The sequence below is a fragment of the Homarus americanus genome, unplaced genomic scaffold (genome assembly GCF_018991925.1).
Source record: "Homarus americanus isolate GMGI-L3 unplaced genomic scaffold, GMGI_Hamer_2.0 scaffold33770, whole genome shotgun sequence".
In the NCBI taxonomy this organism is placed as follows: Eukaryota; Metazoa; Arthropoda; class Malacostraca; order Decapoda; family Nephropidae; genus Homarus; species Homarus americanus.
Genome location: NW_024749906.1, coordinates 41,628 through 185,806, shown reverse-complemented (window position 1 = coordinate 185,806; position 144,179 = coordinate 41,628). Strand labels below are relative to the sequence as shown.

Below are 144,179 nucleotides of genomic sequence, written 5' to 3'. Positions count from 1 at the left end.
GTTATACATGATATTGAAATTATAAAAAAATATTAAATGCATTAAAAGAACTAAGTCAACAGTATTACTTGCAGCAGAAAGGAGGAACCTCATCTGAAAAACAGTTCCCTCATTATCTGACATCAATTAGTGACACAAACATTAAAAAACAATACTATAAAATCTATTTAAGAAATATTAACTACACACAGCAAGACAATATCAGTAACTGAAAAAATATTATCACTATATGAAGAAGTTATTGAGCCCACCAATACCCGTGAAAACATGCTCCTTAACCTCATACATAGGTTCCACATGCACCCGTATTTTCTTAAGGCGCAACCAAGCATGCACCCGTATTTTCCTAAGGCACAAACAAGCCCTTATCAACCTTGAAAAATGTACCTCTAAGTACCCACTAGACTCCTGGTCTCAGTGTGTGACCATTCATTTACTCAGCTAGCCTCATTTTACACTCAGTACATCCATGAAACGGAAGAGAGTGAGCAAATTAGACCTTGTACAGTTGAGAGGAGCTTTAGCTTCCCGTTAGTAAAAGGTTTTCACTAAACTGCTTGAAGATATGTGATATTGTGAGCCGCGGTAGAGGAGATCTGATGACCCCAAACGATCATCAAACGGGGACAGACGATGGTCCCACGTCGTTAGTTGTACACCCAGACAGCTGGTTTCACTCCAATTTTCACCATACTTAACCGCGTGGGTTCAACTCAGGTGAGTGGACGCGTACAGATCGTGTGTGGACGTTTCATACCGCGTGGGCTCTACAGAAAACCTGCAATAAACCCTCTGTTAGCTATTGTCTCACATCACCGTCACTCACTCATTGTTTGTTCCTACCACCCTATCTAGCTCTGTCTGAGATTGAATAAAACTCACTTGTTAATACTGATGTTAAAAAACGAAGGAAACCAGTTCACGTGGTCGTCTCTCCTGGGTACAACGCAGGGGTGGTCCTGCTAGCTTGACCAGTCCTCACGACTCTACACAAACGCTCTCCCACAAGGCGTCAGTCTTGACGGAGTGACTTATTTACCACCCAACTAACAGCTTAATTAGGACGTACGCAACATTTTCAGACTGGAAAACGATCTATAATAATATTTAATTTAATAACTGATATTAAAATTCATAATTCACGTCCACATTAAGTCACCAGAGTATACTTAATATTACATATGCGCAGTTCCAGAAACTATCACTACGTGCGTGGCAGCGCCACCTCACTCAGACGACCTTGAAAGACCCAGTATTGCCAATATTGGCATTGCTTTTCTAAATCTCGCACTGAATTTCTGAATATTATATATATATATATATATATATATATATATATATATATATATATATATTTATATATATATATATATATATATATATATATATATATATATAAATATATATATATATATATATATATATATATATATATATATATGTATATATATATATATATATATATATATATATATTTCATTTTTAGTCCATATAACACGAGGATTTTGAACATATATCAATGATTACCAGCCAGGACTCAAACCTCGACCTAATGCATGGGACCAGGAATGTTACTGACCATACCACAAGAGCACTAAAAGCAGTTCTAGACTATGTGATATTTCACACAAAGCCTGTTCATCGAGCTGATGGCGCCGTGAACCTCTTATTGGGAACTGCGCCTGCTAGCGTGGATGTCAGTAGCATTTTACCGAATCCAGCTGGTATGAAACACGAGGTACCATGTATGGTATGGTCGGTAACGTTCCCTGGTCCCATGCATTAGGTCGAGGGTTTGAGTCCTGGCTGGTGAGGATGTTAATATATATATATATATATATATATATATATATATATATATATATATATATATATATTAGTTCTTGAATTTATAAGTGGCAGGGCTGAGGTAAACACTTTTTTGGTTTTCTCTTATTGTAGAAAATATAGTTTCACAGGTACTGAGTTCAGTTGAGAATATATTGTACCTTCTATACTAAGGAAAGTGTCTTAGTGCATTTTTAGGAGAACACTTAAGTGAGGTGTTTACTGGGTAACAAGTGATATCAATCTCTCTGTCACACCAGGGAGAGAGAGTGGACAGGCCAGGCCTCAAAAGGAAATGCATCAGATGTTGTTGTGCTGACTCAGCCTGACCTTGCTCGCTCCCTGGAGGAAATGTCAACTCACCAATTCATTTATACACATAGGTGAATAATTTGGTATTATACATTTGGGTAAATATTTATATAATACAAATGATGTTATATATATATATATATATATATATATATATATATATATATATATATATATATATATATATATATATATATATATATATATATATATATATATGCGTAAACACTGTAGGTGCTGAGGGTGAGTACAGACTAGTCTGTACTCTTCTCGATAATCACACGAAAGCGTTGGGAACTTGTGTTTTTCTTTTCCTTGTGGTTATATATATGTGTGTATATATATATGTACATATATATATATATATATATATATATATATATATATATATATATATATATATATATATATTTCATTAGCCCAATAAAGCACGCGGACTTCTACATACAATCAACACCTCAACCCGCCAGGATTAGAACCCACGGCACACAAGCCTATGACTGTGACAGGGGAACGCTAACCGCTGGACCACCAGGATACTAAAAGCAAGGTCATGAGACCCTACTTGGTTGGTGGTTGACGGTGGTTTGGAAAAAAAGCGTTTAGTTGAAGAGAGTCTCAAGCAAGATGTTACCTCCACTGAAAACAGAGAGACTAACCCTTGTTTGCTGTGTTAAGAGGCTGGATGGCGCTCATTAAACTAGTTACTTTACCTTCAATTACATTCAATAATTGCTAAAATGACTAAAAAATTTAATATTAAACTTTTAATATTATTGAATAGTATAAACTTCTTGATATTTACTAAAATAGTAAGGAATTTAAGCCCTAGAACCGATTAATGTATTGGCTGACTAATACTAAAGCTGGTTGACCGCCAAGTGCAAGCCAAAACTTGTTGAGGTCGGCTTGTAAGAAACTCGTTAACAGAGGGATTGCTTGTTAACCGAAGTATATATATATATATATATATATATATATATATATATATATATATATATATATATATATATATATATATATATATATATATATATATATATATATATATATATATATATATATATATATATGTACTAATGTATTATAATTCCATTTTTTTTCACCTGCCCATTTATTGATACTTAAATTACTTATTTATAATTGACATCATCTACTGTACTTACAGGCAAGCAATGCCCGGTTTACAACATCGACGATTTTGCTACGAAGCAAATTAGCGTTTTCACGGATACTCATGGCCAAGTACGAAAACATTTAAAAGGTCACGTGCTAAAATGATTTATAAGCAGCAACAGGCTAAGTCTACAACACTAGAAATGCCCAATGCTGTTAGGGTGCGATAACTTGAAAGGAAATCCAAACTTTCGCCCAAATTTGACGCACCATTCTGCATTATCGCCAAAGAAGCGGGCAACAAATTAAAAATTTTGACACCAAATTCACAAACTTCAGATGTTGTACATGCGGACAGACTTAAAAGGGGCCACCCAGATTTACTCGGCAGGATTGTTAATGATGTCCGAAACACATCTGTTCAAACCGCAAACACATCAAGTACACCAAGCTTAGTATTACTAATGATTATCGTTTAAAACTACTTTCTGCAAAACAATACTAAGATGAATCCACCTTTCCTAGAATGGCTTGGTTCATCGTAATACTAATCTTACTCCTTTGTGACACCACCGTGTCGACGGATGCGTCCATGGAAGTCCTGAAACCAGTTGCCTTAGCCGCACCTTTGGGACGTGACCATAAAATATGAGCTGCACGGTTTACTAAATATCAAGCCGTACTTAAACAAAATCGCGCTATAACTATAACTTTTCATGCAATTAATTCTTTGGAGTCTAAGGTTTACACAATTATTTCATAGTCTAACCATTTATCTAAGATTGTTTATAATTTAATAAATTCAGTGCCTACACTGGAATCGCTTATTTATTTTTCTGAGTATTTGCATGCAACGGAAACTTCGGCTCAAGCTTTATCAAATAACAAGGACCAACTAATTGCAAGTGTAGTGGATGCAGGGTTAGGATGTGTGGATGCACAACTTGTGCCTGTGAAAATTCTTCTTGAACCCTTACAGATAGCCAAGACGAGTTACCATTTAACTCCTATTTTCACAGATCAAGAGCCAGAATATTATTGCCGTTTATTAGAGTCAATTCTCACGCACGATGCTATACTGATCCACATACCCATGTTAGCTCAACGCAAATTTAATGCATGCCATTTAGGACCTCTCCAATTGTATTCTACTAACACAATGTTTGCTCTGGACAAGCAAACTGAACTTTTACTAATAGATGAAGACTACTCTTTGTTAGCAGTGGATGATCCGAGGGTATTATCACGGTGTAAATCGTCATACCTACACTTACACGTATGTCCAGCCTATGCATTTGCATTTATTCCTGCTGCAGAAGGAATATGTGAATTGGCGATCATACAAACCAACGTGCACACAGCTCTCAAACAGTGTAACTATACACCGACTTCTAAGAAAACTGTGCTTCATGCAATATATTTGCAATATATATTTTTTCCCTGAAGAAACTAGTGTCATTTTACCGTGCCAGGATGGTGGTAAAGTTCAGATTTGATTCCTATGTATCCAGCTCCTAATATGACGTTTAGTGAATTCAATATAGTATTAGATAAATTAAAACTTATTTCTTTTATGAAGTAGTCACATTTTGCTAATTTAAAGGATAATCTGCCATTTTACATTTCACGGGGATTCGCTGTACCTAATTTAACAGTTCCCACTATTTTTTTAATACTGGCAGTAATATTTTTGTTTTGTTATTAAAAATCAATATCATTTATATTTGCCATTGTACATTATATACTCTCCCTTAAGGCCCTTAAGATTAGGGCTCCAGCAGCTGCTCAACCCCAAGTTGCAGCTTCTCCAGTTTAGTGTCTACACACATAAGCATATAACATGGGTAAGTATATGTGTAGGGTTTTCTGCGAGGTTAGTTATTCGTCGTGGAGCTCGGAAGGTGGTGACAGAGGAATGTGTTAGCTCCTGTCTATTAGACAGTAGTACTTATATAAATATGGGTAAATACATCAGTCTTATATCACTCAACCTCCGTAATTTTCCATGAGCAGTGAGTGTCATACATTGAACATGTGATTAGTAGTTTCCACTGGAGGGCACATCTCTAAGACACTGGAGTCAGCTTCTTTTCGAGCCAGCTCTCTGCCAGTTACCACTCGATACTCACGATAGAGGGATGTGTGACATAAAAGCTTATCCCAGACACGTTTCCATCCTTCCATAACACTCACAGCTTACAGTGTTAATTGCGGTGATATTCTTGTTGTGTATTTACGGTATATTTTTCTAAATAAATGGAAAGAAAAGACCATTCAGGTCTTGCAAACTTAACCCATGAACAATTTTATATGTAGCTACGGAGTCTCACCTCTCACACATTTGTGTGTGCAAGTTGCAATATAAATTAATTATTTCTTCATCTTAATTCCTTGAACAGATTGTCACTATAATCACAAAAGATTGATTTTAAAACACCCAGAAGGGTTCATTTAAACACCAGTGATACCCATGCTGTTAATGAATCAGAGCCATAATGTGTTGATGAATAATTTTCCAACACCTTTATAAAATTTAGAAGTAGGTCGATTGCAACAAGGCGAAGCTGAAAGTCTTCATATAGGTCGTCAAAACTACTAAGGTGAGCAACAAGTGAAACTCACCATGTCTAGATCAAGGGCGGGGAGGGCAGCCAGGAGGGTGCCGGGGGCGGTGTCCTCCCTAACAGTAATGTTGGCATGCGATTGACTGAATTGTGGTGGGTTGTCGTTCACGTCACGCAGCTTCACCTCCACCCAGGCTGTGTCTGTGTGTCGTGCGTCACTCCACCCACCACGACCCTGGGGAGAGGGGGGGGGGGTTGAAGGAGAGTAATGGAGTTGTCGTTTTCATCGTGCATGTTTGCCGAAACTCACATAGAAAGGAGGATACAGGCGCAGACAACTATCAGATATAAAACATAATGTACAGTGGTGCTTTGCACTGTGCGTCGTGATATATTTTTTAGGTATGTTACCCTAAGTTATGTAAATATAATTTCGTATACTGATGTGTGAGCAGGGCTGGTATTTGACACAAAAAATATTTTTCTGTATGTATGTATGTATTTTTGCAGCTTAGTGTGGGAGTTGATTAATATTAGTTTTAGGTTGTTAGTTCCCTGGAGTATGGAGTGATGTCAGTCACTGGCTGGGCTTGGGAGTAGGAGGACGTCTCAGTTTGTCAGTGGTATATACCTTTTCAAATAGAGTTTAGTTGAGTATTATCTATTCAGTGCTGCTCTATTATTATTTATTTTGCGTTAAGTGCAATCAATGGTGATATTGTAGTGGATCCCTCTGCGTATCCGCATTCCAATGCCACAGTATCCTAGCAACCAGCCAGCTGCTCAGGGGGGGAGGGGGGAGGGTCGCCACCTGCTATGTCTACCGAGCAACGGAGTCAAGCAACCGGCAAGTTCCCACGGCTGCTGTGTATATAAGTTCTCAGTCTCTCCATTGCGATGCATTCTACCCTACGTTCCTGAACACGCAACATCTCCTCTAACGAAGCTCCTACACAGATACCTCCTCAAGCACGCTACTCACTGAACGTGTCTCTCGAGCAAGCTTCTCACCACACGGCATCTCCAGGACCAGACTGTTTTGTATATAATATATTTTATATAAGAAAACCACCACCTAGAGTTTCCATTCATCCATCCTGAGTGCTAGACAACATAACATCACGTAACCCTACAAATTGTGACCTCGGAGATTCGCACTCACACAGGATGGAGGAGAAACATCTCACGAAACCCTACAAATGGTGACCCCCCGAAAAACGCACTCACACAGGATGGAGGAGGAACGGATCACTCTCCCAGTCTTCAATCACAACATTGAAGACTGGCTTATCCACACAGAGGCAGCTCTCATCGGCTCTACAGCTACTGTCTCTACACCGCAGGTTAGACATCCTAGAGCAGCACTGCTTCCCTAAGCAGACGTCAGCTCCTCTTCCTGCCCCAAGCACCACGTCCGACCTACTCCAACACACCCGTCCTGCCTCAGACGCCTCCCCCGGCCCAGCAGTGCCCCCTGCCACTGTCCTGGACCCTCCTCCTGATGTGGACCCTCCTCCGCTCCTGTCTGGCAGCCCTTGCTCCCGACGTGGCCCATGCGCCTGAGGCGGTCCCACGCACCCTTTTTTTTCCCTCAGGTACTCCCTGCTACTGTCCTGCACCCTGCTGCTGTCGTGGACCCTGCTGCTGTCATGCACCCTGCTGCTGTCATAGACCCTCTTCCTGATGCAGCCCCTGCTCCTGACCCAGATCCACACACCCCAGCAGGTGCATCTGAGGACTCTCTACCTGCCGCGAGGGAGGCACACCATTCATCGCCTCCACAACCCTCCTTCTCCCTCTCTTCTCCCACAGATCTCGTGTATCTAGACAGTCGTCTCCCGTAGCGGCCGGTTCATCCACACCCTCGCCGTTATGTCTCGCATGTGGGATGCAACCCTGCAGACAACAAGTCTCCTACACTGCCTGGAGGGAAGGGGTAGTATTGTAGTGGATCTCTCCCCTACAACTGCGTATCCGCATTCCAATGCGACAGTATCCTAGCAACCAGCGAGCTGTTCAGGGGGTCGCCACCTGCTACGTCTACCCTAGCAACGGAGTCAAGCAACCGGCAAGTTCCCACGGGTTTACTTCCGGCTGCTGTGTATATAAGCTCTCAGTCTCTCCATTGAGATGCACTCTACCCTATGTTCCTGAACACGCAACATCTCCTCTAACGAAACTCCTGCACAGATACCTTCTCAAGCACGCTACTTACTAAACGTGTCTCTCGAACAAGCTTCTCACCACATGGCATCTCCAGCACCAGACTGTTTTGTATATAATATATTTTATACAAGAAAACCACCACCTAGAGTTTCCATCCATCCATCCTGAGTGAGTGACAACATAACATCACGTAACCCTACAATATTACAAAGTAGTTTATTGTTTATTTACTATTCAAATATTAGTGGTTTAATCAGGATTAAGTTGATTCTTTATTCTCTTGATTTAATTTATCTTCTGGAACCTACACACTTATTATGGTAAAAAAATATATTACATTTTATTTAAATCAGGGGTTCTCAACCAGGGGGAATTCCCCCCAGGGGGGGAATTCAGGTTTTCAGGGGGGGGAAAACTGATTCGGGAGCAAGAGATATGTTCGATGAGAAATCAATCACAGAATTTTGGCCCTTGATGTGCGATTCCTACCCAAAAGTGGCAGAAAGAGCTATGCGTGCATTGCTTCCGTTTGTGTCGACATATCTTTGTGAGTCAGGCTTTTCAACTCTGTTGCAAATTAAAACGAAGCAACGTAGTAGATTAGAGGTAGAAAATGACCTGCGTTGTGCCCTTTCAAGCACTCCTCCGCGTATCCCAGAATTGGCGAAGAAGAAACAATCACAGGTTTCTCATTGACTGTAATCTTCATCTGAATAAAATTAATTACAAATTTACAATATCCTGGTATTCTATTGAACTTTTTGTTTATTGCATTATGCTTCAGTTTGGTCTGTTAAGTAATTTATTATAAATATAAAAAACTATTTTACTTTTATTCAAATTTTATAAATCCATCAACATTTTCAATTGGCATTTAATTTGTAAAACTCCACTATAAAAATAATCCATGTAAAATTGTAAATGTATATGAACTAATATGGAAAAAATAAAGGATTATCAGTATTATATGCATATTATTTGGAATGCACTTTTTGAGGCAGACAATCTTGGAAAGGAGGGGGGAATGACATTCTGACATATGGTGAAAGGGGTGCATGGGGCAAACAAGGTTGAGAACCACTGATTTAAATCTTTTGTAATGAGTATAATTCCAAACTTTCACTCCTGAACTGTTGGGATAGAGAGAGGGCTGTGTTTGAACCTTGGACTAAGTTGTGCTGAGTTGCCAATTTTTTTCTTTGTTTATGTTTTTGTTGTGCCATATGTGCCCTCATTAGTATATTAATCTTTAAAAAATTCAAGTTAACAAGTTATGGCATAACAAAATGAGGGCCATTGGCCGGGAGACTTTGGTTAAAATTCAGTGAAATTAAGTTACAATCAGATAAAATCATCAGGAGTGAAGTTTGCAAATAATTTTTTGGTACAAATTTTCTCCACTAGTAGGTAAGATGCCATATATGTTGAAAATGAGGCCTTTTGATTTAGCTAAGTTCATTGCTGAACCTTCAGTGTCAAGTTTGGAGTGTAGTACCATCAGTAAAGATGATTGGGTTTCGTTGGCTAACCATTATAAAATAGAGATTAAGTCAAACTGGAAAAAGGCAACTGTCAAAAATGCCGTAATTTGAAGTTTGGTGGAAGAGTCAATTTTGGACGAGTCTGCAGTCCAACTGTGTGAGATGGAGGAAGATCCGTTAGTAAAGTTAATAGAGTTGCAGTTAGAAAGAGAGAAGCTGGAGTGGGAAATGAAGTTAAGGTTACAGGAAAAAGAAATGGAGGACAGAGAAAGAGAGAACAGATAAAAAGAAAGGGAGGACAGGGAAAGAGAAAGGGAGGACAGAGAAAGAAAAAGGGAGGACAGAGAAAGAGAACGGGTATTCCAGGTAGAGTTGTTGGACAAGAGAGCTACTCTGGAGTCATGTGACGTAAAGTTTGATGTAATTAAAGTGACAAAGTTTGTACCAAAATTTGATGAACATGATCCGAAAGAGTTTTTCATCCAATTTGAGCAGATTGCCACAACACTTTTCTGACCTCAGCAGTATTGGCCCATGCTGATCCAGTGTCCTTGTGGGCAAAGCCCGTTCCACTTTCTTGTCCCTAACGATCTCTGACTAATGAGGCATTGTTTGAATATGGAAATTTTCGTGCTATATGGACTAATGAGATATATATGTCGCCTCGTGTTTCCTAGCTGCATTCGGTAAAATGCTACTCCGACCACATAGTGTGTGTCTGTGTGTGGCAACTGAAATGGTATGTATGGTCGGTATTGCTTTATTGTTTAAAAATATAGACACTTTCGGTAGACACCAGAAGGTGGAGAGAGCATTTCGAAATGCATTTATATGTAAGGGTGCTAAAGCAAGTTATATACATAAAAATAACTAAAGAAATGAATAGATATGTTAAAATAACACGATTGGTACCGAAAACTTATAGATTTAGGGAAATGGGATACATTGCTCATATAGACAAGAAAGAAAGTAATAATAGCAATTATAATAATGGGTTAAATTAGGGAAATAAAGTCAGCGAATGAAGGGACTGGGATGGACGAGTGAAATAAAAAGTAAGATGCTATCGAGATAAGAAAATTAAAACGATAGACAAAGAAAGCCCGACAACATTTGGAGTAGATACACGAGGAATGGGTAAAATCTCAACCAGAGATGGAAGCTGATATTTCAAGTTGAAAATCAAGAGTTCCGCCTGTATTGGAAGGTCTTGGTGGTGGGTTTCAAACTATAATAACTGTTGAGAGTTGTTGAAGATGATCGAAACACACACTGTTATCGCCACGCACAATTCATGTTAAGTGAAGAGACTGTTTACAACTCAGAATAGCTTACTAAGCGAGATGGAGCTGGTAGCAGAGTGTGACCGCCTGAGGGGCAAATTATCGCCTTCTACTATAGAGGCAACTTCTTGATTCTCGTCAGCCAACATCTTCCTGCAGGACCTAATATTTGTTCTCGTTGGTCTAACCCGAAAACGTGAGTGTGATTGTGAACTGTTGAATCCTCTGAGAACTCTAAATAACTTTAATAAGTGTAATTATGTCCTGTATATTGATCATATTTAAACTGTGTGTCCTGATGTATCAGCAGTTGTTACATGTGAGTTATATTTAACAAGTTATGTACTGTATATTGGTCGTATTATTCAAACTGTGTGTCCTGATGTACCAGCAGTTGACCGAATTATATGTATAGCGTCAACGACAAGGGTCTTATTGTCCTGCACAAGCCCAAATCGCTCCTATGAGCGATTAAAGTCAAAAAGTGTGAAAGGACCATCGTAGGAGCTGCCGAGGTTCGCGTTATCGTTATCGTAGGGAGCGGGAGGAAGAGGACCTATGTCAGAAAAAGACTGGACTTCGTGTCAATAATGCTCGGACGATCGCAGGAGAGTGTTAGTGTTCATTGAGGATAGCCGCACCGGCAACAGGGAGAAGTGGTTTCAGAAAAGACTGGTCTCGGTGCCAAAATTGTTCAGACAAGAGCGTGAGAGTGTTACCGTTCATTGCGGACAGGCCACGAGGACCCGAGGACCCGTGTCAGAGAGGAGCGGCCTCAGTGTCAATAACATTCGTGCGAACATGCGGGAGAGATAGTGATCAAAGAGTACAGCCAGACAAGATCGCCCAAGTTTAAGAATGCTGGTGTGTGTGTGTGTGTAAATAAATAAGTAAGAACGAGTGAAGTGCCCTTTCTGTTAGAAAATAAAGGGTTGTGACAGTTAAGTAACGTTGTGTAAGTAAGGGCACCGCAGTAGTGTTTATAACATCAATTGTGTAATGAGTCCCCACATTGATTGTGGGGTCTCTGTGGTCGTGTTAGTGTGACATCACTCCTGCTTATGGCACGTCACGTGTCTGAGGGACATTGCTCGCGCATATGGCACGTATGAGTGTGTCATCACTAGTGCGTATGGCAGTGTTTGTGTGACGTCACTCGTGCGTATAGCACGCGTCAGTGTGGCATCACCTCCAATTGTGTGATATCGAGCAAGACAGATCACCCTCTCCATTCCGGCAGTCATGGACATGGAAGGGAATAAGTCAGAAGTGGCGAGCATGTCCGGCGTGGAACAAGGAGACACTGTCGACGTAGAAACCGACGTCTCACCCACCCCGCCAAGGCAGCATGAGATAAACCTGTCTCCTGAGAAGAGAAAGGGACCACCAGACGAAGGGCAATTATGTGAGCAATACCAACAGACGCAGCAGATGTTCGCTCACATGACAGCGATGATGCAGAACGTCACCGAAGGTATGAATCGACTACAAAGTAAGGGCAGCACAGAAGATCTCAGAAAGGTGTCATCACTACCAGAGACACGACCTTCCTCTGAAACTGAAACTGACGAAGAAACGCTATATACTCCAAGAGGACTCCCGGCGCTCATGTTAACCGGAGAGCTAGGAACATCTTACCAGGGGGAGTGCAGAAGTACTTCCGAGCATTAAGCTCGCTCACCGAAACCACTAACTTTGATGAAGGACCAAAAGGACAACCCGCCGAGGTCCTAGGGTTGGGTGAGAGAACTGTTAGAAATACGAGGTTCTCCCAAAAGCCGATGCCGAAGTTCAGCGGAGGAACTTGTTGTGAATACTGAGAGTTCAAGCGAGCCTTGCAGCGACACGTTGAGATGGCGCAGATACGTGATGGTGTGAAATTAGAGACACTTCTCGTCGCCTACGCCGGCCCCGCTAAGGACGCTTTGCGGGGATGCCTGCAAATTCAAGATCCCAAAGCAGGGTACAAGGAAGCTTTGGACATATTAGAGAAACGCCACGGCAACAAGCACACTTACTTCTGACAGCTAATAAAGAAGGCCCTGCAAGGTCCAACTGTAAGATTAAATGACGCGAAAGGCCTCCAACGGTTCTCAGATGAACTGGGGAATTGCGTAAGGAACTTGAAGGTTCTGGGAGAACTATATCAGATTGACAGGTATGAATCAATAAGCACATTAGATGAGAGATTCAAGGGTAAGGTAAGGGACGACTATGTGGATAAGGTGCATAAATACAAAAGAATGTAAGGGAAACCTCCTGGGATCGAGTGGATGTTGGAATTCACACTCGATATGGTCGAAAAGGCGGAGGAGGCCCCAAGGGGACAAGGACCGGAGAAACCAGGACTCCCAGACAATAAGAAGCTTGCCGAACAGCGATTGGCGGGATTGAGAAAACGCCTCCTGAAGAACCCAGAGCTCTCTCTGAGGTAACAAGAAGAGATGAGACGTCTAATCGACGAGGGACATGCTGAGCGAATCCCACGTCAAGAACTCAGTGTTGCACCCTGGAAGACCTGGTATCTCCCACACCACCCTGTGTTGAATCCAAACAAGCCAGAAAAGGTGAGAATAGTTTTTGATTGTGCAGCCGAGTATGAGTCGATGTCGTTGAACAGCCAGGTGATGCAAGAGCCAGACCTTAACAACAAATGGATGGGAGTCCTTATCAGATTCAGACAAGGACAAGTGGCACTCATGGCTGATATCGAGGCAATGTTCCACCAAGTGCGAGTAGTACCCGAACATCGAGACGTCTTACGATTCTTATGGTGGACGGACGACCAGCTGTCAGGGGCCCCCACCACTTATCGAATGACAGCACATCTCTTTGGAGGTGTGTGGAGCCATTCACGTGCCGGGTATGCGCTACAACGAACATTCCAAGATTACAGGGAAAGTCTCCATGACGAAATCAAGAAAGTGAATCGCAACTTCTACATTGTCGATCTGCTTCTCTCAGTAGATTCGCCGGGGAAGGCAACGATAATTACCCATCGGCAGAGACAGTTGATGAAGAAGGGCGGATTCAGACTTACGAAGTGGGTCTGTAATCACAAGGAAGTCCTCAAGGCAATTCCACAGACAGAGAAAGCCGTGGGAGTAAAGGAAGTAATTTTGAAAGACGACAGGCTCCCCACTGAACGAGCGTTGGGAATCTTGTGGGACCTGGAAAAGGACGAACTAGTGGTCCGGGTACAGTTCCCTAAGAAACCGGAGACGAAACGAGGCCTTTTGAGTATGTTCAGCTCCATATATGACCCACTGGGACTCATCGTTCCAAGCGTCATTAGAGCCAAAATCATATTCCGAGATGAGTGTAGACGAGGTGTTGGGTGGGATGAACGCATGGCTGAACAGACCAGGGTTGCATGGCGAAGATGGCTAGATGAACCTCCTCACCTATCACGGGCACACGTTCCACGGTGCTGCCGACCCGAGGATGCAAATCCAGTGGCTGCCGTGCAACTACACCACTTCTGTGACAAGCGTATGGAGCTGTATCGTATCTGAGGACCACGTGTGAAGATGGAACCCACCATATCTCGTTCGTGAGTGCCAAGGCCAAGCTAGCGCCTCTAAAACAGCAGACCATACCTCAACTCGAGTTCTGCACGGCAGTACTGGCTGCCAAGGCAGACAAACAACTATGGCGAGAACTTGAATTACAAATAGACAGACAGTACAGAATTACATATGAAACACCGAAAGACGCTTCCATTCCTTCGTGGCCAATCGAGTGGCAACGATACACGAGGACTCCAATGCCGTCACGTGATATCGGCATTGATCCCAGACGACGAAGCTAGTCGTGGACTACATGGAGCAGAGCTCAACGAGGAGGGCAGGTGGATTCGAGGACCTGCTTTCCTCTTGTTGGAAGAAGACTGTTGGCCAAAGAGTTAATTGGGGATTCCAGACCTCACAGACGAAGACCCAGAGGTGAAGAAGGAAGCCACGATGCTGACGACGAACGCTGACCAGGGGGAGAGTATCCTCGATAAGCTATGGGCTAGGTATACCACTGTTAAAAAAATCTTGTAAAATTTACAGAAAATTCACTGGTTATATTGTTGCCAAACATTTTCCGTATAACTTAGAGATTCTGTATATACTCTTACATAAAATATTTGCTGAATTAACAGATTGTTGGAAATTATTGGAAGCTCCAACAACTTGTCCCTGAATACGAATTCGCAACTTTCGATTTACAGCAAATAGGTGAACAGGGACCAAACAACTTCGGCCGGCCTGGGAATCGAACCCGTGACATCTTGCTTGCGAGGCAAGAGCGGTACCATTCCACAGGGCCCCATGTGATGATGTGGCGCTCTTTGAAATAATGTAAACAAATAGGGACATACGACGAACGTGAAGCACAAACAACCGCCAACCGCATATTCAGTAATTACATATAGAAACAACAGCATTAACATGCAATTTTAAATGTTCTTTGCATAATGAAGTGTATATAGAATGATAAAATATCATTTTATATTTATAATTAAACAAATTGAAACAGAGAAAGAGAGTGCCTGAAATATTTTACAGAACAAAAAAAGTAATTCAAATTACTACGTTTTCCTGGTCGGAAATACGGTAGAACCATGTAAAAAATGCTGATTTTTCTAACAGTGCTCCTCGTGGCACCGACTTCTGAAGAGAGTAGCGTGGATTAGAAGGTTTATTGAATGGCGGCTTGGGAAGCGAAAGAACAATCATCACCGAGAAAATCAGCTCCAGGTCAGCGAATTAGAAGATGCGAAATTAGCCTTCTTAAGATTTATGCAAAGGAAGGGATTCCCTCAAAAACTAAGAATGTTACAACAGGGACAACCGATGAAAGGTAGCGACGTGAGTCGGCTGGAACCTCATCTTGGCACGGACAGTTTGATCAGAGTTGGCGGCTGACTGAAACATGCCGCTCTCCACCCAGACCAGAAGAATCCCATACTGTTGTCGAGGGACAACAAGATCACGGGGCTCATCGTGAAAGAGGTATATTCGACTAGAGCTGGTCACTCAGGACGAGAACACACTCTTGCCATAATACGTGAGACGTACTGGATACCCGAGTGCCGCAAATTACTCGACGTGTGTGACCTGTCAGAGGAGCAACTGGAGGCCTACCCATCACTGCCAAGCCGACCTGCCAGAAGATCGAGTGCGCCCAGGAGGCCGGCCAATCAACTACTCTGGAATTGATTGCTTCGGACCTTTTGTGGTTAAACAAGGCCGAGCCTTGGCGAAGAGATGGGGATGATTGCTCATCTGCCTGACCACCAGAGCCATACACCTAGAAGTCCTCACCTCACTAGACACCGACTCGTTTGTCAACGCCCTGACAACATTCGCCTGCATCAGGGGACTTCCCAATCGTATTCGGTCTGACAGGGGAACCAACATGATTGGAGCTAGCCGAGAGTTACGAGAGGTGGTGAGAGGCCGGAACAATCGGGTCAAGGTCGGGAATACCTTCCTACAGAAACAGATAGAATGGCAGTTCAATCCCTAGACAGCCTCTCATATGGTTGGGGTGTGGGAGTGACAAATCCGCACTGCTCACCACTCCAGGGAGTGGTGAGCACCCAGAAACTAGACGATGAGTCTAGTAGAAGAGATCGTCAATGGATGGCCCATCACCCCACTGTCTGACGACCCAAAGGATCTAGAAGCACTAACGCCGTTTCCCATACTACGGATGAACTCAGAGACACTGCCCACTGGAGGTGATCGGTCCATGGCAGAAGCGTACCGACGAAGATGGAAGCATGCCCAATTCATTGTGGACCAATTTTGGAAGTAGTGGGTAAAGGAATATCTCCCGACACTACGTGAGCGACAAAAATTCTTCAAAACTTGCCGTAATCTCCACACTGGGGATATCGTTATCATCTCTGGACAACCCCTCCCCAGGAGGCAGTGGATGCTAGGGAGAGTATTGGAGGCACTACCGAAGATGGCCTGGTGTGAAGTGTTAAAGTGAAGACAAAGGACTCAGTGTTAAATATGCCAGCGAAGAAACTGCCTGTTGGAAGGGGTCGGAGAGTGAATCTAATAGTTGGCCGTGATTTCGAGCAAAGTTCGACAAGGGGAGTGTTATTTCCACATTTTAAATGTAGAGACTGTTTACAACTCTGAATAGCTTATTAAGCGAGGTGGAGCTGGTAGCAGCTGTGTGACCGCCTGAGGGGCAGTCTATCGCCTTCTACTGTAGAGGCAACATCTTGATTCTCGTAGGCCAACATCTTCCTGCTTGACTTTATATTTGTTCTCGTTGGTCTAACCCGAACACGTGAGTGTGATTGTAAACTGTTGAATCCTCTGAGAACTCTAAATAACTTTAATAAGTGTATTTTTGTCCTTTATATTGATCATATTATTCAAACTGTATATCCTGATGTATCAGCAGTTGTTACATATGAGTTATATTTAACAGGTTATATGCTGTATATTGGTCGTATTATTCAAACTGTGTGTCCTGGTGTACCGGCAGTTGTTATATGTGAATTGTATTCAACAGCATTTGACCGAATTATATTTATCGCATCAACGGCAAGGGTCATATTGTCCTGCACAAGCCAAATTGCTCCTATGAGCGATTACACACACTATGTTGGTAGTGTTTAAGGAATCCAAAACTCACTCTGAATGAGTGACCAGACTCGTGAATCTCAAGGCCCGCCCTGTCTGTGACCTGTACCTGGAACCTCAAAACTCGCCATGTCCATGACCTACACCATGAACCTCAAGACTCACCCTGTCGGTGACCTACACCATGAAACTCAAGACTCACCCTGTCGGTGACCTACACCATGAAACTCAAGACTCACCCTGTCCGTGACCTACACCATGAACCTCAAGACTCACCCTGTCGGTGACCTACACCATGAAACTCAAGACTCACCCTGTCGGTGACCTACACCATGAACCTCAAGACTCACCCTGTCGGTGACCGACACCATGAACCTCAAGACTGAACCTCAAGACTCACCCTGTCGGTGACCTACACCATGAACCTCAAGACTCACCCTGTCGGTGACCTACACCATGAAACTCAAGACTCACCCTGTCGGTGACCTACACCATGAACCTCAAGACTCACCCTGTCGGTGACCTACACCATGAAACTCAAGACTCACCCTGTCGGTGACCTACACCATGAACCTCAAGACTCACCCTGTCGGTGACCTACACCATGAACCTCAAGACTCACTCTGTCGGTGACCTACACCATGAAACTCAAGACTCACCATGTCGGTGACCTACGCAATGAACCTCAAGACTCACCATGTCCGTGACCTACACAATGAAACTCAAGACTCGCCCTGTCGGTGACCTACACAATGAACCTCAAGACTCACCATGTCCGTGACCTATATCATGAACCTCAAGATTCACTCTGTCCTTGACCTACACAATGAACCTCAAGACTCACCATGTCCGTGACCTATATCATGAACCTCAAGATTCACCCTGTCCTTGACCTACACCATAAACCACAGGAGTCACCCTCTCTGTGACGTACACCATGAACCGCAAGACTCACCCTGTCCGTGGCCTACAGTACACCATGAATCTCAAGATTCACTCTGTCCGTGACCTACAACATGAGCATCTAGAGTCGCTCTGTCCGTGTTCTACACCAAGAACCTCATAACTCACCCTGTCCTTGATTTGCACCATGAAACCTCAAGATTCAACCGGTCTATGACCTACACCAAGAACCTCATAACTCACCCTATCCTCGACCTACACCACACCATGAACCTCAAGACTCACCCTGTCCGTGACCTACACCATGAACCTCAAGACTCACCCTGTCCGTGACCTATACTATGAACCTCAAGACTCACCCTGTCCGTGACCTATACCATGAACCTTATGACTCACCCTGTCCATGACCTACACCATGAAACTCAAGACTCACCCTGTCCGTGACCTATGCCATAAACCTCAAGACTCACCCTGTCCGTGACCTACACCATGAAACTCAAAACTCACACTTTTCATGAACTACACGATGGACCTGAAGGCTCACCCTGTCCGTGACCTATCACAAACCTCAAGACTCACCCTGTCCGTGACCTACACCATGAAACTCAAGACTCACACTTTTCATGAACTACACGATGGACCTGAAGACTCACCCTGTCCATTACCTACACCATGAGCCTTAAAACTCTACCTGTCCGTGACCTACACCATCAACCTCAAGATTCACCCTGTCCGTTACCTACACCATGAACCTTAAAACTCTCCCTGCCCGTGATCTACAGTACACCATGGACCTCAAGACTCACCCTGTCTCTGACTTGCACCATGAAGCATAAGACTCACCCTGTCCGTGACCTGCACCATGAAGCGGAAGCCCCGGCACTGTGTCGGGTCCTCGTAGTCGAGCGTCTTCCGGGCGAACAGATGACCCACAGCACCCTCAGTCCGCATCCCGAAGTGTTCCCATCCTAATCCACTGGCTTCAACCACCTGCAACACACAACACAGATGAGTTTACTGGCTGTTGCCGCACTCACGTATTGAGTTCAACCATCTACAGCAGCTAACAAGAATAAGTTCTATCTTACCCCTTCTCTCACTCCCTTGTTCACCCGGCACACACAATACAGTATGGAATCCAGTTAAAAGATTATCTGAAAACTTGAAAATATTGTCACGTATCATGTTAGCAGCATCACATCAGCCATGGGAAATTCCCCAAACACGTAAGCGACAAGGCATCACCAGACACTCATCCCACCTACTGGTACCCTTTTCATCACCATCTCATCAGATGTTCTACGTAGTGCCACAGTATTAGCTTATAAAAAAGCCATGTACTTCTGTACATCTACCCGATATAGAAGGTGTTGTAGAACTGTTGTACAAGAACAGGAGAACCGAACCGGAGGAATGTGAGTTCAGTATTGTCGGATATGACTCATTTACGAACTTTTCTCAAGAAACTTACAAGGGGGTTGTGGTTATCTATGCTAGGCAAGACCTTAGAGGGTACAGGGAGAGACTGTTTTTGAAGAATCCAAGTATTGTAAAATTAAATTAAAGGGGAGAGACTTACTTATTCTCGGGTGCATCTACAGATCCTCAAACTGTAGCTTATTAAACCAAAGGAACTTAAGAGCCTTAATAGACAATGCAACGGTACTCAACCCTAGCCCCCTCCTTGTCATGGAAGACTTTAACTATGGCGACATCGCCTGGAGAAATGAGTCCACTACAAATGACTTAAATAACCCCGCTACTCTTTTTGAAGAAACTCTGAGAGGTAATTTTCTGTTCCAACATGTTAAAGATCAGACTCATTACAAAAGGGAACAAACACTCAAGCCACTGGACCTCATCATAACAAACGAGGAGGGTATGGTGGCCAAGAAGGAACACCTAGTCCCGTTAGCAACAACCACCGCATAACGTTGTCCTTCAGATTTAACAGTTACTTGGTTCATGAAAAAACCAAGCAGAGGTTCAAATATTACAATGGGAATTACGACGGGATGAAGAAGGAGATAAGGGGTATCCACTGGCCTGACTCATTAAGGTATAAGAAGGTAGACACTACGCTGAATATCATAGCAAGTAAAGTGAACCATTTCATCAACAAATATATACCCAAGACCAAACCTAGTACCTCCAGGAATACAAGGAGACCGCTACACATGTACCATGCAGCGGTCGACAAAATTAAGAAGAAAACCCATAAATTTAAGACGTGGGTTAGGACAAACGATGAGCAGGTCAGGAGGCTGTATGCAAGATCCAGGAACCAAGCAAAGTCAGAGTGTAGAAGGGCTGAAAAGGAGTTCCAGGGGCAGATTACAAGCAAGGCTTTTTACCGCTACGCAAAGTCGACATGAAAAACGCGAGTAGGAATATTGGACCTGAGGCTTGAAGATGGTAATTACGCAGATTCTGACCAGGGGATAGCAGAGGCGTTGAACAGTTTCTTTTCCTCGGTGTTCACAAGGGAGGATGTGAACAAGCTTCCTGCGTTTGACGTCAGACGGTTTGACACAGCGCTGACCCACAATGTGTTCTCAGAAGAGGTTATAAGAAATAAATTGTCAAAGCTAAAGGTTCATTAGAGTCCTGGGACTGACCTGGTGCATTGGTGCATCCTAGAGTGATAAGCGAGTTGTGCAACGAGCTGAACCCTGAAAATCCTGTTCTGTAAATACCTGGACGTGCAAGAGATTCCAAGTGATTGGAAAATGGCTTATGTGAGTCCTATTTCAAAGCCTTGTCCACTTTGAGCAGCCAATATCGTTGGTAATTGGGGAGGTCTTAACGTTTAAAATAGTTAAAAAATATATATTTGTGCTGGAAACACCGTAGACGAAAATCGATTCCCAACTTCAAAAGAACAGGCAAAACACATTGCCGATATAAAAATCGGTGCCAGGTAAGTCACCCAAATCTAGCCCATTTTCTTCTATAAATGTCTAAGGTGATCACAAGTGCACCTTATGTGGTCTAATGTTGTTGTGACATGATTCGCTTATGTCTTCTACTCAGTCGCAGGGATTGACCGAGAGGAAACACACCACCACCACCACCTGTCGGCATTTAGGAACTCATGCCAGAGTTCGTACGAGCACCACAGCTAAGTTATGAACCGTTAGTGAATCGTTCTTACGGTAGTTCGTATGGACTTAAGTTCTCCTGGCAGTTATGAATTTAGTATCTTAGCAATGCTAGTAAATATGGGCCCAAGACAACAAGGGAAGGTGGACAACCCAACTGCCAAGCGAGAGGCTTGGCACATATCCAGTTTTTGTAATGTCAGAATTTTAATATATATATATATATATATATATATATATATATATATATATATATATATATATATATATATATATATATATATATATATATATATATATATATATATGTATATATATATATGCAAGTAAATCACTGTCGGTGCGCGTGATCTAGGTATATGCTGATAACCACAAGGAAAGAAGAAAACACGAAGTTCCCAAGCGCTTTCGTGTAATTCACATCTTCAGGGCTGTGTTTGTTTGTGTGTGTGTGTCCGCAAGAGAATCTCGAAAAGTACTTTACCTATCTGTAGTGATGATGGATGGTGTTATATGTAGTGATGATGATGGATGGTGTTATATGTAGTGATGATGGATGTTGTTATATGTAGTGATGATGAGTGGTGTTATATGTAGTGATGATGGATGGTATTATATGTAGTGATGATGGATGGTGTTATATGTAGTGATTATGAATGATATTATATGTAATGATGATTGGTGGTGTTATATGTAGTGATGATGGGTAGTGTTATATGTAGTGATGATGGATGGTGTTATATGTAGTGATGATTAGACAATAAAATAATAACAGTTTAATGATAAAAAGATATACTTTGCTGTACCGTTGTAGTGGAACTTACATACACCGTTCATGAACTGTTAATGGAAGAAGCTTTGGGGACTGAACAGTGAGACAATGTGGAGCCTCCCGGAGGGTGGCCTCCTACCGTGGCCTAGCGAATGAGCAGCCCAGACAAAACTTGGCATGGATAGCAAGTGTCATGTGGGGATCTCAAAAAAACTCCAACCACCCCGATCCGACACAACCAACCCGACCCGACCCTTTAATCCACACAGAGGTTGAAAAGTCGTATCACGTCCCACGTATTATAGGTAATTTTATCCTTATATATACTACTACACGTTCACTACAAAACCCGTACTACACATTCATTACAACACCAGTACGACACGGTCACTACAACACCCATACTACACGTTCGCTATCCTCAATACAGGAGAAGAGCGCCAGGCGATGGAGGTTATACAGCAGTGTTGCGACCTGGAACAGACAGTGAAATAACAGTAGACAACAATTGGGTGGTCCCCTACAATCCTCTTTTGAGTAAAGCATTCAATGAGAACATCAATGTGTTCTGCAATTCAGTCAGGTCCATCAAGTATGTCTGCAAATACGTCAGCAAAGGCTCTGACCAAGCGATCTTTGCATTGGAAAAGGATGGAAATCATGATGAGGTGACACAGTTTCAGCAAGGCCGTTATATATGCAGCAATGAAGCCCTATGGCCTATGGAGAATTTTTAGTTTGCCCATACACGAACGATGTCCAACAGTAGTTCATCTGGATGTTCACCTGGAAAATGGACAAAGAGTATACTTCTCAGAAGAGTCCCTCCAAAATCATTTGGTAAATCCTGCTGATACGACCCTCACTGCACTCTTCAAGCTTTCAGAGGAAGATGAGTTTGCTCAAATCCTCCTGTATGTTGACGTACCCAAGTTCTGCATATGGCAGGCTTCAATGAAAAAGTTCCAGAGAAGAGCTCAAGGATCCGATGTTGAAGGATATCCAGGGATAAAGTCAGGCAATGTTTTGGGACGTGTCTACACGGTTCACCCCAACAACTTTGAATGCTACTGTTTGAGACTACTTTTGCACCACATCCGTGGTTCAACATCATATGCAGCACTGAAGACAGTGAATGGACAAGTCTGCAGAGCCTATCAGGAAGTGTGCAATCTCCTTGGCCTACTGAAAGATGATGGTCACTGGAATGACACATTAGAAGAGGCAGCAGCTACTCAATCGCCAATGAGAATGAGGAACCTGTTTACCATCATGATTGCTACATGTGGACTTTCCAACCCAAGCCAGCTCTGGAAAAACCACCAAGAAAGTCTTTCAGAGGATCTGCTTCATCAAGCAAGAAGAGAACATCCTGGTCAAGAGATTGAGTTCATGGATCACATGTTCAAGAGGGCTCTCATCATGCTGGAAGACAAAGTGATGGAGCTATGCGGAAAAAAACCCGACTGGTTTTGGATTGCCATCCCCAAACCGAGAAGAACCAGTAGTTGCAAATAGGGAGTTGCTCAGAGAGACAGACTACTCAGTTGAAGTTCTGGTGAATTTTCTTGAAGAAAATGAGCCTCACCTGGTGCCTGATCAAGCAAATGCTTTTGAACAGATCTTGCAAGCGATACTAGCAGAGCACTCCAGCTGATGAACTGAATGCGTGCCTCAAGGCCTCATACCCTTGGAGAAGTGTTCAGACACTCACCCTATCCACAAACATGAGAGTACATCTACAAGGAGATGAGGATGCTGGACGGTTTGCAAACCTTCTACTACAGATTGGGAATTGAATTTTCCCTGTTGATTCAAAGGACAAATAATCATTCCTCAAGGATGTGGAAATGTTGTAAAGTCCTCAACTGAGCTCACTAACATGATCTACCCAAACATTATCCACCACTACAAGGATCACAAGTGGCTACGTGAACGCGCAATTCTGGCACCAAAGAATGAACCAGTGGCTGAAATCAACATGACTCTACTCAGACAGCTTCCAGGCAGTGAGACCTCATTCAAATCTGTTGCTGCAGTAATCGACCAGGACCAAGCAGTCCAGTACCCTGCATAATTCCTTAATTCTTTGGAGCACTCTGGAATGCCTCCTCACCACCTCACTCACAAGGTTAGAACTCCTATAATGCTCTTAAGAAATCTTGAACCAACATTCCTCTGCAATGGCACAAGACTGGTGATGAAGAACATGATGCCACATGTACTGGAAGCTACAATACTGATAGGAAAAGCTAAAGGAGAGGACGTTTTTATACCAAGGATACCTCTCATCATCACTGACCTACCATTTGAGTTAAGGGAACTTCAGTTCCCGGTTAAAGTGAGCTTTGCCATGACCATCTACAAAAGCCAGGGACAGTCCCTAAAGATGGTTGACCTAAACCTGGTGTTTCCTTGCTTCTCTCATGGACAGTTCTATGTTGGATGCTCCAGAGTGGGAACTGGCAAAAATCTGTACATACTTGCTGCTAATGGCCAAACCAAAAATGTGGTCTACCTTAATGCACTACAGTGAGACAATGTGGAGCCTCCCAGAGGGTGGCGTCCTACTGTCGCCTAGCGAAAGAGCGGCCCGGAGGGCGGCGATTCCGCTAGAATATATATATATATATATATATATATATATATATATATATATATATATATATATATATATATATATATATATATATATATATATATATATATATATATATATATATATATATATATATATAATAACTGAAAGATTAATGTAACTAACAGCCATACAGCCATAAGCAAAGGCAGCATCAGTGCTTTTCCTCCATTTGGGTCCACATAACTTGTTGGTAACCTTTCACCTCTGCTAGATGGCAAAAAAGAAAAATAATAATAATAATAAAAAACTATCGTTATACTACTGGTGGGGGGGGGGTCGTCCTTGCATCGAGTCTTAGGTAAACTGGCTCACACATTTGTACTGGTTGAATTACGCCTGTAAAATGAACGAAACGTTCATAATTCGCTATGTTTGTGACTACTATGAAACGAACAAAACCTTACTTTTGTGGGTCGTATAACAAGGTTTACTAGAGTTTTTTTTGTTTTAATTTGAGTAGATGTGCCGGTGCAGCAATTAAAAAAAATGCACTTGTAGAGGTTTAATCTTTGAACCCATACAGGCCTTAACCAACCTCTCGAAGTGAAAGAAGAAATTAGTAATATACTGGTACATTGGACCAAAGCAATGGTCAAATCAATTGACCTTGATCAACGTGTGCAAGAAAATGAAGGAAATTAAAGCAGAACAAATACATTCTTTAAGAAGACAGTTAACATAGCAAAAAAAAAAAGATAAATAATTTTCTGATCCTATAAAGTGACTGACGTATATCTGTAAGTTAACATAAACAGTTCATGACGAGGTGGTAGTTTTTTAGTTTTACAAATTTATTGACAAAGCTTCGAGTACAGTTTGCCTATTCTGAGTAATTCAGTCAGGTCTTAACACTGAGGGTAGTATGACTTCTCACTGCCACGCAGGACAGAGGTTCTTACACAAAGACATGTGGGTGATGTCACTGTTCACTGCCATGCAGGACAGAGGTTCGTACACAAAGAAATGCATCATATTCATTAGTAGTATATATAGGTCAGAGTCATGTGGGTGATGTCACTGTTCGCTGCCATGCAAGACAGTGGTTCATATTGTTACGACCGTGTCGTATTTTTCTATTATTTTTTATAACATGCTTCCATGTTGTTCCATATTATTCCTGTAATGATGTGTTATATTTACTATTATATATTCTAGTCACCTTACCCTGTGCTGTTAAGGTTTTAACTGTTATTATTTGTTCAAGCCCATCTTATTTCTTCATTTAGTATTGTAACAAGCATTCTTTGTTTCTCTAACGACCCACATTCGACAAGCGCACCGTGAAACGTCAACAAAGGCTGTGAGTGAGCTCTCCCTACAATTCCCAATTCTGATGAATTTAGTGAGACGACTACCTTCAGTCTGTTTAGAGAACTAAAGTGGAGCCCAGTTGTAAGCACAGTGTCGCTTGTGAAATTAATAGTTGTTGGACTTAGACAATATTTTAGATAAAATATCTGGACTTCCTGCCTGGACCATCTGGTCGGTTATTTTCGTATCTGCGCATGCGCAGTGCGAAGAGCGTGACGTTGAATGACGTGGTAGTGACGTCGTTGCCTCTCCATCTCGCCTGTGACCGAACACAAGCATTGCACAATGCCTGGGGAGAGTGGTGGGCAGAAACCTATGAAGGCTTTGGCTAAAGTAGAAAAGATTGCCCTACTGAACAACTTAGAAGACGACCTGAGGCTTTCAAGTAGTGAATCAGAAGCAGACAATCCGCGGCCAACAACAATAGCAGTGATAGACAATTTTCAAGAAGTGATTAGTAAGAAAGAAAAGAAGAGGAGGCGAGAGGAGGCGAAGAAAAGTGAAGGAAGTGACAATGATGAGATCATGAGTGGTAGGAAGAAAAGGACGACACACACAGAAGGAAGCAGAAAGAATTCAACTGGGAATAAAACACAGCAGGTGTTGACTGAATCCAACACCCTTCAAGAGTCAGACCCCAGTGATTATGACAGTGACGGTAATGTTTCTATGGGAAACACTAGCCACAGTGGAAACAGCAATGCCATGGACCCTATCACCCTGCCCTCTGCCAAACAAACAAGTAAGCTGAATCTCCACTTTCCCAAGGACTCATTAAAATCTGTCGAGGATCGGTTTAATTGGATGATGAAGTACTGCAGACAGCATGGTCCCAACTTTCAATTCCGACAGGGTAAGAACCGGAACTTTATCAAGTGTCAGACTCCTGAAGTCTATAAAACCCTTAGTACTGTTGGCTTTGACGGGGTTGTCCTAGTGGCCCCCCCAGCAGACGCTGATGAATGTTGCCACATCCTAGTGAAACGATTCCCCCTATACGCTGACATCGAAGATGCACGTGACTTTAATTCTAATATACTCAGTATACGTCGACATTACCGGGGACACACTCCACAAGCTGCTGTTATTGTCAAGTGGAAGGGAAGGGTATGTCCAACCACTGTGGAAGCCCATCCAATCCTTCCACCACTTTATGCAGAGCCCTATCATCCTGGGCCTGCATTTTGTGTTATCTGCTCTCATTGGGGTCACACCTTCACTGCCTGCTGCCGACGTGATCGTCCTAGATGTCGCTTCTGCTCACGTAACCACAACTCCGCCGCCTGTGCCCAGAAAATCAAAGACCACCTTAATAGGGGTGGTGTGGGCTATGTAGTTGAGCCCAGGTGCTGTAACTGTGGCGGCCGGCACAATGCTGACTCACGGCAGTGCCCCAGTCGCCCTTCTGTCCCAGGGGAGAGGCCTCCCCAAGGACTGCGTCTACCACAACGCCCCCCTCAGTCTACTGGGTCACCTGCCCCTGCCTGGCTTCACCAGGCTGCACCACAACAGCACCTACCATTCCCTAACTCAACCACTACTGACCCTCCTCCCCGTCTCTACTCTGACGCTATCAAGCCTCGTGTTCCCACCAGTTCCCCCCCACAACCCCGTCACTACTCTGACGCAGTCAAGCCTTGTGCTGCCACCAGTGCCCCCCTACAACCCCGTCTCTTCCCTGACGCTGTCAAGCCTTGTGCCGCCACCAGTGCCCCCCCACAACCCCGTCTCTACCCTGACGCTGTCAAGCCTTGTGCCGCCACCAGTGCCCCCCCACAACCCCGTCTCTACCCTGACGCTGTCAAGCCTTGTGCCGCCACCAGTGCCCCCCACAACCCGTCTCCAGTGACATGACACAGATCATGTCCCTCTTCCAAGAATTTACCAGTCATGTTGAGAAACTCTTGGTTACACTCTGTACCGCCATCTCCGACCTACACCGCCAACTCCTGCCCTTTGCTGCCACCCAGTCACTCCCCTCTTTTGGTTTGACACAAGCTGGTAGTCCCCCTGTGAGCCCCCCCTGCTCACAGGTTGTGTGTACTGGGGCCCCCGAGCCAAGCCCTTCCTCATCTTTACGTCACGTGGTGCCTCAACCTGTCTACCCACCTCAAGCCTCGCCTGCTCCTGTGTCTGTGCTGTCTCCACCAGGGCTACCTGTTGGACCTGAGGACCCCACCCCCGGCTACCCATACTCCACCGACATGCCGGCACCTAAGGCCCATCCGTCTACGTCAGGGGTAATCAGTCTAATACACCACAATGGATAGCAACGCTACAGGACTGCAGGTACTCACCTGGAACATAAACGGCTTGCAAAGCAAGTTTGGTGCCCTCAAAACCTACGTCTACACTGAAGACGTCGACGTGCTGTGCCTCCAAGAAACGCGGTGTGCTGCTGGTACCTATGTGCTCAGTGGCTACACATGTGTTGAGAGCCCATCCACTCCTGTTCTCCGCATCGACGGACTACCACGAAGCCATGCACGTGGACTACGGATCTACGTCAAGAAGGATGTCCCCTACCAACCTCTCGACGTCCCCCTTGATGACGACACCACCGACGCACATGCCATCACAATCACACTAAAAGGTATGTCCCTCAATATTGTCAATGTCTATGTGCCTCCCTCCACCCCTACTGTACCTGTCCTACCACACCATATCACCTCCACCCCCACCCTCCTTGTGGGGGACCTCAATGCCCGTCACCCTAGTCTCGGCTCCCAGGGGTCCCACTCAAACTCCCGGGGTAACTCCTGGCTGTCCTACCTACAAACCACCGATGACCCTGTACGTCTTCTCTGCCCTCCATCACCCACCCACATCGGGGGAGGGAAACTTGACTACATAGCTCTCTACTCTGACCCTCACCGCCCACACTCCACCCGCATCCTCCACTCCCCCCACAGTGACCATTTCCCTATCCACACTACCCTCCAGTATGTGAGAATATCCGTTCCACCCAAGGGCCCTAGGCTCAGGCTACCCCCTGCCAACATACCTGCCTTCATCACTTCCATTGCTGAATGATTTCAGGGTTACACTGTCACCACCGCAGACCAGCTCTACCTTGATCTGTCCAAACAATGCACTGACCTCCTCCGCCCTGTCCCAAAACATCGCCGCCCTAACCGCCAGCCCAGGAGTCAGTGGAAAGTTAACCGTGACCCTCATGTTAAGTCTATACGAGTATGGCACCGAATAGCAGTCGACCAGTGGAAGAAATCTCCCAGCTCCCCTGACTCTCTACGCTTCCTGATGCGCACAAATAAAGAGCTCCAATCTGCCATCACTCTCGCACGAGAGAAGCAGTGGTTTGATTTTGCTTCTTCTATTGACCAGTCTACATCTATAGGTGATATATGGCGCACCATTAACCGTGCCCGGGGCACCAACGCCAGACCCGCGCTCCACCCCAGACCAGCTGCCCGAGCTGAGGCGCTCTCCCAGATGTGGCAGGAGGCCGCCTCCATTGATGCGCTACCACCCGCTGTACGAGACCTCACCCTCGCACTGCAACCACAACGCCGACAGCGCATCTTCGAGTACCAAGACCAATTTGCAGACACTGACGTGCCTTTCACACAGTGTGAACTACTAAATGCTGTTAAGCGTGGTCGGTCCACCGCCCCAGGCGATGACGGCGTCACATATGATGTGTTAAATGCCCTTATTGCCACCCCTGGTAACCCCCTCCTCTGTCTATTTAACCTCTCTTTTGATACTGGTCAGCTGCCTCACTCATGGAAGACTGCCACCACCATCCCAGTCCCTAAACCAGGCAGACAAGATGAATATCGTCCAATATCCCTCATCTCCTGCTTCTCAAAGATGATGGAGCGCATGATACTCCACCGCCTCCACTGGAAAATTGAAGCCCACCTGCACCCTGACCTCTATGGTTTTCGCCCCGGAAAGAGTACTGCTCACTGCATCGCTCACTACATGGCAAACACCTCCGCCAAAACCTCCCTCTTCGTCGACTTCAAGGGTGCTTTTGATAAAGCCAACAGTGAAGTGATCCTTGAGGGCCTCACTCACATGGATGTGAAGGGCAAACTCCTCACGTGGATTGCTGACTACCTCTCCCATCGACAGGCCCGTGTCCGTTTTCAGGGCCACTACTCTAAGATCAGGGACCTTGATCTTGGCACGCCTCAGGGAGGTGTACTCAGCCCTACACTCTTCAATGTTCTCATGAACTCCATCTGCCGTCTCAACGTCATCTTTGCTGAGCGAGCCCTAGACGGTCACACCATAAGCTACGCTGATGATATCCTCCTCCAAATTACTACAGTGCAACATGAACAACCTATACTCTCCACGTTCGCCCGGACCTGTCAAACACTCGGGCTAGTCATCTCACACACTAAAACCAAGTTCATCTCACGCTTCCGGCGTCAGACACCACTGATTCTGCAAGGACAAGACATCGATCAAGTATGCACCTACAGGTACCTTGGTCTACCTGTGCGAGCCACTACCAGAGCCACGACCTACGCTGTCGCCGCCCACGTCATCTCCCAGTGCCGCCAACGAACGAGGCCCCTCCAGTCCCTCACTCACGGCCTCAAAGGAGCCTCTGTCAGGGTCCTACGTCTCATGTACATTGCCATCGTCAGAGCTGTCATAGATTATGCCTCTCCTGTCCTTGTAGTTGCCTCCCAGCGCGAGAAACAAAGCATAGAGAAAATCCAAAACAGAGCGATGAGACTCATCCTCGGCTGCCCTATGACCACCAGAATAGAAGTCATGCAGCGCGAACTAATCCTGCTTCCCGTCTGCAATCGAATTACTGCTCTCAATGCCATCCTTGGTGTTAAACTTCTTCGCAGTGAGCAACCGACTCCCCTGTCGCGCTCACTGAACTCACATCTTAACACCCTCCTGCGCCGGCCTGTCCCCATTACTTTCCCCCCTCCCTCTCAACTCTGGCCCGTCCACACTGCTGCTGACATCCTGCGTTATCACCTCTACACCCCCTCGACCTCTCTCCCTCCCGAGTACACTCATCCGCCTCTACCGCCGTGGACCTCCCCGTGTGTTGATGTTGTCGTCCACACCTTCCCTGGTCGTAAATCCACCCAACTGAGGTATATGCTCAAACTTAACTGCCTTGAGCAGATGAATGATGTCCCTTCCTCTCTAAAGACCTCCCACCCTCCTATCCTCGTCTACTGTGATGGGTCTGTTACCACGCTGGGCAGCGCTGGGGCAGCTGTGTGGATTCCTGAGCGCCAGGCCTTCAGGAAAATCAGGGTCCACGACTGGGCCTCCTCCACTGATGCTGAAAGCATAGCCATCCTTGCGGGCATTCATGAGGGGGCGACCTATGCTCGCACTGAACGCCGGAACCTCCTTATAATCAGTGACAGCACTTCTGCGCTAGCTAGGCTCAAATTACCCTCCCCCTCCTCCCCTGCCGCCCAACACACCCTAGCCGCCGTTGCTGGGCTAGAACAAACTGATGACATCCGTGTCAAGTTTCTTTGGATCCCGTCACATATAGGAATAACTGCCTGTGACACTGTGGATCGGCTTGCCAAAGAAGCCACACAAGAAAAAGATACTGAAGCCACTCTCGCCCTCTCCCTGAATCAGCTCAAATCTCGCATACACGCCACACAACGAGAGGCATTCAACGAAAATTGGACACACCTGAAACAACGGGGTAGCGTCACACTATGCCACTATGACGCTGTAACCGGTGACGACAACCGCCACTACAAAGAATATCAATCCCTGACTCGATCTCAACAGCTTATATACATGAGACTGCGCCTAGGGTACAGGTACCTATGGGAGTACATTGGCAACCCTGAGCCTCACCGCACTGTTTGTAAACTTTGTGGCCAACCCGACTCTCACACCCTCTCTCACTACATCCTCACTTGCCCTAAGACCTCTTCCTACAGGTCCCCAGCCGTTACCAACACCTCTTCCCTCCCAGACCAGATATCCCTCCTCCTAGTCACAGGCCTGGCATTTGACATTATTAGGGACCTGCCACTCTTTGCCATAAACAGATAGAATGTACCGGGAACTTTCTCCCCACACACTCATCATTCTCTCACTTTATGTAACTTGACAGAACCTATGACCCTTCAGGCTTTTACGCCCTTAATGTACGAGTCATAAAGGCAAGTATGAACTTTTCATACTTCCCTGTTGGGCACTGTAAACGCTTCTGCGCTTCACCTTGCACAGGATGTAAGGGGGTGCCCAATAAACTAGCCCCCTCGGGGGCAAATATGAAATCTCTAACGACCATCTGCATCGTTAAATGACCAATGTTTCACCTGCGTGTCGCACTGGCGGGAGCAGACCCTATATATAGTACCCCACCAGCAGATGGAATTCAGTCCAGTCCTCTTGTCATCCAATTCACGTTCTTTTGAGTGACACCCGTCACCTGTTACTTAAACTTTATTTTATTTCTGTGTTGTTCCTGTCATCACCAATGTGGTATATCTATGTGAGTACCTATTCATGTCTCTTATGTGTCCATCAGTGCTTGGTTAGTTACATTTAAGTAATTCAGTGTTGTTTCACTATAGTTAATTTCAGTGTTAGTTATTTTACATGTTTATGCAGTGTTAACGTAATCCAGTGTTTTATTTGTATTCTATATATTTAAGCAGTTCTTTTGATGTTTCGATGTTTTAGTATCATTTGTGTTTTAAAGGTTTCGATAGTGAATCAATTTGTTATGACAGCCTACGAGGCTCTTTATTGTGTTAATATTTAATTTAATTAAACTCTTAAAGGTTTACTTTATTTATTTTTATTCCCTTTTGATTTACTTCACTTTTTTTGGGTTATGCCTAGAACCTGGATATTAAAGTAAATTAAGAGACGGCGTAACAATATACATTGGACTTCATATTCTAATTGAAGACTAATCAGTGTGGGCCAGCAAATTTGGGATAAACAGCAAGAATGTCCCCAAGCACCCTCGATTCAATATAGTGATTACAAAGTTCATGATACAATAAGCCAGGTGGCCTGAAGTCTTTGACAGTGTCACATTCAATAATATGGTGTCCAAGTGTATGCTTTAAAGGTTTATCACAAAGTTTACATGCTGAGTGTTCCGGTATGGGTACAGCATTACTAACTTGCCAGATGTGTCTGTGTCCTAGCGCTAATTCTGGCCACGACTACACCACATTGTCTGGTTCTGTCCTTATGCTAGCCATACCGGTACCTCTCGTCACAAAATTTGTCATATTTACTATTGCTACAACTGCCAGGTGTCTCTGCATTTCTCAGTTCTTCTAGATCAGAGTTCATGACTCTGAAATGAATGTTATTAAGTACAGCATTGGCCTGACCAAGGTCACCGTCAACATTTTTCTTCTTACATGCCTCATTGGCCAGTCTATCGGCACGGTCAGGATACCTAATTCCAACATGGGACGGAATCCACACAAATTCGATAAGACGGTTGTTCTCATTGGTAGTTATCACATTTCTTTTAATATCACATACAACTTTAGACATAGAACCTGATAGGCTGTTCATTGATTTCAAAGCACTTTGAGAGTCACAGACTAGCACCCCCACCTCCATTTTGTTTAAGGTAGTCTGTGGCTAAGTAGATTCCAGTTAGTTCAGTTTGTGTTGTGCTGGCCCAGTTGTTCAGCCTTTGCTTGTTTGACATTATCATCTATTTTTCTTTATATATATTACAATTGCACAGCCTGTTCTACCTGTGTTTGTCTGCACAGAACCATCAGTAAAAGCATAACATTCGCTTGATTTAATACTCTCTGTGTGTCTGTTAATAGTTTCTAGTGGGACACATCTCATCACATCGGTGTTTAACATTTGCTTACTAGCAACAGGAGTGTAATTAATAGGAACTGATATATCCAGCCAAGGAGGAATGGCATTAATGGGTTCGTCTGGGGTGATTGGGATATTCAGTTTCAAGAGATCTGCAACACTTTTATGAAGCCACACCCCAAAGAGAGTCTTTTGTGGAAGGTTAGCGAGGTAGTCAGGATTACTTTCATAGAACATCAACTCAGTTTGAGCTGCATTTTGGGGAACATTGTTCTTCAAAACTTTGACACAAAACATGGTATTAAGTAGAGCTATCCTCTCAGATAGGGAGGGCAGTCCAAGCTCTTTCCTCATGTTTGCAATTCTGGTTGATTTTGGGTATCCTAGAATGATGCGCATGGCTTCATTTTGCACCACCTCAAGGCTGTTGAGTTGTTTAGGTGGAATAGTCACAAGATGGAGGGCATGATAGTCAATTACAGAACGAATGAAGTGAAGATACAAAGTACGAGCATAGGTGATATTAATTCCATAGCCCTTGCCAACAAGGGTTTTGAGGGGTTTAATGCACTGCATTAGTTTGGCACGAAGGTTGCCGACAAAATTTGCATCATTCACACAAATTCCAAGATATTTAAAGGAGCTACATAGTTACAAGGGCATGCTGTTAATATTAAAGGCAAGCGGCAGAGGGTGAGCAGGACGAGGATTGAGGACCTTCGTCTTGTCAGCAGATATTATGAGACCACATTCCACAGTCCTCCGAGCAATATTCCACAGTCCTTCGAGCAAATACATCCAGCAAGGCTTGGAGCCTGAGCTTGGTCTATGTCATAATGCAGATATCATCAGCATAGCATATTACAGCCTCGTTTGGCTGATCTGGAATGTTAGCAATAAGCTTGTGCATCAGTATATTAAAGAGCATAAGACTTAGCACTCCTCCCTGAGGCGTGCCAAGCTCAAATGATCTAATTCTGGCACTTTTGACTCCCTTAAACAGAACACTGGCATAACTGTTGGACAGATAACCCTTTATCCATGTCAGGAGGTTACCATGGATGCCAAAATTTAGCTAGTTGCTCAAGTATAATGTCTCTATTAGCTACATCAAAGGCTGATTTAAGGTCTATGAAGGCTGTTTGTGTCTTATCTTTTGAGTGAACAAGATATTCTGCAAAGCATGTCTGTGTGCTACTCCCGGGCATGAAGCCGTACAGATTAGGGGCCAGTTTGTCTGTGACTTGAAACATGAGACGGTTGAGAACAACTCTTTCAAGGACTTTACTCATACAGAATGTGAGTGAAATTGGCCTGAAGTTTGGAGAGTTAGCTTTAGGGATTGGTACTATGTTTCCATGAGTCCATGTCTTAGGCAGAATACCCTGTGTGAGGCTCATTTGATAGAGGTCAAGCAGTGGATGGTTAGGGATCCCATTTAACAATCTCAGGGTGTTATAGGTTATGCCATCTTCACCAGGGGAGGATGATTCACCTTTTATTAGTGCTGTTGTTAGTTCGTGGTGCGTTATAGGAAACTAGTCGGTAAGGTCTGGTGAGGAATTGGCTATTTCAATATTGAAACCCCTATTAATGTGTGTGGTTTTAAGATATTGCTGTATGTCAGGAGGCAGGGAAGTGATTTGTGACACACTAGACCATTGGTGTAATAGCATATCAGCATATTCTTCAGGGCTGTGATGAAGTTAGACTGGGGTGGGTGACTTGGTAATAGCTCTAATTTTGTTCCACACTTCTGCTACAGTGGTTGTTCTATTAATCCCCTGTAAGAATTGTTTCCAATAGGAGTTTCTCACCTGAGCTTTGAGTTCATGAAATTCTCTGTTAGCTTTGAGGAATGCCAGGAGGTTATCACTAGTTTTATTTTGCTTATAAATGTTGGCAAGCTGTTCTACCTTCTCTCCTTCATTGGTGAGGATGGGGTCATGTGATCACAGAGGTGGTTAAGTGCTGCCCCCCTTCCTCCTTGACTTAACCCAGGTGGTATAATATGTGGTAATGACATTTACAAGATCACAGCTAAATTCATCCACTGACCCAGGTGTATTTCCAGCATACCATCTGTGGATGTAAGCCTTGAAGTGCAGTTTAAGATTATCTGGAATGTTAATTCTGAGCTTAGGATGGAGATCACACTTGACATCAACAACAGTGTATTCAGTAAGTTTTGAATAATGATCACTGACCATGTGGACTGAGATGACCTTAGCCTTGACATTACTGTCTACTAGGTTATACCCAATCACATAATCAATTCTGCCCCCATCAGATGCGTCACTTTGTCTGTGTCGTATACAGTAATATTATGATTATTGGTGTAATTCACGAACACCCTCCCATTAGAGTTACACTAGACATCACTGAGGACAGTGTGACGAGAGTTAAAGTCACTCATACACAGCATAGCATTGTCACCTGATGGCTTTGGTAACACGGTCCGCTCGCAGCTCTTTACACGGATCATAGATGTTATACAACGAAAATTGACTGTTTGCTGTCTTTACTGTAAATTGGTGATAGTGAATACTTTCATCATTGTGAGTTTTGATCCATCTACAGACCAAACCATTCTTTACATAAGTGAGCAGGCCACTTTCTGCTCCACTTTTGTATGCTGTAAATCCAGCTATCCTAGGTGCAGCTTTCTTCTGGGTGCTGGACGTGTAAGGTTCTTGTAAGCCAATGTTATAAACTTTATCAAACCATTGTAGGTCATTGATTCTGCGGTTAATATTCCGGATATTCCATGAAATGAACCTAAGCGTTCGTGTTAATCGTTCCACCTTGAACTTAGTATAGAGAGTCGCGCGTTGGCTTCATAGATCAACCTGACCATTAAGTTAATCATTTCAAATTCATCACCCCTGGAGTTCTTGATAATGCGCCTCTCGGCCCTTATTCCAGAAGGATTTTTATACACAGGTTCCTTCATTAGTCCCGCGAGTTCCTCCTCCGTAAATATTGGAAGAAGTACAGAGTTATGGACAGTTTCCAGACCTGGGGTTATTAAAGAGACCACGCTGGCAGTCTGGGGCTCATTCTCCCCATTCATGCTTCCGTCACTATCGAGGTTGTAATAGCACAGGAAATAAAATATCGACCTTGTGAAAGCAGATGGAGCAATCTAGTTTGGCAACAGTACCTTTTGTATGAAAATAGCATGGTTATATTGCAGTGTGGTAATGCATTATTCTAATAGAAGGAGTAATGAAAGTATCATATCAAATGAAAAGTAAAGTGTCATACCGACCCACTGTAAGTTGAAGGTGACATACTGACTCACTATAAGTTGAAGGTGACATACTGACCCACTATAAGTTGAGGGTGACATACTGACCCACTATAAGTTGAAGGTGTCATACCGACCTGCTATAAGTTGAGGGTGTTATACTGTCCCACTATAAGTTGAGGGTGACATACTGACCCACTATAAGTTGAGGGTGTCATACCGACCCACTATAAGTTGAAGGTGCCATACCGACCCACTCTAGCTTGAGGGTGCCAATTAATAACGGACGGTGTCGAAGTCGGTTCGAGGACAATTCGTCACCGGAGTATTTGTCACCAGATAAATTCATCACCCGGTCCCAGCCTTTAATGGCGTAGTTATGTTTTGTTTTCATTCCCACCCAGTTCACCTTCACCGTCTCCAAAATTACGACTTCATTATAAAAACTTAATAGATATAACATGGTATTCAATAGAATTATTAAAAAATAAAAATAAAATATATATTTATGCTAAGGGATTGGACGATGGAAGCCAAGGTTAAAGCAGGAAAGCACGAGTTAAGAGATACTTATTCACAATTATTAACCTGACGACTCGTGACGAATAGACCGGTGACGAATTGTTCCGGATCATACATGGCCCCGATAGAAGATATTGCTGTAGCATATTACTGACCTGGTATAAGAAATCGTTGAAGGTGCCAAGCAATCTGGCTCGAATATATAAATGAAATATCCTACTGACAAGGCATGTGGAAATGTTTCACTGAAATCGTTGCAGTAACCATTTGGTAGTAGTAGGTTAAGCTACTGTACATATGATGATGCAACGTAGGAAGTAGGTAGTAGAATATAATAGTGCATAATATAAGTGCATTAATTAGATAGAATTAGATAAAACAGTGTGGTGATCTGGCATTAGGTGCCAGTATATTGACCCATTAAGGATAATTTGGTGTCACGGAAGTTTTCATTAAAACAAACGAAATATGATACTGACCCGATAGTAGAAGTAGTTGGAAATATCGTGGTCGGTTGTGGAGATCTGGAGGAGTGTGAGATTGGTAGGAGCTCCGTCGCCCCACGTCTCGTCGACCTCTACCTGCCATAGGTCACGAGTCAGTCTGGGAGAGTTGTCGTTCACGTCCGCCAGCCGCACCACCACCGTTCCTGTACCTGTATTTATAAAATTAACCAAATTTACACCTGGCGTAATTCACCCCGGCACCTGTATATTTTACTCCATTGTCAATCATGATCTTGACATGAATCTCGTTTGCATTATAGTTGCAACTTGATTTGCAGGTAACCTCTAGTAATTATTAATATTAAGTCACATGAAAAATTACTGCATTACGTTACTGAAAAAAACACAGATCTTTGAGAAGATATTGTCATCCAAGCTATACTTACGAAATACACCTCCTTTCAATCTGTATTGACGTTTCTTTTCAATTAAAATCGTCAAACTGATGATTTTTTTTTTCGAAAATTTTCAAATAATTTTGACATTTCCAATTTTGAAGCTAGATTTACTGACTGAAATGACAATATTTCGTCTTAAAGGAAACTTTCAACAAATAGCATTTAAATCTTCAATTCATCAGTTAAAGTCACAAATAACCAATCAAATTTTACAATTATGACCTTGAATAGACGACTTATCATCCGAAGTCAATATTTATCCATCTCAAACGACGTTTTTTATTATTTTAGTATAGACTGCTATTGGCTTTAGGAAGCACAAATTGATTGGTGTGTTAGGGTGTGTCATACGGAGGCGAATTTTTTTTTTTTGAGTTTGAAAAATCGGCCCATGGTATTAATGATGTAGTTCTATGTGCAGAATCATGTGATATCTTCAGATTTGAAAGGTTTTCATTTTTTGCTAGGTAAATTTTAACTTGAAATCTTATGAAAATTCAGTATTCCCACCCTTTTACCAACACCACTAAATAGCTTATTTAAAGTAAAGTAAATGTATCAGGTTAATTTATTAGGATGAAAATGATCCAGAATAGTGAAACGAATGATCTTGACACATTTATTAAATTTAATATTCCTTTAGAAAACAAAATCATCAAATACAAAACCGGTTTTACTACTACGACCCGGTGTTGCTGCACACCATAGAGAACATGTCTTTCTTGCTTCTGTTTCTACTCATTACCTCCCTGCTGACCACCTGAGCTCGGATGTAGCCTTCCCTCCTCTCCTGGCTGTACACGTGACTGCTGGCCTCGCTCACTTGCTGTACACAACGCTCTATACTCTGGGTGTGAGAGGGCCAGGCAGGGACATGCATGGGGTTGTCCAGGAAAGCTCTGACTTGAACATTGGTGAGGCTGCAGGTAAGAGGGGGCTCACTGCCAGCCTGGATGTTATCCAGATCTATGAGATCAGTGAGGGTCTTGGCACCTAGATTGACTTCAGGAGTCTTCCTGACCCTGAAGGAATCGTCACCAACTGATTCGTCATGCCCAGATCCTCTCATAAGTCTCATATCCAAGATCTTTTTGACTGCCACTCTTCTCTCCTCCTCATCCTTACTGCAGAGCATTGTCTGCAGAACTGCCTCGGGATGAGCATACCAGGAAGATCTCCTCACAGTCTGTTCCACAATCTGAACAACCTTCCTTGGCTGACTCCTCAGGAGCTCAAGCTGGAAGAGAACATGCCTCGGACCTTCGGAGAACGATGACTTGACCTTGGTGTTGAACCAATTTGGCAAGTAGACACTCACGATGAATTGGACAATAAGTCTCAGGTTGTGAAGCTGGTTCCCTTACAGTTTATGATGAGCGACCCAAATTTGGGCAGAACCTGGAGAGCCGCTAGAGCCACCTAGAATGTGAGATCAACCTATCTGCAGGTAAGCAAGTCTATCAGGCATGCACCCCAGTTTTGATGGCACTAAATCATGTAACCATAGTACTGGTCAGTACTCAGGTCGTCAATGACAGTATGTGTGCTCAACGAGTCAGTGGAGGGCCAACTGTGATTTTTTCAAAGCTCGGATTTATTTCTAACTCAGTGGCAGAGTCCAGCATCTTGCCAAGAGACCAGACCATCTGTTGTTTGAAAGAGTCTTGCCATCCAGCTCCTGGATCAGATGTCTGAGTGGCAACTCGTTGGTGTGGAGGTCACAAACAATCCAGACCAGCTTCCTCCCAATCTTCCGCTCTATCCACTGTATGACCCCCCTTGCCACCCTGTGTTCGTGTTGGTGCTGTCCCCTCCAATGGCCTGCAGGGTCTGGTCTACGTTCCTCTCTCTGAGCCAGTTCACAATGTTATCTGCCACTATCTCAGCTGGTTTCCTGATGTCATCTTTCTCTGGAGTGAAATGCCACAAATACTTTCCTCCTGGTTCACTGCAGCAGGAGTAGTGTTCCTCCTTCACCATGGCAGGGAACAACTTGTCAGAATCTCCAACTTTCATGAACACTTTAGTGTCCTCCCTTCTCCCATCAAAGAACAAACAATTGATTCCATTTTCTCTTATCCCCTTATCAAACTCCTCTTCTAGGTTACTGACAAGTTTCTCCTGAGCTCTCCTTACTTTGTTATGATCTATCACCAGGTGTACATCATCAGGTGTTATCAAACCACCGTCAATCCAGGCAGCTGTTGCTATCTCTGCAGTTTCTCTGAGACCAGTGTGGTGTCGCATGCTGGCCAGAGCTATGCTCGGGATATCTTTCCTATTTCGAATATTATGCCTGGAAGGTTTGGGATCATTATTTTCTGGGTTAGGGACAAAGTCACCATTCTCCTGGTCAGCACTCGGATCAGCCATGGGGAAGTCATTAAACTCTGAACCAGCTTGACTCCAATCATCGGCCTTTTTTACCTCACCCTGGGCCTTCTCAAGTCTCTTTTCCTCGGCAACTCTTCTCCTCTTCTGTCTCTCTGTGGCAGCCTCCTGTCTCTTGGACTCCGGAATATCTTGGCTAGAAATCATGAGAGCCCCTATACTGCCAGTCTTCTCTCTCTGTGCTTTGACAAATGCCAGTTCGATCACAGGAATCTTCAGTTCACGCTTGCAAATACAGGAGATGTGGGCCTCGGATTTACAGTCACGATCTCATCCAAACTCAGGACAGAGAACAATTGGGCACTTGCAAGTAATTATGTCAAATAACTGGTCCAGTTGCTTGGCAAAGCTGTCCTTAACTGCAAGTTTTCCTCTCCCAAGAGAGATATCTCTTGCCTTTTCCCAACTGGCTAGCAGTCTCTCACTAATCTTCTTCTGACTTGTTATGACTGGAGGCTTGAACTGAGCGTTAGCCACAGTGTACTGTGCCAAGACAGCTTTGGTCATATCACTGGCAATGTCTTTGTTTGTGTAAGTTCTTTGGTTCTTTTCACTGATTTGCCTGATTAAAACACCGTATCTCAAAGCATCTCTCAATGTAGGCAACCCGACTTCAGGAGCTCTCTCCCAGACCCAAGATAGTGACTGAGATGGCTGGATTTTGGTTCCTCGTCCTGACACAAGCAGCCATCGCAAATATTATCAACTTATAAATGCATCAGAATCTGAAACAGAAAAAAAAATTGTTAGTTGGGTTGTTAAAGAATGAAGTCAGAAAGCAATGTTCACTATTTAATTGTAATGCACTAATGCAGCTGTACGTTAGATTTTCGATAAATTTCACGCTAAAATTTACCTAGCAAAAGGTTGCAAAATATTGAAACTGAAATTATTTTCTGTTTATATACACTAAAATCTACCAAAAAAGTGATGGGCCATTAGTTTTAGCTGATCTTCCCTCCTATGACACACCCTATTGTTGTGTTGTAATAATCTCCATTGATGTTATCTTTCTTAGAATATGTGGAGATATCGAGTTTTAGTTATGAATAGAGACGATTTAAAAAGTTTGGTAACAATTTTAAATGGGCGTTACAGTCCGTACCCTCCACAATTTTCTCTATAATTATCTCAACTGGTATATGACATACCAATAGATAGATAGAATAAGATAAATATGCATCATATGGAGAAATCGCTGGATATAAACTGTATATAAATTGATACGTCTGTTTGGCTACAGACATCTTTGTTGCTCAAATACAGACGTGAAGAAAATAGCATACTGTATTTTGAATAATAATATCGGCTTTTTCTTGACATAGCGAGTGGAGAAGAAAAAATAAGTGAGGAAATTGAAAAACTTACTTCAAGTTAGTGAATCGGCTGCTTGTTCAATTAACCAGTCCGTTCACACATATTTATATTTGGGTTTTAAGTAACGAAACCCAAACGGTAGTTCCTTTGTTTTATTATAAAAGGTTGTATATATAATTCCTGAGTGTATATCAACCGTAAGTCTCACGGTCTAGGAGTGAATGAGAAGGGGACGGCGTTTATGTATGATAAACGTTAGGTCACGTCCTTACTATATGAGTTGAGGTGAGCTACTGAAGCTTAAGGGCATCGCAGTGCGTGCTTACAGAAATGCTGAGCTATGGGTCTCGCCCTCTTGGGTGAGTTGCCCGCTCACGTGTCCATCTCATGTCTTACTCATAGACAGTGGAAAGTTACAGGGTGGTGAATCTGAATATAATATCAGATGTATTGACCCATTTATATAATACGTTCTGTTGATGAGACAGGGGCCTATTACATTAGGACCAGTTTAGGATGAAAAAATAGTAAGAGAACTGGTTGGAAGAGGTAGGTGGGGGATAAAAATGGGAGGAAGTAAAGGTGAAGGATGATGCAAGAGGATAAGTCAGGGTAAAGGGAGGTGAAGGAAAGAAGAAAAACAATTACTTGAGGGAAGAAATAAGGAATGGTATAAGAGAGGAGTAGAGACAAGAGACATAAAATTAAATAAGCCGAGTGTCTGCTAGGAATGTCTCACAGTGAATCTCTTATCTTTTTTTTGTGGGGGACTATATCAATATATCATGTAATTATATACGGATAAATTTTTACTCAACCACTTGCTAGAAGCATAAGAAGAAGCTCTCTAGGTAGATGTCAAAAAAAAAAAAAAATACATATATAAAACAAGTTATCGCAAAGCATAAAAGTTTTATTCATGATTAAATTTATTGAAATGGCGATAAAACATAGTTAATTACTATACTTCTACCGTACCTCAAATAATTTTCATTGCTTAAAAATATAGTTAAAATAATTACTTTCCTGGTTTTAGCAGATACGAAATTATCAACCAAATAAATATAATCAAGGGTGCTTACAGTTGGATATTCTGTGAAGAAAATAAACAGATTTACTCATGATATGATGTACTATTCAAATAAAAAAAAAAAAAATAATAAATAACTCTATCTCTGCTTCAGACAAACTTTCTGGGGTGACAAAATTTACCCTGTATAGTATTTTTTTTTACTTTACTAGCATTAGCAGATATAATATTATCAATTAAGTAATTTTAATAGAGGTTAGTTGCAGTTGGATATTCAATGGAAAAAATAGCCAATCCCATGTGTAAAGGCGGTAACGAGCAGGATGGTTGTCCGCCGCTCGCTTGCTTGTTCGCTACCCCACAAAGGGCGGGTAGACGGAGGTGAGAAGGTCGCTGCTGCCTCGTCGCTCACCAAACACTAACCAGCCAGCGCCACAGCTGCACATCCCATGCTGTTCGATTTCAACTCTGGTTGTGTACTCATCTGAGGCTCCTGGGGCTCGTGGGCTGATTCCCCAGTTCTTTACTATTCTGCTGTCAACTACGGACACCTACTCCAGCTACTACCGCAGCTGTCACATCATCGCCATTTCCTCCACGCCCCATCCACCGTCCATGCCCTGGCGTCTCTCCTGTGTGGCAAGACATCGCCCACCAACGCCGGCGACTAGTGAGGAAACTGCCCTGGACATTTCCCCTGAGAGGGGACCACAGCGTTACCAGAACACTCCACCGAACTGGTTAGGAGTATTCATCTGCAGCCGTAGGAAGTATCTGTACTTTGTTTGACTCCCGTAATAGTTTGACTCCAGTACTGTTTACTTAATATTTTTGTGAGTGGTGTCAGGTTTAAATTATTGTGATTATTTTCGTAGGCAAGAGACATCAATCTCCAACGGTTGTTTGTTACCCTTGGAAACCCATGGTTCTGGGCTTTCCAATTATAAGATCCTGATTAGGCTGGCAAGGGATTTGTATCCCAACGCCCAGGTCTTTACACTGTTAGGTGCTGCTGACTCATTGTTGATACGTTCAGCTGTGGCAATTGCGACAGGAAGGGTTTGGCAACCGTGACAGGAAGGGTAAAGAATATACGCAATGTAGCTTCAATATTTTGGGTACGAGGTTAAGACACCACTCATGGATAGTACAGTATTCAGAAGAGTAAGAGGATTGGCATTTGCAGGTTCTTGAAGCATTATGGATACTTGCAATGTAAGTCTTTCTATCTCCGATTGAAATTCAGTGGGATCTAAATCTTTGTGATATTTTAATAGCTAACTCTTTAACACATTTTCTTAAATTTGAGATGTCCACACTACAAATCTGAGCAGGACTTAAAAATTGTCATGGGGTAGAATTTACAGTTAACAGATGAAAAAAAGGAGTAGATACAAAACTCTTAAGATATTCATTGACTAAAATAAGTAAGAAAGTTAACCGTAATATCCGCTAGTGAACAAGTAAGTAGTGTTCTCGAGAAAATGATTAATAATAATGTAAAAATGTCACTAGCTCAGATATCACTTATAAGGGGGAGTTGAACAGGTAAAGTAATCTTCTTTTAATTATATTAAAAACAAATATATACAAAAATACCTGCAGGAGGAACGTTATACAAAAGTTAAAGAAAATCACTATAAACATGGGAAAATGAAAAGAACACCGCGTTGGCCTTCACTTCAAGTAGAGCAAATAATACTTAGAATGATTACTGGCCAGGAATGAGCGCAGTGTCCTAGCATAAACAGTCACTGGGAAAAAGAACGTAGATAGGACACACAACTGTGCCAATAAGTTTGTCTTTAAAGCGCTAGAGAGGACCACCACAGGTTGAATGGATTGGGGACTAAGTAGAAGTATGTACAGCGAGGTGTGGAGTGGAGTGGAGTGCATCTCATTAAATAACCTCGGCGATGACGTAAATTTTTTTCTCGAAAAATATTATTGGCTATACTTCGATGGCAACAGTTGATGTTCTGGAAAATATTAGAGACAAGGGAGACTGGGCTGAATTTACTGGCGCCTCTGTCGCACAGGAACTTCTAGATATTTCTAGATGGGCGGTAAGCGAGCGAGCAAGGGATTAATTACATTATTGTCTTTAAACATTTAAACCTCTTCACGAAGTCTGCCATCACTTTAACAAGGACTGTGTAGTATTCTGTTTTAAAAATTTGCTTTGGTGAAATATTATCTAGTCTCTTTCCCCTCTTTTACATTTCAGTGACCCTGAGTCTTTACTGTTCCTTAATCAGTATCATTGTTCCCACAATGATGATGCTAGTGTTATTCCATCAGATGTGCTAGATCGAATGTGTTACACCCCATTTACCCATAGTGTCGACACAATACTCCATCATTTCGATCCTGATGCCTTTCTACAAAACTCACTAGATTACACCAACCCAAACTGTAACTATTACTTTCTGACTCTCCCGAGTTTAGTTCTAGTCTCCTACTACCCCATTCCTTCTCCTTGATTTGCCATAACATCAGCAGTATTCCCCTTCATCTAGATACCTTTTTAGATCAGTGTTTATCTTCTGTTGCCAACAAATTTGATGTACTTGGGTTCTGTGAGACCAAACTCACTAACGATATTGACCATTTGTATAACATTCCTAATTATAATAGTCACTGCGTCAACACGTCACGACACAGTGGTGGTGTTGCCATATATGTTGAAATCAAGTACATGTATAACACTTCTGTAAGAGATGATTTAAAGGTTCAGGAGGAGTACATGGAGAGTGTTTTCATTGAATTACGTAACGACACACGAAATATCCGAGTAGGAGTAATCTACAGAAGACCCCACACTAATTTAAGGAATTTTCTTGATAAATTTTCGGAGCTTATCACTATCATAAGTTCAGAGAGGAAACATTGCTACATTACAGGAGATTTCAACCTTGATCTATTAAAATCAGAAACCGACACCTCAGTATTAGACCTTGCTACTTGTCATTCTAAGCTCTTCTTCAACACTATAACCAAACCCCACTAGAGTAACTGCCATCTCTGCCACTGTGATAGATCATATCTGCACTAACAACACTCCTAACAATCTTGCAAATGGAATTATTTATAACAATATCTCAGATCACTTCCCAGTTTTTGCCATTGTCACATGCCTGAGCGCTCGGGAACTCGCATAGCGTGAGGCATATGTTCACGCCTACATTTCACACAAGCTATTAGCTTGTTAATTGTACTTATTATATTATTATTGTTCCTAGTTACTTAGGTTAATTGTATATTTATGTATGTTATTAATATGCATCATTGTCTTACTCTAAGTCAAATCAAGAGTAGTATTAATTAATTATATAAACTATCCAGCAAATGTCCTGGATCACTTGATATGAGAAGCTCTCCTCCACGGCGTGCCCCACGCTTCCCCAGTAGCGAAAAACCGTGGCATATGGTAGACGTGTCCATTCGTTCTCTAGCCTTGACCCTTGTCTAGTGCCTTGTCCAGTCTTCTGCAATGCCCTAGGGGTACCAGGTATTAGTGACACGTTTAGTTAGGCCTAGGAAGGGATCCTGGTGGTAAGGAATCTCCTGTTTGGTAGGAAATAACTATTTTGTAGGGATTGTTGTATGTATATATTTTGTATGTCTGTGTAATATAGTTACGTTAAGTAATATTCGTTTGGTCTGACTCCTTACGGTATATTTTCACCCTTCCGGCATCATTCGTATTTTAATATACAATTACTTATACCCTTAAATTCATGTTTGCTAGTCATTACTCCCTTTAGAACATAAATTGAATTAATTAATTATCTTCCCTTTTATGACTTACTTATTTCAACTTGTTCATACTTATTCAAGTACATTTAGTTGAGTAGCTTTTTGTGGGGATAATTATTGCCGTGTTCCCTATTTGTTCCTTTATTTGTTAATAACTTGGGGTAGGTTTCACTCCCCAGGTATAAAGGGTAGTGGGATCGCGACAGCCATGTATAAAACAGCCACAAGACCTGAAAGGTCTAGTAGAGTCTCAATACAATACAGAGACTACTGCACCGACAACATGCTCCTTTTTTAAAACAATCTAATGAATGCTAACTGGGATCTTGTCTATGCCTCCGACAACCCTAACGTGAACAGCAGCAGCAACTTCTCTTGCATCTTCAATGCTTGCTTTGATAAATGTTTCTCGCTCAAGACTAAGTCAGTGAAAACTGTATCCATTTCCAAACCCTATATCACAAGCGAAATTAAGATAATGATGAAAGAAAAACAGAGCTCAGGTTCTCAACTGGCTCAGCCATGTTAATATTGTTATTATTATCCACTCTGTATCTGAGCTTTTCTGGCTAAATAAACTGTTTCAATTATATTCAATTCAATTCTTTTCCTTAAATACAGTAGCAGAGCAGTTAACACGTACAATCATGCAAATGATCATACAAGCATGAAATTTGGTATGAACTTATCAAATCTATCCGATTGGACATTCAAAATTTCAAGATGGTGTCCATTTTCCAAGATGTTTGCCAAATTTGCTAAACCGATTTTATTTTTTTATTTTTTTTACATATAGTGACTTATTATTGGGTAATCTGTGCACATAAGGTGTCTATTCGTAGGTTATAAGGCATGATGGACATATTATGATTGTTTTGGACCCATCAGATATGTCTTTTCTGTATAAAGTAACGGTTCTGCACTTACTTTTACCTCTTTAAAAAAAATTAATGCAAGCGATTCTTAATTAAACAATGAGAAACATGTTTATGTCTTGATCATATCCTTTGTATATATTATTATAAGAATTATTTCATATTCACAGCTGCTTGGATGTGCTGGAAGAAATTAGTGAAAGAGTTCGGAAGTTCAGGAACTTTTTTCACTGGAAGAATTCCTACATGAAGTGGCTCACGCTCCTCACCAAGATTTTCAAAGCTTGGGTGCTGGAAAATAGAGATACTAGTACCATGAAAAGATGTATGGACTGTAGTTGCAGTAGGATTATGATCAATGTTGTCTACTGCAACTGTTGTAAAAAAAAATTCTCAAAGCATATGGGCACACAACTCCATCTTCAAAACTTGGAAACAACAGCATCACCAAGTTGGGCCGATATTTCTAGAACTCTATCATAGGAAATGCAGATACCATACTCATGGAGCATGTCAATAAGTAATCTTTTCCTAGTTTTTAAAACACAGACATGGGAATATAAATAGCAAATGGGGTCTCGCGATCCTTAGAATATCTGTGAGAATGTGCTCCTTCCTTGCACTTTGTAAAACAGTTGTACTGTAGCAGCTGTGCCATAGCAAGATCTGACTAGGATGCTATAAGCTGAATTTGTGATTTAATGTCTGCGCCATATTAAAAAAATACATATGAATTGGAAAAGTGATGAAGGAACTGCCTCTTCAATACCTCTACCATCAAGTATAGTTAGGAATTTTGACTTGTGTTTGACCACATCCTGCCGTATTATATTTGCATCCTTGGCAAAATAAACAGCTTCAGTGTATTTACCAACCTCAGCCAGGACGGAGCCAACATCCTCTTGAAATGCTTCTAAAACTTCCCATCCTTGATTGTGAGCTTCCAGGTGAGGAATATGTGAAACCAATTGGTCCTTAAGTCTAGTTGAATGAACTTCAGGTGATTCTAGTCTTTGCTTGTACAGTAAGATTAGTCTGCCAGTCTAAAAAGTGTTCGATTAGAACCTTCACATGCAGTTTTTCTCTCATTGATGTATGTCACCAATTCAGAGATAGTCAGTGGATATGCCCCCTTTTTGTCAAGGTTCTTTGCGTTTTTCTCATATTCCTTAGGATTAAGATAAGCTCATCCCTATTGTACTATCGTGCACAAAAGTCGTGTCCACTACCAAGCCACAGTGAGGTTTCGAATAGCCTTGAGTCTGAAGTTTCGAAACAGCATTGATAAGGCGTAATGATACCAGCACTAGAAAAAGATCTAGTTCGAGAATAAGGGGAAGGAGAAAATGTAAAGAAGAGTGAGGAGTAGAATCATCAGCGTTAGAATAGATAGAATTTGTCGTAGTGTGAAGTAAATCATTGGTAAAAAGAAGGAAGAGAGTAAGTGAAAAAATACATAACCCTGTGGGACACCACAATTGGTAGAGAAAGAGTGAGAGGTAGATCCCTCGACAGCAACTTCCCTGGATCGGTTCTTAAAGGAAGCTAGAAATTAGAGAACAAAGTAGGGAGAGAATACATAAGAGGAAAATTTAGAAAGCAAAGAGTTGTGCCATACCCTGTCACATGTTTTGGAGATGTCGAGAGCCACGGGGAAAGTTTCCCCATAATCCTCCTACCGCACCAAAGATGGGTGCAGTAGGAGAACAGATCACCGGAAGATCTGGCCTGGCGAAAGCCATACTGGTGATCCAACAAAAGAGAAAGGCGTTCAAGGTGACGGAGGAAATGAGAGTTTTAAATAGTTTCGAAAATTTTAGAGAAGCATGAAGTTAGGGCAATGGAGCGATAGTAAGAGGGATTGGAATGGTCACCCTTCTTCGGGATGAGCTGAACCAAGGCATGCTTTCAAGAAGAAGGAAAAGTTTGGGTTTTGAGGCAAAGGCGAAAGAGGCGAGCAAGCACAGGGGCTAGAATTTCAGAACACTCCCTCAGAACACGAGGTGGCATTCCGTCCGGTCCATGCGCCTTTCTCACATCCACCCTGGATAACACACCAGCAACCCTATGAGTGGAGATTATAGGAAAGTGCTTAGGTTTAGTAGGAGGGAGAGTTGGATCGTCTAAGGTGGAGTTAAGAGGAGAATAAGGTGCCAAAGAGATTGGCTTTATCAGGGTGAAGAGTTGGCTATAGAGTTATCAGGTCAGATGAGAGGAGAATACAGAAGTTTTTCGTTAAGACTAGAAGGATATATAAGAAGAAGAGTTATTCAGGTCAGCGGTCCATCTTTTCTTATAAAATTCCGCTTGGCCCTACGAAGTATAACCTAACGATGATTCTTAGAAGTAATGAAAGAGGAGTGCGTAAAAGGAGAGGGATAGTTTCATAACTTGTTACTCCGTATCTCTCTCCCTACATGCAATAGAGCAAGAGCGATCTAACCATTTTGTAAAGTAAAAGTTTTGGTAGAAGATGGGATAGATGCACTCATACCATCCTATATAACCCCAACAATGCTGTCAACACATACCGAGGCATCCCGAGTGGAAAAGCAACATTCTTCCCAAGGAAAGTCGAAGAAGAATTATTGCAAGGATTGCCAGTTTGCATTCCGATACTGTCATAGTTGACGTTTATAAGAGGTGGGGGAGGTGGTTGTGCCCAGTTTGATTTAATAGAAATATGATCGTGAACAGAAGACCCTTAGGGGGCAGAAATTAAGTATGAATAGTGTGAGGGGTTAGAGGTAAAACAAAGATCATGAATGTTAGTAAGTAGATCGTGTCGATCTGGAACACGTGTAGGATGTATAATTATTTGTTCCGGATCATTAGGTAAGGAAAATGAGTGCCTCAGCTCTACTTGGGTTATCCCTTGCAGAGCCAAGCCATTCTCTGTGATGTACTTTGAAACCCCCTAGTTAGAAGATCTCAATGTTGGGGTTTGTGGATAGCTACGACTCATGACAAGAAGTGAGATAATCAAAGAGTCCCAAATAGTTGGTAGAGTTGGCAGAACAGTAAAGGAAATAAAGGAAAATAGTCATAGTTAGTAGAAATATTTTGAGCCAGATGACATCATGGAGAGAAGATGAAAGATCCATGAGTCGAGCTATAGGTGTACTGTACGTGTGTTGCAGTAGGCACATACACCTCCCTTAGAACCGAAAGAGGGATAAAGGTTGTAGTTGGAGACTTGAAAAGTTTGGATAAGTTGCTTTTGTCAGTTGAAGTTCAGATAGTAGTAAGAGATCGGGGGATGAGGTTGATAGATGGTGCTCCACAGAAGAAAAATTGGATCTCAGGCCACGAATTTTTGAAAAATGAAGTGTGAAAAAAGCCGAGCCTTCAGTGACCGCGGTGACGTCAGTTGAGGCCCCAGTAGTTTGTTAATGATTAGGTCGGCCCTGGGGTACACAAACTTCCCGACCAGTGGGACCCATACGATAAGACTCCTCTCTAATATTATTGCGAATTGATAACATCGGAGAAAAAAACCTCAAAGAATAGAAATAATAGATCAAATCAAGAGTGAGTAAGGTTATACTGTATGTGGATTACATGGACAGAGAGAGGCTTAAATATACAGGGTGACCTTAAAAACATGAGGTCAAGTCATAATGATGACATCCACTAATCCCCACACCAACACACACGTAGAGGAGCTTAAGAGAAGGGTGGTGACGTGACTAGCCAGGTCAGGTCAGAAAAAAGGGACCCACAAAATAACTATCATACATCTAGATCAAAGGTTTTCAAAGCATTTTTAACCTTGGGCCACTGACATATAAATTTATGTAACATATCAGTTTTGAACTGACCATCACTAAGGTTTATTGATTTTAATTCCTTAATCAAACTAGCTTCAACCAGAAGTCTTTCTGTGACACAAGATGATTTGAATACTTCTAAGCTTTTTCCCAAGCAATGGGGTGATTATTATTCCTAACATGAACGAACAAGGCACTGCTTTCAGATGCAGTTCTGATATTATACTTATGTTGTTTGATTCTGAGCTGCAGTGTTTTTCCTGTCTGACCTACATAATTACAATTACATTTGCTACATGGAATACAATAAACACTTCCATTTACATTCAAACTTGGGCTATTCCTTATTAACATATTGGTAATGGTTGAGTCATACTTGAAAACAACATTAATATTTAGAAGCTTGAGGGACCGAACTAACGGGACAAATTCATTACGATAGGGCAGAGTCAAAATATTCTTAAGTGTAGGAACTTGTCTGGTTTGAGAGGAATGAAAGGATTTTTTAGCCCTTTTAAAACAACGATCGACAAACACAGAAGGGTACCCGAGTTTCTGTGCAATAGAACGAATGTGTTTCAATTCATCGTCAATAAATTCAGAGTCACAAATACGCAGACATCTTAAGAACATAGCAGAAAAAAACTGACATTTTGGTAGACTCAAGGTGATTCGATAAAAAGTGAATGAAACTGTCTACCTGTGTGGGCTTTCTATATACCTTAAATTTATAGTTTTGGCCATTTCTCATGATAAGCATATCAAGAAATGGAAGGGATTCATTTATTTCTCTTTCAATTTTGAATGTGATACTAGGGACAATATCATTAAGCTTGTCTAAAAATTCCAATGGGTCACTGTTTCTAGGCCAAAGACAAAGAACATCATCTACATATCTATACCATGGAGGAATAAAGTCCATTATATTAGGTAGTAATCTAGACTCAAAAAACTCCATATAAATACAGGCTAGAGGAGCAGAAAGACAATTACCCATGCTCATACCAAATATTTGCTTGTAGAACTTCCCATTTGCTCTAAACACATTGTCAGTTAGGCATAACTCTATCAATTTCAGGAAAGTATCATGTTCAATAGTAAAATCTAGCAGTTGTAATTTATCTTTAAGAAATGAAAGTAAGTCTTTCACAGGTACTCTAGTGAACAGTGAATTTACATCAAAACTTATTAATTCGCAAGGTTCGTTGTGTTTCTTGAGTTTATCAATTAAATCACTGCTATTGTGTATATGTGAATTAGATATTTGGCCTGTAAGAGGGGATATCATCTTTACCAGCCACTTGGATAATTTGTAAGTAACAGAACCCACAGAACTCACGATAGGACGTAATGGATTATTAAGCTTGTGTGTTTTGATCAATCCATACATATAAGGTAAAGTGGGATTGATTTGAGAGAGCTGTTTAGTGAGATCGGGGTTCTTTTTCAATAACATCTTCATTTTGGAATTAGATAACTTATTAATATTTTCCAGGGGATCTTTCGTAAGCTCACAATACGTGCTTTCATCACTAAGTAATGAATTCATCTTATCATTGTAGTCACTTTTATCCAAAATAACAATAGCATTAGACGTATCAGCCTTGGTAATATGGATATTCTTATTTCTTTTCAAGTTTATCAAGGCTGTTTCAAATCTTTTTGGAATGTTTGAAGCAATTTCTTTAACAAAACACTATTATACAACCTTAATTATGGAAAATCTTCATTTGTAACATCAGACGACTCCTTCTTTTCCAGGTTGATTAAACCTTTAGCAATAGTAAGCGGATGTAACGCACCGTTATTTTGTGGGTCCCTTTTTTCTGACCTGACCTGGCTAGTCACGTCACCACCCTTCTCTTAAGCTCTCTACGTGTGTGTTGGTGTGGGATTAGTGGATGTCATCATTATGACCTGACCTCATGTTTTAAGGTCACCCTGTATATTAAGCCTCTCTGTCCATGTAATCCAGTTGCCTCTGAAGATGTCTTGAATAAAAGACAAAAGCTAAGATACTCCGTTGTTTCCATTTTCCCGTGATTTATCAAGATATATATATATATATATATATATATATATATATATATATATATATATATATATATATATATATATATATATATATATATATATATATATATGTATATATATATATATATATATATATGAGTTTCCATACTTAGCTGAGTTTCAAAGCAGTGTTGTCTCCAGTGTGCCCTGGTAGTACATTGACATTCACTCATTATAATGCATGTTTCCTTTGAATGCTATCCACTTCAGAGTTCTCAACACAAAATTCAGATTTAACATACTCAAAAACATGGAAATCAACACTGAAATCACCTGAATTGATGAACACCATGATTTTTATTTCAAAAAGGATGATATGACATCCACATTTGGCGGCCATCTTGGAAAATGGCGCCATCAGACTTAATGCTTATCTTTGTAGCTAACTGTGCTTCTACTCTAAATGTTTCTAGATTAGTCCTTCGAAGAGTTTGTAGTGTACAGTAGATGCCTTCAATATGTATCTGCTTTATCAAGTGGCAAATATTTATGCTGAAGGTCTTTAATGACGATAAATTTTACTTAATATGTCGTCCCACAACATTAACAGATAAACAAATTCATAGTTTATTTGAGCAAGAATACTTTCAGCTGTTGAAACAGCTAAAATAATTTTAGAAATAATAATTTCTTCCAGTGCATGTAACTATATTTTCAGGTAATTGATTGCATACACATCTTACAGTTTTTACCTTTTCTACTGCACCTGATGGCTTCTAAAACTAATTTTTAATATTTTCATTAATACACTCCACCAAATTGTTGAACTAGGAAAAAACAACAATTAAATAGCCTTTCAACTGTTAAAAAACAACAACCAATTATTAAAGATACAGGTGAATTCCAGCTAAATTACGGGAATGAGCTGTGCAGGGGACAAATAATGCTGAACTATTTAGTTTCTGTATTCTGGACTGCATGTATATTAGAATTGTGTCATAGGAGGGAAGATCAGCTAAAACTAATGGCCCATCACTTTTTTGGTAGATTTTAGTGTATATAAACAGAAAATAATTTTGGTTTCAATATTTTGCAACCTTTTGCTAGGTAAATTTTAGCGTGAAATTTATCGAAAATCTAGCGATGCACAATGCATTAGTGCATTACAATTCGTAGTGAACATTTGCTTTCTAGCTTCATTCTTTAACAAACCCAACTAACAATATTTTTTTTCTGCTTCAGATTTTGATGCATTTATAAGTTTGATAATATTTTGCGATGGCTGTATTCGGGACGAGACAAAATCCAGCCATCTCAGTCACTATCTTGGGTCTGGGGAGAGGGAGCTCCTGAAGTCAGGTTGCCTACATTGAAGATGCTTTGAGATACGAGGTGTTTTAATCAGGCAAATCAATGAAAGACAAAAGAACTTACAAACAAAGACATTGCCAGTGATATGACCCAAAGCTGTCTTGGCACAGTACACTCTGGCTAACGCTCAGTTCAAGCCTCCCAGTCATAACAAATCAGAAGAAGATTGATGAGAGACTGCTAGCCAGTTAGAGGAAGAGCAAGGGAATCTCTCTTGGGAGAGAAAACTTGCAGTTAAGGACAGCTTTGCCCAAACAACTGGACCAGTTAGCTGACATAATTACTTGCAAGTACCCAATTGTTCTCTGTCCTGAGTTTGGATGCGATCGTGACTGTAAATCCGAGGCCCACATCTCCTGTATTTGCAAGCGTGAACTGAAGATTCCTGTGATCGAACTGGCATTTGTCAAAAGCACAGAGAGAGAAGACTGGCGATGTAGGGCTCTCATGATTTCTATTAAGATATTCCGGAGTCCAGAGACAGAGGCTGCAGAGACAGAAGAAGAAAGGAGTTACCGAGAAAAGAGACTTGAGAGAAGGCCCGGTGAGGTAAAAAGGCCGATGATTGGAGTCAAGCTGATTCAGAGTTTAATGACTTTCCCATGGCTGATCCGAGTGCTGACCAGGAGAATGGTGACTTTGTCCCTAACCCAGAAAATAATGATCCCAAACCTTCCAGGCATAAGATTCGAAATAGGAAAGATATCCCGAGCATAGCTCTGGCCAGCATGCGACAACACACTGGTCTCAGAGAAACTGCAGAGATAGCAACAGCTGCCTGGGTTGACGGTGGTTTGATAACACCTGATGATATTCACCTGGTGATAGATCATAACAAAATGAAACTCAGGAGAAACTTGTCCAGTAACCTAGAAGGTTTGATAAGGGGATAAGAGAAAATGGAATCAATTGTTTGTTCTTTGATGGGAGAAGGGATGACACTAAAGTGTTCATGAAAGTTGGAGATTCTGACAAGTTGTTCCCTGCCATGGTGAAGGAGGAACACTACTCCTGCTGCAGTGAACCAGGAGGAAAGTATTTGTGGCATTTCACTCCAGAGAAAGATGACATCAGGAAACCAGCTGAGATAGTGGCAGATAACATTGTGAACTGGCTCAGAGAGAGGAACGTAGACCAGACCCTGCAGGCCATTGGAGGGGACAGCACCAACACGAACACAGGGTGGCAAGGGGGGGGTCATACAGTGGATAGAGCGGAAGATTGGGAGAAAGCTGGTCTGGATTGTTTGTGACCTCCACACCAACGAGTTGCCACTCAGACATCTGATCCAGGAGCTGGATGGCAAGACTCTTTCAAACAACAGATGGTCTGGTCCTCTTGGCAAGATGCTGGACTCTGCCACTGAGTTAGAAATAAATCCGAGCTTTGAAAAATCACAGTTGGCCCTCCACTCGTTGAGCTTGCACATACTGTCATTGACGACCTGAGTACTGACCAGTACTATGGTTACATGATTTGCAGTGCCATCAAAACTGGGGTCATGCCTGATAGACTTGCTTACCTGCAGATAGGTCCAGTCTCACATTCTAGGTGGCTCACAACGGCTCTCAGGTTCTGCAGAATTTGGGTCGCTCATCATAAACTGAAAGGGAACCAGCTTCACAACCTGAGACTTATTGTCCAATTCATCGTAAGTGTCTACTTGCCAAATTGGTTCAACACCAAGGTCAAGTCATCGTTCTCCGAAGGTCCGAGGCATGTTCTCTTCCAGCTTGAGCTCCTGAGGAGTCAGCCAAGGAAGGTTGTTCAGATTGTGGAACAGACTGTGAGGAGATCTTCCTGGTATGCTCATCCCGAGGCAGTTCTGCAGACAATGCTCTGCAGTAAGGATGAGGAGGAGAGAAGAGTGGCAGTCAAAAAGATCTTGGATATGAGACTTATGAGAGGATCTGAGCATGACGAATCAGTTGGTGACGATTCCTTCAGGGTCAGGAAGACTCCTGAAGTCAATCTAGGTGCCAAGACCCTCACTGATCTCATAGATCTGGATAACATCCAGGCTGGCAGTGAGCCCCCTCTTACCTGCAGCCTCACCAATGTTCAAGTCAGAGCTTTCCTGGACAACCCCATGCATGTCCCTGCCTGGCCCTCGCACACCCAGAGTATAGAGCGTTGTGTACAGCAAGTGAGCGAGGCCAGCAGTCACGTGTACAGCCAGGAGAGGAGGGAAGGCTACATCCGAGCTCAGGTGGTCACCAGGGAGGTGATGAGTAGAAACAGAAGCAAGAAAGACATGTTCTCTATGGTGTGCAGCAACACCGGGTCGTAGTAGTAAAACTGGTTTTTGTATTTGATGATTTTTTTTCTAAAGGAATATTAAATTTAATAAATGTGTCAAGATCATTCGTTTCACTATTCTGGATCATTTTCATCCTAATAAATTAACCTGATACATTTACTTTACTTTAAATAAGCTATTTAGTGGTGTTGGTAAAAGGGTGGGAATACTGAATTTTCATAAGATTTCAAGTTAAAATTTCCCTATCAAAAAATGAAAACTTTTCAAATCTGAAGATATCACATGATTCTGCACATAGAACTACATCATTAATACCATGGGCCGATTTTTCAAACTCAAAAAAAAAAAATTCGCCTCCGTATGACACCCTAATGTATATGCCACTCATGTTTGGTCCGTTATCATAACCTTGACCCCGCATGTCAGGTATAATAAAACCGTCCCTTTCTAGATTAGTTTGAATTTCATTTACAATGCCTTCTCCTGGTGTCTCGTGAAATTCGATAAAATCTAGGATATTTTCTTCAACCTCGTATTTCCCATTATTCAAAGTAACATACCTGATTATTTGGTTCATTTGTTCTCTATGAGAAACATTTGGAGTACTGTCAAATAATATAGAGTAACATTTTGAGTGATTGATTCTAGATACAATCTCTTTGAAAACAATCCTCAATAGAAAGTCAATTACTTAATTTTGTATGTCAGGTGAAAAGTAAGTTAAACTTTATTTCTTTAAATTTTCTATGTAGGATTTTATTGTGTGGTCATGTTTACTGGTAAGGTCAACTGCACTCATAAATATACCATAGTTCTGGGCCTCAAATTTATCCCTAGAACCACTTAGTGGATTTTTTATTTTATTTTTTTTTTTTTGCACAAAATAAAACAACTTCTATTACGGTTTTCAAAATATCACATAAGTTTTCCTTTTCTAACATTAAATGTTGTTCTAGGGCAGAATCTATTGTTTTCCCACTTTTTATTCTTCGATCTAGGCCCTTCCATTTAAGAAAGTTTTCATTATGTTCTTGTTGATTCTTATGTTTTGAAATTTTGAAATGCTTGGCTGCAAATATGCCCAATCAAAAGTGCCTGCCCCTCTTTGGATGTGAATTTGTAGGTATGGTTTGAGACATGTTTCTAAATATAACATATGGAAAGCAAAACAAGGACCTCTGACTTTTTGAGTACAGTAGCAATTCACGTTCGACTTCTTCTTCATTGTGTAGAACCTTTTATAATTTGCTTATAGAAAAAACACCTGCCGCCCACACTGTGATTCTGTAAGATCCGCATCTCTACCAAACGCTGGTCCTTGCAATATCAAATAGCACCTAACTTTGTCATTCAACACTGGCCAAATCAATGGGTCATTAAGTTTGATTTGAGACGTATTACTGTAATGTTAATGTGTATCGAATACAGTTCCTTCAGCCTCTTTCTGTTTTCCGTTATCTAAAAAAATATTGAATATATTTTCTTCAGAATCTTTTTTTTTTTTTTTTTTTAAAGGAGATTAGCCCACCCGGGCACAGAGTCACTGACCCACATCGGGGCCTGGGGGGCGAAAATTTAATACAGGTAATAATAATAATAATAATAATAATAATAATAATAATAATAATACAGTAATTCATAGTAAATATAATTTATAATAAAAAGTAAAATAAAATAACAATAACAACACTAATAATGATAAAAACAAATCTATAGTGAGAAATGCTATATGGACAGTATGTTGTGTTGTCAATAGTAAGAGAAACAAATGAGACCCTGCAATTGTGTGTAAATGAGGCAGAAAGTCAGATCAGCAACCTGGGACTTGGTCACAACATTCGTGATGCCATATGGCAGCAGGGTCTACCATTAGACAATACATTATGCTTCCAATATCTTCCCAGGCGGTAGTACCTCTCTGTTTGGTAGCTGCCTGCTACCTACTACCTACAAAGGGGCAAATGGCAGATTGTTAAGGTATTTACCAGTCTTTTATTTTTCTTAGGGGAATAACCCACCCGGTCACAGCTCATCGACCCACAGCAGGGCCTAGAGGGCGAAAAAAATAAGAGAAAAATAAATTAAAAATGGAAGAGGAAATGACGGTATTAATATACACCAGGAAGCTGCCGGAAGACCGGATTTTTTGAAGTGAGACAGAGTGTATGAGTCTTGAAACACAGAATAAGGAAGAGTATTCCACAGTTTGACTGTGTGAGGAAAGAAGAATATTCTTTAACGGGTTATTCTAGTGTGACCAACATCCACACAGAAACTGCGGGCACTGCGGGCAAGACGAGTATTACGAGCCAAATCCACCAAATATTGCCCGTTAAAGTACCTGTAAAAGAGAGAGAGTGAAGCAACATTGCGGCGAAGAGAAAGGGAAGAGAGATTATCAACTAAAGGAGGAGAGTCAATAAGACGAAATTTTATTCCACATTATCTAACAGCTGGACAGAAGAAGAGCCTCCCCAGATATGAGAGCAGTACTCCAAGTTAGGACGAATAACCCTTGTAAACCCGAAGCAACTGCTCAGGAGTGAAGTAGCCAAGGCAACTTTCTAGCTCACCAACCAAAGAATTTGACTGTATGTTTTTTTTTACCACTGTGTAGTTTATCGTCTTTTAGAATTTGACTGGGTAGGTTTTACCATACAACAACTTTTTTTTACCATCTTTTTTATCTATGGAAGCCTTAGATGTGAGCCACTTAACATATTGCTTAGACGTTTTTCTTTAAAAGTCTTCCTATTTATTTTCCTTTTCCGATATTCAGCTTCCGAATCTGAAAAGAATGAGATTACAAACTGATTAAGAAGCGTTAGGGTTAGACAAGCGTAGTCTAAGCCATTAAACAACAGATAAGTAAAGGAGTGTAAATCACTAACTAGCCAATGTCGAAAACATACTGTTTAGATTTACAGTACTTCAAAGTTTATCAGACTGCACTCAAGCGAGAAGTTGATCTACGCCTCCTATGCCCATATAAAACCTGCAATACTGAGTCCGAACAGTTTTCAGTGTTTTAAGGTCGTCATCAGTCCGAAGTTTTACCATTCCAATGCCAAACATTTAGGAGTGACAGCTACAGTTGTGATATATTAGTTGTGGCATCTCGTTACCCTCCCCTTTTAACTTAAAAAATAAAAAAAACACTTTAATGGTATCTGAAGCCTGAAGGTCATCTATGTAATGAATTTGAGCATTGAAAAGCTATCCGTTACAGAGATACGACGCAGGTAAAAAAAAAAGACAAACATAATACGACAGTGAATGTCTTAATAATGGACCGCCTCCGTCAGTGTGAGTAATAACTGCTTCAAATGTATTGCTTAGACTAATGTCACGAAAAATTACATAATATATATAAATATGAATGTCCACATTTTGTCATCCAAAGTAATAGAATATTAAGTTGATTATAGTCTTTCATTCCTCGTAATTCGAACGAGTCAACAAAGTGCTTTTGAATGTACCGACTGAATGACTAGCAAGAAAGAAAACTTATTTTCCGTGGGATGTGATTGCAGTGTTTATTCTCTTTAGTTCTTTGTCTATACCTTTTATAAATACACACAACGATTGGTGATGCTCATGTACTGTGAGATGGAGAAAAAGTGGAGAAAGATCAACTGTTTCACACACAGATACAGAATAATAGCAGAGTACTGGAAGCTGCATTTAAGTCTGGAATAGCTTGGTCTGGGGCTGGGAGAGAAGTGTTGTTGCTTCTGTGGCTAGAGGGAATGATGTAAAGTTCTTCTTCTTAGTTTACTGGCCGTCGGCATCGATGGTTATTACGGCCGTAATCTTATTCTTTTGATCCTTGGCTTTTGTTCTTCTTTTGTTTCTACTTAACTACCTTTTTTTTCTTTTTATTCTCCTTCTTGATCTTTTAATGTTGGTAATGATTCGTTGTTATTTCTTTCTTTTTTTCTTTTTCTGGTCCTTCTGTCTTGCTTCGTTCTTATTTCTTCTTTTCTTGTTCCTTCAATACAAAGAGAGCCTCCTTGTATCTCAGTTGTTTCTTGCTTCGCAACTTAGGTACCCTGCACTCTCTCCTCCACTTGGAACAGTCCTGGTTGGAGGAGTGAGGGCCGCCACAACCTGCGCATTTCCTGTCAGTTGCCGAACTTTAGGTATGCTAGTTGTCCGGTGGTCCCGCATGTGCCACAGACCGCCTGAGCAAGGCATTTTTTTCGCTTGATGCCAATAATCAATAATGCTGACATACAATTGTCCTTTTCATCGCGTGGCATACACTTGCCATTTTATTCAGGCTACCGCCAGACGATTTTATTCAGCTAAGGGTAACCTCTCACCTGGTGGCTCTTGAGATGTAGGGCTTTACTGGGACGGTGTTCCACCCTAATAGAACCTCACTGAGAAGTTTGATGTGGAAACCGAACCGACCACGGCGGAGGTGGCTCCCCCATCGGGTTTTGGAAGTCTCCTCTAAAGAACGATGTTTCCGAATCAGTTCGATTTTTTGTTCTTCATGTGTTCCAGAAGTCGACGGGCAGCTTAACTAGGACGTCGTTGATGGTCTGTGTAAGGGCTGTAACGAGCGGGTAGGTTGTCCGCCGATCATTTGCTTGTTCGCGACCCCACTAGGGAGGGAGATGGAGGTGAGAGGGTCTCTGCTGCCTCATCGCACGCGAGACATGATCCAGCCTTCACCACAGCTGTTACTTCATCCCGCTGTTCGATTCCAACTATGGTTGTGTACTTATCTGAGGTTCCTGGGGCTTGGGGGCTGATTCCCCAGTCCTTCACTTTTCGGCTGTCAACTCCCGTCCCCTATTCCAGCTACTGCCACGGCTGCCACGTGATCACCACTTCCTCCACGCCCTATCCACCGTCCGTACCCTGGCGTCTCTCTTGTGTGGCAAGACATCGCCTACCAACGCCGGCGCCAAGTGAGGAAGCTGCCCTAGACTTTCCCCCTGATAGCGGACCACGGCGTTACCGGAACATTCTACAGTGCTGGTTAGAAGGAAGATTTACCTGCAGCCTTAGGAAATACTTGGGTTTTTTTTATTGATTGTTTTGTTTTAAGTAATTGTTTGACTCCAATGTGTTTATTTAATATTTGTGTGTGTGATGTTAGAGTTAACTTTTTGTGATTATTTTCTTAGTAAAGAGATGTCAATCTCTAACAGTTGTTCATTCCCCCTTGGAAACCCATGGTTCATGACTTTCCCTTTTATAAGATCCTGATTAGGTTGGCAAGGGATTTTTATCCTTCAGGCCAGGCCCTCACAAGTGGCGACCTTGGATTTCTGGGGGTTAATATTCGTTGCTCACCATTGCCGGTTATTGTTCTTAAGTCGCCGTGTGCGAGGTGCTTGCTGTCTGAGGCCCGGAAGTAAGTGTTATTTGTTGCTCATCCCTTCCTTCTGTTGTGCTAATTTTGTTACTCCCCCTAGTATTAGGGGAGTCAATTAGTGTTGTTGGAGTAGACTGTTGATGCTGCCATAGCATTTTATTGTTGATTCACCTGGTGCGGTTCTTTTCCCTGAGGTGATTTAACTGGACTGGGTGCGAAACTAGGTTTCCTCCAGCCGGATTGAATCAGTAATAGTTTCATTGAGCCACTAAGTAGGTACTTTTGGCTAGTTAACGGGGTAAAGAGAGAGAGAGAGAGAGTTAAAGTTAGTAAAGTTGCAGGCAGAAAAGGACATAGAACTAGCGAGGATTAATGCTCAAAGTAGACCAGAATCGTTGTAAAACCTAGTTTTCCTGTTTATCATGAAGGAGAAGACATCGTCTCATACCTTGTTAGGTTTGAACGGGTAGCTGAGCTGCTTGGTGTGGACAAAGACAGCTATGCTGTAAGATTAGGTAACTTACTGTGTGGAAAACCGGTGCAGATTTATACGTCCCTGTCTGCCGACATCACTATAGATTACTCTTTAATGCAGCAAGTTCTCTTGCGAGGTTTTAACAAGACTTCTGATGGTTATCGTGTTGATCTCCCCAGAGCAAAGATTAGGGCAGGGGAAACTTATCAGCAATTTGCAATCCTCCTGGGTATTTTGTTTCAACAATGACTTGAGGCGTCAGAGCTTAATGAAACCTTTGTGTCCCTCACGAACTTAATGATATTGGATCAGTTTATGTCTTCTCTACAGCCAGACCTGAGAATATTCATCAAGGAACGCAGACCAGCAACGCTAGGAGAAGCTGTACAACTTGTTGACAATTGAGCGTTCCCTCGCACCATCCACTCCTCCAATGAAGATCACGAAGCCTCCGGCCTCCAAGGAACCATTCCCAAGAGTAGAGAGGAGAAGTTCACCGGCCGTGCTGTACCACAACTGCGGAGAAGAAGGGCACATTCGTTCTCGCTGTCCCAGTAATCCCCGTGCCTTCAAATCTACCAACATTCCTCAGCCCAGTTACAAAGTGGGATTCTGTTTCGAATACCGGAGCTGTCCCAGTTATTGTGTCAGTGGAACGAAAAATGTGTCTTGGGCATCTACTATCATCAGGGACACCCGTTGCTCGTGTATTGTTGTTTCTGAGGAAGCCCTCCCTGCCTGATGCTGACGTCTCCAGCTGCTCGAAGTATAGTGTCGCCGATTACTTAGGCCGTGTTGACGAGTTCCCTGTTCTTAGGTGCTACCTGCATTGCCCCTATTAATTGGTTGGTCTGATGTGGTAAGAGAGCCCAATAAGTTCGCCAGTGTTCTCATTGGTAATGTTCCCGGAGTTCGTGACCCTAACGACCCGGAACCCTTAAGACTCTCCTCGCCACCAGCGCAAGTCTCCTCGCCACCTAACAACGCCACCTCGCCACCTGCCGACGTCGCCTCGCTACCCCCATACGCCACATCACCTCCAGCAAAGGCCCAAGCTGTGGAGACACGATCGGCCACGGTGAAACGACTGGCCACCCCCCCCCCCCGGTTCTGCCGAAATTGCAGCCACTGATTGTGACATCCAAGGAGTTAGCCAAGCTTCAAGCCTCGTGTAACACTCTTACGCGAGTGAGGGAGAAGGTGACTTCCGGGGAGGAGGACCAGGCTAGAGATGGGTCTGTCTGCAAGTTTGTTTGTATTGGTGGTTTGTTACATAGGTTTTGTGTGTCATCCAAGCAACCAGTCAAAGTAGTTTGCCTGGTTATCCCTGCTGATTTTCGTAACATCATACTCTCTGTAGCTCACGAGAGCCCCCTAGCAGGACATTTTTCTCATAGGAAGATTTATATGAAGGTTGCTGATCAGTTTTACTGGCCAAGTATGGGAGCGGATATTAGGGCCTTTTATAGGAGTTGTGATCGGTGCCAGCGTATGTCCGCCAAGGGACGAGTCCGTCTTGTTCCTCTTAAACCTTTACCCATCATTACAGAGCTATTTTCTCGGGTAGCCTTGGATTTGGTTGGACTGCTCTCATCCCCTACCTCTGCGGGGCACAGGCATGTTCTCACGTTGATTGATTTTGCCACCGGGTTTCCTGAAGCCTTGCCCTTGAAGGAAATTTATTCTATTTCTGTGGCTGAAGCGTTGCTTGTGATCTTTTTTTTTTATGGGTGGGTATACCGCTGGAAATTTTGTCAGATAGGGGGGCGCAGTTTACATCCCAGTTGATGGCGGAGCTTCACAAGTTGCTAGGAGCTAAGCCTTTATTTACCACCCCATTTCATCCAAGTGGTAATAGACGAATTGAGAGACTGCATGGAACAGTGAAAGCGTCGCTACGGAAATTGAGCGCCGACAAACCAAGGGAGTGGCACCGATATCTTATCCCCACTATATTTGCGCTGAGAGAAATTCACTAGTGACCGGACCGGGTTCTCGGCGTTTGAGTTACTGCACGGCCGAGCCGTGAGAGGCCCGCTCTTGGTGTTAAGGGATCCGTGAGAGGACACAAGTATTGAAGACGACGATCGGACTCACTACCAGTATGTCATTGAATTACGGGACAAACTTTCACAATGTGCCAAGATCGCCTGCCCAAAATGCTGACATCAGTAACTCCAAATATAAGGCCTATTTTCATGTCAAATCACAGGATCGTCAATTTACTCCGGGGGATGAAGTGTTAGTGCTCCTGCTTGATAAGAAGAGTAAGTTGTTTGTTTCCTGGAATGGGGCCTTAAAAAAATCTTCGAGAAGCGGAGTTGAGTAAATTATATCATTGACGAACCTAAGGGGCCTAAATTATACCATACTAATTTGTTAAAGAAATATCATAGCAGGGCCTACATTAACTTTGCTCATGTCCTTGATGACGTTCCCAAGCTCGAGTCACTGCGAGGATTCGTGTGAAGTTCAGGCACCAGACTCTGATGATCTCAGTTGCCAGCTACCGATAACACCAGATGGTATAGAAGAATCCCCTACGATGTGAAAATGGGACCACACTTAAACCAATGTGCAGACATTGAGGACCTAATTACTAACTTTGAGGATGTATTTTCAGACGTCCCGGGATGCACGTCCACTGTATACCATGACATCCTCCTCACAACCACTGAGCGTGGGCAGGCCAAAGTTTATCCTGTCCCTATTCATCTCAGGAGTTATTTTGAAATAGAGGTCGACCATATACTTGAAGAGGGAATCATCCAATTGTCGTCATCTCCTCACTACTCTCCTGTTGTTATGGTGCGTAAACGGGATGGTACTTTTTGGATGGCCATTGACTACAGGGCATTAAATGCGGTAATTGTCGTTTATGCTGAGCCCGCCTATTCTATGGAGGAAGACTTGCATAAATTCACAGGGGCAAAGTACTTCTCAGAATTAGATCTATGTAAAGCTTACAGCCAGGTGCCCTTAACTGAACGTGCTAAACCACTAACTGCTTTTCATACTCGTAGAGGAATGCTGGAATTCTGCCGACTTCCAATCGGGATTGTGACTGCCTGTGCCACATACATCAGGCTGATGCGTCTCGTCCTTGTTGGTTTGCCTAGACTCCTAGAGATTCTTTTTATATTTTGATAACATCTTTATTTATTCCTCTGATTGGCAGGAGCATCTTGGCGACATTAAAGATAATTTGACGATAAAACCATCTAAATGCAGGTTTGGGTTTGAGTCTATTCATTATCTTGGATTCGTGTTAGATGGTTAGCATCTTCGTCCCCAACCTGATAAAATAGAAGCCCTTTGTCAGATGTGTCCTCCTACTACTAAGAAAATCCTCCATAGTTTTCTTGGTACAATCTCTCTTTATAAGGCTTTCATTCCCCAGGCATTTCAGTATACCGGATCCTTATCTGACCTGCTAAGGAAAGGCCACCGGGAGCCTCATGTCTGGAGCGACGACCTGCTGGCCAGATTTAATCACATGGATTCCCTTTCCACCCAGCCTTATCTTAAGTTACCTGATCATTGCTTGACATTCGTTCTTAGGACGGACGTTTCCAGTCATGGCCTAGGAGTCGTTCTCCTCCAATATGTTCAGGCCTGTCCTCATCCAATAGCGTATGCCAGCAGGAAGTTACTAGACAGGGAGAAGAGGTACTCGACCATTGAACGTGAGTGCCTAGCTATGTTTGGTGTTTTGTGATTTGATTATTACTGGAGAGGGAGAGAATTTGATCTGGAAATTGACCACAAGCCCTTGTTGTAATTATTATTATTATTATTATTCTTTTTTTTCTTTTTTTTTTTACGGGAATTAGCCCACCCGGGCACAGGTCAAACGACCACAACGTAGCCTGGGGGGGCGAAAAAAAACGGGAAAAAATTGTAAATATAGAAAAAAAAGGTTATACTGTATTAATCTACACCACGAAGATGCCGGAAAACCAGCTTTTTAAAGTGAGACAGATTGTAAGAGCATGGAAACACAGAAGAAGGCAGAGCATTCCACAGTTTGGCTGTGTGAGGAAAGAAGGAGGTGCTAAAACGGGTTATTCTCGTGTGACCGACATCCACAGAGAAACGGTGGGCACCGCGGGCAAGACGTGCGTTGCGAACCCAAGGCCTTGCCGGCGGTACACAGGATGCCAAGTCCACCGAACATTGCCCATTAAAGTACCTGTAAAAGAAAGAGAGTGAAGCAACATTGCGGCGAAGAGAAAGGGAAGAGAGATTGTCGACTAAAGGAGGAGAGTTAATAAGACGAAATGCCTTAGATTCCACCCTATCTAATAGTTGGACAGAAGAAGAGCCACCCCAGATATGAAAGCAGTACTCCAAGTTAGGACGAATGAATCCCTGATATACTTGGAGCAACTGCTCAGGAGTGAAGTAGCTGCGGCATCTGTACAGCATTTCCAACTTTCGGGAGGCAGCTTTAGTTAAACTAAGAATGTGTGATTTCCAGGACATATTGGACGAAATGGTGAGGCCTAACATATTTATTTCAGAATTTGGGAGGATGATAGCGTCCTGAAATGTAATTGGTGGGAGATCGTCTAATTTACAAAGTGTAATTGGTAAATATTGAGTTTTATTACTATTGAACTTAACCAAGTTTGTACCTCCCCATTCACAGATGCTGCGCAGATCCGCGTTGATAGAAGTAATGATATCAGTTCTAGAAACAGATCTAGTTTGAGAGTTAGGAGGAAGGGGAAAATGTGAGGAAGAGTGAAGAGTAAAATCATCAGCGTAAGAATGGATAGAATTAGTTGCAGTGTGAAGTAAATCATTGATAAAAAGAAGGAAGAGAGTTGGTGAAAGAACAGAACCCTGTGGGACGCCACTACTGGTAGAGAAAGAGCGAGAAATCGATCCCTCGACAACAACTGCCATGGATCGGTTCTCAAGGAAGCTAGAGATGAGAGAACAAAATGGGGGAGAGACCCCAAAAGAGGGAAGTTTAGATCGCAAAGACTTGTGCCATACCCTGTCAAATGCTTTGGAAATGTCGAGAGCCACGACAAAAGTTTCCCCATAATCCCTAAGAGAGGATGACCAAAGATGGGTGCAATAGGAGAGCAGATCACCAGTAGATCTCTGCTGGCGAAAGCCATACTGGTGATCCGACAAAAGAGAAAGGTGTTCAAGGTGACGGAGAAAATGGGAGTTCAAGATAGTTTCGAAAATCTTAGAGAGGAATGAAGTTAGGGCAATGGGGCGATAGTTAGAGGGATTAGAATGGTCACCCTTCTTCGGGATGGGCTGAACCAAGGCATGCTTTCAAGAAGAAGGAAAAGTTTGGGTTTTGAGGCAAAGGCGAAAGAGGCGAGTAAGCACAGGGGCCAGCGCTTCAGCACACTCCCTCAGAACACGAGGGGGTATTCCGTCCGGTCCATGCGCCTCACTCACATCCAACCTGGATAACACACCGGCAACCCTGCGAGTGGAGATTATAGGAAAGTGCATAGGTTCAGTAGGAGGTGCAGGGGTAGGAGGGATAGAGTGGGAATCGTCTAAGGTGGAATGAGAGGAGAATATGGTGCCAAAGAGGTTGGCTTTGTCAGGGGGAGAGTTGGCTATAGAGTTATTGGGACGGAAGAGGGGAGGAAAAGAAGGCGTGCAGAAGTTGTTACAGATGCTTTTAGTTAAGGACCAAAAGGATTTACTAGAGGAAGAATTAGTCAGGACAGCGGTCTTTCTTTTAATAAAATTCCGCTTGGCCCTACGAAGAATAGCCTTACAACGATTCCTAGAAGTAATGAAAGAGGTGTGGGTAATAGGAGAAGGAGATAGTTTCATAGCTCGATATGCCCTATCTCTCACCCTGCAAGCAAGAGAGCAGGAGCGATCAACCCATGATTGTAATGTGAAAGTTTTGGTATAAGATGGGATAAATGCACTCATACAGCCCTGTATAACCCCAGCAATGCTGTCAGCACATTCCGAGGCATCCCGAGTGGAAAAGCAACATTCATCCCAAGGAAAGTCGGTGATGAATTCTCCCAAGGATTGCCAGCTTGCCCTCCGATAGTGCCATAGTTGACGTTTAGAGGGGGGTGGGGTAGGTGGTCGTGCCCAGTTTCATTTAATAGAAATAAGGTTGTGATCAGAAAACCCTAAGGGGGCAAAAATTGAGTATGAATAGTGTGAGGGGTTAGAGGTAAAACAAAGATCAAGAATGTTAGCAAGTTGATCGTGTCGATCAGGAACGCGTGTAGGGTGTTTGATTATTTGTTCCAAACCATTAAGTAAGAAAAAAGAGAATGCCTCAGCTCCACCTGGGTCATCCCTTGCAGAGCCAAGCCACTCTCTGTGATGTACATTGAAATCCCCTAGGTAGGGGATCTCGGTGTTGGGGTGTGTGGATAGCAACGACTCATGGCAAGAAGTGAGATAGTCAAAGAGTTCGAAATAGTTGGTGGAGTTGGGAGAACAGTATAGGAAACAAAGAAAAATAGTCACAGTAGGTAGAGATATTTTGAGCCATATGACATCATAAAGGGGAGATTCAAGATCCGTGAGTCGGGCTATAGGTGTACGTGTGTTGCAGTACGCGCATACACCTCCCTTAGAACGGAAGTAGGTATAAAGGTTGTAGTTAGAGACTTGAAAAGGTTTGGGTGAAGTTGCTTTGGTCAGTTGAAGTTCGGAGAGTAGTAAGAGGTCGGGGGAAGAGGTTAATAGACGGTGCTCCACAGAAGAAAAATTGGATCTCAGTCCGCGAATGTTTGAAAAATAAAGTGTGAAAAAAGCTGATCCTCCAGCAACCGTGGTGGCATCAGTTGAGGCCCCAGTAGCTTGATGATGATCAGGTCGGCCCTGGGCTCCACAACCTTCCCGACCAGTGGGACCCATCCGAGAAGGCCCCGCTTCAGTATTAATATCAACTGTCATAGGAGAATAAAATAGAATGAATAAAACAGATCAAGAATGAGGACGGTTTTATTTGTGGTGTTGTCAATAGTAAGAGAGACAGTTGAAACCCTGCAATTGTGTTTAAATGAGGCAGAAAGATAGATCAGCAATCTGGGACTTGGTCACAATTTTCGTGATGCCATATAGCAGCAGGGTCTGCCATTAGACAACACATTTTCTTCCAATATCTTCCCAGACGGTAGTACCTCCCTGTTTGGTAGCTGCCTACTACCTACTACCTACAAAGGGGCAAATGGCAGATTGTTAAGGTCGGCTCTAAGTCTGCAGGGGTATAGGTTTCGAGTTGTTCACATCCCGGGAAAGACAACCTTGGGGGCAGATCTTTTGAGCAGGTCTACTGTATAGCTGACCATTTGTTGCAGGATTATGTTTTGTGTTACTAATCTTAAGCTTTAATCTACCTTACAGTCGATTTTTGTTGGGGGAGCTGTGTAAGAGCTGTAATGAGTGTGATGGATGTACTCCGCTCGTTTGCTTGTTCGCGGCCCCACTAGTGGGGGAGAGTGAGAAGAGAAGGTTGCTGCTGCCTCATCGCACGCGAGATACGATCCAGCCTTCACCACAGCTGTTACTTCATCCCGCTGTTCGATTCCAACTCTGGTTGTGTACTTATCTGAGGTTCCTGGGGCTCGTGGGCTGATTCCCCAGTCCTTCACGATTCGGCTGTCAAAACCGGTCACCTACTCTAGCTACTGCCACGGCTGCCACGTGATTACCACATCCTTCACGCCCTATCCATCGTCTGTGCCCTGGCGTCTCTCTTGTGTGGCAAAGCATCGCCTACCAACGCCGGCGCCAAGTGAGGAAGCTGCCCTAGACTTCCCCCCCTGAGAGAGGATCACCGCGTTACCGAAACATTCTACAGTGCTGGTTATAAGGAAGATTCATCTGCAGCCGTAGGAAATACTTGTTCTTTGTTTTATTGATTGTTTTGTTTTAAGTAATTGTTTGACTCCAGTGCTGTTTATGTAATATTTGTGTGAGTGGTGTCAGAGTTAATTTTTTGTGATTATTTTCTCAGTAAAGAGAAGTCAATCTCTAACTGTTGTTCATTGCCCCTTGGAAACCCATGGTTCTTGACTTTTCTTTTTATAAGATCCCGATGAGGCTGGCAAGGGATTTTTATCCTACAAAAAAGGCCTTTACAGTCAGGATGTTCTTCAACTGGGCTCGTTGTCCTCAATCCGAGAAGGTAACCGCAAGGCCACCACACAGGCGGCGGACAACCTTTGAAACCCCTTTACAGTAACCCTTAAGAGTTGAAAAACGTCTTGAGGACGAGTAGGTTTAGCTTTTTTGGGGGTGTGGAGGTTGGAAGGGCCTAACCTTATGTAGGGGTAGATCATGGTGTCCTTGGGAGCAGAGAGCTGAGGTTCCTTCCACGCTGAGGAGCAGCTCCAGTGTAAATTCATACATATATACAGTACATAAATCCCAAGTGACAGGGATGAAAAAGGTTCAGTGAAAGGACAGCTAGTGGATGGAAGTGAGTAGGGGGAGTTGCTTAACACAGCATGATGCCTGATCGTTATATAATAGTAATAACAGACCACCAGCATAACGACCGACACGACAAGACCCACACAGCCCCATCTCGCACCCATAACCCCGGTAGGCCCCGCCAATTAGAAAAGGAAGTAGGATAGTAATATAGCTGTTTGGTGACAGATGAAGGTACAGTCGTTGAACTTCAAATTTAATTCTCATTTGTCTGTCTATTAGGAAGTTGCATAGGAGTTGTAATTTTGGGAGGATATTGAACTATATATATATTTTGAAATTTAAGTTCTCCTTGCCAGATTATATAGGCGTCTTTCGTGATGAGTGCTGTTTTGTATGCTTCCTTGTTCGGGTGGAAGTAGTTTGTGATTAGATTCAGTGCATCCTGTGTGGAGTGTTGTGCCTGAATCCACACTGTTTGTGTGAAAACAGTTCTTCATCTTGAAGGTGGTAACTGTGGTGTTGGTTGTACAGTTTTCGTATGTCTTGCCCAAGACCTCTTGGAGGCTGATGGATCTGTAGTTTTATGGGTATGTGTGTTTTTTGCCTGGTTTTGGGATCATCATGGCTGTGGTTGTCTTAAAAAGTATTTGGGAGTATCCTGTAGAAAGTTTAGTGTTGTAAAGATATGTCATGATTGTGTCCTATGCTGCTGTTGCCTGGTGTTTTCTTCTTTGTTCTGCACACTTCGTAGTTGATGCTGAACAGGTGGTATGCTGGTGCCCGGTCGTCCCGACCGAGGCGCACATCTCCCGAGTCCGGCACTGACATCTGTAGCACCTGGTGTGTCTTGATATGTTATGGAAGTTCGCAGAGGACGCCGACCACGGCGGAAGTGGCTCCCCCGTCGGATCTTGAAAGGTTCCTCTGAACGACGACGTGCCCGACCAGTTCTTCAAATTCATTATTCCTCAAATGTTAAAGTTCGGTGTGAGAGATGACCCCTCTTGATCGCGTTGTCCTAGAAGTCGATGCGCAGCTTAAATGGAACGTCGTTGATGGTCTGGATTTTCTTCAACTGGCCCGGCTGTCCCTAGTCCGAGAAGGTGAAGACAGTATCTCTTCACATGTGAAAAACCTCCAGTCAGAAGAGATAATGGAGTCTTCGTTGAGGTCTTGTCTCGGAATGTAAGTGGCGTTCTATGCTTGGCTAGTGCGCTAGCCAATCAGCATGTTGACCAGGAGAGAGTGCTTTCTCGTGAGATTTTGTAGGGTGTCCCCTGCATGATAAACCTTATTTTCTAGACTGGGATTTGTTTACTTACCAGAATTAATAAGAAATTACCTAGTAGTAAAATAAGAGAGAGAGAGAGAGAGAGAGAGAGAGAGAGAGAGAGAGAGAGAGAGAGAGAGATAATACAATTTTCATACTATTTCACTAATTACCTATATTCATATAATTTCCCGCCTCTTAACACTTTTCTTAGTCTATTCTTGGTTAAATTGACTAACTGTTTGTCTATCTATTATCCGTCTATCTATCTATCTATCTATCTATCAATTGGTATATCAGTTACAATATACTCATTTATTGTTTTGTGAATGTCATTGATATTGAGATATTATAGAAAAGAAATGTGAAGTCTGCGGACTCTAACCCCATTTAAGATTTTGATAACACATTTTAACCCTCGTGTTCGGTGTCGCCTCTAATATGAATAAAATCGTCTGGCCTTAGTCAAATGAATTATCTAAAGTAGCTTCGCCGTAGTGAAGTAGGTAAAGAGTTTCTATTCATAACTAAGACTCGTATCGCCATATATTTTAAAACTGGTGAAATTAATGGAGACTATTACAACACACCAATCAATTTAAGCTTCCTTAAAGCCAATAGCAGTATATACTAAAATAATGAAAAACGTCGTTTGAGATAGAGAAATATTTGCTTCAGGTGTCATTTTAACTGGTGAATTGTCGATTCAAATGATATATGCTGAAAATATCCTTTACGCTATGTCATTTCAGGCAGTAAAAATCGAACACACTGACTATTGAAGATATTTTATTATATTTGAGAACAAAATAACATGGCATCCGTATGTGTCAAGGTAGTAAACCGAGCCCATTTTTTTTCAATAAAACTCGGATAAATTATACGACCTCAGTCATCTTGGAAACCTACGTCGTCCCCCACAATAAAAGACACTGCTGTACAGAGCTCTTCCCTCAGGCCACCTTCACCCACCTTGACTGACAACATAGTTATACTCACTGTAAGGGCCTCCACCATTCTCTGTAACGGATCCAGTCACTCTCCCTCCCCCTCCATGAAGAGAGCCACACTTACCCTTGAGACCGCCTCCGTCCACCGCCACCACCTGGATGTGGTACTCGGGTGTGGTCTCACGGTCGAGGCAACAGCTGGCAGTGCGAACGAGGCCAGTCTCGGGGTTGACGGTAAAGATGGCCTGGCCAGAGCGCTCGTCGATCACGTTCTTTTCGATAGAGTAAGTGAGGAATGCGTTGGTGCTCTCCTGCTTGTCGTCTGCGTCCCACGCCGTCACTACGCCCACTGTTAAGTCTGAAGGGAGAATACGGTTATTACACACACTCACACACACACACACACACACACACGCGCACACACACACACACACACACACACACACACACACCAGTCTTGACAGCATCAAGATATGTAAGTGCTATTTGAAGTAGCTCCTGCCCCTCCCTCCATTGCCACTAGGCTTTATTAGCAAAAAATCAAGTGCAAAACTTGTTTTAAAACTGTCGTCCACCAGTATAAACCCAAGGATAACAGTCGAGAATTAAAATGACAATCAGAAGTGACCAGTGTATTTATGGCCGTGACCCTGGCACGGTCTTTGGAGCGCCCAGGGTCACGGTTTGTCTGTTAGACCACAACCGGATAGTCAGACAATTGTGATAACTATTGCAACACGATAGTAAACCCAAATTTGAATATTCAGGAGCAGGACTGCATGACAAAATCTCTCTCCTCATATAAATGTCCTAAAATATAATGCAGAAAACAGTTGCTGAAAAGACGGGGTTAGCTGAAAGACCTCCCATCAGCAACTCAGCGTAAGAGGCAACAGTACGTTAAGATTTGTTTCCCATATAAGCTACTTGCAATATGGCGCACCAGCGCTTGAGTATGGCTAACGAGTCCTCATAAGTGATAATTAATGCCACAGTGCTTCCCAATCAAGTAATCGTGACAATTGTAACAGCTTCCCTTCGATAATCTATAAAATGATTGAAAAAAAGCACGAAAGCAAAGTACAATATCACCCAATTTAGTATGGTTGTTGTGAATGGAAAAATGTAATATACTTTTTTTTCCCATATGCAAGTGAATCACTTATGGGGCCGTTCCCCTGCACCTGCAAAGGTAATACTCACCAATAGGGCCGTTCTCCTGCACCTCTGAAGGTAATACTCACCGATGGGGCCGTTCTCCTGCACCTGTAAAGGTAATACTCACCGATGGGGCCGTTCCCCTGCACCTGTGAAGGTAATACTCACCGATGGGACCGTTCTCCTGCACCTGTGAAGGTAATCCTCACCGATGGGGCCATTCCCCTACACCTGTGAAGGTAATACTCACCGATGGGGCCGTTCTCCTGTACTTCGCCGTAGATGGTGGCGTTGGGGAAGATGGGAGCGTTGTCGTTGATATCCTTCACCACCACCGTCACCACTGTCTCCGCTACGTGCACTTGGTCACGCCTCATCTCCCTTATGTACCACGGCATTTTCTTCTCGGTTTCCTCCCAGCCCATGTTAAACACACCATAGTCCTCACATCCTCCTCCCTCTGCTCCAAACCTTTTCACGTAGCGCCAGTCCTCGGGTAATTGGCCCACTGCTAAATCGTTCACTGGCAGTTGGCTAACATCACGTTTACTAATATCCGTTCCATCGTACTCTGTATCTTCCCATCCCTCCTCCAGTCCCACTCTGTCTGAGTGCCCTGACAAGTTACGTCCAAACTTCAAGGCAATAGTGCTGGTAGAACTTGATGCAGTTACTTGTCGGGCGTGTTTATTATACTTTAGAGATCTCTCAAAACCTTCTTCCAGAGGCGGCGATTTGTTGTGTCGAGTCTTGGGGACTTCTTTAAGAGCGGAAGAATGATCACTTGTATCTGGAAACAGAGGTTTTGCTATAAAAGGTAAAGACTGACTGAAGTTGTACTCAGGTTCAGGTATGGCCATTGTAAGTGGTTTGAAAAATCTGCTCTTTGCAAAACTCAATTTGCTTCCTGCATGAAGTTGTGTTGATTTTAACTTTAGCGCCTCTCTGGCAGAGAAGAGTTTACATTTCACTCCAATTTGCTCATGTTTTCTGTGCTTGAGATATTTAATCTTCAAAAGTCTTACCCCATTAGATGTTTTTTTCATTCTATTGGTTTCATGGAAAAGGCGATCTTCACATACAGTAGTGGATGCTGAGACCTCTTCACCTACTCCGGCTTGAGACCCATAGCCTGACCCCGAAGCTACTTTCCATCTTCTCGCTCCAGCACCACTTGTTTGTCTACCTCTTGCTACCTTATGTTTTTTATCCCCTGACATTTTCCTTGAGTTCTGATGATTTTGGTCTCGCAACTTCTTCTTCCTCTCTGCTACTCTCCTCCGTTTTTGGTTATTCTCACCTCTTTTCCTTGTACGTATTTTTGTATTTGCATTCTTTCCTTCACTTTTTCCATGTTTCTTGCTATTTTTTATTTTTTTTAATCCAGCTCTTTCATTTATTCTGTATGTAGGTCCAAACCCGGGCTTTGAAAAAAATCTTGATTCCATCAGCATTGTTTTTTGTTGAATATTTTTCTTAAGCCTCCAGCCCTCGTCTTCAAAATTTTCTTCATGCTGGAGTAACGAAGCATCATGTGCATCGTGTGGCATTGCAAGACTTTGAGAGAGAAAATTTTGATCCTCTGGTTCAACAGGGTCCTGCAATGAGAAACTTTGACTCTGTCCTGGTACTTGGGGATATCGTGACAAGAAGTAATGACCCTGTACTGGCACATTGGGTTTCTGTGGCATAAAATATGTAGTCTCTGGAGACACTTTAGAATGGTGGGAGTAGCGGTGCTGAGCGTAGGTGACTCTGGGTCTTCTGGATGCTCGAGACACAGCTGCCAAGGAGGGTGACACTCGCTGTCCGTCTCTCACCTGTACCCTCACTTCCCATATGTCTCTCCCCAGCGGTGGGTCACGATCTAGTGCCTGTAAGTACATAGTAATATACACTGAGAGTATGTAATACAGCTTCACCCATCACATCTCCTTTCCCGTTGCCTACAAATACACACCTTTATACACTGAGAGTATGTAATTACCTTCATTCTGCAAGTGCCTCTCCCAAGCATTAAATCGCGGTCCACCTCCTGCAAGTATTCACAAATGCACAACGACAACTCGGAAAAAAAATATTTTGGGCTTAAGAGGGATTAATCATTAATGTTAAAGACTGTGTTTTACTCTTCCAGTTCTTGTTAGCTCTCGGTGGTACACTGCCAACGAGCACTTGAGGAAATATGCAGCTTTTTGTTGTGACATTGATCCAAGATGATCACCTACATTTATCGTGTCTGTCCGTGGTGAAGGTAAGAAAGTGAGTAATGAGTATACTCGACCAAAGAACAAACCCACCCCAGAGATTTCCTACTACTAATCTACATAAAACATGTTAGCAAGAATTAGTCATAAGGTGCCTTAGACTTAGAGCACGTGGCTGATAATGTCTGCATATCCTATCTCAGTCACATCATCAACTCAAAGGGACGATTAGCAGTTGTTACAAAATGTTTTCGTTTAAACTTTGACTAAAATGTTAAATATTGAAGCTGAAACATTATTATCAGGATGGTTTAAATTTGTAACCAATGCTGGAAGAATCATATTGGAGCAATAATGATACACCTAATAGGCTGGAAGAATTTGTTTTTCTTTAATAGTACTGTATTAGGAATAACAGCAAGTAATATACTGTACAGTACCTACGTTACTCTCTACCCTAAACACACATTGGATGGATTAGTAGAAGTATACATTACATGACAGTGTGACCTCTGAGGGGTAATCAAAGTGTTCAGTGGAGGGCAATGCAGGTGGCACATGAGTTAAAGAACTTGAGCTCTGAAGACCGCCTGAGAATGTTTAACATTCCATTAACGACTTGCTGCAGAATCCTTGGGGATATGATCGAGACATTGAAGATGATAGAAGGAATATATCATAAAGAATCTTGCCGGAGATGAAGATTACATGTGGTAGATAGAGAGAACAGCTGAATAGAACGGGTAGCCTCATCTCGAAATGTGAAAACTGGACAAGACCCAAACACAACAGGATAACTGGCGCTGTTAAAGTCCTCCGAGTATTTTGAATAACGTTACGAACATCCCTGACTAGATACCGATTGTTGTTCAGCAAGTGGATCAAGATCCTGGGTACACATACCTAGCGCCTTAAGTATCTTTTTAATAAAAAGCACAGGGAGAGAGCACTCAAGTGTCGTTATCAGATTTATTCCGCGTTGTGTACCCTCGCCAAAGACTAAAGATATTTTAGATAGGATGATTTGAAACGATGGTGATAATACGAGGTGGAAAAGGCTCTGTGGTAGGAAATTGCATTGAGTGCTATTCGAGGGTATGAATTAATTTTGGTAGACAGAGGCACTGCAAAATGGAATATGAAAAGTCATTGGCCTTCCTAGATGATTTCTGAAGCTGATGGAGAGTGGGGGCAGAGTGTGGATAACAAAGAAAAAGACCAATAATTTATTTGTTCAATAAAAGATGAGTGTTTAGCCCCCATTTAAAGAGTTGTGAGAGTGCAAGGAGTTAAAATAGAATAGAGCGAGGATTGAAGGAGTCGAATTATGAGAAAGTTTGATAAATTGAACCAGCAAAGAGTAGGAGTAGTAATGTAAAATGTTGTATATGTTGAGGAGGGTTGACTGCTAAGTTGGCAATATTTTATAATGTTTTTGTTACCACTGTGTCTCTATGAATACGTTCTGCAAGTGTTTATAGCCACTGTCCACTTAATTTTCTTGTAATTGCTTGTTTGTTGATGATTAACTTAAAGTGCCACCTAAGTCATTAGAATCACTTGAAGTAATGTTTGTTTCTGAGTATCTTTTAATAAGTCTCACCACTTGCCACCAGGGTGTTGGTCCTTTTTATAGATATATATCACACAAAAATATATATTAGTTCTGGAATAAATAAGTGGCAGGGCTGAAGGAAACATTTTGTTGGTTTTTCTTCATTGTAGAAAATTATAGTTCCACAAGTACTTAGTTCAGTTGAGAACATATTATACCTTCTCTATTAGGGGAAATATCTTAGTGTACGTACACAAGAGAACACTTAAGTGAGGTGTTCTCTGGGTAACAAAAAATATGAGTCTGATCTCTCCCCAGCCTCTATTATCCAAGAGAGAGATGAGGAGCAGGCCAGGTATGTTATGATTTGATTGACCTCGCCTGCCCTCGGGAAATGTGAGAAAGGAAACACGTCAGATTTACTGTTGTGCTAACATGAGCTTACCTCAGCCTGACCTCGCTCGCTCCCTCGAAGGAACTGCAACCTCAGCCATGCATAATGTCAACAGTTGACGCAGAGTTGAATAACTTGGTGAATAATTTGGTATTATAAATTTAGGTAAACATTTATATAATGCAAATGTTGCTGTTATACACCAAAACAACCACAAACACAAAAGAAGCTTAAGAGAAAGGGCGACGCGAATAGTCATGTTAAGTCAGGTATAAAATATGAGACCCACTAATCATCTATCCTACATCTACCCGGAATTCTTTCAAAGCATTTTTAACCTTGGGCCACTGACAAATAAATTTATCAGAGAGTTAGTTTTACAGTAAAGGGGCTAAAAAATAATTTCATTCTTCTCAAACTCGGCAAGTTCCTACATTAAAGAATATTTTGACTCGCAATGAATTTGTCCTGTTAGTTCAGTCCCTTAAAATATTAAACATTAATGTTGTTTTTAAGCATGACACAACTACTACTAATACAGTGGTCCCTCGGTTAACGAACTGTTCCGTTAAATATCTTCAATTCTGTTAACCAACAAAAATTCGATTGACGAAATCCTTACCAACATCACATCAGGTTTTATTGTGAGCATCAGCTGATGGGCTAGTCTGACAATTCAGCAATTCTGTAGTCTGTTCTAAGTTTACATTCGTTTCCAGTGGAGTAAATATCAAGAAAATTGTGCTCTTTGATATTTGTGCATTTTTTTTATTAAAATTATTGGTCATTCTAAAATTTAGCCATCCAAGCTCTGTATACATAAACTTTTTCAACTATTATTTTTGGCTCGATATATGTAACTTTATCCATTTATTGAAACTCATTTACCTGCACACACTGTCCTAAGGGCAAATCCTTACTGTACATGTAATCAAACTAAGGTACAAAATGATTACTAAAATTTTAGTTTTGTGCAAAGTATTGCAAGTTTACATTCAAATTAATCACTATCTTATATGAATTCCAGGAATGTGAATTATATTCTCCCCAGTCACTTCTATGAAATTTTACAAGCAAATAAAAAAAACTCAATCTAAAGGACATAAATAAACAGATATACTTTACTAGACCTTCGGCACTAACTGTCAAACATGTCACTGTCACCCCTCCCTCCCTCCAGCCCCCCTTTCCCAACAAGGGTTTGGTGGTTATACAGTAGGCTTTAAGTTTTTATCTTATATAATATCACATACTAAAGTTAGGAGAATATAATTTGCATTGCTGGAATCCTTGCAAGACAGTGAATAATTTGAATATAAACATCATATATTTTGCACAAGAGATAAAATTTGTAATACATTAGAGTACAGTACTGTAGTACATTTTATAATGTAAAGTTTTTCAACTGTATTTTTGGGTAGATTTACATAAATTTCTTCATTTATTTTCATTAATTTACATGCACACACCATACTAAAAGAAACTTAAAATAAATAAATAACCTAAGTGCAAACCTGTAGTGTACATGTACTAAATGATTATGGTACTAAAATTGCTATGTTTAGTGCAAATTATAGCTTGTTTATATTAAAATTAATCACTGTGTTAAATAAACACACATGAGACCTTCGGCTCCAACTGTCAAACATATCACCTCACCTCCTGCTTGCTCACTCCTCCGTCCCTCTCTCCTTCCCTCTCCCCCAGCCAGGGTTTTAGGCAAACTGTTTTTATCTTATATAATATCTCAGACTAAAGTTAGGATAATATAATATGCATTGCTGGAATCCTTGCAAGACAGCGAAAATTTGAATATAAATGTCATATATTTTACACAAAAGATAAAAATTAATCACCTGTATCACATTATAGTAGTGATTTAAGAGTAAGAATGTATATATATATTTATTTATATATATATATATATATATATATATATATATATATATATATATATATATTTATTTATATGCTGAAGATGTGAATTACACGAAAGCGGTTGGGAACCTCGTGGTTTTTTGTTTCCTTGTGCTTATCAGCATAGACTTGGATCACACCCACCAACAGTAATTTACTTGTACGTATATATGCAGTGATTTAAGGGCGATTTAGGGGAATTTTAGGAGTGCTTCTGACTCAATGCGTTTTTTACTTTACTTTGTATGTACTTTTCTGTGAGCTGGAACCAATTACCCAATATCCCAATGAAATAATGGATTCGGTTAACGAAATTGTCGGTTAACGAACGAATCTGTGGAAGGAATTGTAAATGGAAGTGTTTACTGCATTCCATGTAGCAATTGTAATGGAACTTATGTAGGACAGACTGGGAAAGCATTGCAACTCAGAATTAAACAGCACAAGTACAATATTAAAACAGCATCTGAAAGCAGTGCACTGTTCGTTCATATAAGGAACAATAATCATCCCATAGATTAGGTAAACAGCTTAGAAGTGTATTTATCATCATGTGTCACAGAAAGACTTCTGGTTGAAGCAAGTTTGATTAGAGGCGGGAAATATGACTGAGAACAGTTTCATATTTCCAGCCTCTGCTGACGTCCGTGTAAATATTTCAATGCGATTCTGATATTTAAAAATGTTAGTTTTTGCATACAGTAATATTACTGATATGTAATTTGTTTTAGTATGCCTTATTGTGAGTAAAAATAAGTATATATTAAATGCATCCTCCGAAAGCGTGAATTTGCTACCAGAGTTTAGCAATTCATTCATGTATAACATGAATAAACTCATTTAGAAATGCATCATAACTTCAGGATGAAATCGGACAGGTTTGAAACAGGCAAGCTGATGTAACTCTTGAGGAGGGGGCGGGGCATCTTTTTTCAGCTAGGAAAAAACACACTATAGATATACTAAACCATATTGTTAGGTTGCTCTCCTGGAATAGGTCGGGTGCCTGTTACTTCCATCAAACCGCAACAAGACTGATGCCACGGAGAACGACAAGAGCCAAATGACCAGGACAACTGGAAACAGGATCCAGATACACTCCCTCCTGAGAGGGGGGTGTATACGAAAAAAACAAGGAGCAACTGGGTATAATATTATGTGCCCAGTTAAACATCAAATTCGCTGCCTTGATCGAAGTAAAGAACTCGTTCATAGCCCTCTGCCTTGAAGAAAAGGACGTTGACAACATGCTCTCTGCCGATTCAATAAGGAAACTAAAAGGACAAGACTTTGAAATTGTAACACCACCACAACTCCTTGCTAAGGTATCTGTAGTCATTAAACGGGTAAACAGGAACAAACTAAAGGAAACACCAAGCAACATAGCCAACAATATAGAAGAGAAGAAACCATGGGCAAGAGTCAAAGAGGTGGTTCTAATACCCGGGGCTCCTTCCATGATGAAAATCAGGTGTAGAGAGGTCTTCCTGACTCAAAAAGGTCTAGATAATAGCCCCTGAATCTCCCACTACCATCCATCAAAACAACAAATTGAACAGGAAGAATTCTACCCCATAACACCGTGTTGGAACTGCTACAAATACAACCATCTATCCATAAACTGTCCCCAAAAGAATAAGAAATTCTGTTCTGAATGCACAGCAGAGGGCCACACATTCAAAGAATGCAGTAACAAAGATAACCCCAAATGCCTGAACTGCAATGGGGACCACAGAACACTGGCAGCACGTTGTCCCACAAGGAAAGAGATAATTAAGAAACTGAGAGAAAAGCAAAAGGCAAACAAGAAGATAGAAACGGACCCTAACAAGACATAAGCAGCAATTGCAAAACTGCAAGACACCACCTGCAAAGTCCTGGAGAAAACTAAAGAAAACCCCCCGTACAACCTACATACCTTAATTTGAGCGAAGGATTACCATTCACAATACTAACGACTATTATTCATGCACACATCAACAATATCACAAAGCCAGGATCCGTCGGAAAAGGAAATGTTTGCTGCCAATAATCTGCCGGAGGTGAAATTCCCAGACGACGCCCCCTCAACATAAATATTTACAATTATTACCGAGAATAGCTTGGGAATAGTTAAGACTCAGAAGCAAATAACCAAACTAGCCATAGAAGAAAACCTGATGGAATTAGACCTATTCAGCCAACCAAACACACCACACCACAAATTATCAGATACCACAACTCAGCAGACAGAGAAACCATAAACCGCCAAAGCTGACCCAACCAAAGTGAAAACAAGAAGAGACACCCTCATTGGCCATTGTGCCCCCCACACCTTCACCAACGGAAGTGCAGGCAGGAGAGGTAGGGGAGGAGATCGGCATCCATCTCTACTCAGTCAACACTCCACCTATAATATCAAGTGATAGACTTCTGCAGGAGATCAAGGAAGGTATAGTCAAATTCACATATGAAAATACCAGGGTAGAAGAATCCTACATAAAAACGCTGATAGGAGCAGGGCTAATAAACACCAAATATAACAAAATTGAAAGGGTAGACTTAACTAAATTTTAGAAAATCAGAACGGGACTAAAGGATGAAATACATAGACATTCGTCAGTAGAAACACGAGCCAGCAAACAACCTGCAACAAGTTATCGGGATCCACGACTTTACAAAACAAATCATTAAAGATAATCCAACACAACGCCGTTGCCTGGACCCTGGCGAGGAAAACAGAACTCCTAAACTTATACGCCACAATAGACCCAGACATCATTCTTATCAACGCACACGGACGAAAAGACAACGAGAAAATGAAAATATTTAATTATCACGTACACCAAAGACACATCAACGAAGGACTACATGACGGGACATCAATAGCAATTAAACGAACGATTCAACACAAAATAATTGACAACTTCTAAGGTAACTTCCTGGTAGTAGAAATAAACACCACCAAAGGACCAATAACAATAGGAACTTCATGTCTACCATTCAGAAGACCAATATTCCCGACAGGAGACCTCCTAAAACTAATCAGATGAAACAGCCCGGCTTACTTCCTAGACGATCTGAACGCTTGACACACAACCCTTGGACATCACAACAGAAACCCTGCTGGAGTAATACTGCACAACCAAATCGAGCAAGGCAGCATTACACACCTAGGTCCAGACTTTCAAACATTCATAACACCTGGAAACTCTGGGAATCGACAGACACCACCATTTTCACACACACATAAAACCTGGACCCGCCAGCACCAGTGACCACATACCCATAATAGCAACTTTCTCCACATATCCAATACAAATTCCCTCGACACCAAGATATTCATTTAATAAAGCTAACTGGGGAAATTTCAAAACAGCCCTCAACACCGATGAAGCAGTAACACTCCACAATATAAACACAAACGAGATCGATTTTGCCTTAGAAACCTGGTATACAACAATCACAACAGCCACGAAAAACAATATCCCAAAAACAACATATCGCACACTACCATATGTACAACTAACACATGAAGAAAAAATCATCCAAACCAGATTTACCAGTCTACATGAATTTATAAAAACACACGGCTGGAGTCCAATCATCACTGTATTGTATAGAAACCTCAAAGACGAATTACTAGAAAGATGAATATAAAACACAATGAGAAATGGAACCACTAATAACCAACACCCAAGCAGACTACAAAGATCCAAAAACCTTCTGGAATAAAGTAAAAATTTCATGGGAACCAACTCAGAGGAGAGCAGTTACCTTATAGACAACAACGGGAAAAAGATAATAGAACCAAAACACAAAGATCCAATATTCAGAACATTCTGGAGCAGCATTTACCAAATCACGGATGAGGAAAACAGAAATTTCTGCAGAGATACAGAACATATGGTGAAAACACACTTGAACCAAAACACAGACAAATGGCAACAATCCAGCACAATCAACCTCAACACGTTAGACAATAACTTCCCACTAATTGTTTCAATAACCACACACGACATCACAAAAGCAATTGCCAGCTGCAAGAATAAATCGCCAGGAAAGAGTTAAATAAACAAAACCGTACTGCAAAACTTACCACCCACCACCAATGATCAAACAGCTTACAGATATCTTCAATGCGTCAATAGCAACCGGATTATTCCCATCCAAATTTAAAATGGCAAAAATAAGACTCATGCTAAAACTAGGAAAGAACCCAACACAGGCAGAAAACTACAGACTCATATCACTCCTCGAAACACCTGGCAAAATCCTTGAAAAAATAATAAACCATAGACTAAGAAACTATCTAGAACATAAAGATAAATACAACCAGAGACAACACAAATTTAGGTAAAGCTGAGGCACCAACGCTGCAATAGCCTTAATATACGAATCCATCGCGAATGCAGCCAGCAACAGAAACCAATGCAACATAGTACTCAGAGATGACAGCAAAGCCTTCGACAAAGTATGGCACGAAGGACTCAAATATAAGATCACCCAACTTAACATGCCACCCAGCACCACGGGTCTCCTCTGCAACTTCCTTGACAACGAACAATCCAAACTCATCATCGACAACTACATGAGTCAAAACATTACCCATTATAGTGGAGTACCCCAAGGCAGCAACATATCACCAAGACTATACCATATATACAGCGGACATGCCCAAACCAAGAAACTCAGAGTACACAGCATATGCAGACGACGTAACCCAATTCATACAATACCCAGGGAAATCCAAACAAATGATGGCAATCAGAACAAGCAGAGAAATAGAAACCATAAACAATTATGAAAGGAAATTAGAAATTAAAACAAACACACAAAAACTGAAGATAATTCATATAGCTGAAACCAGACCCTACCCAATCATGGTCAACAATCAAAATATACCATACGCAGAAAATGGGAAAATCCTTGGCCTCAAAATTACAAGGAATGGCTACTACTACATATCACAGAAAGAATTGCAAAAGACTCAGAAGATTCCGTTAATTAAACACCAATAAACAACTACACCTTTACAAAGCACTAGTCAGACCACACCTGGAATATCCCCCAATTCCACTCAACACTATAACAAAAACAAATAAACTCAAAATGCAAGCAGTCCAAAACGTAGCCCTCAGAAGAGCAGCAAAACTCAGACCACTGTATACAAAAACTTCCAGCGAGCTACACACAGAACATAACCTAACCACAATCAACATCAGAGCACATAATCAAACATCAGCAATATGGGAGAAGCTACAAGAACTAGAAGACCCCATATTCCAACAACTAATGAAAGAAGACATTACCAGAACACACAGCTGGTGGCCAAAGAGCATAACATACGACGACACAGAACCAGAACCAATACATACAAAATGAAAACCATGAGACAAAGGACATGGAGGCCCTTCCCCCCGACACCACAAACTACCATATCTTAGATTAGCTTAGCTTCCATTCCCTTGCTGCAATGGACCTGAAATGCTGACATGGCAGACTTAACCCCGTCCCCGCAAGGTGGACAGCCCACCTGCTATCAGTCTCCCTCCTTATTTCCCACTCCCTAACTTTTACCTTCCTCATACACCGTCTTTCACCTTCCTGAGCTAATGGCTGTCTTCTTTCCATCCCATCATCATCATCATTCACTATATACATTTACGACTACAGAGAAGGATTCAATCAACCTAACAACCTTACCGCGGCCAGTATGGTCATCGCCAGCCCACCAAGATCAGCCCACACTACAACACACCCAATGCTAAACTGACTGTACATCTAAACATTATTAATTTGTTGTAGGGAGCATATTCTGAGTGTTCAATCAGAGTCTGCTTTTAAAGATTCCTTAGGCACTTTTTCCACTGATTGGCTATTCACCATATGAGCGTAGTCACGTCAGTTCTATGGGTTGAGCTATCTTACTTCGTATAGGAAGGGATTTGGTTACCCTTAGGGGATAACGAATGGTGACAAATTTGGGTAATTGTCACTTGACAGGCACTATAAACACACAGGACCACACAGAGTAGAATTTTAGACTTTCAAAACCTGAGTGAATATTGTCACTGGTACTAATACGCAGAAACAGTTTAGCTGGAATATTGTTTTGGCCATTACATTTTAAGATGGTAGCTATAAAAGAATCCTTGATATATAATATATATTACTAGGACGGCATTCGACAACCTCTGTCGTCCAGTAACGGTTTGTAACATTTTTTAAATCTATCATAATCTCTTTGTTATTTGCCTAGCATAAGTAATTTAGAGTTTTCATAGTGTAACAGTATTGGGTACCCAAGTTTTTGTGCAATGGACTGAATGTGAGGCAGTTCTTCTATAAATTCAGGGTCACAAATACGCAAACTTCTCAAAAACATAGCAAAAAACTTACATTTTGGTAGACTCATGGTGACTCGATAAATATTTTAGGAAGTTATCTACCTGTGTAGGCTTTATGTACACCTTAAATTTATAGTTATGTCCATTTCTCATGGTAAACATATCAAGAAATGGAAGGGATCCATCGATCTCTCTTTCAATTTTTAAATTAATACTAGGGACAAGATAATTAAGCTTGTCTAAAAATTCCATAGACAAAGCACATCATAGGTGACTTTATTCCTCCATGGTATAGATATGTAGATGATGTTCACTTTTCGCTTATCATCCCATAGATTGGGAAAACAGTTTAGGAGTGTATAAATCATCACGTGTCAGAGAAAGTCTTCTAGTTGAAGCAAGTTTAATTAGAGAAATGTATTCTTTAAACCTTAGTGATGGTCAGTACAAAACTAATAATATGTTAAAGAAATTTATTTGTCAGTGGCCCAAGGTTAAAAATGATTTGAAAGCATGTAAACTAGATGATCAGTGGGTCTCATATTTTTTACCTAACGTGACACGACACTAGTTATTTCGTCCGTTCTTATAATCTCTTCTTATGTTTGCCGTGTGGATTAGTGGATGTCATGTTTTTTGACCTGACCTCATGTTTTGTAAGGTCACCCTGTGTACATTAGCTCTCTCTTAGTCTTTGTAATTCAGTTGCCTCTGAATATGTGTTGAATAAAGACGAAAGCGATGGTTCTCCAACTGTTTGCAACCACGCCTGAAGGGCCAGGCCCTCCCAAAATGTCAGTTTTTTCTGCTATGTTCTTAAGATGTCTGCGTATTTGTGACTCTGAATTTATTGACGTTGAATTGAAACACATTCGTTCCATTGCACAGAAACTCGGGTACCCTTCTCTGTTTGTTGATCGTTGTTTTAAAAGGGCTAAAAAATCCTTTCATTACTCTCAAACCAGACAAGTTCCTACACTTAAGAATATTTTGACTGCCCTATCGTAATGAATTTGTCCCGTTAGTTCGGTCCCTCAAGCTTCTAAATATTAATGTTGTTTTCAAGTATGACTCAACCATTACCATTAATAAGGAATAGCCCAAGTTTGAATGTAAATGTAAGCATCTGAAAGCAGTGCCTTGTTCGTTCATGTTAGGAATAATAATCACCCCATTGCTTGGGAAAAAAGCTTAGAAGTATTTAAATCATCTTGTGTCACAGAAAGACTTCTGGTTGAAGCTAGTTTGATTAAGGAATTAAAATCAATAAACCTTAGTGATGGTCAGTTCAAAACTGATAATAGGTTACATAAATTTATTTGTCAGTGGCCCAAGGTTAAAAATGCTTTGAAAACCTTTGATCTAGATGTATGATAATTATTTTGTGGGTCCCTTATTTTTGACCTGACCTGACTAGTCACGTCACCCCCCTTCTCTTAAGCTCCTCTACGTGTGTGTTGGCGTGGGGATTAGTGGATGACATCATTATGACCTGACCTCATGTTTTTAAGGTCACCCTGTATATTTAAGCCTCTCTCTGTCCATGTACTAATCCAGTTGCCTCTGAAGATGTCTTGAATAAAGACGAAAGCAAAGGTGCTCCGTTGTTTCCATTTTCCCGTGTGATTTTATCAAGATTTATCTTATCCACATTTTCATTGTGGATTTACATGATATATATATATATATATATATATATATATATATATATATATATATATATATATATATATATATATATATATAATCAACACCTCACCCCGCCAGGATTTGAACCCACGATCATATGAGTGTGACCGGGGAAGGTTACCTCTGGGCCACCATGACACTTAAAGCAGTCCTAGACTCTGTTATATTTCACACAAATCCTGGTCACCGAGCTTATGGCGCCGTGAACCTCAAATGTGGACTACCCGTGCCGCTTAGGTGATCAGAGTAACGTTTTACCAAATCCGGCTTCTTAGCACGAGTATCCATATGTATTTCATTAGCCCCATAAAGCACGCGGACTTCTACATAAATCAACACCTCACCCCGCCAGGATTCGAACCCACGATGTTATGATTGTGACCGGGGAACGTTACCTCTGGGCAACCAGGACACTAAAAGCAGTCCTAGACTATGTTATATTTCACACAAAGCCTGTTCAACGAGCTTATGGCGCCGTGAAACTCTAATGGGGACTACCCGTGCCGCTTAGGTTATCAGAGTAACGTTATACCAAATCCGACTTCGAAACACAAGGATCCATATATATTTCATGAGCCCAATAATGCACGCAGAGTTCTCCATATAATGAACACCTCACCCCGCCAGGATTCGAGCCCACGATCTTATGATTGTGACCAGGGAATATTACCTCTGGGCCACCAGTACACTAAAAGCAGTCGAAGACTGTGTTATATTTCACACAAAGCCTCTTCAACGAACTTATGGCACCGTGAACCTCTAATGTGGACTCCCCGTGCCGCTTAGGTGATCAGAGTAACGTTTTACCAAATCCGGCTTCTAAGCACGAGTATCCATATGTATTTCATTAGCCCAATAAAGCACGCGGACTTCTACATAAATCAACACCTCACCCCGCCAGGATTCGAACCCACGATGTTATGATTGTGACCGGGGAACGTTACCTCTGGGCAACCAGGACACTAAAAGCAGTCCTAGAATATGTTATATTTCACACAAAGCCTGTTCAACGAGCTTATGGCGCCGTGAAACTCTAATGGGGACTACCCGTGCCGCTTAGGTGATCAAAGTAACGTTTAACCAAATCTGGCTTCGAAACACGAGGATCCATATATATTTAAATAGCCCAGTATAGCAAGCGGACTTCTACATATAATCAACACCTCACCCCGCCAGGATTCGAAGCCACGATCTTATGATTGTGACCAGGGAACATTACCTCTGGGCCACCAGTACACTAAAAGCAGTCGTAGACTGTTTTATATTTCACACAAAGCCTGTTCAATGAGCTTCTGGCGCCGTGAACCACGAATAGGAACTACCCGTTCCGCTTAGGTGATCAGAGCAACGTTTTACCAAATCCGTCTTCTAAACGTGAGTATCCATATATATTTAATTAGCCCAGTATGGCACGCAGACTTCTACATATAATCAACACCTCATCCACCCAGAATTTGAACCCAAGATCATATGATTATGACCGGGGAACGTTACCTCTGGGCCACGAGGACACTAAAAGCAGTCATAGACTCTGTTATATTTAACTCAAAACCTTGTTCAATGAGCTTCTGGCGCTGTGAACCTCTAATGGGGACTACCCGTGCCGCTTAGGTGATCAGAGTAACGTTGTAGCAAATCCAGCTTTGAAACACAAGGATCCATATACATTTCATTAGCAAAATAAAGAATGCGGACTTCTACATATAATCAACACCTCATCCCACCAGGATTTGAACCCAAGATCATATGATTATGACCGGGGAACGTTACCTCTGGGCCACTAGGACACTAAAAGCAGTCATAGACGCTGTTATATTTCACTCAAAACCTTGTTCAATTAGCTTCTGGCGCTGTGAACCTCTAATGGGGACTACCCGTGCCGCTTAGGTGATCAGAGTAACGTTTTAGCAAATCCGGCTTCGAAACACGAGGATCCATATATATTTTATTAGCCCAATGAAGCACGCGGACTTCTACATATAATCAACACCTCACCCCGCCAGGATTCGAACCTACGATCTTATGATTGTGACCGGGGAACGTTACCTCTGGGCCACCAGGACACTAAATGCAGTCCTAGACACTGTTATATTTCACACAAATCCTGTTCAACGAGCTTATGGCACCGTGAACATCTCATGAGGGACTACGGGCGCCGCTTAGGTGATCAGAGTAACGTTTTACCATATCCGGCTTTGAAACACAAGGATCCATATACATTTCATTAGCCCAAGAAAGAACACGGACTTCTACATACAATCAACACCTCACCCCGCCATATTCGAACTCACAATCTTATGATTGTGACTCGGAAATGTTGCCACTGGGCCACCTGGACACTAAAAGCTGTCCTACACTCTGTTATATTTCACAGAAAGCCTGTTCAACGAACTTATGGCGCCATGAACCTCTAATGGGGACTACCCGTGCTGCTTAGGTGATCAGAGTAACGTTTTACCAAATGAAGCTTCGAAACACGAGGATCCATATATATTTCATTAGCCCAGTAAAACAAGCGGACTTCTACAAATAATCAACACCTCACCCCGCCATGATTCGAACTCATGATCATATGATTGTGATCGGGAAATGTTGCCACTGGGCCACCAGGACACTAAAACCTGTCCTAGACTCTGTTGTATTTCACACAAAGCCTGTTCAACGAACTTATGGCGCCATGAACCTCTAATGGGGAATACCCGTGCCGCTCAGGTGATCAGAGCATCTTTTTACCAAATCCGGCTTCTAAACACGAGTATCCATATATATTTCATTAGCCCAGTAAAACAAGCGGACTTCTACAAATAATCAACACCTCATCCCACCAGGATTTGAACCCACGATCTTATGATTAAGACCGGGGAACGGTACCTCTGGGACACCAGGACACTAAAAGCAGTCCTAGACTCTGTTATATTTCACACAAAGCCTGATCAACGAGCTTATGGCGCCGTGAACCTCTAATGGGATCTACCCGTGCCTCTTAGGTGATCAGAATAACCTTTTACCAAATCCGGCTTCTAAACACGAGTATCCATATATATTTCATTAGCCCAGAAAAGCACGCGGACATCTACATATAATCAACACCTCACCCCACCAGGATTTGAAACCACGATCTTATGATTAACACCAGGGAACATTACCTCTCGGACTCCAGGACACTATAAGCAGTCCTAGACTCTATTATATTTCACACAAAGCCTGTTCAACGAGCTTATGACGCCGTGAACCTCAAATGGGGGACTACAGGCGCTGCTCAGGTGATCAGAGTAACGTTTTACCAAATCCGGCTTTGAAACACAAGGATCCATATACAGTTCATTAGCCCAATGAAGAACGCGGACTTCTACATATAATCAACACCTCACCCCGCCATATTCGAACTCACAATCTTATGATTGTGACTGGGAAATGTTGCCACTGGGCCACCTGGACACTAAAAGCTGTCCTACACTCTGTTATATTTCACACAAAGCCTGTTCAACGAACTTATGGCGCCATGAACCTCTAATGGGGACTACCCGTGCTGCTTAGGTGATCAGAGTAACGTTTTACCAAATGAAGCTTCGAAACACGAGGATCCATACATAATTCATTAGCCGAGTAAAGCACCCGGACATCTACATATAATCAAAACCTCACCCCCCAGGATTCGAACCCACAATCTTATGATTGTGACCGGGGAACGTTACCTCTGGGCAACCAGGACACTAAAAGCAGTCCTAGAATGTGTTATATTTCACACAAAGCCTGTTCAACGAGCTTATGGCGCCATGAAACTCTAATGGGGACTACCCGTGCCGCTTAGGTGATCAGAGTAACGTTTTACCAAATCCGGCTTCGAAACACGAGGATCCATATATATTTAAATAGCCCAGTAAAGCACGCGGACTTCTACATATAATCAACTCCTCACCCCGCCAGGATTCGAACCCACGATCTTATGATTGTGACCAGGGAACATTACCTCTGGGCCACCAGTACACTAAAAGCAGTCATAGACTGTTTTATATTTCACACAAAGCCTGTTCAATGAGCTTCTGGCGCCGTGAACCACGAATAGGAACTACCCGTGCCGCTTAGGTGATCAGAGCAAGGTTTCACCAAATCCGACTTCTAAACGTGAGTATCCATATATATTTAATTAGCCCAGTAAGGCACGCAGACTTCTACATATAATCAACACCTCATCCCACCAGGATTTGAACCCAAGATCATATGATTATGACCGGGGAACGTTACCTCTGGGCCACCAGGACACTAAAAGCAGTCATAGACGCTGTTATATTTCACTCAAAACCTTGTTCAATGAGCTTCTGGCGCTGTGAACCTCTAATGGGGCTACCCGTGCCGCTTAGGTGATCAGAGTAACGTTTTAGCAAATCTGGCTTCGAAACACGAGGATCCATATATATTTCATTAGCCCAATGAAGCACGCGGACTTCTACATATAATCAACACCTCACCCCGCCAGGATTCGAACCCACGATCTTATGATTGTGACCGGGGAACGTTACCTCTGGGCCACCAGGACACTAAAAGCAGTCCTAGACACTGTTATATTTCACACAAAGCCTGTTCAACGAGCTTATGGCACCGTGAACATCTCATGGGGGACTACGGGCGCCGCTTCGGTGATCAGAGTAACGTTTTACCAAATCCGGCTTTGAAACACAAGGATCCATATATTCATTAGCCCAATGAAGAACGCGGACTTCTACATATAATCAACACCTCACCCCGCCATATTCGAACTCACAATCTTATGATTGTGACTGGGAAATGTTGCCACTGGGCCACCTGGACACTAAAAGCTGTCCTACACTCTGTTATATTTCACACAAAGCCTGTTCAACGAACTTATGGCGCCATGAACCTCTAATGGGGACTACCCGTGCTGCTTAGGTGATCAGAGTAACGTTTTACCAAATGAAGCTTCGAAACACGAGGATCCATACATAATTCATTAGCCGAGTAAAGCACCCGGACATCTACATATAATCAAAACCTCACCCCCCAGGATTCGAACCCACAATCTTATGATTGTGACCGGGGAACGTTACCTATGAGCCACCAGGACACTATAAGCAGTCCTAGACTCTGTTATATTTCACACAAAGCCTGTTCAACGAGCTTATGACGCCGTGAACCTCTAATGGGGGACTACTGGCGCCGCTCAGGTGATCAGAGTAACGTTTTACCAAATCCGGCTTCTAAACACGAGGATCCATATATATTTCATTAGCCCAATGAAGCACGCGGACTTCTACATATAATCAACACCTCACCCCGCCATATTCGAACTCACAATCTTATGATTGTGACTGGGAAATGTTGCCACTGGGCCACCTGGACACTAAAAGCTGTCCTACACTCTGTTATATTACACACAAAGCCTGTTCAACGAACTTATGGCGCCATGAACCTCTAATGGGGACGACCCGTGCTGCTTAGGTGATCAGAGTAACATTTACCAAATCCGGCTTCTAAGCACGAGTATCCATATGTATTTCATTAGCCCAATAAAGCACGCGGACTTCTACATAAATCAACACCTCATCCCGCCAGAATTCGAACCCACAATGTTATGATTGTGACCGGGGAACGTTACCTCTGGGCAACCAGGACACTAAAAGCAGTCCTAGAATGTGTTATATTTCACACAAAGCCTGTTCAACGAGCTTATGGCGCCATGAAACTCTAATGGGGACTACCCGTGCCGCTTAGGTGATCAGAGTAACGTTTTACCAAATCCGGCTTCGAAACACGAGGATCCATATATATTTAAATAGCCCAGTAAAGCACGCGGACTTCTACATATAATCAACTCCTCACCCCGCCAGGATTCGAACCCACGATCTTATGATTGTGACCAGGGAACATTACCTCTGGGCCACCAGTACAGTAAAAGCAGTCGTAGACTGTTTTATATTTCACACAAAGCCTGTTCAATGAGCTTCTGGCGCCGTGAACCACGAATAGGAACTACCCGTGCCGCTTAGGTGATCAGAGCAAGGTTTCACCAAATCCGACTTCTAAACGTGAGTATCCATATATATTTAATTAGCCCAGTAAGGCACGCAGACTTCTACATATAATCAACACCTCATCCCACCAGGATTTGAACCCAAGATCATATGATTATGACCGGGGAACGTTACCTCTGGGCCACCAGGACACTAAAAGCAGTCATAGACGCTGTTATATTTCACTCAAAACCTTGTTCAATGAGCTTCTGGCGCTGTGAACCTCTAATGGGGCTACCCGTGCCGCTTAGGTGATCAGAGTAACGTTTTAGCAAATCTGGCTTCGAAACACGAGGATCCATATATATTTCATTAGCCCAATGAAGCACGCGGACTTCTACATATAATCAACACCTCACCCCGCCAGGATTCGAACCCACGATCTTATGATTGTGACCGGGGAACGTTACCTCTGGGCCACCAGGACACTAAAAGCAGTCCTAGACACTGTTATATTTCACACAAAGCCTGTTCAACGAGCTTATGGCACCGTGAACATCTCATGGGGGACTACGGGCGCCGCTTCGGTGATCAGAGTAACGTTTTACCAAATCCGGCTTTGAAACACAAGGATCCATATACAGTTCATTAGCCCAATGAAGAACGCGGACTTCTACATATAATCAACACCTCACCCCGCCATATTCGAACTCACAATCTTATGATTGTGACTGGGAAATGTTGCCACTGGGCCACCTGGACACTAAAAGCTGTCCTACACTCTGTTATATTTCACACAAAGCCTGTTCAACGAACTTATGGCGCCATGAACCTCTAATGGGGACTACCCGTGCTGCTTAGGTGATCAGAGTAACGTTTTACCAAATGAAGCTTCGAAACACGAGGATCCATACATAATTCATTAGCCGAGTAAAGCACCCGGACATCTACATATAATCAAAACCTCACCCCCCAGGATTCGAACCCACAATCTTATGATTGTGACCGGGGAACGTTACCTATGAGCCACCAGGACACTATAAGCAGTCCTAGACTCTGTTATATTTCACACAAATCCTGTTCAACGAGCTTATAACGCCGTGAACCTCTAATGGGGGACTACTGGCGCCGCTCAGGTGATCAGAGTAACGTTTTCCCAAATCCGGCTTCTAAACACGAGGATCCATATATATTTCATTAGCCCAATGAAGCACGCGGACTTCTACATATAATCAACACCTCACCCCGCCATATTCGAACTCACAATCTTATGATTGTGACTGGGAAATGTTGCCACTGGGCCACCTGGACACTAAAAGCTGTCCTACACTCTGTTATATTTCACACAAAGCCTGTTCAACGAACTTATGGCGCCATGAACCTCTAATGGGGACTACCCGTGCTGCTTAGGTGATCAGAGTAACGTTTTACCAAATGAAGCTTCGAAACACGAGGATCCATACATAATTCATTAGCCGAGTAAAGCACCCGGACATCTACATATAATCAAAACCTCACCCCCCAGGATTCGAACCCACAATCTTATGATTGTGACCGGGGAACGTTACCTATGAGTCACCAGGACACTAAAACCTGTCCTAGACTCTGTTGTATTTCACACAAAGCCTGTTCAACGAACTTATGGCGCCATAACCTCTAATGGGAAATACCCGTGCCGCTCAGGTGATCAGAGCATCTTTTTACCAAATCCGGCTTCTAAACAGGAGTATCCATATATATTTCATTAGCCCAGTAAAGCACGCGGACTTCTACAAATAATCAACACCTAACCCCATCAGGATTTGAACCCACGATCTTATGATAAAGACCGGGGAACGGTACCTCTGGGACACCATGACACTAAAAGCAGTCCTAGACTCTGTTATATTTCACACAAAGCCTGATCAACGAGCTTATGGCGCCGTGAACCTCTAAAGGGGTCTACCCGTGCCTCTTAGGTGATCAGAATAACGTTTTACCAAATCCGGCTTCGAAACACGAGGATCCATATATATTTAATTAGCCGAGTAAAGCATGTGGACTTCTACATATATTCAACAACTCACCCCGCCAGGATTTGAACCCACGATATTATGATTGTGACCGGGGAACGTTATCTCTGGGCCACCAGGACACTAAAAGCAGTCCAAGACTCTGTTATATTTCACACAAAGCCTGTTCAACGAGCTTATGACGCCGGGAACCTCTAATGGGGGACTACGGGCGCTGCTCAGGTGATCAGAGTAACGTTTTACCAAATCCAGTTTCAAAACACGAGGATCCATATATATTTTATTAGCCTAATAAAGCACGCGGACTTCTACATATAATCAACACCTCACCCAGCCAGGATTAGAACTCACGATCTTATGATTGTGACCTTGGAATGTTACCTATGAGCCACCAGGACACTAAAAGCAGTCCTACACTCTGCTGTATTTCACACAAAGCCTGTTCAACGAACTTAAGGCGCCATGAACCTCTAATGGGGATTACCCGTGCCGCTTAGGTGAGCAGAGTAACGTTTTACCAAATCCGGCTTCTAAACACGAGTATCCATATACATTTCATTAACCCAATAAAGCACGCAGACTTCTACATATAATCAACACCTCACCCCACCATGATTCCAACTCACGATCTTATGATTGTGACCGGGATATGTTGCCACTGGGCCACCAGTACACTAAAAGCAGTCGTAGACTATGTAACATTTCACACAAAGCCTCTTCAACGATTTATGGCGCCGTGAACCTCTAATGGGGACTACCCGTGCTGCTTATGTGCTCAGAGTAACGTTTTACCAAATCCGGCTTCAAAACAAGAGGATCCATATATATATATATTTAATTAGCAGAGTAAAGGACGCGGACTTCTACATATAATCAACACCTCAACCCGCCAGGATTCGAAACCACAATCTTATGAGTGTGACCGGGGAACGTTACCTCTGGGCCACCAGTACACTAAAAGCAGTCCTAGACTCTGTTATATTTCACAGAAAGCCTGTTCAACGAGAATCCATATACATTTCATTACCCCAACAGAGCGCGCGCACGTCTACATATAATCAACACCTCACCACGCCATGAGTCGAACTCACGATGTTTTGATTGTGCCACTGGGCCGCCAGGATACTAAAAGCTGTCCTACACTCCGTTGTATTTCACATAAAGCCTGTTCAACAAACTTATGGTGTCGTGAATCTATAATGGGGAATACCCGTGCCGCTTAGGTGATCAGAGTAACGTTTTACCAAATCCGGCTTCGAAACATGAGGTTTCATATATATTTAATTAGCCGAGTAAAGCACGCGGACTTCTACAAATAATCAACACCTCACCCCGCCTGGATTCGAACCCACAATCTTATGATTGTGACCGGGGACCGTTACCTTTGGGCCACCAGGAAACTAAAAGCAGTCAAAGACTGTGTTATATTTCACACAAAGCCTTTTCAACGATCTTATGGCACTGTGAACCTCTAATGGGGACTACCCGTGCTGCTTAGATGATCAGAGAAACGTTTAACCAAATCCAGCTTCGAAACACCAGGATCCATATATATTTTATTAGCCCAATAAAGCACGCGGGCTTCTACATATAATCAACACCCCACCCCCCAGGATTCGAACCGACTATCTTATGATTGTGACCGGGGAAGGTTACCTCTCGGCCAACAGGACACTAAAAGCAGTACTAGACTCTGTTATATTTCACACAAAGTCTGTTCAACGAGCTTAAGGCGCCGTGAACCTCAAATGGGGACTAACAGTGCCGCGTAGGTGATCAGAGTTACGTTTTACCGAATTCGGCTTCGAAACACGAGGATCCATATATATTTCATAAGCACAATAAAGCATGCGGACTTCTACATATAATCAATACATCACCCCACCAGGATTCGAACACACGATCTAATAAATGTGCCCAGGGAACATATCCTCTGGGCCACCCGTACACTAAAAGCAGTTGTAGACTGCGTTATATTTCACACAAAGCCTTTTCAACGAACTTATGGCACCGTGAACCTCTAATGGGGACTACCAGTGCTGCTTAGGTGATCAGAATAACGTTTTACCAAATCCAGTTTCAAAACACGGGGATCCATATATATATTTCATTAGCCCAATAAAGCACGGGGACTTCTACAAATAATCAACACCTCACCCCGCCAGGATTCGAACCCACGATCTTATGATTGTGACCAGGGAACGTTAACTCCGGGCCACTAAGACACTAAACGTAGTCATAGACTCATTTATATTTCACACAAAGTATGTTCAATGAGCTTCTGGCGCCGTGAACCTCTTATGGGGACTACCCGTGCCGCTTAGGTGATCAGAGTAACGTTTTACCAAATCCGGCTTCGAAAAACCAGGATCCCTATATATTTTATTAGCCCAATATAGCACGCGGGCTTCTACATATAATCAACACCTCACCCCGTCAGGATTCGAACCCACGATCTTATGATTGTGACCAGGGAACATTACCTCTGGGCCACCAGTACACTAAAAGCAGTCGTAGACTGTGTTATATTTCACACAAAGCCTTTTCAACGAACTTATGGTGCCGTGAAACTCTAATGGAGACTCACCATGCTGCTTAGGTAATCAGAGTAATGTTTTGCCAAATCCGGCTTCGAAACACGAGGATCCATATATATTCAATTTGCCAAGTAAAGCACGCGGACTTCTACGTATAATCAACACCTCACCCGCCAGGATTCGAACCCACGATCTTATGATTGTGATTGGGAAATGTTACCTCTGGGCCACCAGGACACTAAAACAGTCCAAGACTATGTTATATTTCACACAAAGCCTGGTCAACGAGCTTATGGCACCGTGAAACTCTAATGGGGATTACCTGTGCCGCCATGGTGATCAGAGTAACGTTTTACCAAATCCGGCTTCTAAACACGAGGATCCATATATATTTCATTAGCCCAATAAAGCACGCGGACTTCTACATATAATCAACACCTCACCCCGCCAGGATTCGAACCGACAATCTTATGATTGTGAACAGGGAAGGTTACCTCTGGGCCAACAGGACACTAAACGCAGTCCTAGACTCTTTTATATTTCACACAAAGCTTGTTCAACGAGCTTACGGCGCCGTGAACCTCTAATGGGAACTACCCGTGCCGCTTAGGTAATCAGAATAACGTTTTACCAAATTTGGCTTCTAAACACGAGTATCTATTTATATTTCATGAGCCCAATAATGCACGCAGAGTTCTACATATAATCAACACCTCACCCCGCCAGGATTCGAACCCATGATCTTATGATTGTGACCAGGGAACATGACTTCTGGGCCACCCGTACACTGAAAGCAGTCAAAGACTGTGTTATATTTCACACAAAGCCTTTTCAACGAACTTATGGTACCGTGAACCTCTAATGGGGACTACTCGTGCTGCTTAGATGATCAGAGTAACGTTTAACCAAATCCAGCTTCGAAACACCAGGATCCATATATATTTTATTAGCCCAATAAAGCAGGCGGTCTTCTACATATAATCAACACCTCACCCCGCCAGGATTCGAACCGACTATCTTATGATTGTAACCAGGGAAGGTTACCTCTTGGCCAACAGGACACTAAAAGCAGTCCTAGACTCTGTTATATTTCACACAAAGCCAGTTCAAACAAGCTTATGGCGCCAGGTACCTCTATTGGGGACTACCCGTGCCGCTTAGGTGATCAGAGTTACGTTTTACCGAATTCGGCTTCGAAACACGAGGATCCATGTATATTTCATAAGCACAATAAAGCATGCGGAATTCTACATATAATCAATACATCACCCCACCAGGATTCGAACCCACGATCTAATGATTGTGCCCAGGGAACATATCCTCTGGGCCACCCGTACACTAAAAGCAGTCGTAGACTGCGTTATATTTCACACAAAGCCTTTTCAACGAACTTATGGCACCGTGAACCTCTAATGGGGACTACCAGTGCTGCTCAGGTGATCAGAGTAACGTCTTACCAAATCCAGTTTCAAAATACGAGGATCCATATATATTTCATTAGCCCAATAAAGCACGCGGACTTCTACATATAATCAACACCTCACCCCGCCAGGATTCGTTCCCACGATCTTATGATTGCGACCAGGGAACGTTACCTCCGGGCCACTAGGACACTAAACGCAGTCATAGACTCATTTACATTTCACACAAAGCCTGTTCAATGAGCTTCTGGCGCCGTGAACCTCTTATGGGGACTACCCGTGCCGCTTAGGTGAACAGAGTAACGTCTTACCAAATCCGGCTTCGGAAAACCAGGATCCATATATATTTCATTAACCCAGTAAAGCATGCGGACTTCTACATACAATCAACACCTCATCCCGCAAGGATTCGAACCCACGATCTTATGATTGTGACTGGGGAACGATACCTCTGGGCAACCAGGACACTAAAAGCATTCCTAGACTATGTTATATTTCACACAAAGCCTGGTCAACGAGCTTATGGCACCGTGAAACTCTAATGGGGACTACCTGTGCCGCCGTGGTGATCAGAGTAATGTTTTACCAAATCCGGCTTCTAAACACGAGGATCCATATATATTTCATTAGACCAATAAATCACGCGGACTTCTACATATAATCAACACCTCCCCCTGCCATGATACGAACTCACGATCTTTGATTGTGACAGGGAAATGTTGCCACTGAGCCACCAGGACACTAAAAGCTGTCCTAGACTCTGCTGTATTTCACACAAAGCCTGTTCAACGAACTTATAGTGCCGTGAACCTCTAATAGGGACTACCCGTGCCGCTTAGGTGATCAGAGTAACCTTTTACCAAATCCGGTTTCGAAACATGAGGATCCATATATATTCAATTAGCCGAGTAAAGCAAGCGGACTTCTACATATAATCAACACCTAACCCCGCCAGGATTCGAACCCACAATCTTATGATTGTGACCGGGGAACGTTACCTTTGGGCCACTAGGAAACTAAAAGCAGTCCTAGACTCTGTTATATTTCACACAAAGCCTGTTCAACAAGCTTATGGCACTGTGAACCTCTAATGTGGACTACCCATGCCTCTTAGGTGATCAGAGCAACTTTTTACCAAGTCCGGCTTCTAAAGACGAGTATCCATATATATTTAATGAGCCAAATAAAGCAAGCAGAGTTCTACATATAATCAACACCTCACCCAGCCAGGATTCGAACCCACGATCTTATGATTGTGACCAGGGAACATTACCTCTGGGCCGCCAGTACACTAAAAGCAGTCGTAGACTGTGTTATATTTCACACAAAGCCTCTTCAACGATTTATGGCACCGTGAACCTCTAATGTGGACTACCCGTGCCGCTTAGGTGATCAGAGTAACGTTTTACCAAATCCGGCTTCTAAACACGAGTATCCATATATATTTAATTAGCCGAATAAAGCACGCAGAGTTCTACATATAATCAACACCTCACCCCGCCAGGATTCGAACCCACGATCTTATGATTGTGACCAGGGAACATTACCTCTGGGCCGCCAGTACACTAAAAGCAGTCGTAGACTGTGTTATATTTCACACAAAGCCTCTTCAACGATTTATGGCACCGTGAACCTCTAATGTGGACTACCCGTGCCGCTTAGGTGATCAGAGTAACGTTTTACCAAATCCGGCTTCTAAACACGAGTATCCATATATATTTAATTAGCCGAATAAAGCACGCAGAGTTCTACATATAATCAACACCTCACCCAGCCAGGAATCGAACCCACGATCTTATGATTGTGACCGGGAACGTTACCTCTGGGCCACCAGTACACTAAAAGCAGTCCTAGACTCTGTTATATTTCACACAAAGCCTGTTCAACGAGCTTATGGCGCTGTGAACCTCTTAAGTGGACTACCCGTGCCGCTTAGGTGATCAGAGCACCTTTTTACCAAATCCGGCTTCTAAACACGAGGATCCATATACATTTCATTAGCTCAATAAAGCACGCGGACTTCTACATATAATCAACACCTCACCCCATCAGGATTTGAACCCAAGATCTCATGATTAAGACCAGGTAACGTTACCTCTGGGCCACCAGTACACTAAAAGCAGTCCTAGACTCTGTTATATTTCACACAAAGCCTGTTCAACGAGCTTATGGCGCTGTGAAACTCTTATGTGGACTACCCGTGCCGCTTAGGTGATCAGAGCACCTTTTTACCAAATTCGGCTTCTAAACACGAGTATCCATATATATTACGTGAGCCCAATAAAGCACACAGAGTTCTACATATAATCAACACCTGACCCCGACAGGATTCAAACCCACGATCTTATGATTGTGACCGGGGAACGTTACCTCTGGGCCACCTGGACACTAAAAGCAGTCCTAGACTCTGGTATATTTCACACAAAGCCTCTTCAACGAACTTATGGCGCCATGAACCTCTAATGGGAACTACCCGTGCCCTCTTAGGTGATCAGAGTAACGTTTTACCAAATCCGGATTCTAAACACGAGGATCCATATATATTTAATTTGCCGAGTAAAACACGCGGACTTCTACATATAATCAACACCTCACCCCGCCAGGATTCGAACCCACGATCTTATGATTGTGATCGGGAAAAGTTACCTCTGGGCCACCAGGACACTAAAAGCAGTCCTAGACTCTGTTATATTTCACACAAAGCCTGTTCAACGAGCTTATGGTTCCGTGAACCTCTACTGAGGACTAACCGTGCCGCTTAGGTGATCAGAGTAACGTTTTACCAAATCCGGCATCGAAAAACGAGGATCCATATACATTTCATTAACCCAGTAAAGCATGCCGACTTCTACATAAAATCAACACCTCATCCCGCCAGGATTCGAACCCACGATCTTATGATTGTGACTGGGGAACGATACCTCTGGGCAACCAGGACACTAAAAGCAGTCCAAGACTATGTTATATTTCACACAAAGCCTGGTCAACGAGCTTATGGCACCGTGAAACTCTAATGGGGATTGCCTGTGCCGCCATGGTGATCAGAGTAACGTTTTACCAAATCCGGCTTCTAAACACGAGGATCCATATATATTTCATTAGCCCAATAAAGCACGCGGACTTCTACATATAATCAACACCTCACCCCGCCAGGATTCGAACCGACAATCTTATGATTGTGAACAGGGAAGGTTACCTCTGGGCCAACAGGACACTAAACGCAGTCCTAGACTCTTTTATATTTCACACAAAGCTTGTTCAACGAGCTTACGGCGCCGTGAACCTCTAATGGGAACTACCCGTGCCGCTTAGGTAATCGGAATAACGTTTTACCAAATCTGGCTTCTAAACACGAGTATCTATATATTTCATGAGCCCAATAATGCACGCAGAGTTCTACGTATAATCAACACCTCACCCCGCCAGGATTCGAACCCATGATCTTATGATTGTGACCAGGGAACATGACCTCTGGGCCACCAGTACACCAAAAGCAGTCAAAGACTGTGTTATATTTCACACAAAGCCTTTTCAACGAACTTATGGTACCGTGAACCTCTAATGGGGACTACTCGTGCTGCTTAGATGATCAGAGTAACGTTTAACCAAATCCAGCTTCGAAACACCAGGATCCATATATATTTTATTAGCCCAATAAAGCACGCGGTCTTCTACATATAATCAACACCTCACCCCGCCAGGATTCGAACCGACTATCTTATGATTGTGACCAGGGAAGGTTACCTCTGGGCCAACAGGACACTAAAAGCAGTCCTAGACTTTGTTATATTTCACACAAAGCCAGTTCAAACAAGCTTATGGCGCCGGGTACCTCTAATGGGGACTACCCGTGCCGCTTAGGTGATCAGAGGAACGTTTTACTAAATCCGTCTTCGAAACACCAGAATCCATATACACTTCATTAGCCCAATACACCATGCGGGCTTCTACATATAATCAACACCTCACCCGCCAGGATTCGAACCCACGAGCTTATGATTGTGACCAGGGAACGTTACCTTTCGGACACCAGGACACTAAAAGCAGTCCTAGATTCTGTTATATTTCACACAAAGCCTGTTCAACGAGCTTAAGGCGCCGTGAACCTCTAATGGGGACTAACAGTGCGGCTTAGGTGATCAGAGTTACGTTTTACCGAATTCGGCTTCGAAACACGAGGATCCATGTATATTTCATAAGCACAATAAAGCATGCGGACTTCTACATATAATCAATACATCACCCCACCAGGATTCGAACCCACGATCTAATGATTGTGCCCAGGGAACACATCCTCTGGGCCACCCGTACACTAAAAGCAGTCGTAGACTGCGTTATATTTCACACAAAGCCTTTTCAACGAACTTATGGCACCGTGAACCTCTAATGGAGACTAACAGTGCTGCTTAGGTGATCAGAGTAACGTTTTACCAAATCCAGTTTCAAAACACGAGGATCCATATATATTTCATTAGCCCAATAAAGCACGCGGACTTCTACATATAATCAACACCTCACCCCGCCAGGGTTCGAACCCACGATCTTATGATTGCGACCAGCGAACGTTGCCTCCGGGCTACTAGGACACTAAACGCAGTCATATACTCATTTATATTTCACACAAAGCCTGTTCAATGAGCTTCTGGCGCCGTGAACCTCTTATGGGGACTACCCGTGCCACTTAGGTGATCAGAGTAACGTTTTACCAAATCCTGCTTTGGAAAACCAGGATCCATATATATTTCATTAACCCAGTAAAGCATGGGGACTTTTACATACAATCAACACCTCATCCCGCCAGGATTCGAACCCACGATCTTATGATTGTGACTGGGGAACGATACCTCCGGGCAACCAGGACACTAAAAGCAGTCCTAGACTATGTTATATTTCACACAAAGCCTGGTCAACGAGCTTATGGCACCGTGAAACTCTAATGGGGACTACCTGTGCCGCCGTGGTGATCAGAGTAATGTTTTACCAAATCCGGCTTCTAAACACGAGGATCCATATATATTTCATTAGCCCAAAAAAGCACGCGGACTTCTACATATAATCAACACCTCACCCTGCCATGATACGAACTCACGATCTTTTGATTGTGACAGGGAAATGTTGCCACTGGGCCACCAGGACACTAAAAGCTGTCCTAGACTCTGCTGTATTTCACACAAAGCCTGTTCAACGAACTTATAGCGCCGTGAACCTCTAATAGGGACTACCCGTGCCGCTTAGGTGATCAGAGTAACGTTTTACCAAATCCGGCTTCGAAACACGAGGATCCATATATATTCAATTAGCCGAATAAAGCAAGCGGACTTCTACATATAATCAACACCTCACCCCGCCAGGATTCAACCCACAATCTTATGATTGTGACGACGTTACCTTTGGGCCACTAGGAAACCAAGATCCTAGACTCTGTTATATTTCACACAACCTCTTCAACGAACTTATGGCGCCCGTGAACCTCTAATGTGGACTACCCGTGCCTCTTAGGTGATCAAACTTTTTACCAAATCGGCTTCTAAAAAGCGAGTATCCATATATATTTAATGAGCCAAATAAAGCAAGCAGAGTTCTACATATAATCAACACCTCACCCAGCCAGGATTCGAACGCACGATCTTATGATTGTGACCGGGAACATACCTCTGGGCCGCCAGTACAATAAAAGCATCGTAGAGCGTGTTATATTCACACAAAGCCTCTTCGAACTTATGGCGCCGTGAACCTCTAATGTGGACTACCCGTGCTGGCAGGTGATCGGAGTAACGTTTTCCAAATCCAGCTTCGAAACACGAGGATCCATATATATTTCATTAGCCCTGTAAAGCATGAGGAATTCTGCATATAATCAACACCTCACCCGGCAAGGAATCGAACCCACGATTTTATGATTGTGACCGGGAACGTTACCTCTGGGCCACCTGGACACTAAAAGCAGTCCTAGACTCTGGTATATTTCACACAAAGCTTCTTCAACGAACTTATGGCGCCATGAACCTCTAATGGGAACTACCCGTGCCCTCTTAGGTGATCAAATACGTTTTACAAATCCGGATTCTAAACACGAGGATCCATATATATTTAATTTGCCGAGTAAAGCACGCAGAGTTCTACATATAATCAACACCTCACCGCCAGGATTCGAACCCACGATCTTATGATTGTGACTGGGGAACGTACCTTTGGGCCACCAGGAAACTAAAATGCGTAGACTGTGTTATATTTCACACAAAGCCTCTTCAACGAGCTTATGGCGCTGTGAACCTCGAATGTGGACTACCCATGCCGCTTAGGTAATGAGAGCAACGTTTTACCAAATCGGCTTCTAAACACGAAAGCCATATATAATTCATGAACCCAATAAAATGCCGAGTTCTACATATAATCAACACCTCACCCCGCCAAGATTCAAACCTATGATCTTATGATTGTGACCAGTGAATGTTATTCCTCGGGCCACTAGGACACTAAAAGCAGTCCTAGACTCTCATATTTCACACAAAGCCTGTTCAACGAGGTTATGGTGCTGTAAACCTCTATTGAGGACTACCCGTGCCGCTTAGGTGATCAGGTAACGTCTTCAAATCCGGCTTTGTAACACGAGGATCCATATGCGAGTAAAGCATGCGGACTTCTACATATAATCAACATCTCACCCCGCCAGGATTCAAACCCATGATCTTATGATTGTGACCAGGGAACGTTACCTCTAGGTCACCACGACACTGAAAGCAGTCCTAGACTCTGTTATATTACACAAAATGCCTGTTCAACGAGATTCTGTCGCCGTGAACCTCTAATGGCGACGACCGGTGCCACTTCGGTGAGCAGAGTAACGTTTTACCAAATCCGGCTTCGAAACACGAGGATCCATATATATTTAATTAGCCGAGTAAAGCACGCGGATTTCTACATAAAATTAACACCTCACCCCGCCAGGATTCGAACCCACGATCTTATGATTGTGACCGAGGAACGTTACCTCTGGGCCACCAAGACACTAAAAGCAGTTCTAGACTCGGTTATATTTCACACAAAGTCTAATCAACGAGCTTAAGGCGCCGTGAACCTCTAATGGGGACTAACCGTGCCGCTTAGGTGATCAGAGTAACGTTTTACAAAATACAGCTTCGAAGCACGAGGATACACATATATTTCATTATCCCAATAAAGCGCCCTGACTTCTACATATAATCAACGTCTCACCCCGCCAGGATTCAAACCCATGATCTTATGATTGTGACCAGGGAACGTTACCTCTAGGTCACCAGGACACTGAAAGCAGTCCTAGACTCTGTTATATTACACAAAATGCCTGTTCAACGAGATTCTGTCGCCGTGAACCTGTAATGGCGACGACCCGTGCCGCTTAGATAATGAAAGTAGCGTTTTACCAAATCCGGCTTCGAAACACCAGGATCCATATATATTTCATGAGCCCAATAAAGCACGCCGAGTTCTACATATAATCAACACCTCACCCAGCCAGGATTCGAACCCATGATCTTATGATTGTCACCGGGAAACATTATCTCTGGCCACCAGGACACTAAATTGCAATCCTAAACTCTGTTATATTTCACAAAAAGCCTGGTCAACGAGCTTATGGCGCCGTCAACCTCTAATGTTGACTACCCGTGCCTCTTAGGTGATCAGAGTAACGCTTTACCAAATCTGGCTTACAAACACGAGTATCCATATATATTTCATGAGCCCAATAAAGCACGCAGAGTTCTACATATAATCAACACCTCACCCCGCCAGGATTCGAACCCATGATCTTATGATTGTGACCAGGGAACATGACCTCTGGGCCACCAGTACACTAAAAGCAGTCATAGACTGTGTTATATTTCACACAAAGCCTTTTCAACGAACTTATGGCACCGTGAACCTCTAATGGGGACTACCCATGCTGCTTAGATGATGAGAGTAACGTTTAACCAAATCCAGCTTCGAAACACCTGGATCCATACATATTTTATTCGCCCAATAAAGCACGCAGGCTTCTACATATAATCAATACCTCACCCCGCCAGGATTCGAACCGACTATCTTATGATTGTGACCAGGGAAGGTTACCTCTGGGCCAACAGGACACTAAAAGCAGTCCTAGACTCTGTTATATTTCACACAAAGCCAGATCAAACAAGCTTATGGCGCCGGGTACCTCTAATGGGGACTACCCGTGCTGCTTCGGTGATCAGAATAACGTTTTACTAAATCCGTCTTCGAAACACCAGGATCCATATATATTTCATTAGCCCAATAAACCATGCGGGCTTCTACATATAATCAACACCTCACCCGCCAGGATTCGAACCCACGAGCTTATGATTGTGACCACGGAAGGTTACCTCTGGGCCAACAGGACACTAAAAGCAGTCCTAGACTCTGTTATATTTCACAAAAAGCCTGTTCAACGAGCTTAAGGCGCCGTGAACCTCTATTGGGGACTAACAGTGCCGCTTAGGTGATCAGAGTTACGTTTTACCGAATTCGGCTTCGAAACACGAGGATCCATATATATTTCATAAGCACAATAAAGCATGCAGACTTCTACATATAATCAATACATCACCCCACCAGGATTCGAACCCACGATCTAATGATTGCGACCAGGGAACGTTACCTCCGGGCCACTAGGACACTAAACGCAGTCATAGACTCATTTATATTTCACACAAAGCCTGTTCAATGAGGTTCTGGCGCCGTGAACCTCTTATGGGGACTACCCGTGCCGCTTAGGTGATCAGAGTAACGTTTTACCACATCCGGCTTCGAAAAACCAGGATCCATATATATTTCATTAGCCCAATATAGCAACGCGGGCTTCTACATATAATCAACACCTCACCCCGCCAGAATTCGAACCCACGATCTTATGATTGTGACCAGGGAACATTACCTCTGGGCCACCAGTAGACTAAAAGCAGTCGTAGACTGTGTTATATTTCACACAAAAGCCTTTTCAACGAACTTATGGTGCCATGAAACTCTAATGGAGACTACCCATGCTGCTTAGGTGATCAGAGTAATGTTTTGCCAAATCCGGCTTCGAAACACGAGGATCCATATATATTCAATTAGCCGAGTAAAGCACGCGGACTTCTACATATAATCAACACCTCACCCGCCAGGATTCGAACCCACGAGCTTATAATTGTGACCAGGGAAGGTTACCTCTGGGCCAACAGGACACTAAAAGCAGTCCTAGACTCTGTTATATTTCACACAAAGCCTGTTCCAAGAGCTTAAGGCGCCGTGAACCTCTAATGGGGACTAACAGTGCCGCTTAGGTGATCAGAGTTACGTTTTACCGAATTCGGCTTCGAAATACGAGGATCCATATATATTTCATAAGCACAATAAAGCATGCGGACTTCTACATATAATCAATATATCACCCCACCAGGATTCGAACCCACGATCTAATGATTGTGCCCAGGGAACGTTACCTTTGGGCCACCAGGAAACTAAAAGCAGTCCTAGACTCTGGTATATTTCACACAAAGCTTGTTCAACGAGCTTATGGCGCTGTGAACCTCTTATGTGGACTACCCGTGCTGCTTAGGTGATTACAGCACCTTTTTACCAAATCCGGCTTCGAAAAACCAGGATCCATATATATTTCATTAGCCCAATATAGCACGCGGGCTTCTACATATAATCAACACCTCACCCCGCCAAAATTCGAACCCATGATCTTATGATTGTGACCGGGGAAGGTTACCTCTGGGCCACCGGGACACTAAAAGCAGTCGTAGACTGCGTTTTATTTCACACAAGGCCTTTTCAACGAACTTATGGCACCGTGAACGTCTAATGGGGACTACCAGTGCTGCTTAGGTGATCAGAGTAACGTTTTACCAGATCCAGTTTCAAAACACGAGGATCCATATATATTTCATTAGCCCAATAAAGCACGCGGACTTCTACATATAATCAACACCTCACCCCGCCAGGAATCGAACCCACAATCTTATGATTGTGACCGGGGAACGTTACCTTTGGGCCACTAGGAAACTAAAAGCAGTCCTAGACTCTGTTATATTTCACACAAAGCCTGTTCAACGAGCTTATGGCGCTGTGAACCTCTAATGTGGACTAGCCATGCCTCTTAGGTGATCAGAGCAACTTTTTACCAAATCCGGCTTCTAAAGACGAGTATCCATATATATCTAATGAGCCAAATAAAGCAAGCAGAGTTCTACATATAATCAACACCTCACCCAGCCAGGATTCGAACCCACGATCTTATGATTGTGACCAGGGAACATTGCCTCTGGGCCGCCAGTACACTAAAAGCAGTCGTAGACTGTGTTATATTTCACACAAAGCCTCTTCAACGAACTTATGGCGCCGTGAACCTCTAATGTGGACTATCCGTGCTGCTTGGGTGATCAGAGTAACGTTTTACCAAATCCAGCTTCGAAACACGAGGATCCATATATATTTCATTAGCCCTGTAAAGCATGAGGACTTCTACATATAATCAACACCTCACCCGGCAAGGAATCGAACCCACGATCTTATGATTGTGACCTGGAACGTACCTCTGGGCCACCAGTGCACTAAAAGCAGTCCTAGACTCTGTTATATTTCACACAATGCCTGTTCAACGAGCTTATGGCGCTGTGAACCTCTTATGTGGACTACCCGTGCCACTTAGGTGATCAGATCACCTTTTTATCAAATCCGGCTTCTAAACACGAGTATCCATATATATTACATGAGCCCAATAAAGCACACAGAGTTCAACACCTCACCCCGACAGGATTCAAACCCACGATCTTATGATTGTGACCGGGGAACGTTACCTCTGGGCCACCTGGACACTAAAAGCAGTCCTAGACCCTGGTATATTTCACACAAAGCCTCTTCAACGAACTTATGGCGCCATGAACCTCTAATGGGAACTACCCGTGCCCTCTTAGGTGATCAGAGTAACGTTTTACCAAATCCGAATTCTAAACACGAGGATCCATATATATTTAATTTGCCGAGTAAAGCACGCGGACTTCTACATATAATCAACACATAACCCAGCCAGGATTCGAACCCACGATCTTATGATTGTGACTGGGGAACGTTACCTTTGGGCCACCAGGAAACTAAAAGCAGTCGTAGACTTTGTTATATTTCACCCAAAGCCTGTTCAACGAGCTTATGGCGCTGTGAACCTCTAATGTGGACTACCCGTGCCGCTTAGGTTATGAGAGCAACGTTTTACCAAATCCGGCTTCTAAACACGAGAAGCCATATATAATTCATGAGCCCAATAAAGTACGCCGAGTTCTACATATAATCAACACCTCACCCCGCCAAGATTCGAACCTATGATCTTTTGATTGTGACCAGTGAATGTTACCTCTGGGCCACTAGGACACTAAAAGCAGTCCTAGACTCTGTCATATTTCACACAAAGCCTGTTCAACGAGCTTATGGTGCTGTAAACCTCTATTGTGGACTACCCGTGCCGCTTGGGTGATCAGAGTAACGTCTTACCAAATCCGGCTGTGTAACACGAGGATCCATATGCCGAGTAAAGTACGCGGACTTCTGCATATAATCAACACCTCACCCCGCTAGGATTCGAACCCACGATCTTATGATTGTGACCGGGGAACGTTACCTCTGGGCCACCAAGACACAAAAAACAGTCCTAGACTCTGTTCTATTTCACAAAAAGCCTGTTCAACGTGCTTTTGGCGCCGTGAACCTCTAATGGGGACTATCCGTGCCACTTAGATAATCAGAGTAGCGTTTTACCAAATCCGGCTTCGAAACACTAGGATCCATATATATTTCATGAGCCCAATAAAGCATGCAGAGTTCTACATATAATCAACACCTCACCCAGCCAGGATTCGAACCCATGAACTTATGATTGTCACCGGGAAACATTATCTCTGGCCACCAGGACACTAAATTGCAATCCTAAACTCTGTTATATTTCACAAAAAGCCTGGTCAACGAGCTTATGGCGCCGTGAACCTCTAATGTTGACTACCCGTGCCTCTTAGGTGATCAGAGTAACGTTTTACCAAATCTGGCTAACAAACACGAGTATCCATATATATTTCATGAGCCCAATAAAGCACGCAGAGTTCTACATATAATCAACACCTCACCCCGCCAGGATTCGAACCCACGATCTTATGATTGCGACCAGGGAACGTTACCTCCGGGCCACTAGGACACTAAACGCAGTCATAGACTCATTTATATTTCACACAAAGCCTGTTCAATGAGCTTCTGGCGCCGTGAACCTCTTATGGGGACTACCCGTGCCGCTTAGGTGATCAGAGTAACGTGTCACCAAATCCGGCTTCGAAAAACCAGGATCCATATATATTTCATTAGCCCAATATAGCACGCGGGCTTCTACATATAATCAACACCTCACCCCGCCAGGATTCGAACCCACGATCTAATGATTGTGCCCATGGAACATATCCTCTGGGCCACCCGTACACTAAAAGCAGTCGTAGACTGTGTTATATTTCACACAAGAGCCTTTTCAACGAACTTATGGTGACATGAAACTCTAATGGAGACTACCCATGCTGCTTAGGTGATCAGAGTAATGTTTTGCCAAATCCGGCTTCGAATCACGAGGATCCATATATATTCAATTAGCCAAGTAAAGCACCCGGACTTCTATATATAATCAACACCTCACTCAGCCAGGATTCGAACCCACGAACTTATGATTGTGATCGGGAAACGTTACCTCTGGGCCACCAGGACACTAAAAGCAGTCCTAGAATCTGTTATATTTCACACAAAGCCTGTTCAACGAGCTTATGGTTCCGTGAACCTCTAATGAGGACTAACTGTGCCGCTTAGGTGATCAGAGTAACGTTTTACCAAATCCAGCATCGAAAAACGAGGATCCATATACATTTCATAAACCCAGTAAAGCATGCGGACTTCTACATAAAATCAATACCTCACCCAGCCAGGATTCGAACCCACGATCTTTTGATTGTGATCGGGAAACGTTACCTCTGGGCCACCAGGACACTAAAAGCAGTCCTAGACTCTGTTATATTTCATACAAAGCCTGTTCAACGAGCTTATGGTGCTGTAAGCCTCTAATGTGGACTACCCGTGCCGCTTAGGTGATCAGAATAACGTTTTACGAAATCCGGCTTCGAAACACGAGGATCCACATATATTAAATTAGCCGAGTAAAGCACGCGAACTTCTACATATAATCAACACCTCACCCCGCCAATATTCGAACCCACGATCTTATGATTGTGACTGGGGAACGTTACCTTTGGGCCACCAGGAAACTAAAAGCAGTCCTAGACTCTGGTATATTTCACACAAAGCTTGATCAATGAGCTTATGACGCCGTGAACCTCTAATGGGGGACTACGGGAGCGGCTTAGGTTATCAGAGTAACGTTTTACCAAATCCGGCTTCGAAACACGAGTATCCATATATATTTCATGAGCCTAATAAAGCACGTTGAATTCTACAAATAATCAACACCTCACCCCGCCAGGATTCGAACCCACGATCTTATGATTGTGACCGGAGAACGCTACCTCTGGGCCACCAGGACACTAAAAGCAGTCCTAGACTCTGGTATATTTCACACAAAGCTTGATCAATGAGCTTATGACGCCGTGAACCTCTAATGGGGTACTACGGGCGCCGCTTAGGTTATCAGAGTAACGTTTTACCAAATCCTGCTTCTAAACACGAGTATCCATATATATTTCATGAGCCCAATAAAGCACGCCGAGTTCTACATATAATCAACACCTCACCCCCCCAAGATTCGAACCCATGATCTTATGATTGTGACTGGGGAATGTTACCTCTGAGCCACCAGGACACTAAAAGCAGTCCTAGACTCTGTCATATTTCACACAAAGCCTGTTCAACGAGCTTATGGTGCTGTAAACCTCTATTGAGGACTATCCGTGCCGCTTAGATAATCAGAGTAGCGTTTTACCAAATCCGGCTTCGAAACACCAGGATCCATATATATTTCATGAGCCCAATAAAGCATGCCGAGTTCTACATATAATCAACACCTCACCCCGCCAGGATTCGAACCCATGATCTTATGATTGTCACCAGGAAACATTATCTCTGGCCACCAGGACACTAAATTGCAGTCCTAAACTCTGTTATATTTCACACAAAGCCTGGTCAACGAGCTTATGGCGCCGTGAACCTCTAATATGGAACACAAGTGCCGCTTAGGTGATCAGAGTAACGTTTTACCAAATCCGGCTTCGCAACACGAGGATCCATATATATTTCATTAGCCCAGTAAAGCGCGCGTACTTCTACATATAATCAACACCTCACCCCACCAAGATTCGAACCCACGATCTTATCATTGTGACCGGGCAACGTTACCTTTGGGCCACTAGGACACTAAACGCAGTCCTAGACTCTTTAATATTTCACAAAAAGCTATTCAACGAGCTTATGGCGCCGTGAACCTCTAATGGGAACTACCCGTGCCGCTTAGATGATCAGAGTAACGTTTTACCAAATCCGGCTTCGAAACACCAGGATCCATATATATTTCATTAGCCCAATAAAGCATGCGGGCTTCTACATATAATCTATACATCACCCCTCCAGGATTCGAACCCACGAGCTTATGATTGTGACCAAAGAACGTTACCTCTCGGACACCAGGACACTAAAAGCAGTCCTAGACTCTGTTATATTTCACACAAAGCCTGTTCAACGAGCTTAAGGCGCCGTGAACCTCTAATGGGGACTAACAGTGCAGCTTAGGTTATCAGAGTTACATTTTACAGAATTCGGCTTCGAAACACGAGGATCCATATATATTTCATTAGCACAATAAAGCACGCGGACTTCTACATATAATCTATACATCACCCCGCCAGGATTCGAACCCACGATCTAATGATTGTGCCCAGGGAACATTACCTCTGGGCCACCCATACACTAAAAGCAGTCGCAGACTGCGTTATATTTCACACAGAGCCTTTACAACGAATTTATGACACCGTGAACCTCTAATGGGGACTACCAGTGACGCTTAGGTGATCAGAGTAACGTTTTACCAAATCCAGTTTCAAAACACGAGGATCCATATATATTTCATTTGCCCAATAATGCACGCCGACTTCTACATATAATCACCACCTCACCCCGCCTGGATTCGAACCCACGATCTTATGATTGTGACCAGGGAACGTTACCTCCGGGCCACTAGGACACTAAACGCAGTCGTAGACTCATTTTTATTTCACACAAAGCCTTTTCAATGAGCTTCTGGCGCCGTGAACCTCTTATAGGGAGTGCCCGTGCCGCTTAGGTGATCAGAGTTACATTTTACCGAATTCGGCTTCGAAACACGAGGATCCATATATATTTCATTAGCACAATAAAGCACGCGGACTTCTACATATAATCTATACATCACCCCGCCAGGATTCGAACCCACGATCTAATGATTGTGCCCAGGGAACATTACCTCTGGGCCACCCATACACTAAATGCAGTCGCAGACTGCGTTATATTTGACACAGAGCCTTTTCAACGAATTTATGGCACCGTGAACCTCTAATGGGAACTACCAGTGACGCTTAGGTGATCAGAGTAACGTTTTACCAAATCCAGTTTCAAAACACGAGGATCCATATATATTTCATTAGCCCAATAATGCACGCCGACTTCTACATATAATCACCACCTCACCCCGCCTGGATTCGAACCCACGATCTTATGATTGTGACCAGGGAACGTTACCTCCGGGCCACTAGGACACTAAACGCAGTCGTAGACTCATCACACAAAGCCTTTTCAATGAGCTTCTGGCGCCGTGAACCTCTTATAGGGACTACCCGTGCCGCTTAGGTGATCAGAGTTACGTTTTACCGAATTCAGCTTCGAAACACGAGGATCCATATATATTTCATTAGCCCAGTACAGCACGCGGACTTCTACATATAATCAACACCTTACCCAACTAGGATTTGAACCCACGATTTTATGATTAAGACCGGGGAACGTTACCTCTGGGCCACCAGAACACTAAAAACAGCCCTAGACTCTGCTATATTTCACAAAAAGCCTGTTGAACGAACTTCTGGAGCCGTGAACCTCTAATGGGAACTACCCGTGCCGCTTAGGTGATCAGAGTAACGTTTTACCAAATCCAGTTTCAAAACACGAGGATCCATATATATTTCATTAGCCCAATAATGCACGCCGACTTCTACATATAATCACCACCTCACCCCGCCAGCATTCGAACCCCCGAACTGATGATTGTGTCCAGGGAACGTTACCTCTGGGCCACCAGAACACTAAAAACAGCCCTAGACTCTGCTATATTTCACAAAAAGCCTGTTCAACGAGCTTATGGCGCCGTGAACCTCTAATGGGGACTACCCGTGCAGCTTAGATAATCTGAGTAAAGTTTTACCAAATTTGGCTTCGAAACACCAGGATCCATATATATTTCATTAGCCCAATAAAGCACGCGGGCTTCTACATATAATCAACATCTCAAACCGCCAGCATTCGAACCGAAGGTCTTATGATTGACACCAGGAAACATTGCCACTAGGCCACTAGGACACTAAAAGCAGTCCTAGACTCTGTTATATTTCACAAAAATCCTGTTCAACGAACTTATGGTGCCGCAAACTTCTAATGGGGACTAACCGTGCCGCTTAGGTGATCAGAGTAACGTTTTACAAAATACAGCTTCGAAGCACGAGGATCCACATATATTTCATTAGCCCAATAAAGCGCCCTGACTTCTACATATAATCAACATCTCACCCCGCCAGGATTCAAACCCATGATCTTATGATTGTGACCAGGGAACGTTACCTCTGGGCCAAGAAGACACTAAAAGCAGTCCTAGACTCGGGTATATTTCACACAAAGTCTATTCAACGAGCTTAAGGCGCCGTGAACCTCTAATGGGGTCTAACCGTGCCGCTTAGGTGATCAGAGTAACGTTTTACAAAATACAGCTTCTAAGCACGAGGATCCACTTATATTTCATAAGCCCAATAAAGCACGCCAAGTTCTACATATAATCAACACCTCACCCAGCCAGGATTCGAACCCATGATCTTATGATTGTGACCAGGAACGTTACTCTGGGACAACCTAGACTCTTATATTTCACAAAAAAGTGGAGCCACGCAACTCCTAATGGGACGACCCGTGCGCTTAGGTGATCAGAGTAACGTTTTACAAAATACAGCTTCTAAGCACGAGGATCCACTTATATTTCATAAGCCCAATAAAGCACGCCAAGTTCTACATATAATCAACACCTCACCCAGCCAGGATTCGAACCCATGATCTTATGATTGTCACCGGGAAACATTATCTCTGGCCACCACGACACTAAATTGCAATCCTAAACTCTGTTATATTTCACAAAAAGCCTGGTCAACGAGCTTATGGCGCCGTGAACCTCTAATGTTGACTACCCGTGCCTCTTAGGTGATCAGAGTAACGCTTTACCAAATCTGGCTTACAAACACGAGTATCCATATATATTTCATGAGCCCAATAAAGCACGCAGAGTTCTACACATAATCAACACCTCACCCCGCCAGGATTCGAACCCATGATCTTATGATTGTGACCAGGGAACATGACCTCCGGGCCACCAGTACACTAAAAGCAGTCATGGACTGTGTTATATTTCACACAAAGCCTTTTCAACGAACTTATGGCACCGTGAACCTCTAATGGGGACTACCCGTGCTGCTTAGATGATGAGAGTAAAGTTTAACCAAATCCAGCTTCGAAACACCAGGAACCATATATATTTTATTAGCCCAATAAAGCACGCGTGCTTCTACATATAATCAACACCTCACCCCGCCAGGATTCGAACCGACTATCTTATGATTGTGACCAGAGAAGGTAACCTCTGGGCCAACAGGACACTAAAAGCAGTCCTAGACTCTGTTATATTTCACACAAAGCCTGTTCAACGAGCGTATGGCACCGTGAACCTCTAATGGGGACTAACCGTGCCGCTTATATAATTAGAGTAACGTTTTACCAAATTCGGCTTTGAAACACCAGGATCCATATATATTTCATTAGCCCAATAAAGCACGCGGACTTCTACATATAATCAACACCTCACCCCGCCAAGATTCGAACCGACGATCTTATGATTGTGAACAAGGAACATTACCTCTGGGCCACCAGTACACTAAAATCAGTCGTAGACTGTGTTATATTTCACACAAAGCCTCTTCAACGAACTTATCACGCCGTGAACCTCGAATGTGGACTACCCTTGCCGCTTAGGTGATCAGAGCAACGTTTTACCAAATCGGGCTTCTAAACATGAGGATCCATATATATTTCATTAGGCCAGTAAAGCACGCGGACTTCTACATATAATCAACACCTTACCCCACCAGGATTTGAACCCACGATTTTATTATTAAGACCAGGGAACGTTACCTCTGGGCCACCAGAATACTAAAAACAGCCCTAGACTCTGTTATATTCACAAAAAGCCTGTTCAACGAGCTTATGGCGCCGTGAACCTCTTATGGGGACTATACATGCCGCTTAGGTGATCAGAGTAACGTTTTACCAAATCCGGCTTCTAAACACGAGGATCCATATATATTTAATTAGCCGAGTAAGGCGAGCGAAATTCTACATATAATCAACACCTCACCCCGCCAGGATTCGAACCCACGATCTTATGATTAAGACCAGGGAACGTTACCTCTGGGCGACCAGGACACTAAACGCAGTCCTAGACTCTGTTATATTTCACACAAAGCCTGTTCAACGAGCTTATGGCGCTGTGAACCTCTAATGTGGACTACCCTTGCCTCTTAGGTGATCAGAGTAACGTTTTACCAAATCGGGCTTCTAAACATTAGGATCCATATATATTTCATTAGGCCAGTAAAGCACGCGGACTCCTACATATAATCAACACCTTACCCCACCAGGATTTGAATCCACGATTTTATTATTAAGACCAGGGAACGTTACCTCTGGGCCACCAGAACACTAAAAACAGCCCTAGACTCTGTTATATTCACAAAAAGCCTGTTCAACGAGCTTATGGCGCCGTGAACCTCTTATGGGGACTATACATGCCGCTTAGGTGATCAGAGCAACATTTTACCAAATTCGGCTTCGAAACACCAGGATCCATATATATTTCATTAGCCCAATAAACCACGCGGGCTTCTATATATAATCAACACCTCAACCCGCCAGGATTCGAACTCCCGATCAGAAAATTATGTCCAGGAAACCTTCCCTCTGGGCCACTAGGACACTAAACACAGTCCCAGACTCTGTTATATTTCACACAGAGCTTGATCAACGAGCTTAATGAGCCATGAACCTACTAATGGGGGCTAACTGTGCCGCTTAGGTGATCAGAGTTACGTTTTACCGAATTCGCCTTCGAAACACGAGGATGCATATATATTTCATTAGCACAATAAAGCATTCGGACATTTACATATAATCAATCAACACCTCACCCCGCCAGGATTCGAACCCACAATCTTATGATTGTGACCAAAGAACATTACCTCTGGGCCACCAGTACACTAAAAGCAGTCGTAGATTGTGTTATATTTCACAAAAAGCCTGTTCAATGAGCTTATGGCACTGTGAACCTCAAATGGGGACTACTCGTGCTGCTTAGGTGATCAGAGTAACGTTTTACCAAATCCGGCTTCTAAACAAGAGGATCCATATATATTTCAGTAGCCCAGTAAAGCACGCGGACTTCTACATATAATCAACACCTTACCCCACCAGGATTTGAACCCCGATTTTATGATTAAGTCCAGGGAACGTTACCTCTGGGCCACTAGGATACTAAACGCATTCCTAGACTCTGTTATATTTCACACAAAGCCTGTTCAACGAGCTTAAGGCGCCGTGAACCTCTAATGGGGACTAACCGTGCCGCTTAGGTGATCAGAGTTACATTTTACCGATTTCGGCTTCGAAATGCGAGGATCAATATATATTTCATTTGCACAATAAAGCACGCAGACTTCTACATATAATCAATACCTCACCCCGCCAGGATTCAAACCCACAATCTTATGATTGTGACCAGGGACCATTACCTCTGGGCCACCAGTATACTAAAAGCAGACGTAGATTGTGTTATAATTCACACAAAGCCTTTGCAACGAACTTTTGGCACCGTGAACCTCTTATGGGGACTATCCATGCCGCTTAGGTGATCAGAGCAACGTTTTACCAAATCCGGCTTCTAAACACCAGTATCCATATATATTTCATTAGCCCAATAAAGCACGTGGGCTTCTACATATAATCAACACCTCACACCGCCAGGATTTGAACCCCCGATCAAATGATTGTGTCCAGGGAACGGTACCTCTGGGCCACTAGGACACTAAACGCAGTCCTAGACTCTGTTATATTTCACACAAAGCCTGTTCAACGAGCTTATGGCACCGTGAACCTCTAATGGGGACTAACCGTGCTGCTTAAGTGATCAGAGTAACGTTGTACCTAATTCGGCTTCGAAACACCAGGATCGATATATATTTCATTTGCCCAATAAAGCACGTGGACTTCTACATATAATCAACACCTCACCCGCCATGATTCGAACTCAAGATCTTATGATTGTGACCGGGAAATGTTGCCACTGGGCAACCAAGACACTAATAGCTGTCCTAGACTCTGCTATATTTCACACAAAGCTTGTTCAACGAGCTTAAGGTGCCATGAACCTACTAATGGGGATTAACTGTGCCGCTTAGGTGATCAGAGTTTCGTTTTCTCGAATTCGGCTTCGAAACACGTGGATGCATATATATTTCATTAGCACAATAAAGCACGCGGACTTCTACATATAATCAACACCTCACCCCTCCAGGATTCGAACCCAAGATCTTATGATTGAGACCGGGGAACTTTACCACTGGGCCACCAAGATACTAAAAGCAGTCCTAGACTCAGTTATATTTCACACAAAGCCTGTTCAACGAGCTTATGGCTCCGTGAACCTCTAATGTTCGACTACCCGTGCCGCTTAGGTGATCAGAGTAACGTTTTATCAAATCCAGCTTCGAAACACGAGGATCCATATATATTTCATTAGCCCAATACATATAATCAACACCTCACCCCACTAGGATTTGAACCCACGATCTTATGATTAAGACCGCAGAACGTTACCTCTGGGCCACCAGGACACTAAAAGCAATCCTAGACTCTGTTATTTTTCACAAAAAGCCTGTTCAACGGTCTTCTAGCTCCGTAAACCTCTAATGTGGACTACCCCTGCCGCTTAGGTGATCAGAGTAACGTTTTACCAAATGCCGCTTCGAAACACGAGGATCCATATATATTTAATTAGCCCAGTAAAGCACGGGGATTTCTACATATAATCAACACCTCACCCTGCCAGGATTCGAACCCATGATCTTATGATTGTGACCAAGGAACATTACCTCTGGGCCACCAGTATACTAAAAGCAGTTGTAGATTGTGTTATATTCACACAAAGCCTTTTCAACGAACTTCTGGCACCGTGAACCACTTATGGGGACTACCCATGCCGCTTAGGTGATCAGAGCAACGTTTTACCAAATCCAGCTTCTAAACATGAGGATCCACATATATTTCATTAGACCAGAAAGCACGCAGACTTCTACATATAATCAACACCTTACCCCACCAGGATTCGAACCCACGATCTTTTGATTGTGACCAGGGAACGTTGCCTCTGGGACACCAGGACACTATAAGCAGTCCTAGACTCTGTTATATTTCACAGAAAGCCTGTTCAATGAACTTATGGCGCCATGAACCTCTAATGGAGGCGACCCGTGCCGCTTAGGTGATCAGAGCAACGTTTTACCAAATCCAACTTCGAAAAACGAGGATCCATATATATTTAATTAGCCGAGTAAAGCATGCAGACTTCTACATATAATCAACACTTCACCCAGCCAGGATTCGAACCCACGATCTTATGATTGTGACCGGGGAATGTTATCTCTGGGCCACCAGGACACGAAAAGCCGTCCTAGACTCTGTTATATTTCACACAAAGCCTGTTCAACGAGCTTATGGTGCTGTGAACTTCTAATGTGGACTACCCGTGCCGCTTATGTGATAAGATCAACGTTTTACCAAATCCGGCTTCTATACACGAGTATCCATATATATTTCATGAGCCCAATAAAGCACACAGAGTTCTACGTATAATCAACACCTCACCCTGCCAGGATTCGCACCCACGATCTTATGATTGTGACCAAGGAACATTACCTCTGGGCCACCAGTACACTAAAAGCAGTCGTAGACTGTGTTGTATTTCACACAAAGCCTCTTCAATGAACTTATCGCTCTGTGAACCTCTAATGTGGACTACCCGTGCCGCTTCGGTGATCAGAGTAACGTTTTATAAAATCCAGCTTCTATACACGAGGATCCATATATATTTCATTAGCCCAATAAAGCACGCGGACTTCTACATATAATCAACACCTCACCCCACCAGGATTTGAACACACGATCTTATGATTAAGACCGGGGAACGTTACCTCTGGGCCGCCAGGACACTAAAAGCAGTCCTAGACTCTGTTATTTTTCACAAATAGCCTGTTCAACGAGCTTATGGCGCCGTGATCCTCTAACGGTGAATACCCGTGCCGCTCAGATAATCAGAGTAAACTTTTACCAAATCCGGCTTCGAAACACGAGGATCTATATATATTTCATTAGCCAATAAAGCAAGCGTACTACTACATATAATCAACACCTCACCCGCCATGATTCGAACTCACGATTTTATGATTGTGACCGGGAAATGTTGCCACTGGGCCACCAGGACACTATAAAAGCTCTCCTAGACTCAGTTATATTTCACACAAAGCCTGTTCAACGAGCTTCTGGAGCCGTGAACCTCTAATGGGTACTACCCGTGCTGCTTAAGCGATCAACGTAACGTTTTACCTAATTCGTCTTCAAACACCAGGATCGATATAGATTTCATTAGCCCAATAAAGCACATAGACTTCTACATATAATCAACACCTCACCCGCCATGATTCGAACTCACGATCTTATGATTGTGACCGGGAAATGTTACCACTGGGCCACCAGGACACTAAAAGCTGTCCTAGACTCTGTTATATTTCACACAAAGCCTCTTCAACGAACTTATGGCGCCATGAACCTCTAATGGAGACGACCCGTGCAGCTTAGGTGATCAGAGTAACGTTTTGCCAAATCCGGCTTCGAAACACGAGGATCCATATATATTTAATTAGCCGAGTAAAGCATGCGGACTTCTACATATAATCAACACCTCACCCCGCCAGGATTCGAATCCACGATCTTATGATTGTGACAGGGGAACGTTACCACTGGGCCACCAGGATACTAAAAGCAGTCCTAGACTCAGTTATATTTCACAAAAAGCCTGTTCAACGAGCTTATGGCCCCGCGAACCTCTAAAGGGGACTCCCTGTGCCGCTTAGATGATCAGAGTAACGTTTTAACAAATCCGGCTTCGAAACACGAGGAGTGAGAGTTTTTGGAACCAGACCTATACGATCTTAAATGTGATTTACCGAATCGTTAGGGACGCAAATCATGAAATAAAATAGAAATTATTAAATTAAAAATTATTATAGATCGTTTCTCAGTCTAAATATGTTACATATGCCTCAATTAAGCTCTTAGTTGTGCAGAAAATAAGTCACTCTGCCAAGGCGGACACCTTGAAAGAACGTGCCCCAGTGTTCAGTCGCATATGAGGTGTCAAACAGACAGGACACCTGCATGTCAGGCCAGGGTGAAACGGTCACGTGGTCTGGTCCTTTTGTTATGACATCAGTTAGCAAGTAAGTTTTATTCGATCTCAGACAAGGCTTAGATAGGGCTTAGGAGAAGTTAACAATAGCTATCAGAGGGTTTATTGCAGGGTTTCTGTAGAGCCCACTCGTGCTGAGTGGTCGAAGTTGAGCCAGGCCTGAACGGTCTGAGCCTAGTCTGAGCCCGGTCGTCCTGAACGGTCTGAGCCCACCCGGTCTGAGCCCACTCGGTCGAAGTTGAGCCCGTCCTGAGCGGTCTTTAGCCCATGCGTTGAGTGAGCAGTTTGAGGGTTGGAGCAGAGCCAGCTGTCTGTGTTGACAACTAACTACGTGGGACCAGCGTTCGGCCCCGTTTGACGATCGGTTGGGGTCACCAGACCTCTTCCACCTCGGTTCACAATACTACATATCTTCAGACAGTTTTGTGAAACCTCTTGCTAATGGGAAAATAGAACCCCCCTCAGCTGGCTAAGTTTCAGTGGCTGACTGGCCCCCACTCCCTTCCGCTTTCATGGATGTACTGAGTGTAAACTGAGGCTATCTATGTGAATGAACGGTCACACACTGAGACCAGGAGTCTAGTGGGTACTTGCTCCCCAGTAGGGGCGTGTTCTGAACTTGTGTGATGCATGTTACGGAAAACGGTGGTAAGCTGTTTAGAATTTTCCCAAGTCCAGGTGTGAGAACAACGCTCCTCATGGTTGGTTTTCACACGTGAGACGTAAGAAATCATATCCATAGTTGTGAAGGATTTGTTAGTGCACTTATGAATAATACGGGTGCATGTTGAACCTATGTGTGAGGTTAAGGAGCATGTTTGACGGGTATTGGTGGAGAAAAACATTCATGACTCCTGAGTTCTAGAAAGATACTGACAAAATTAAAACCAGGGAACACCCGCATGCCTGATGGGTCATGAGTGAGTTTCTCGGGTTTCTTGTAAAACGCCGGCCTTCTTGGCGGCTACTAGTTACACCCTACGGGTTATTTGGCCAGTTGGTATTTGTAGTAGTTGTGGGTCATTCCAGACAGGCGATGATTGATCCATGTGTATAGCTAATAATTTCTTACTGTTTCATGTCGTTTCCCTTAGTGCTTGATAGTACATGTATTGTGTTCTAATGATTATGTGTCACTAAGGTATGTGAGATAAAGAGGAACTGTTTTCAAATGAACTCCTCATTCCGGTGTAAGTAGCACGGTTACCTTAGTAGTGTTGCATAAGGCATTTATTATTTTCTACCTAATTTTGATATCTTGTAGAACCTTTGTTCCCCAGTGTAGTGTTTTAAAGCCAGGCTAAGAGGTGCGCATATGTTGGTGTACCATTATTGTTTGTGGCTGTAGTGTTGGAGGGAATAGAAGTGTCAAATTTTACAGTGTGTCTCATTCACCCCAATCACAGGTGCTATCTTTCCACAGGTCAAGGATAATATATGGTTTTTAAAAGTAATTGTGTTTGTGCTGGTTCGGGTTTTCTCTCCAAGGGGCGCTTCCACTGCATTACCATCCGCTAATAATAAAAACCCCAAGTCAAGTGAGATAGACAGAATACCCCTACCCTGTTACAAACACACACACACACACATATATATATATATATATATATATATATATATATATATATATATATATATATATATATATATATATATATATATATATATATATATGCTGATAACCACACGGAAAGAAGAAAACACGAAGTTTCCAAGCGCTTTCGTGTAATTCACATCTTCAGGGGTGAGTACAGTCTGTACTCACTGTAGGTACGCGTGATCCAAGTATATACTGATAACCACAAGGAAAGAAGAAACCACGAAGTTTCCTGACAACTCAGGGAAGGGCTGGCCCTTCAGGCGTGGATGCAAACGGTTGGAGAGTCATCCTCAGCACTAACAAGTTTGGGCCCGTAACGAGTGATCTCTGCACTGCCATTGCCACCCTTGCAAGAAAGCTAGTAACCTCGTGCTGCCAACACCTCCATGCTCTGACGGCCTGCCGCCTCATTCCCCTAGATAAGAATCCAGGATGTAAGCCTATAGGGTGGGGGAAGTGCTGAGGCGGATCATCGGAAATGCATAATTGAGGTGGTAAAGGATGAAATTAGGGCAGTGGCAGGAAACCTGCAAGATTGTGCTGGCCACCAGGCTGGACAGGAAGCTGCCATTCACGCCATGAGAACGATATTTGAGCAGCGTGATTGTGAGGCCGTTCTCCTGGTTGACGCTTCCAACACATTTAACATACTCAACTGCAAGGCCACACTGCACAACATCAAGATCAAGTGCCCAAGCTTTGCAATTCATGTTGAAAACACCTATAGGACTCCATCAGACCTCTATATAGTAAACACCAAGGCCCTAAGAGGTGATACCATCATACAGTCAACTGAGGGAACAGAGCAAGAGGACCCTGTTGCAATGGCAATTTACGCAATAGGCCTATTCGTGCTCCAACACACAATGAAATTTGAAGCAACAGAGGTCAAGCAAGTGGCGTATGCTGACGACCTTACAGGAGCAGGAAAAAAAGGAGGACATCAAAAAGTGGAGGGACCTGATAACGTCAAATGGTCCACAAATAAGGTACCACCCAAATTCCAGCAAGTCCTTCCTCATTGTGAAGCCAGAACATTATGAACGGGCAATGGAGATGTTTGGTGGAAGTGAGGTCAAAATAAAAAAGGATGGCCAAAGACACCTATGTTCAATAATCGGCACGACGGACTTCAAGACCGAGTACGTAACGGGAAAGGTGAAAGAGTGGGTTAGGGAAATCCGAACTCTGTCTGATATTGCTAACACAGAGCCACATGCGGCTTTTGCCGCATTCACCCATGGCGTCAAGCATTGCTGGAACTACCTGATGCACACTATCCCTGATATCGGACCCCTCCTCCACCCTCTGGAAGAAGCTATCAGCATCAATTTCATTCCCAAATTAGTGAAACATCTTCACTTAACCCCATTAGAAGGATCACACCTTGCACTACCACCGAGATTGGGAGGAATGAGAGTGACCAATCCAGAGGAGATTGCTGCCACCGAAAATCAAAACTCAGTTAAGCTCACGGCAGCCTCGCTGACCACATAATAGCTCAAAACGCAACAAGTAAGGTGGATACCAGCGAAGTAAACAAGATTCGAAGGTCCATTACGACAGAACGAGAGCACGGCCAAAGTGATAAGTTGCAGCAACTAATGCTGCAAGTACCAGAGAATTTGAAAAAAAAAGTAGCTATAGAGCAGGAGGTGGGCGCCTCGAACTGATTAACTATGTTACCGATAAGGGCAAATGGTTTCAGTCTCAATAAACAAGAATTTACAGATGCCATTGCTCTAAGGTATGGTAGGCCAGTCGAGGATTTGCCCTCTCAATGCATGTATGACTCTTCCTATGACGTCGATCATGCCATAGAGTGCAAGAAAGGGGGCTTCATATGCATGAGGCATGACTAAGTAAGGGATCCCACAGGAAATATGTTGAAGGAAATCTGTCCTGATGTCAGGGTAGAACTGACCCTCCTTCCATTGGACGGTGAGAATTTTCAACATAGGACTTCAAACACATCCAACAAAGCCTGTGTTGACGTCAGTGCTCGAGGATTCTGGATGCCGGGACAGCGAGGCTTCTTCGACCTGAGGATTTTTTATCCCATGGCCGCATGTCACCGTAATTTAGCTCTCAATGCCACACTCAGGAGGAACGAGAATGACAAGATAAGGGCATACAGGGAGAGAATTCATAACGTTGATCAAGGCGGCTTCACTCCTCTGGTGTTCACAACCTCTGGTGGGATGGGACCAAGTGCAAGATGATTTGCTCTGGCTCAGGGGAAGGAAAGCATCGGCCCCAAAGCCGACAACAGTTGCAGATATTGACTATGAGGCAACAGTCACTGAATGCTCCATAGATCTGCAGCTCAACTAACTCAACACAGCCAGGGTAGCTACTCATGTCTTAGGATATTTGATTTTAAGGTCTTAAAATGGCGGCAAAGGAAAAAGAGTAGGCATTAGGTAGTATGTAGTAGGCAGCTACCAAACAGGGAGGTACTACCCCCAGGGAAGATATTGGAAGCATACTGTGTTGTCTAATGGTAGACCCTGCTGCCATATGGCATTACAAAAATTGTGACCAAGTCCCAGGTTGCTCATCTGACTTTGTGCCTCATTGACACACAATTGCAGGGTTTCAATTGCTTCTCTTACTACTGACAACACAACATACACATATCGATTCTCACTTTCGATCTTTTTTTTTTAATTTTGTATTTCTTTATTATTATTATTATTATTATTATTATTATTATTATTATTATTATTATTATTATTATTATTATTATTATTATTATTATTATTATTATTATTATTATTATTATTTTTATTATTATTATTAATATTAATAATAATAATAATAATAATGATAATAACCCGTTAATAGAGGTTGCGATTTGAGGTAGCCCTCCCTACCATGCATTTTGCATTCAACTTAAAAGATGACGAAGAATCTCAAGGATTTTACGAGTGGTTCTTTGTTGACGAGGCTATTTGCCTGTGGATTATAAACAATGATGAAGCTTTGTTGGATGCCCTCTGAGGAGGCTTGATTTGTATATTGCTCCCTGAGGAGGCTTGATTTGTAGAGTGCGCGCAATAGAGGCCTGATTTGTACGATGCCGTTTTGCAAACATATTTGCGCTATGAGTTGATTCTTGAAATCTTAACTTGCATTCCCTAGAAAGACGAAGAGTGCGGGGAGATATGATAGAATTATTTAAGTGAGTGAAAGGAATCAAGAAAGGCGATATAGATAAAGTTCTTTCAATATCCGAGCAGGATAGGACTCGTAACAACGGATTTAAGTTGGATAAGTTTAGGTTTAGGGGGGAGATAGGAGGGAATTGGTTCACAAATAGGGTGGTGGACGAGTGGAACAAGCTTAGCAACTTTGTAATAAGTGCTGGAACGCTGGAGAGTTTTAAAAGGAGGCTAGATGGATTCATGGTTGATAGAGAGTGGTAGTAACTCTCGACCGGAACTGCCATGCACATTCCAACCGGCCTATTGCAGACTCCATATTTTCTTATGTTCTTATGTAATCCGTCGTCAGAGAGAAGAACCTTGGGTGTAGTAAGAAAGTATATGGGATGCATAACTAGGGCGTGAACCACAGATTCGGTTGATGTATCCTTCAGTGGGACTAAAATGAAAATCTAGAGCAATGATCGACACACACCAGTACGTACGAAAATCTTTGGTGACTCCTTGGAAGTTGTAGCACGTCAATGGCGACTGTGTCATAGGAAGTTCCGTTGTAGGGTATTCCAGCACTGGAGCAGGTGGAAAAGTAGTTGCTATGTACTGCACACACGATAAACATTAGCAATGTATTGCGCTGTCATTTTTTGGGGAATTCCAATAATATAAATATATATGTAGTATTCAGAAATTTCAGTGTGAGTTAGATACGCGCGCCATATTGGCGATACTGAGTTTTCAAGGTCAACTAAAGGAGGAGCGCTCTCGCACGTAGTGAGAGCTTCTGGAACTAGGCCTATACGATATTAAATGTAATTTACCGAATTAATATGGACGCGAATCATAAAATTAAATAACAATATTAAATTTGAAATTTTTATAGATCGTTTCCCTTTCTAAATATATTACGGGTGTCCCAAGAAAGTTATTAGTTAGGCGGAAAGTGCTTTCGTGTAATTCACATCTTCAGGGGTGAGTACAAACAAAGTAGAACTTCAGAACAAGTTATATATATATATACAGAGGAGGGTGAGATCAAGTCCACAGAGGTCAAGTGAAGATTAGTAGGGTCATTACCTATTAGGGTGTGTCATACGGAGGCGAATTTTTTATTTTGAGTTTGAAAAATCGGCCCATGGTATTAATGATGTAGTTCTATGTGCAAAATCATGTGATATCATCAGATTTGAAAAGTTTTTATTTTTTGCTAGGTAAATTTTAACTTGAAATCTTATGAAAATTCAGTATTCCCACCCTTTTACCAACACCACTAAATAGCTTATTTAAAGTAAAGTAAATGTATCAGGTTAATTTATTAGGATGAAAATGATCCAGCATAGTGAAACGAATGATCTTGACACATTTATTAAATTTAATATTCCTTTAGAAAACAAAATCATCAAATACAAAAACCGGTTTTACTACTACGACCCGGTGTTGCGCTACCTAACATAGAACATGTCTTTCTTGCTTCTGTTTCTACTCATACCTCCTATAAGCCACCTGAGCTCGGATGTAGCCTTCCCTCCTCTCCTGGCTGTACACTTGACTGCTGGCCTCGCCACTTGCTGTACGCACAACGCTCTATATACTGGGTGTGCGAGGGCCAGGCAGGGACATGCATGGGGATTTTGTCCAGGAAAGCTCTGACTTGAACATTGGTGAGGCTGCAGGTAAGGGGGCTCACTGCCAGCCTGGATGTTATCCAGATCTATGAGATCAGTGAGGGTCTTGGCACCCTATAAGATTGACTTCAGGAGTCTTCCTGACCCTGAAGGAATCGTCACCAACTGATTCGTCATGCCCAGATCCTCTCTCAAGTCTCATATCCAAGATCATTTTTGACTGCCACTCTTCTCTCACTCCTCATATCCCCTTTACTGCAGAGCATTGTCTGCAGAACTGCCTCGGGATGAGCATACCACCAGGAAGATCTCCTCACAGTCTGCTCCACAATCTGAACAACCTTCCTTGGCTGACTCCTCAGGAGCTCAAGCTGGAAGAGAACATGCCTCGGACCTTAGGAGAACGATGACTTGACCTTGGTGTTGAACCAATTTGGCGAGTAGACACTCACGATGAATTGGACAATAAGTCTCAGGTTGTGAAGCTGGTTCCCTTTCAGTTTATGATGAACGACCCAAATTCTGCAGAACCTGAGAGCCGTTGTGAGCCACCTAGAATGTGAGACTGGACCTATCTGCAGGTAAGCAAGTCTATCAGGCATGACCCCAGTTTTGATGGCACTGCAAATCATGTAACCATAGTACTGGTCAGTACTCAGGTCGTCAATGACAGTGTGTGCAAGCTCAACGAGTGGAGGGCCAACTGTGATTTTTCCAAAGCTCGGATTTATTTCTAACTCAGTGGCAGAGTCCAGCATCTTGCCAAGAGGACCAGACCATCTGTTGTTTGAAAGAATCTTGCCATCCAGCTCCTGGATCAGATGTCTGAGTGGCAACTCGTTGGTGTGGAGGTCACAAACAATCCAGACCAGCTTCCTCCCAATCTTCCGCTCTATCCACTGTATGACCCCCCTTTGCCACCCTGTGTTCGTGTTGGTGCTGTCCCCTCCAATGGCCTGCAGGGTCTGGTCTACGTTCCTCTCTGAGCCAGTTCACAATGTTATCTGCCACTATCTCAGCTGGTTTCCTGATGTCATCTTTCTCTGGAGTGAAATGCCACAATACTTCCCTCCTGGTTCACTGCAGCAGGAGTAGTGTTCCTCCTTCACCATGGCAGGGAACAACTTGTCAGAATCTCCAACTTTCATGAACACTTTAGTGTCATCCCTTCTCCCATCAAAGAACAAACAATTGATTCCATTTTCTCTTATCCCCTTATCAAACTCCTCTTCTAGGTTACTGACAATTTTCTCCTGAGCTCTCCTTACTTTGTTATGATCTATCACCAGGTGAACATCATCAGGTGTTATCAAACCACCGTCAATCCAGGCAGCTGTTGCTATCTCTGCAGTTTCTCTGAGATCAGTGTGGTGTAGCATGCTGGCCAGAGCTATGCTCGGGATATCTTTCCGATTTCGAATCTTATGCCTGGAAGGTTTGGGATCATTATTTTCTGGGTTAGGGACAAAGTCACCATTCTCCTGGTCAGCACTCGAAAGGATCAGCCATGGGGAATCATTAAACTCTGAATCAGCTTGACTCAATCATCGGCCTTTTTTACCTCACCCTGGGCCTTCTCAAGTCTCTCTTTTCCTCGCTCTTCTCCTCTTCTGTCTCTCTGTGGCAGCCTCCTGTCTCTTGGACTCCGGAATATCTTGGCTAGAAATCATAGAGAGCCCCTACTCTGCCAATCTTCTCTCTCTGTGCTTTGACAAATGCCAGTTAGATCACAGGAATCTTCAGTTCACGCTTGCAAATACAGGAGATGTGGGCCTCGGATTTACAGTCACGATCGCATCCAAACTCAGGACAGAGAACAATTGGGCACTTGCAAGTAATTATGTCAAATAACTGGTCCAGTTGCTTGGCAAAGCTGTCCTTAACTGCAAGTTTTCCTCTCCCAAGAGAGATATCTCTTGCCTTTTCCCAACTGGCTAGCAGTCTCTCAATAATCTTCTTCTGACTTGTTATGACTGGAGGCTTGAACTGAGCGTTAGCCAGAGTGTACTGCGCCAAGACAGCTTTGGTCATATCACTGGCAATGTCTTTGTTTGTGTAAGTTCTTTGGTTCTTTTCACTGATTTGCCTGATTAAAACACCGTATCTCAAAGCATCTCTCAATGTAGGCAACTCCGACCTCAGGAGCTCTCTCCCAGACCCAAGATAGTGACTGAGATGGCTGGATTTTGGTTCCTCGTCCTGACACAAGCAGCCATCGCAAATATTATTATCAACTTATAAATGCATCAGAATCTGAAACAGAAAAAAATATTGTTAGTTGGGTTGTTAAGAATGAAGTCAGAAAGCAATGTTCACTATTTAAGGTGTAATGCACTAATGCAGCTGTACGTTAGATTTTCGATAAATTTCACCTTCTAAATTTACCCTAGCAAAGGTTGCAAAATATTGAAACTGAAATTGTACTCTGTTTGCCTATACTAAAATCTACCGTGGGCCATTAGTTTTAATGATCTTCCCTCCTATGACACACCCTATTCCTATACTTGACCTCTGTGGACTTGATCTCACCTCCTCTGTAATATATATATATATATATATATATATATATATATATATATATATATATATATATATATATATATTATATATATATATATATATATATATATATGTGTGTGTGTGTTTGTGTGTGTGTGTGTTTTCCGCAAGGCATTTGTCACGCCCGGGATAGCCTGCTTGAGGTACATTGTAGTACAATGTCAATGCTTTTGCATGAAGTATATCAGGTACAACAATTTACGTAAAAATACCCTGTGCTGTCCTTTTGGAGCGATGAGGTATGTGCTGTCGTAGTTCAGACTGACTGAACGGAAAAGGTAACTTAGGTAGAACAGCCTCCTTCCCCGACTCCAGAGCAAAAATGACTATACTGTAGACCATGAGGGCTTAAGTCGTTGTTCATTCCGTAATTGCTAGAGAGTGAACGAAGATACAGAAGTCACTAGCCCTATGTTTCTGAACAAATCGTCGGTGACCACGGTCGCTCGTCCTGGTAAGTACTTGAACATGGGGGCACTTGAATGGTCCGATACCAGTATGCTAGTCTTCCTGAAAGGTTTTTTCCATGGAACAGCTCTGTCACTACCACAAGATCCCTATGGACGGTTAAGGGATAACCAAAAAGTAAATCCTTAAACTTCTTAAGTCCCAGACAACAGCTAATGTTTCCAGGTGCGTTACTGAATAGCGTGTTTCTGAGTCATTAAGTGAACGACTGGCGTAAGCAATCACTCTCTATTGTATTTCACTCGTGTGCCCAGCTGCATGAGTATAGCGTCGGTACACAGAGTAAATCAGCAAGTGAAGTCACGAAATGCCAAAGCAGATGCATTGGAAGTGCCATCGTCAATGCAATCAAACTAGTTTCCCATTCATTATTCCAGAAAAATACGGCGATGCGAGCTGCGATGCGAACGTCGCATATCCTTTTATAAAAGAACGATAATATCCTGATGAATCAAGAAAACTACGCACCTTATTAATGGTTGCAAGACGTGGGAATTGTGCAACAGCTTTGACTTTGCCGCCAACTGTATGAATGCCGTGTTTGTCGACCACATGACCAAGGAAGTGTTGTCTTGATATTAAAGATTCACATATAGAAAACTTATCTTTAAGTCCTGCTGTAGAAAGTTTCTGGAAAACTTTATGGATTTTGGCAAGAATATTGTCTACGTCATTACTGACTACGCTGTCACATATCCAGTTGATGTCTATTCACTGCTCATAGGAAAGTTACCGTGGGTGATGTAATTATAAAAACCCAATGTATGTAACCCACATTTATATAAGTACTGCTGTCCGTTAGACAGAGGCTAATGCAGGGTATTACAACAAGGGCAAGTCTGGCACTGCAGTAGTATAGTAACAGGAGGTCGACCAGTGCTACGAGAGGAAAGGTAGTTAAAACTCACCCGTAGCTGCAGGAGATGGCCGGTGTGAGGGTTGATGGTGAAGTAGGCGTGGGCGTGGGACTCGTCCACACCGTCGCCCCCGACACTATACACCAGCCCTGACGAGTCCACTGTGTCTGGGTCAACCGCCTCAACCTGTATGGTAGAAGAATAACATCAGTATAGTATTATTGTTACTGTGTGTGTGTGTGTGTGTGTGTGTGTGTGTGTAACTTCCCAATTAAAGACGAATAAGGGATCCATCACCACTGAAAAGAGAACACCGATGTGGATGTCCTGACTATACCCAGCAAGTCCCTCAGCACCCAAAGCTGACCCATTTTAGCTACCTGTATCTTCTATCCCGTGATAAGTTACTGTAGTTACTGTCCTCAAGCAGATGAAAATAAACATAGCTACAGGGCCTGATGGAATCCCAGCCGAGGTGTGTATGTATATTATGTATGCTGGATTATATATTATGTATGTATATTATGTATGTGCTCCATTTATGTATTATTTATTCAGCCTAGCTAGCAGCGTGTGGCAATGTAATTACCATATCCCACATGCTTAATTAATGTGCCTGGCGACGTATGGAAGCTGCTAATGTCTCACTTGCCATACGTCGTCTATAGCAGTTGACAAGCAGCCAAGCTGAGGAGCGGTACTTCCCTTGTGTACATATCTCTTATCCAGTAAATCGAACCTACAAAATCTATACAGGTGTTTATGTTTTCTCCTGTATATTGAACTTATTATCCAGAACATAACAAGGTGTATAAAATAGGAGGACCTCTGCTTACCAGCCGTCTCTATTTACTCCTCGAGAATATATGGGAGAAGGAGGAACTGTGGCAACTACCACGGGATCTCATTGCTGTCCATAGCTTGGCAAGATTATCGGCCAAATCCAACCGAAAAACATACCCTCCACCAACACAACTCTTTTACTATGGTTTATAATTAAATAATTAATTAGAAAATATATTATTAGTTTGCCAGGGTATTAAAACTCCTTGTTTGGGGCATGTAACAAGTAACGATTTTGTTTTGTTTTCAATTGTATTGGAGTAAAAGTAAATTCTCAAAAATGTTCTTTAGTTACTATAGAACTCTGGTTTTCTGTGTTGTGCAGAGGTGGTGACATTCCAACAATAGTCTGATTTGAACATGTTGCTGTGCGACGACTGTGAAATTAAGTAATTTAAAAGCGTAGAGGACGTCTATCAAGATAATTAAACTACAATAATCTTAGGTCAGGTTAGGTTAGGTTAGGTTAAGATACTTTTCACTAATTTTGTTGCCAAAAAAATCGCTAGTGAACGTATCAGGTCAAAAATCATCTGAAATTTATTATTTTTCTAAGAAAAAATTGCAATACGACTTTTTTGCTTTGTATACCCCCTTTTTATTAGTTTTGATGAACTTGGATTGAGTTAAGTACTTTTAAACTCTGATTTCGGTGTTAATTTTTGTTTTATTTTTACCATTATAATGATAATTGTAGAATTGTTTCTTAAACACTTCAATAACTAAAGTTTAAAACCAGATATGAGTGTCGAAATTCACCATTATCAAAGCTCCTACTTAGTAGATCACTGTTGGCACATATAAATGAGTTATATGTGGCACACATACCGAGGAATCTTTGATTTTACTAAGAGGATGCAACAACTACTGTCTTCCGTTTGCTGAGGAAGATATAAGCTTCCTTTGAAACATTTCACATAAAAATTGTACTGCAAAATAAAGAGACAATGAACTAAAATTAAGTTTATTAATATTTATTGTTCTTATAACCTTATAAAAATATAAGTAGAGATAGGAAAATATTGCAAGAAAAATAAATATTCTTGTTTTCGGTGTTAAATGTGTTAGTGTTGTTTTCGGTGTTCAGATCTGGAGGGATCCATAAAATCGAAAGCATTTTTTAACCATTTTATAGGTTAAGTAAGCTTTTCAAAGGTTTGTTTGGTGTTCTTTCTAGTATTTTACCCCCACATTTTCCTCTTACTTCAAAGCCCTTTCCACTTTGAGCAGCCAATATTGTTGGTAAGTGGGAGGTCTTATCGTTTAAAATACTTAAAAAAATATACATTTGTGCCGGAAACACCATAGAAGAAAATCGATTCCCAACTACAAAAGAAACAGGCAAAAAACATTGCCATCATCCAAATCTACCCCATTTTCTTCTATAAATGTCTAAGGTGATCACAAGTGCACCCCATGTGATCTAATGTTGTTGTGAAAAGATTGGCTTGTGTCTCCTACTCATTTATTTATCAGTCGCAGGGATTGGCCGAGAGGAAACACCACCACCACCTGTCGTCATTTTACGAACTAATGCCAGATTTCGTATGAGCACCACACCTAAGTTATAAACCGTTAATGAATCGTTCCTGCAGAGTTGGTATGGACTTAGATCTCCTGACAGTTATGAACCTCATATCTCAGTAGTGTCAGTGATCTCGGCCCAGTTCTTCAAGTTCCAAATTTTCACCATCCTTCATTTTAAAAGTTGATGCAAGTGATGTTGGGGCTGGTGCAATGTTAGTGCAGGCAGATGATAGTAAAGTTATGCATTCAATATCCTATATGTCTGTACAGTAAAGTTTAAACATCAACAATGGAATTACTCTACTATAGAGAAAGACAAGTGATCGTGGGCCCTTCGTGCCCGGTGGCGATTTCGGTGGTACAGTTTACCAAAGTTGTTATAATCATGGTCGTGGTTGTTATAATCATGGTCGTGGTTGTTATAATCATGGTCGTGGTTATTATAATCATGGTCGTGGTTGTTATAATCATGGTCGTGGTTATTATAATCATGGTCGTGGTTTTTATAATCATGGTCGTGGTTGTTATAATCATGGTCGTGGTTATTATAATCATGGTCGTGGTTGTTATAATCATGGTCGTGGTTATTATAATCATGGTCCTGGTTTTTATAATCATGGTCGTGGTTATTATTATCATGGTCGTGGTTGTTATAATCATGGTCGTGGTTGTTATAATCATGGTCGTGGTTGTTATAATCATGGTCGTGGTTGTTATAATTATGGTCGTGGTTGTTATAATCATGGTCCTGGTTTTTATAATCATGGTCGTGGTTGTTATGATCATGGTGGTTATTATAATCATGGTCCTGGTTGTTATAATCATGGTCATCGTTTGTTATAATCATGGTCGTGGTTATAATCATGGTCATGGTCGTGGTTGTTATAATCATGGTCGTGGTTGTTATAATCATGGTCGTGGTTGTTATAATCATGGTATAATCATGGTCGTGGTTGTTATAATCATGGTCCTGGTTGTTATAATCATGGTCGTGGTTGTTATAATCATGGTCGTGGTTGTTATAATCATGGTCCTGGTTGTTATAATCATGGTCCTGGTTGTTATAATCATGGTTCTGGTTGTTATAATCATGGTCCTGGTTGTTATAGTCATGGTCGTGGTTGTTATAATCATGTGCGTGGTTGTTATAATCATGGTCCTGGTTGTTATAATCATGGTCGTGGTTGTTATAATCATGGTCGTGGTTGTTATAATACTGGTCGTGGTTGTTATAATCATGGTCGTGGTTGTTATAATCATGGTCCTGGTTGTTATAATCATGGTCCTGGTTGTTATAATCATGGCCCTGGTTGTTATAATCATGGTCCTGGTTGTTATAATCATGGTAGCGGTTGTTACAATAAGGGTCGTACCTGAGACTAACACAGGTAGAATAAACCCCACACCTAATCTTTAATCTCAATAAACCCAGATTAACCTCACCTAATCAACAGGATTAGAGACCATTAGGATTTTACCACCAATACTGATATATTTCACACCGGATTAATAACAACACATTTAATCACATTTCCAATAGCTAATGTCTTACGGATATCTTATCAAGTTGTGAGTCTTACATGTCTATATAATTATGTTTTATTCTTACAAATATTTATAGTTTGTTGTGTATTATATTGTATGGTATGGTATTGTATGGTATTGTACTATATTGTACTGTACTCTACTGTTTTGTTTTGTATTGTATTGTATTGTATTGTATTGTATGACAGTGGGCCTTCGTGCCAGGTTATCCGTCCGGCTGACAGCGTACAGCGAATGAGGGTGCGCCAAGTCGGTAGACTTGCATTGTTTTCCATCGTAAATAAAATTGCTAATTCATACCTTCCTAAAGAAACCATCGACATGGGACCAGGTTTGTTCCACTCTACGAATTTTTTGCGATTTTTCCAACAAGTTTGATGAATAACGATTGTGCCGTTTCGGCTGCAATGAACAGACAGACAGACAGATGGCTAGCCCTATAGTATATTAGAAGCTGTGGTTCTGCTTATGTCATTAAAAAAACTCAACATATTCCCTGGCATTATGCATAGTATAATGCACACTAATGCATTGCATTATGCATAGGGAAATATTTGACATGTACTTAACAAGCATTACCCTACACTAGTTTAGAAAATGCTCGTTACCATGACTACGGGTCATGGTAAATTGATTGTAAAATATTTGATATAATTATTTGTGAGCAAAACTGACACTTAATACCCAAAATTATGACCTAAAATGTATGTACAGTATGTTTAACTATTTTTACAGAGTAATGTAATAATTGTTTTATATTAGCGCTGTTTAGGCTTGGAGTTCACCGGTGCACAGGTGTGTTTTGGGGAGTCACTGCTGGGCATTGGTGCTGACAGGAGGTCTGGGTCAGTCAGTGGTGGACACCTTCTCTAATATGGCTTAGTCAAGTATTATATATTCAGTTCTGCTCTATTATTGTGTATTGTGTGTATAGTGCAATCAATTATTGTGGTTTATTGTTGATATATGGGGAACATATTTATTGTTTATTAAGGATGGAAAACCAAGTGCAGTTTAACTTGGTAAGGAGTCAGTACCTTCGATGGTTTGTCCTATGCTAAATATTTCCAAAGTCATATAATCATGTACATTTTTATTTTCTTGAATTAATTTATCCTCCCATTATTCAACATGCATATTTATTATTGTATACTTTTGTTATTAAATGTTATGGTACAACACTTGGCAACACCAACCAAAAAATTTTTGTTTACAGGGATCATAATCCATTACAATTCGTGACTCATAGGAAAACAAGACGCAGACAAGCGTCAGCAACAGAAGACAATGCCGCCGCCCATGCCTCAGTAAATGCAATCCTCCACATGTGCAACATCTGTGGACGGCGCTATATGTCCTGTGACAGCTTTTTGAGTCATCTCAGAACTCATCAATGAAGGCGACATCTTTAATAGTTCTTATCATTGTATTATAGGTTGATGGTCGTTATATTTGATTCCGAGTGACAATAAAATAGTAATAGTAGTAGTAGTAGTAATCGTAGTATTAGTGTGTGCATGCACCCCAACACCAGATGCAGAGGATTACATCAAGGAAGCCTTTTATGCCGACCTTCAGAGAGTGTGTTACGACCTTAGTATAGATTGTTACTTAAACACAAATCACTGAAGTCTTTCAAATATCCCAAGTTCCCCCAACATAGGTCAAGTTAACAGATCAAAACTAAACAAGTCAATAAATATACAAACATATGATAATATATTCCTACCACCACAATGTGGTCATAAGGTACATAAAATAAAATAAATAACAATACTAATAATATGATGTTTGGAAGTGGCTGAGTAAGGACTGAAGGTCCAAGCAATAACAAATCTCAATAGTCAAATGCCAACTCCCAAAACACCAGAGAGAGGGTATACTCAACTTAAGACAGCTGTGCTGACACAACCTCACACACCATTCGAATCAACATATTTTATACCCAGAACAGAAACCTATGGATGACACTCGTAACATCCCCCTCCTTACTGAAAAGTTTCGAACAAAAAAAAGAAAACTCTTATACATTACGGAAGAGGGTGTCCGCTAAAAGATTGTCTTTTCCCTTAATGTTTCACTTTTATGATGGAGGAATGCAGTGTTTTAAGCCCACCTAAGTATCCTTTGCTTCTTATTTCTCATCCTTTGTACAAATTGTAGGGGATTATGATATGTGTACACCTCTACAGTATATGGTGAACCCTCAACATACACTGCAAACTTTTCTAACACCACCAAAAGCCCCAAAGCCTCCTTTTCTATGGTGGCATGACCAGAATGATGCGGTTTTAGTTTCGCACTGTGGAAACAAACTGGGTGTGATGTAAAGGACCCTGTCTCATCAACAAAAGTATTATATAAATGGGTTCCTTACATTTGATTTATATTCAAATTCATCCCCTGTAACTTTCCACTAACTATGAGGAGGTCATGAACTGATCATGTGAACGGTAGCTGCCCAAGACGGTGAAGCCCATATGTCAGCAACTATGTAAATGTGCACCAATGCAACGCCCTTAGTCAGTCTCACTCGCAACTTAATATCGAACGACGTTGATTCACGTCTACTGTATTTTCATAGACGCTATCCCTTTCTCACCACACTCATAAATAGTGGAACTTACGGTTGCTCTAGACTCAGGAATTATATACATAATACTTTTTAATAAAACAAGAGACTTCAATAGGGTTTCGTTACTAAAGCCCAATATCTTATATGTAAACCAATCTGGTTAACTGGGAATTAACCAATAGGAACATAGGTGACAGCTCGTGTGGGTATGGAAACGATATATCAGTATACGTACCAAGACGTCAGTGTTTTGTGAAAACAAGAAAAATATAAAACAGCGACGTGTTACATAACGAATCCGGGTGTTGAGACTATATTCCGTATTGAGACGATATTTCGTGAGTGTTTCTCATTCTGTAGCCAAGACCGCAACTGAGTTATTAACTGATACAGCCTGGTGAAATCCCTGTTAGTAACAAGGGTGGCTCCCCCAAGAAAGCATACTGTCAGCGATATTCCGATGAGTGGTCTACAGTACAGTGTTGCAGACATTCTCATAAACTTTACTAACAAGCAGACATTTCACAAGTAGCTGGACGGTTGTGTGGTTTCACGAGTGTTGATTGCAGTATTTCCGGTGTCATCAGACAGTTGTCCATATATACGAGACCACAGAAGTGGCACACGGCAGAGGCGACATCGTATCAGCAGCAGAAGGCACCTAATTCGTCTTCGGTCAGCGGCATCTGTTCTACAGTGGAGGTTCTCCCCTGTCGCAAAGCTTCTCCCTGGTTGCTAGGGGCAACCTCTCATACACATAGCAAAGACAAGCGCAGAGACCTTGGGGACTCCACCCTACTCCACCCCACCACAGATATCAGCTGGACGGATAGCGTTTTCTATACAGACGCTATAACTCCTGTATTAGGTATTTCAAACGTATATATAGTTTATACACACATTAACACATTCAAGACATAACTCCACATCGATAGGCCATCGGATAGGGTATGTCATTGAAATATGTGTCTTTCGTGTATTCGTGTGTACTGACATAATATAATTTGCAGCAGTTATTTCTTATCTGTTCAATTATTGACATTTTATTTATTTTAACTATAATTTTTATCATTTCCTGTAAATGAGAGGCAAGTATTTTGCTTTTACCATTAATTATTATCTGGCTAAACTGAAACTTATTGGATAAATTTTCAAAGTTTCCAATGTATAAATCGGAATACATTTCTCACCTAGCACAAGTAGTTGCTGATGAATTGCAATTAGAGGATACAAGTTCCGTATCTTCTGCAGAGGTTGAGTTAGGACTTAAGCCGGAAGCACAGTTAGACGTTTCTGTAGAAAGTAGTGACCAGTTAATTGAGGAATCGTTTGACGACTTAAACCGACATACTTTACAGCCGGGGAATCAATATAGTTTTTCACCTAGACTTACACAGGTAGTTTCTAACCCTGTTCCGGGTGACAGTGTGTCAATTGGTTTATCATTACCGCCCCCATTAACTGACACTTCAGTTAGGAGTAAAAGTACTGGCTTGCTAACTTCTAACGCTAAAATGGCTTACCCTAACACTCTACCCAATAATGCTACCACGTCAACTAACCCTGATAATGTATTTCATATGATGCCGCTTGGTGACCACGTACGTAATTTTACGGGTCAGGATGACTAACGAGTAGCACATTTCATTCGTGCATGTGAAGACACTATGCACACTGCTAAAATTACCAGTGATGAGGATAAAAAGTCATTTGTGCGTTCCCACATTACGCAGCGATCATTTGCTGGAAATCACTTAAATGCGTATGGCTTATCGGACCCTAGCTATGAGAAATTTAAGAGCACCTTCATTGGAATTTTTTGGGGCGGGTCCCAGTTGGGCCAATTGCAGTGGATTTTCAGGTGTCTGGATCGTTGTACTCCAGTGGTTCATGCAGGAATACCTGTGAAGGGAGTTGATATTGCTGGGAAGGTGCGACAGGATATGGAAGCGACCTTCAGAAATTCGAATTGGTACGAACAGGATAATAGAATGTCAGTGACAAATGTGGAAACGCTGATCGAATTAATTAGTTTCCTATTAGTAGTTCGTCGTCCTATATACGGCCGGCCACAGGAAGTTTAGTTTGTACCACCTATTGATATGGTAGACTACGAAAACAAACTGAGTCCCACGCCTACGGGACCTTTGATGGCGCGACCCTCCTTGACTACGGCACCACCCCAGATGGCGCAAATGACACCACCCCTGATACCTCATACGACACCATTGGCTCCAATTGCACCTCCACACCGGACATTCAAGTAACGTCGTTCTTTAAGAGGTACTCATTGAAATAAACGAGTCCATTTGATTGACGATTGTTTCCAGCTCTAAGGTAATGGCGTTAAGTTATAAGTGACCACAGGTGCCAAGCAACCGTCAAGGTCATTCACGGAGGCGGTTCAGGCAACGCCTCCGCCTAACCAGAAGTCACGCATGTGGTGTGCACTCCACAAGTCAACAACTCACAAAACACAAGAGTGTGCCGTAGTGACGAAGGTCAGGAATTTAGATTATGGTGTACCCCAGGTGGCGCAGAAGCGTAAACAGAATCGTTCTCAAGACAAAAAGTCGGGGGAAGACCAGCGCCCGTCACAACAAGAAGAAGGATAGGTATAT

At 42.6% G+C, this 144,179-nt stretch overlaps 1 protein-coding gene across 1 annotated transcript; it reads right to left on the bottom strand.

Moving 5' to 3' along the window:
• Positions 1-72,218: 72,218 nt before the first annotated feature.
• LOC121853968 lies at positions 72,219-140,389 on the bottom strand. Its single transcript, XM_042348363.1, has 8 exons — positions 140,309-140,389; positions 135,120-135,254; positions 134,148-134,300; positions 130,048-130,162; positions 85,357-85,547; positions 75,159-76,782; positions 73,875-74,108; positions 72,219-72,454 (listed from the first exon to the last, which is right to left on the bottom strand). Exons 1-8 carry the CDS (start codon positions 140,387-140,389, stop codon positions 72,219-72,221), a joined length of 2,769 nt encoding a protein of 922 aa, XP_042204297.1.
• Between the last annotated feature and the right edge of the window lie 3,790 nt (positions 140,390-144,179).

Coding starts and splice junctions, on each gene's coding strand:
- LOC121853968 (XM_042348363.1), bottom strand. CDS start 140,389: ATGTCGCCTTCATTGATGAGTTCTGAGATGACTCAAAAAGCTGTCACA. Junction 134,301..135,119: donor GCCATCTCCTGCAGCTACGG/GTGAGTTTTAAC, acceptor AACCGTCCATAG/GGATCTTGTGGTAGTGACAG. Junction 72,455..73,874: donor GGACGGAGGCGGTCTCAAGG/GTAAGTGTGGCT, acceptor GTCGTCGTTCAG/AGGAACCTTTCAAGATCCGA.